Source organism: Lygodium microphyllum, chromosome 16, assembly GCF_053477565.2.
Source record: "Lygodium microphyllum isolate KBCC chromosome 16, Lygodium_microphyllum_v1.1.10, whole genome shotgun sequence".
Taxonomy (NCBI): Eukaryota; Viridiplantae; Streptophyta; class Polypodiopsida; order Schizaeales; family Lygodiaceae; genus Lygodium; species Lygodium microphyllum.
Genome location: NC_141150.1, coordinates 69,897,524 through 70,041,702, shown reverse-complemented (window position 1 = coordinate 70,041,702; position 144,179 = coordinate 69,897,524). Strand labels below are relative to the sequence as shown.

General features: G+C 40.5%; 2 protein-coding genes across 5 annotated transcripts; one reads left to right on the top strand and one right to left on the bottom strand.

Annotated features, from left to right (window-relative positions):
* Positions 1–2,601: 2,601 nt before the first annotated feature.
* Positions 2,602–5,459, top strand: LOC148022958 (heat shock protein 81-1-like). The gene is made up of 4 exons (XM_087695894.1): positions 2,602–2,945; positions 3,042–3,183; positions 3,407–3,684; positions 3,775–5,459. The coding sequence occupies exons 1-4, from the start codon at positions 2,820–2,822 to the stop codon at positions 5,332–5,334; spliced, it is 2,106 nt and encodes a 701-aa protein (XP_087552020.1). The 5' UTR covers positions 2,602–2,819; the 3' UTR covers positions 5,335–5,459.
* A 31,579-nt stretch (positions 5,460–37,038) lies between these two features.
* On the bottom strand, positions 37,039–129,069 carry LOC148022957 (ATP-dependent DNA helicase SRS2-like protein At4g25120). 4 transcript variants are annotated; one of them, XM_087695891.1, is made up of 29 exons: positions 128,641–129,069; positions 127,052–128,525; positions 126,926–126,967; positions 126,688–126,851; positions 126,298–126,532; positions 126,093–126,149; positions 125,908–126,013; positions 125,679–125,812; positions 125,508–125,582; positions 125,283–125,408; positions 124,872–125,003; positions 124,707–124,790; positions 124,491–124,604; positions 99,684–99,784; positions 99,517–99,583; positions 98,647–98,697; positions 97,118–97,195; positions 55,830–56,048; positions 55,701–55,739; positions 41,462–41,533; positions 41,301–41,387; positions 41,158–41,214; positions 40,783–40,982; positions 38,523–38,616; positions 38,398–38,448; positions 38,235–38,297; positions 38,087–38,146; positions 37,856–37,918; positions 37,044–37,775 (listed from the first exon to the last, which is right to left on the bottom strand). In XM_087695891.1, exons 1-29 carry the CDS (start codon positions 128,823–128,825, stop codon positions 37,686–37,688), a joined length of 4,320 nt encoding a protein of 1,439 aa, XP_087552017.1. In that variant the 5' UTR covers positions 128,826–129,069; the 3' UTR covers positions 37,044–37,685. The 4 variants fall into 4 exon arrangements, 3 of the variants coding, with proteins under 3 accessions (XP_087552019.1, XP_087552018.1, XP_087552017.1); XM_087695892.1 differs by lacking the exon at positions 124,491–124,604 and having other exon boundaries at positions 37,041–37,775; XM_087695893.1 differs by lacking the exons at positions 55,701–55,739; positions 55,830–56,048 and having other exon boundaries at positions 37,039–37,775.
* Between the last annotated feature and the right edge of the window lie 15,110 nt (positions 129,070–144,179).

Genomic DNA, 144,179 nt, shown 5'->3' with positions numbered 1-144,179 from the left:
CAAGAAGTTCATGATTTAAAAATTAAAATCGGTGATTATGTTGAGCATATAAATTTCTTGGTTGTGCTTTTGCAAGCTAGTGATATTATTTTAGAAATGCCTTTGCGTCACAAATATCATCCCGACATAGATTATTCCACACATTCCATGAAAATTCATTCTAACGAAAAAACAAATTACATTATATGGAACGCACAACTTTGATAATTTTCCCCTATTTAGTCACACACATGCTAAACATGCAATGGTTTGCTAATGTCTTTACTGATTTCTAAACATCCATGGGAACATATTTCAATGGATTTTATAATTAGTTTGCCTAACACACAAGCTAATCATGGTATGATTTGGACTATAGTAGATTGATTTAACAAACAAGCATATTTTCTACCATGCAAGAAAACATTAACTACATCTCAAGTTGCACAATTTTTTTTGAAGACTGTTTTCACCAACCATGGTGTGCCAAAAGTTATTATTTCTGATCATGATTCTAGTTTCTGTAACAATTTTTGGACTACTTTGTTTTGCTAATTTGGGTACCAATATTGATTTCTCATCCTGCATTCCATCCTGAAACCAATGGGCAAATAGAAGCTACTAACAACATAATTCTAGATCTCTTGCGTGCATATACAATTTCAAAACCACAAACATGGGATACACATTCGCATCTACTTCAATTTGCATACAATAATACACCACACACATCTATACAAAAATCACCTTTTGAAATCATTTATGCACATAGATTGTCTATGCATATTACATCATTATCGAACAAAGTTAAAGCTGCTGATTATATTGCCAATACTCATGCTATTATTTTTTCTCAAGTTAAAGATATGATTGTGAAAGCCCGACAATCATACACTAAACAAGCTAATAAGAAAAGAAAAACCATGAGTTGCAATGTTGATGATTCTGTTTGGTTACGCATTGAAAAGAGAAGATTGCAAAGTGTTGAGAAACATCATGTTGTTAAGTTAGCACCTAGATTTTATGGACCTTTCAAAATAATTCACAAGATCAATGACGATGCATTTAAATTAGAACTGCCCCAACACTGGAATATATATAATACTTTTCATATCAATTTGTTACAACCTTTTAGAGGCCAATTACCTGTCCACTATGTCTATGAAAACTCTCCTTTATTAGAAGAAGAAACTGAAATTCTTGCAACCTAAGTGCTTACCCCTCACTGCTCGCTCCACATTGAGCTAATAGCAATTGAGGATATTCCACACCGGGCCAATGACTTGCTCAACGAAAGTGGAAGCCTACAAGGCTCTGGCCAACAAACTCTGTGTGTGTGTGTACACACGTGTGTGTGTGTGTGTGTGCGCATGCGCGCACTTAGAGCCTCAGGCCCTCAAGACCCACACCCAGCCGCCTGGCTTTTTCTCTCTTCTCAGGCCCTGAGCACCAAGCCACCCATAGCACCAACGACTTACTCAATAAAGGCGGCAACCTGCAAGGCCCTGGCCAACGAACGCCTCATTCTGTGTGTGTGTGTGTGTGTGTGTGTGTGTGTGTGTGTGTGTGTGTGTGTGTGTGTGGCCTTAGGGCCCAAGCCAAGCCGTTCAACACCAACGAACTTCAAAGAAAATTTGCACAACTAGTACCAATGACCAGGTCCCAATCTCCAGGATAATAGGATGTTGATTCAAGAATCTGTACGCCAACAAGATAATAGGCTTCACTTCTTCAGGCTTCAGTGGTCAACCCTTAAGGCACTAAGGCTTAAGCCTTGAACACACACACACACACTCTCTCTCTCTCTCTCTCTCTCTCTCTCTCTCTCTCTCTCTCTCCCTTGAGCCCCCCCCTAGGGCCTCTGGCCTAGTTAGCACACTGAGTAGGAAGGCAAGCAGTGATAGCTTGTAGGCAGCCTACAAGCCCAAGCATAGGCAATAAAGCTTAGTGGAAGTTTGAAGAAGCAACAATGCATGAGCATGAAAGTGTGACAACTCAATGCTCACTACTTGGTAACTCGCGATTACAAGAGCTCTCTCTCTCTCTCTCTCTCTCTCTCTCTCTCTCTTCCATCTAGTTAGTTGGTTGCTACCAGTAAGTGTAGTAAGATTTAATTATAATTAAACTTCAAAGCTAGTTAATCTCTAGAGTCGAGACTCGAGCCTTTAAAGTTTAAGACTTGAGTTTAGGCTCTCAAGACTCAAACTTGATCGAAGGCTTAAGCATTAAGCTTTATTTTATATTTACATTTTATATTTTATAAATTTTAAAATATTATAATTATTACTTAATATCTTTTTCCATATTATTTTTAAAAAATTTATCCTTCTATTTTAATGTTGAGAAAGATATTCTCCTTGGATGATCAAAGTAAAACGGTCCTTTTCACCTATATTTTTTTTTTACAAGAAAGTACTTCGTGCCCACAGGTAATCGAATAAGTTTTTAGCCCGTCTTTTCCCGAACACTGTTACAAAGCCGGTGATGAGAATCTCCTTTAAAATTCATTTTTAAGCTAATTCATCGGAGCGGTTATAGGGATCAACGGCTTCCAAGTTCCACGGAACGTTCTAGAGCCTTGTGGAAGCCCCTTCTCTCTCTCTCTCTCCCCCCTCTCGCTCGCTCTCTGGCCTCTACATTCCTCCCCCCGCCCCTTCCCCCGCGAGATTTTCTTTCCTCGCCGTCCTCTTCCTAAAGAGTTCCTTCTCTCGTAATAGCTACAGCCATCAATCCACCAATCCCTCGCCCGATATAACACGTCCCTCCATAGCTACCCTTTTCGTAGCGATCCCTTCCTATTTGTATTGCATCATATTCTCTTCTCCTGGAAGGTACCGGACATGGCAGCCGAGACGGAAACATTTGCCTTCCAAGCCGAGATTAATCAGCTCCTTAGCCTTATTATCAACACGTTCTACAGCAACAAAGAGATCTTCCTGCGCGAGCTTATCAGCAATGCATCAGATGTAAGCGTTGTTTTTTCCTTGTGTAGTTTTGGTCTGTGTTGTGCCATGCTATTTCTGAATAATGTGCAAAGCTCCTTACACGCATTGTCTTGTCAGGCGCTTGACAAGATCAGGTTTGAGAGCCTGACGGATAAGAGCAAACTTGATTCCCAGCCGGAGCTCTTTATCCACATTGTTCCCGATGAGGCCTCCAATACGTTAACCATTATCGACAGCGGTATTGGCATGACCAAAGCAGGTAAGTGGATCCGAGTTTCTACGGTTTGAAGCATTGCTATCTGCCCTTTCTTTGAGCTTGCAGCAGGGTTCGCAATGCTACAATTCTCCTTTCTTATATGTCCTAAATTTTGGCATACGTCTGGAGTAATTCGCAACTCTACAATTATCATTATGCAGGCCTTGTTAACGGTTTTCTATGGTCGGAGTGTATTCTTAATGTTATTTGTGTTTTTGTATTCCAGACCTTGTCAACAATCTTGGCACTATTGCTCGTTCTGGAACAAAGGAATTTATGGAAGCTCTCGCAGCTGGTGCCGATGTCAGCATGATCGGTCAGTTTGGTGTTGGTTTCTACTCTGCTTATCTTGTTGCAGAGAAGGTTGTCGTCACGACAAAGCACAATGATGACGAGCAGTACATTTGGGAGTCTCAAGCTGGAGGCTCCTTCACTGTCACTCGAGACACTGGAGAGTCGCTTGGAAGGGGTACCAAGATCACCCTACATCTGAAGGAGGACCAGGTAACTTGTCCGGTTGTGGTTACCGAGACGTTATCATTTGTTTGAACCACGTTATGTGCGAGTTCCTGATGCAGTTGTTGTGCTTTGCAGCTTGAATATCTAAAGGAGAGGAGGCTTAAGGACCTCATTAAGAAGCACTCAGAATTTATTAGTTACCCCATCTCCCTATGGGTTGAGAAAACTACCACCAAGGAGGTTTCTGATGATGAAGATGAGGAAGAAAAGGATGTGAAGGAGGAAGAAGGTAAAATTGAGGAGATAGAGGAAGAGAAAGAAGAGAAGGACAAAAAGAAGAAGAAGGTGAAGGAGGTTTCTCACGAATGGGCTCTTGTCAACAAGCAGAAGCCTATTTGGATGAGGAAGCCTGAAGAGATTACAAAAGATGAATATGCGGCTTTCTATAAGAGTCTCACCAATGACTGGGAAGAGCATCTTGCTGTGAAGCACTTCTCAGTGGAGGGGCAACTGGAATTCAAGGCTGTGCTCTTTGTTCCCAAGAGAGCACCTTTCGACTTATTCGACACAAGAAAGAAGTTGAACAATATCAAGCTGTATGTGCGCCGCGTCTTCATCATGGACAACTGTGAGGAGCTCATTCCTGAGTATTTGAGCTTCGTGAAGGGTGTTGTTGATTCCGAAGATCTCCCTCTCAACATCTCACGGGAGATGTTACAGCAGAACAAGATTCTGAAAGTCATCAGAAAGAACCTCGTGAAGAAATGCATTGATATGTTCTTTGAGATCGCCGAGAACAAGGAAGACTATAACAAATTCTATGAGGCCTTTTCAAAGAATATTAAGCTTGGTATCCACGAAGACAGCCAGAACAGAGCTAAGTTGGCCGAGCTGCTCCGCTACCACTCCACGAAGAGTGGAGACGGGATGACAAGCCTGAAGGACTATGTCACAAGGATGAAAGAGGGTCAAAAGGATATCTATTACGTCACAGGAGAAAGTAAGAAAGCCGTGGAGAACTCACCTTTCTTGGAAAAGCTAAAGAGGAAGGGTTACGAGGTGTTGTTCATGGTGGATGCCATTGATGAGTATGCGGTAGGTCAACTGAAGGAGTTTGATGGGAAGAAGCTGATGTCAGCCACGAAGGAAGGGCTGAAGCTAGAGGACTCAGAGGAGGAAAAGAAGAGGAAGGAGGAGCTGAAGGCGAAGTTCGAGCCTTTGTGCAAGGTTGTGAAGGACATCCTCGGAGACAAGGTGGAGAAGGTGGTGGTGTCCGATCGCGTGGTCGACTCCCCCTGCTGCCTGGTGACAGGCGAGTACGGATGGACCGCCAACATGGAGAGGATCATGAAGGCTCAGGCCCTGCGTGACAGCAGCATGTCCAGCTACATGTCCAGCAAGAAGACCATGGAGATCAACCCTGAGAACCCCATCATGGAGGAGCTGAGGAAAAGAGCTGATGCTGACAAGAACGACAAGTCTGTCAAGGATCTCGTGCTGCTCCTATTCGAGACTGCCTTGTTGACCTCTGGGTTCAGCCTGGATGATCCCAACACCTTTGGAAACAGAATCCACCGCATGCTGAAACTGGGATTGAGCATTGACGAGGACGATGTTGGTGTCTCTGGGGAGGATGAGGATATGGGTGGTGAGGATGTCGATGCGGAGGGCTCCAAGATGGAGGAGGTTGACTAAATCGTTTGTGTGTCATAACAAATTATACTTGCCCTTCTGTGTGTTACCTCCTCCCCTTGAATCCTCTTTTATTCTTGGATGTCTTCAAAAGTTTTGTAATGGAGACTTTAAATTCTTTGCGACCCTTTTTATGGCCTCATCGTCCTCGACTTCTCTGTACTTTATTCGCTGAATCGTGATCCGTCGGGCAGAATTTGATGAAAATTCTCATAGAATCATCGGCATCTCTGCCTGATTGGGAGTTTTGTGCGATTTTAGTTTACGAAATCTCGATCGGTTTGTCTTGAGTGATTGGTCATCGCACCGATTGTTTACTGTCGCAGATGTTTATGTTGTTTATTCCAAGCCACGATCAGACAATCGTGTTGCTTGTGTGACGGGAAAGCCACTTGGTGCAGCTACACAGAGAGAGAGAGAGAGAGAGAGAGAGAGAGAGAGAGATTGGTTCTCTTGGAGTGTGCAGTTGGTTTTTAAACGCAATCTCGTGCTCACAATTCCCTGGTCTCCTTAGTCTCCTTGATTGGCTCTCTCTCTCTCTCTATCTATCTCTCTCTCTCTCTCCCCCCCATGATATAGGAGTATTTATGCAAGCTCTATGGATCTCTAGAATTAATATTCCACTCTGATGAGTGTTGCAACAAAGAGTATCAAAACCACTAGCTCTCTCTTATAAAATATGCAATATTGTTAAACATCCAATTATACTATTGTACCACAAATAGAGAGAGAAAGATCAAAATGTATTGTCAAAAATTAGGGCATATCTAACCATATTAGTTTTGATTGTATTTATTAATAAAAACAATATACATTTGTGCTAAGAACTAGCATAAATCCTTTTTTGCTTGGTCACACCATTAGCAACATTGGAAAACTTTTTGTGCTTCCAAATATGGGTTGTAAGTTTTCTTTTGTTACATCATGAGCGACATTGGAAAAGTTTTGTTACTTACAAATACGAGATGTAACTTTTATTTTGTAAGCATGAGTTAGTATATAAATATGTTTAACATTTGCATCCATTCTAAACACTCAAATGTACATGTAGTACAAGTGCTTTCATGCCAAATATCTTTTGTAGCATGCTCCACGAAATCTTGACAATTACACATTAGCTCTTTTGCAATGTGCGCAGTGTAATATTCATACAATACAGTGAAGTTGGGTGTATAGTCTAGAAAATCTCTTTTTTTAAGGCTTTCACCATTTTGTCTCTTAACAATTGCATCTAGAGACAATGCTAAATCTATTATTTTTCTTGCAACTTGTGAGACACCTTTCTAATATCTATGTGAGCATTCATTAGCATCCACTTATTGTGTTGCCTTATGCAAAACAAACCCACCAATCTCTAGTATGTGGATTTTTTTTGTGATCAAATTTGTGCCACGGGCTATTGGCTATATTTGTAGTACTCTAGCTAGTGCGTATTGAATGGAAGAATATGTGTTTCATGTGTGGTGGCAATATCATTACAATACCACAGTTGATTACTAGCATCATCTTGGGAGTTGGACCACTTCAGAACACCCAAAATGAAAATGTGGGTGTCTCATGTGTGCTTTTTCCTATTGATTTCTTGCATTTTGATTATCATGCCCTCAACCAACCTTGACATTGGTCCCCATAATTTAATTTTCTTGTATCCTTTCTTCTCGATTGATTTTTAATCATATACTCTAGTTACCCAAAATGAAAATGTGGGTGTCTCGTGTGTGTTTTTTCCTATTGATTTCTTGCATTTTGATTATCATGCCCTCAACCAACCTTGGCATTGGTCCCCATAATTTAATTTTCTTGTATCCTTTCTTCTCGATTGATTTTTAATCATATACTCTAGTTTATGGGAGGCGTTTTGTTCCTCTGATCTCGCGTTCCCCTCTATCTTTCATTTTCTTGCTTCAATTATGTTGTCACCTTTAAAAGTAGGCTATTGATGTATTTCAATTCTAATTGTCATGTTTTCCACCATATGTGCTACCACCATTGGTGTGGGGCTACTCCCTTGTTGCAACCAGCTTAGGAACTTTTGTGCAACCAATCTTGCACCATGGAACATCCCTCCAAGAAGTGCATGATGTTTGGTGCTTTATAGTAAAGCGTTGGCAACATCATTGACACATGCATCACATAATTTGATAGTCTCTTTGAAGTCCTCACATGCAAGCCAACTTGTTTGCACTGGCTTTATCAGGCTTTGCTAGGCTTCTGGTTTGGCATATGAGTAATGTCCTCTACTACCTATAGGAATGTGCATAGAGTGTGAGAAAGAAATTAGAGCATATATCATTGCGTGCTCTTAGAGACTAGATGTACCCCAGCAAAGTGTTGCCTCCAACATGGATATTAGAGATGCCACCAAACTGGGTCAACAATCCATTGCAAGAATATTGCAGTCTACAATCTTGCTTAAGACCACTAGATCCAAATGGATTGGTATTGTGTAGTTGCATCATCTTCTGTCGATGCACATCTCCACATGCAACACAAATACTTATGCTCTACCTTACAGTAAATTTTCTCTTTTATATTGCAATAACTCATTAATAATTAGTTATTTTGGTTGTTATTGAAGCATTATGTTTCTATGACATACAAGTCTTGTGTAAGTTCTAGGTGAAGCATAAAACTTTCAAACGACTGTTTTGCTATGGTGAGTGATTTTCTTGTGTTAGACTATATGATTTGATAGAAGTTGTGGTTCGAAAATCCACTGATTTGTTGATCCTACGTACCCATTTGCATCTCCATGCCAATTGGCTATGATCCATGAAACTACTATATCATACCATCCATATAATGCACAATGTGCTAAGTCATAGAATATCTTAGGTATCTATTCAGATTTGCATGCCATGTGGATGCCATCCTTGTATTGACTACTCTTTAATACTTACGTTTTTATACACTATATTGAGTTAGATTAGACTCCTATTCATTATAATGTTTTTTTTTTTTAACAAAATTCTTTGAGTATTCTTGTAATACTCTTTCCATTATATTTTATGTAAATGGTAAGTGTAAACATCTCTCAAAGCCATGTTGATCTATACAGCATATTGGTGATTACAGGTTGGACCTAATATGCATAATGTTTAGAGTTTAACATATATTTTGTTACATATTGTCTAAGATATATTACTTAAGAGAAGAGCAAGAATTCTCTTGATAGAAGTATGTAACAGGAAAGATGAAGAAGAATATGTAACGTTGCTCATCTTGGGTACATATGCATCCAAGTGTGAAGGAAACTTTCAAGATGAAAGTGTCTGCAATTGCAAATATACCAGAGTACTAGAAGGGTAAATTTTTAGCTCTTAGACAAAGGAAGGTTGATTCTCACCTTATAATACACAGAGGTATTAGTACAACATATATTCATGTAGAAACAAATACATATTGCACCCACTGTAACCATTTAACGAAACATTGTAAATAGTAAGTCTTTGCAGCACATTGAGAATGAGCAAGTTCATGATATCTATATAACAAATTGTCTTGTATTTATAAAATTATATCCTTTGGATTACTGTGAGTGGAAAAATATCAAGAGTTTCATAGGTTCGTCTAAGTGTTACCACCTCAAAATTAGTAGACTACTCTTTGAGGGGCATATAGCCAAGCAGCTTGCAAAAAACTTTGTATTTTTCTACAACCCCAAGTACATATTACCTAAGGGGGGGTCAAGAATATGAAACCCTTGAGTCTATACATGTATCGAATCTCAATAGCATAGAATGGCCATTGTGTACTAGCGATATTTAGCACATGTGTATAACACAAATTTCAGTAGACATATTGAGTTCTATCAAGCCAAGCACTAGCTCAAAGAATATACACCTAAGTTAATTCATATCAATTGTAATTTTTGCATATATGTTCAAGGAATGTGAGGGTTTGGGACGTACCAAAAGCACATATGCCATAAAAAGTGCATTGGATGATTATGTAACAAGGATTATAGGTAAAACTTGAACACCGAAAATCACTCATAATTTGAACACAGTAGAGTGTCAAGTCACAATAAGAGACATGGCTTTTAGGTAAAATTTTACTCTCTTAGTAGATTATTTTCTTACTTTGGGATAGATCAGCTAACTTTCCTTCCTAATTGTATGTACTTTGTTGCACAATCTATACCACATTATTATTTGAGCTACACGCTCGGGAGGTGTCGAAGCACCAAGCAGCTCCCGAGCCTAGCCCCCAAACCAAACCACTAGCATGATAGGATTAATTCCTCACATGATTGGGGTTAGAGAGAGGTTAATCACTCACATGATTGGTTTAATCACTCCCATGATTGGGGGCAGAAAGAGATCTATCTTCACTACCTCCTCCTCTCACTCTCACTTCGAGCATCAGGTAGTACTCACGAGAGCAGAGCAGGTAACAGAAGAGCAAAGAAAGGCAGCAGTCGAGAGCAGAGAGCATGCAACAAGAGAGCAGAGCAGGTCAATTATCTCTCTCTCTCTCTCTCTCTCTCTCTCTCTCTCTCTCTCTCTCTCTCTCTCTCTCTCTCTCTCTCTCTCTCTCATCTTATTGCGGGTGCCGGCACTTCAGTCCATAGCAATAGTACAGCAGTACAACAATGCCACACTTCGCAACAACAAAGCGACAAGGACTGCATAGTCCGAGGATAGGCGAGTAGTGCCCCACATAGTGCGATGAGTCAACGGGTCGGCAGTCAAGGGACAAGAGACAAGGCACGGCGCCCAAGCAGCATGGCGGTGAGTCACAGCACAGCGACAGCATGGTGCGGCGTGCCTATCCATTGGAGAGAGAGAGAGAGAGAGAGAGAGAGAGAGAGAGAGAGAGAGAGAGAGAGAGAGAGAGAGAGTGTGTGTGTGTGTGTGTGTGTGTGTGTGTGTGTGTGTCTTCCTATTCCCACGAAGAGAGAGAGAATCCCTGTTCTCGTGGAGAGAGAGAGACAGAGAGAGAGAGAGAGAGAGTGTGTGTGTGTGTGTGTGTGTGTGTGTGTGTAATTGTTGGTTAGTTAATCGTATAATTAGTTAGTTGTTAATAGCTTAGTAGGTTAGTGGCTAGGTAGGTTAGGTTAGTTTAGCTAGCTTAGTTAGTTAGTGGTTAGGTTAGGTTAGGTTAGTTAGTTGTAAGTGGTTAGAGAGAGAGAGAGAGAGAGTAGGTTTGTTTGATTAGTTAATTGTTAGTAGCTTAGTAGGTTAGTGGTTAGGTAGGTTAGGTTAGTGGTTAGCTAATTTTTAATTGTTGGTTATTTTATTGTTTACTTTTTAATTGTTTGATTAGTTAATTATTAGTAGCTTAGTAGGTTAGTGGTTAGGTTACATTAGGTTAGGTTAGTTTAGTTAGTTGTAAGTGGTTGGAGAGAGAGAGAGAGAGAGTATGTTAGTTTGATTAGTTAATTGTTAGTAGCTTAGTAGGTTAGTGGTTAGGTAGATTGGATTAGTGGTACATCCACAAGGTATGAGCGACAGCAGGTTGCTAGGCTCAGTGCTCAGAAAGGGATTTTAGATCATGGTAGACCCATTCCTAGGGATATTGAAAACTTGCCTCTTCGTTGGGAGATTCTAAGTGGTCATCATGAACTAGGCCAACCACAGTTTGGCATAGACTTGGTTAATGTTTTGCCATCAACGGATAGAACCATTGGGGGGCTTCAAGTCCACCATATGTCACGCCATAAGAATAAATACACCATAAATAACGCAACACACGAAGACATGCAATCCAATGTGATATCCTAGGTTCTGTGAAATACTAACAGAGTATGCTAATTGAGTAAAGCTAAATCTGGCCTAGTGTGAATTAACCAAAGAAGTTTGCCTACAACAAGAGTAATAGATATGTGCATGTGCCAATTTCATGACTGTCTAGTTCCTACGCTCTACGACTCCATTCTGAGAGGGATAGTTGGTAGAGGGGAGCTGGCGGGAGATGCAATGCTTGTATAGATACTCGTAAAACTTGTAGGAGATGAACTCACCATCGCTATCACTCCTCATGCAACCAATACAATGACCAGTCTAGTTATGAACCAACAGCACCCAAGCAAAAAAGTATGTGAAAGCATCAGACTTATGCTTGAGAAAGTACACCCACATGTATCTAGAATGAGCTTCCACTATCAAAAAGAAGTACAGTGCACTATGTGAAAGCATCAGACTTATGCTTGAGGAAGTTTACCCACATGTATCTAGAATGAGCATCCACTATCAAAAAGAAGTACAGTACGCCATTCAAGGCAATAGTGGATGTCGGCCCACAAAGATCAACATAAATCAATCTAAGAGGCGTCTCAGCTCTATGTGAGATTTGCGGAGAAAATGGAATACGGTGCTACTTCTCGAGCTGACAAGCTTTACAGATATCTCAAGCTAGCTTCAGGCGTGGAAGGCCCTCAACCAGCTCACGGTATAATAACTCATAAAGCGAGTCATAACCAAGATACCCTAAGCAAAAATGCCAAAGATGCTCATTGATCGTAGGCTCTCGAGATGTGGCTGAGGCCTGGAAGCTATGGAACACGGAGCCCTCGGCTGTCAGCTCAATCAGAAAGTGTGTCATGTGGTATAGGCCATTAGGCTGTGCCTCACCTAGAGCAATCACTAAACCAATCTGAGAGTCAAGCATCTCGACTATGGTCGTTGTAAGAAAAACCACTCACCCCAACTGACAAAGCTACTGAACAAATAACATATTCACCCCAAGCTGAGAGACATGATATACATTGTTCAACGTAGCCAGATCCGGACCCTTGTCAATGGAAAAATTGACGCACCCTTGGGCCTAAATCTTGACCAAGGAGTTGTTTCCTACGTGGACCCGCCCAACTGCAAGGGCTCGGGTACGAAAGATGTCCTCTATAGAAGTCATGTGATGTGTAGCTCCATTGTCCACAATCCAAACAGAAGCTGAAGTGCTCGGTTGTGTCGTGTGGGCCTCTGCGGTAACCTCATCGGGAGGCAACTCACAGATATGAACGAGACTCACATCTAATGTCTCTAGGAAGACGATGTGGGCCTCTGCAGACCAGTCAAACAAGCCCTCTAACGTTGAGAGCATTGTCGACTGAGATGGTTGTGTGATGACAGTGTGTGAGTCTGACCTTTAAACTGCCCCTTGCCATCACCCTACCTCCCCTGCTAGGGATTGCCCAACTAAGAGGCGAGGGTCTGGGACTTAGGTCTTGGTGTCGTGCCTCTTACCTTTGATCAACACTCGTCGTCAAAATGGCCAGCCTTTTGACAATGTTGACAATACCTATTCTTCTTAGGTACATTCTATCACCCAGGTTTGAGGGATTGGGATGTTCCTTGTGAGTCCCTCGATTGATTTTTCTTTTGAGTTTCATTTTGATTTTGAGTGGAGGTTTTGTTTTGTTTGTCCTTCCCTTCATGCCCTTTCTAAGAATGAGCAACAAGAGCCCCCTCTAAAGAGAAATTCGAATGAAACTGAACGAACTGTGCGTAACACAACAACTGATACTTAAATTTATAGAATGTAGACATGGTAGGTTTTGAAACTATGCATTCCACAAAATTAAAGTATTTCTTGGGGAGTTTGTTCAGGAACAATGTGACCTGATTGTCAGAGGACTTAGGAGTCCCCGTAGTGGAGAATTCAGCGAGAGGAGATGCCGATACTCAGCCAACTTGACTTTCAAGTCATCCCGGTCAGTGATTTTGAAAAGTTGAAGCTCATGGTCAAGATTAATACGACGCGTCCTATTCTGAGCCGCATAGCAGTCAGTCAAGTGTGCCCATCGCTCTGACACTAAGTCAAAATGCTAAAGCTAAGAATGAAACTCAGGTAATAAGCCCTCCATCAGCTCGACAATAGCGAAGGCATTCCTAGCCTTCCATGAGCAGACAATCTCATATGAAACAAGTGCGGGATCGGATTGGGCTTTCAACCCCTGCACAAGATTCCATAGGTTTTGGGAATCAATGACATGTCTCATCAAGTTCGACCAAGTAGTAAAGTTTAACCCGTTAAAACGAGACTTTTCATTAAATGCATGCTTGGCAGAAGATGAGCTAGAACCATGAGGTGTCGAGTAGGTAGGGTAACAGAGATGTGGAGGATAAGATTATGGAGGATAAAATGATGGAGGTGGATGTGTCTAATAAGGAGGGGAAAAGATAGGTAGACAGATGTAGGCTATGAGTGTCCAATGAGTGCCAATTGAGGCGAAGGCATTGAAACATGAATGTTTCCATAAGGTGCCGATGTAGGTTGAGGCACTGGAGCACGGAAGCACAATATGACTAAAAGGTCCACTAGGTAAAGCCATGGAGGCAAACTGTGAAGTCAATTGATCCACACTCAGGAGAGACTGGGGGGGATATCCAAGCTACAATGATCTGGAAAGTGTGTGAAGTAAGTGGAACACCACCCAGCAGAGGTAAGAATGAGGTCCTAAAGGATGTGTTTATGTTTTCATAACCCCCCGGTATGATGTGTGGTGCGACATAAGGTGTCTGAAATGGAAAAGTTAATGGTGTCAATGGAAGTGGAGAAGTAGCGGAAGAATGTAGTGGGATGGGTGAGTTTTGAAAATGTGGTGTGTAAGGTACACATGCATTTTGTTCATTTTTAACATTTAATGATTGAAAATGAAAGTGTGAAGATAATGATGCACTATACAATGAAGAAAAAGGAATACCAAATTCATTCTGGTTTTGTGAAATAGACGGAAAAGAAGGGAAAGTAAAAGAAGAGGTACCTGGCTTTTTCTTATAATCCCTATGACGTGTGTTGTTAAGCGACTGAAAAGATGAAGCCAAATTCTAGAGGAATACAGTCCGACACTCAAAGGACACGAGATCCTTTTTTTCCTCCTAGCCTTGCCTAATTATTGCTAGCAACTTTCATCGTAATCCGATTGCCAGCCGTCACTTGTTGGTGAGTCCTACTATTCCTGGACTCTCTTTAATTCTAGGCTCCCCTAAAACCCCGTTGGGGAGCCCAAGGCCCCCGGACGGTCATCCCTCATGCCTGTTTCCCGTAATTTACCTTATTAATATAACATTTCCTTCCCCTTTAAAATCGGTTTCGTCCTCAAAAACGATACTTGGAAGGTCTAATTGTAAATTGGGAAACCTTTTCCTTAAAGTATTTACTCGCTCCCATGTTGAGCTTTCTTCTGAACAATCTTTCCACTTGACCAAGCATTCTTGATAAATTGTATTCCTTGTTCGTCTATTACGAACATTTAATATTCTTTCTGGTTCATGTGGGATAGATTGGTCATCTAATAGCTCCTTAATGTTATCATTTAAGATTAAATTATCCAAATCACCCAGCTTTTTCCTTAACTTACTCACATGAAAAACTGCATGTATTTTACTACCGACAGGTAGTTGGAGCTTATAAGCCTTTTCTCCCACTTTTTTAAGTATTGTGAAAGGACCACAATACCTGGGTGAAAGCTTTGGACATTGTCCAGTTTTCATGGTTTTAGTTTGTTCATGCACTTTAAGATAAACCAATTCTCCTTGTTCAAAGGAGATATCTCTTCGGTGAGGATCTGCATAAGCTCTAGCTCGATTTTGAGCTTTCTTAATATTTTCTTGAGCAAATTTTAACATACTATTCATATCCTCCAAAAAGTCCTTGGCTGCCTGAACCTTTTCCTTATGCAGTCCTACTGCATGAGGAGCTCTGGGCTGAAACCCATACATTAACATGAATGGACTATATTCAGTGGAAGAGTGCTTGGCACCATTATATGCAAACTCCACTATCGGTAGATACTCTTCCCAATTAGTTTGCCTTTTACTTACATATGCCCTAAGCATATCTTCAAGGATTTGGTTAACCCTTTTAGTTTGCCCATCAATTTGCGGGTGATCCGCCGTACTCATGCCAAGTTTAGTATCCAACTTCCTAAATACCGCACGCCAAAATTGACTATCAAATTTTCTATCCCGATCAGAAACTATATTTGCTGGAAGGCCATACAATCGGTATATGTTCTCTACAAACAATCTAACCCAATTCTGGTGTTTTAACATCAGTTGAAGTTGAAATGAACCTAGCCATTTTGGTTAACCTATCCACAATCACCCACACAGAGTCGTGCCCCCTCTGTGTTCTGGGTAAAGCAACAATAAAGTCCATGGAGATACTCTCCCATTTTCCTGAAGGAATCTCTAGTGGATGGAGAAGTCCTCCCATTTTCAATCTTTCAGCTTTATTAACCTGGCATTTATTACATTTGACCATTTGGTGTGGATTTGACGAATGCTTTGCTATTGGTGGGTGGTTGCAATGGTCTTAATCATGTGATTATCGAGTCACACATTAATAATGTTTCAATGTCTAAGTGCCACAACGGGAGAAATCTTAATGGAGTGGTTTGTGAGAGTGTGTCTCACCATGTTGAAATTGTAAATGGGGATAATGAGCCAGTTGAACAGCATGTTGGTATAGATTTGGCAATGATGCATGTTGATCGAGCAGTGCCTGATATTGTTACGTCAACAGATGGTTGTGATTTTGGGAATGACCACAATGTGGAAAATTTCATGGTTAATGAGTCACGTGTTCATAATATTGTTTTTTTTAATCCCATAATGGTGGATTGTGCTCCATTTTAGATGCTTTGCATGCAACGGATGTTCACCCAACAACAATGGTACTGCTATTTCAAGAGCCAGATGTGCACTCCATGGGAGGTATTTCTGAAATGTATGAGAGGTGTTTAGCTAAGTTGTGGAGATGCGAGACTCGGGTGCAAGGGCCGATTTTGTTTGGAAGGCACTGATGTCAAAATGGAAAAGTAATGTTGCCACCATTACAACGTCCACCACAGCCATTGCATGATTTGTTGCATGGTATGCACCCTCAGAGTAGGATATTTAAAAATAACATGTGATCATACAACAATGCTCGCATTTGTATCACTTGGAGCTAATGTTGACGAGCTACCGGTTATTGGGAATGGTTACACCTTTAGAGTGCATGGCTCTGTTTATCACCATATAGGTACTTTGCTTCCTGATGTGCAATGTCAAGAAAGGCCAAGATTTGCACAAGTCTATGTTTATGATACCAAGCATGAGTTACTTAATAGGCTGGGGGTTATGCATGGTTTATTACCAAATTTGCTAGGGGAGCTCCAATGTATGATGCATCGACACAACATATATGCACAAGCTTTTAGGTCTGTGGGTTTGCAACTGCAAAATAATCCCGTGCAAGAACTAAGAATGAGTATTTTTGGCATTCAAAGAACTAGTAAAAAATACTCTACTCCTGTAGCAACTGAGGTTGCAACTATCATGTCGGGACAGGGTGACGAGGATACTCTTGATTGTCAGGATATTCATGTTTACACTCGGGGTGCTCGATGTGTTGCTATTTCAAACTTGCATAGAGCATATATGCCAATGCTATATATCCTTCTTTTTCCTATGGGAGATGATGGTTGGCATGTAAAGGTTCCCTACAGTAGTGTTAGTGTTCCTGTTAACATATATGAATTGTCCAATTAAAATTGTGTTACCCAAATGCAATTTTATTCATTTCGTCTTCAAGTACGCGAAGATACTGAGGTGTGCATATTGCATGGTGGTCGACTATTGCAACAATTTATTGTTGATGCTTATTGTAGTATAGAGTAGTGTAGGTTAACTTGGTGCCGCTAGAATCAATTAGTGTTGCGATCGGAGGCCTACAAAGGCTTGGTATACATGGTAGGGGAAAACGATAATGGGCCAATGCAGATTGTTGGTGCCTCTATTGGCAAGAGGATAGTTTTATCGTCATCATTTACAGTTGGGCCAAGGCACCTATATCAATTATATCAGGATTCCATGGCTATAGTGTGATGCAAGGGAAAGCCTAACCTTTTTATAACAATGACATGCAATCCAAAGTGATTGGAGATAATTAATGCTTTATTGCTTGGGCAAAGTGCTTATGACCGTCTGGATTTGACTACTCGCGTGTTTCAGAAAAAGCATGCTGATTTAATGTACTCGCGTGTTTCATAAAAAGCATGCTGATTTAATGTACACGTTGTTGCGGAAGGATCTCTTTGGAAAGGTTGCAAGCTATGTTACTATGATTGAATTCCAAAAGAGGGGGCTATCACATTCTCATACTTTGCTAATTTTAGAGTCCTCTTTCAAACCTTCTAAAGCATGTCACTACGATAGAGTGGTTTGTGATGAGTTGCCCGATAGAGTTAAGTTTCCAGCCTTATTTGAGACAATTTCAAAGTGCAATATTCATGGCCCTTGGGGAGGATTGAACCCCAAGGGTCCTTGTATGGATAAGGGTAGATGTACTAAAGACTACCCACGAAAATTAGTGGATATGACAACGGTTGATAGTTCTGGCTATCCCATTTATTGAAGGCGAGATGATGAGAACTCTCTGATCATAAATGGTAATGTTATTGATAATCAATGGGTTGTTCCATATAATCCTTTCTTGAGTAAGAAATAAAATGCACACATAAATGTGGAGGTGTGCTCGACAACCGCGGCTCTTAAGTATTTGTATAAGTATGTGTACAAGGGGCATGATCGTACAGCCATCAAATTTTCTGTCGGGGTTGATTCGGCACAGAATGGTGGCGATGTTCACGAGGTGGACAAGATACAAAGTTATTTGGATGCACGATATGTTTCTGCCTCTGACGCATGTTGGTGGATCTATGATTATGCATTACATGATGAAAAGCCTGATATACAACATTTGCAGGTTCACTTACCTGGTGAGAACTATGTGGTGTTTCGGGATACATATAGTATACCAGATGTTATGCAAAATGAAGACCTCCAGAAAATTACTCTTACTGAATGGTTTTTGTGCAACCACATTCATCCAGAGGCTAGGACTATTAGCTATCAGGACTTTCCAGTGTACTGGGTGTGGAATACACGACATAAGATGTAGACTAGGAGGAAGCGTGGGAATACATGTGGTCAGATGTATTTTGTAGCGCCTACCTGTGGTGAGCTCTACTATTTGTGGATGCTTTTAACAGAGTGTCGCGGATCTACTTCTTTTGAAGATTTGCGTACTATTGATAATGTAATCTATGATACTTTTAGGGATGCTTGCATTGCAAGGGGCATGTTGGAGAGTGATGATGAATATATTGTGTGCTTAGAAGAAACTGCCTCTGTGCAAACTAGTGCTTAACTCCGTACTTTGTTGCAATTTTGGTCTTGTGTGAGCCAGCTCGGCCTGGCCATCTATGGGAAAGATTTTTGGTGCCAATGGTAGAGGATATCATGTATAGATTGCAGCTACATCACATGCACACCTCTCTTGGTGTTCTGCAGCATGAGGCATCTAACATGGCTTTGTTACATCTGCAAGACCTTTTGCACCATGTAGGACGAAGACTCTCTGATTTTGATGGGTTGCCTGAACCTCATCAATCAAACTCACAAGTGCATGCTTACCCTCTTTTGCAAGATGAATATGCATACAACACATCAGAACAATGTAGGGTTTCTGAATCCATGGAGGTAATGTTGAATGAGGGACAAAGAATTGCCTTTAGTAAAATTATGGATGCTGTTGACATAGATACTAGGGATGTATTCTTTTTGGATGGTCCTGGTGGGTCTGGGAAGACTTTCATATATAAATGTTTACTTGCGAAGGTAAGCAGTGGCAGCTGTATAGCACTGGCAACAGCATCATGTGGCATTGCTGCCTTGCTTTTACCAGGTGGTCGTATAGCTCACTCACGGTTTAAAATCCCAATAGAATTAAATAATCAATCCACTTGCAATATTCCTGTTCAAAGTGACCTTACTCGGTTATTGAGACAATCGAGCCTTATTTTGTGGGATGAGGCTCCTATGACCCATCGATATGCCTTTGAAGCAGTTGATAGAACTCTAAGAGATGTTATGAGTTGTGATAAGCCATTTGGTAGAAAATTTGTTTTGTTTGGAGGGGATTTTAGGTAGGTCTTGTTGGTTGTGGTAAAGGGAACACGTGAGGATATTGTTAATGATGCATTGTGTTACTCTGATTTGTGGCATTACATAAGGGTGCTAAGGCTATCTGGGAATATGCGAGTGTCAACGACTGGTAGTGTAGTGGACAATGGGTTCATCTATTGGATTCAAGGAATAGGGGATGGAGTGGGTATTATCGAAAGTTGTGATAAGTTGTGTGTTCCACCTAGCATGGTATTAAAAGGGCAGTCTATCGAAACCTTGATTGATAGTGTGTACAATAGCGTGTCCAATGTGGGTGACTACACATCGTATTTTAGTGAGCGGGCTATACTGGCCTCACAGAATACAAAGGTGGCTAATTTGAATGATCATGCATTGCAACTAATGCCAAGGGAGGTCAGACAGTATTATAGTGCAGATTCGATTGCAGAGAAGATTGATGACTCATTTTTTTACTCTGTTGAGTATTTAAATACATTGGACCTTGGATGTGGATTTTCTCCTCATTTATTGTTGCTAAAGATAAATGCACCTATTATTCTTCTTAGAAACCTAAACCCAAGAAGGGATATGTATAATGGTACACGGTTGATATGTAGAGCTTTCAATAGAAAGTGATAGATGCTGAGATAATAACAGGAGCAAATATGAGCAAATGATTTTTTATTCCCCGGATTACTTTTATTTTGAATGCTACACAATTGCCATTTACTATGAAATGGAGACAGTTTCCCATCCGGTTGGCATTCGCTATGACAATCAACAAGCCACAGGGGCAGACTTTGTCCATTGTTGGGCTTTATCTAAAGGCAGCAGTATTTACACATGGTTAGCTATGTGTTGCATTTTCAAGAGTAAAATCTTCGCATGGTGTGAAAGTCCTATTGGGTGAAAAGGATGGGTATATGACCACAAACATTATATACAAGGATGTTATTCGAAAGGTGCAATAATGTGCATTGCTTTCTTTGTGGAGATGTAGTTATTGACAACCATGTAGGGACATTGGTTTTGCATATATGTAAATTGCTCTTTGCATCCTGTTTGGTTGGCATATACTCTCTTGGAAGTAATTTATTTTTCATATTTTGCTATTTATTTAACTTTTGCATATGCCTACCCTAGAGTGGCACTATTATCCAACTTCTAACTATCAAACGGAGCTACATTGTACGTTGCACACAGTAACGAGTGATGATATCATAAGAAGGTCACTTGCAAGGGTCATCGAGCATTTGTATGATGATGTTAATATTGACATCAAGCTCCCAGTTTTATTGAAGTTGTGCATTGTGGATACACAATGTTTTTAGGTACATATGTACGAGGTTGACCATAAGAAGAGATTTCAACGCTCTCATACTGATAAGATACCGAGGCATTGGTTCAAGTATGGATTCAAGGACTTGGGTTGTTTTGTGACACTGCATCAACGTTTGGCAGCACCTACGGAATGGTTCACAAATGTTCAACCATGTATTATTATTGTTGGGATGAAATGATCTTTGTTAGTTGTTCCACGTGCTTATATTGTGATTTTTGTTCCAATGCAGGTGGTAAAGAGAGAGGTAGGACTATTGCATCGCCCATGCAATTACCAATGGAAACTATGGGATTATTCCCTACTTCGCCTTCGCATGTTTTGCTCAAGGAGGAAGATTTTGTTAATGATTCCTCAAAGAAGAGGAAGCTTTCTTTCTATTAGGCATCTTGGAGACATTGTCTTTTTTTGTTGGCATTGGCTATTTGCCTATGGTGCTTGAAAACACTCAGGTGCCTTATACTTGGCCTTCATGCCTTCATTTTGACTAGGTCTCTTATAGAAATTCTTTTTGTGGTTTTTTGTCTTTTTCTCGATTATGACCCGTTTCAGTGTAACATTGTTGTTCCACATACTTATATTGTGATTTTTGTTCCAATGCAGGTGGTAAAGAGAGAGCTAGGACTATTGCATCGCCCATGCAATTACCAATGGAAACTATGGGATCATTCCCTGCTTTTCCTTCGCATGTTTTGCTCAAGGAGGAAGATTTTGTTAATGCAAGAAACCTATTGATAGCTAGAACTTGTTAGTAGCGATGAGAACTCATCAAGGTTGTAGACTTGTCAATAGAGATAAGATCTTTCAACAATGAAAACCTATCAACTGTGATAAACTCTTTGACAGAGACCTTAACAAGAGCTCTTTGAATATGTGATATTGGTTTCCATGTTCGTTCGCTTGCATCATAGCCCTTCCAATGGACAAGATATTGTAATTTGTCTCTTCAAATTCTTGATTTTAGGATTTTGTCTACTTCATATTCTTGGTGAAGTTCAATCATGATTGGAGGCAATGGCTTTGGTATTCTTCTAGGGATACTAGATGTATGACATGGCTCCAAGACTAAAACATGGAATAATTACGAATTTTCATGGATTGGGGAAGTTGGAGGCAATAGGTGACTAGATTTAGTTGGCTAAGAATCTAGTTTTTGGGAGGGGCAAGAATAATGTAGATCACATCAAAGAATGAAAACTTGATCTCCAATTTTGTATGATGGATGTTGTATTTCTCTTGAGCTTGTCTGATCTGTGCTTGCAACTCTTTATGAATATCAAAGAGGTGTTGACCTAAGTCTATAGCAATTGGATTCTTCTCTTATGATCTTACATGATTTTATATCCTTGGGTATTGACCATAATTAGCAAAGAATGGTGTAAAATGAGTGGAGGCATGGGAGGAATTATTGTATGCAAATTGAGCAAGGGGTAATAGATCCACCAAATTATCTTCATGATAGTTGATTATGCATCTAAGGTATTGCTCAAATACTTGATTCACTCTTTTTTTTTGTCCATCACTGGAAAAAGAAAGATTCACTTGTACTTCCAAAAGTTTAAATAACCTTTTGCAAAACCCAAATATAAAGTGGGGCTATAATCACAAACAATATCATCAAGTAACCTATGGTACTAACACACTAGTTCTAGGAAGAGCCTTGCTATCCCTTCCCCATTAATACTCTTTGTTGTCGGGATAAAATGTGCCATTTTTATGAATCTTCAACCACTACCAAGATAAAATCTTACATTTGGAAGAAGGTAGTTCATTAATGAAGTCCATGGGTAAGGATGGCCATTGCCTATTTGGAATACTTAATAGTTAAAGAAGGCCATGAGGTCAATGATGAGGGCCATAGGTAATTGAATTGTATTGGTCATGGGCTTCATCACCTTCTTTTGGTGCTAGATAGGATCTTAGAGATAAAGCATCTAGTTTTCCTTGTTGGTGGCCAAGCCTATAGGTAATGGTGAAGTCAAATCTAGATAGGAAACCACTCCATCTGGCTTGGTGATGATTCTGAGAAGTCATAAAATGGAATTCATGGCCTTCTTCAACCATTACCTATTCCAAGTAAGCCATGGTCATCCTTACCCATGGACTTAATTAATAAACTACCTTCTTCCATATGTATGATTCTATCTTGGTGGTGATTGATCGATTCATAAAAATGGCACACTTTATCCCGCAACAAAGACTATCAATGGAAAAGGGATATCAAGGCTCTTCCTAAAACTAGTATATCAACACCAAGGTTACCTAATGATATTGTTTGTAATCACAACCCCCAATTTATATTTGGCTTTTGCAAAAGCCTCTTTAAACTTTTGGAAGTACAATGAATATTTCTTCATCCAATCACCCACAGAGTGGTGGACAAACAAAAAGAGTGAATCAAGTCTTCAAGCAATACCTTAGATGCATAATCAACTATCATGAAGATAATTTGGTGGACCTATTATACCTTGTTAAGTTTGCATACAATAATTCCTCCCATGCCTCCACTCAATTCACACCATTCTTTTCTAATCATGGTCAACACCCAAGGATAGACAATCATGTAAGATCACAAGAGAAGAATCCATCTACTATGGACTTAGCTCAAAACCTCCTTGATATTCTTAAAGAGTTGCAAGCACAGAACAAAAAAGCTCAAGAGAAATATAAGAAAAATGCATAGATGCTTCGCATGCAACATCCATAATGCAAAATTGGAGATCAAGTTTACCTTCTTCAACATGATCTATGTTCTTCTTGCCCCTCCAAAAACTGCATTATCCATGAGTTGGACCCTTCAAGATTCTTAGTCGAGTAAATCTAGTCACCTATCATCTCTAACTTTTTGAGTCCACAAAAATCCATCATGTATTCCATGTTTCAGTCTTAGATCCATGTCATACATCTAATATCCCTAGAAGAACACCAAAGCCATCGCCTTCAATCATAATTGAAAATTACCAAGAATATGAAGTAGACAAATTCCTAGATTTAGGAATTTCAAGAGGCAAATTACACTATCTGGTCCATTGAAAGGGCTATGATGCAAGTAAACGAACATGAGAACCAGGTTCACACCTTCAAAGAGCTCCTATTAAGGTTCTATGAGTAATGTAAAGGCTACACTTTGAGGCGTTCACATGCCCTTACTCAAGGTAACTTGAAGAGAAGTTTATAAGGTAATTTCTCATTTTCTACACTCTTAGCAACACAAGTCAAGGGACACAAATCATCCCCACTCCTAGCAACATGAGTTAAGAGCACACGATTGGGGTGAAAGTGAATGCATGTGCATGTGCATGTTCTCTTTTTTATTAAATAATAAATGTAATAAATTAACTATTTGAAATATTAAGGTCTTCTACTTATGAATCTCCCAATTTATCCACAATGACAAGTTCTCAAAACAAATTTCGCATTCCTATTCACAATACATGTGATCCACTAAGTGACAATGATGATGATTCTAACTAACTCCTCACATGTATTTCAAAGTTTATGCAATGGCACCTCCTATTCCATGACCCAAGGTGTGTGAGAAACCTTGTGATTAATGTGCCCTAGTCCTCCAGAATGGAATCAAAAAATGTCACCTTCACATGCTACTTCAAGACCATGGGCATACTGCTATTATTTTAGGAGTTTGATCTATGAAGCATGGGCCATCTCTCACCTAGCCTACTCACACCACACAATCTATTTTCACACTTAGCTTACACTGAGAGCAAGTGGCCAGATTTCATAGTGCATCCACATTCCTTTCCTCCCACTAACTAATATTTTCCTTTGCTAGCTCTTGCCCTTAGTTCTGCTACTTCACGAGGACTTCCAATATGGTTTGTTGTTCTCATCAAGTTTGGGCTAGCCTATGATGTAGTCAACATTCTTACCCTCACTTACCACATAGTCGCAAAAAATTGGCATGCATCACTCCATTATCCACACATGTTGCGCCTCACTCGTTACCTCTTGCATGTATGGTTACTTGACATAACGAATGGTTGTAGGTGACTCAGGAAGAAGAGAAAGAGATAATCTTCGCATATGCATCCCTCACCCCCTCACACTCTCTTGTGCCCACATGCACTCATTACAATGAAATGAGAAGTAGATAAGCAAGATGGGAGAATGCTTCTCTCCTTGTCCCTCACTTCCTCACACTTCCTCAATCTCTTCCTCTCCTCCACCCTCACAAGAACCATGAAAGAAGATAAGAGCAAAGTGCTACACACATGAATAGCTTTTACATTAGTTCTCATCCTTTTTATAAACATTTGGTTAGGTTTTTAGGGCATCTAGTCCACTCTAGTGTGTCCATGTCCACCCCATTTTGCATGCACTTATGTGTTCTTATGGATTCACTAAGGTTTTTCGAAGAATATTTTTGCACAATTTGCATGGAAGCAAGACTGGATCTCATTTTTCAAAATTAACATCTTTGACATAATCCAAAAAAATGTGTAGCTCGCATTGCATGCTTAAGAGCTCTCTCTCTCTCTCTCTCTCTCTCTCTCTCTCTCTCTCTCTCTCTCTCTCTCCAAACTAATTTCTCAATCCAATAATTGTATTGGCTAAGCCAACTTGTCTATCAAGTGTCCTCAACCTACAAATTCCATTTTCACTAAGGTTTATTAGACAATCGTGTGCCTTGGCACCCCTTTTATTCACTATTGTAGCAAAAAATCTAGGGTGGTTAAGAAGAAGCTAAAAAAGGAAACATCAATGGGGTTGAGGTATCTAAAACTAATAAGGACATGATATTAAATCTATTCATGAATGAAACTAATGCAACACTTAAACATGAGGAGAAATCCCAACTTACCTCTTGGTAGTGTTTGTAGGTGTTCTATATAGCCCCTCATTCAACCACATGAAAAAAAGAATCAAGGCATTCCTCAAAAAACCCCAAATGGTCATTAAACATGGTCGTCAATTGATTCAAGGAAGTAATATCTTCGGTTGTTATGCATCCTAATGGCATTCACAATCACATGTTGTCAACCATGGGAATGGGTACTAGACAAAATTTGGACTAAGCGAGATAGATGGAATGATATGCAATACTAATTTAGGGAAGTAAAATCCATGATTGATGTGCATCCTGATAGCATTACAATGGGTATTACACAAAATTTGGACATCTAAATAGGTGGAATTATACGCAACAAGTCTTTGTTGCAAAAATAATAATTTTGAATCACATAGTGATTCCCTATTATGTTTATTTTCTAGCATGTTGGAGACTACCCAAAAATCAAGCCTTCATCAACTAGAATCCTTATGCATGGACTTTCTCTCGAGAGGCAACACCAATAAATTTTAAATCCTCAAGGTGTCTTGAACGATTTGGATCCTAATAAAGAAATATCAAGAAGGGATAGGATTAATATATCTTTAGAGAGGTTATCAACAGTTAAGTCCATAACTAGATGCCTAGAGAAGTCTTCAAATAATTGGGCTATTTTATTAAGTCACAATCTGTAAAATTTGAGAGCACAACCATGCTTGAGACTTAGTATTTTATAGCTCCATATTGATGTTTAGTAAGATGACTTTTACTCTCAAAGGGTCATCTCCCTTCTTCAAAGGAGCACGAGAGGCATACAAACATCTCATAGAAATCAAAGCATAAATGCTAAATAGGAAAGGGATGAGAGTGTATGGAGAAATGAATGGGATTTTAAAGCACAAGAAATAATGGGAAGGATCTTCAACTTATCAACAAGAAAAGAGATATGTTGCATAATATTAGCCTTGTTTACACTCTAGATTGATCTGCATGTAAACCTAAAGTACTTCGAGTGGCACAGAGCCAAAAGGCACTTTACACCCTAGCCAACCTCTTGAGGATAACTAAAGCTAATAAAAGATGGGAGCCAAATGAGATAAGCATCAATGGCCTTACCTTTTCAAGCAAGTGTGGCCTAACCCTCTCCACCTAATTCACACAAGTGTTTGGATCAATGAAAAAGTAACTAGGCTAACCTTGAGCAATGTCCTTTGATATTATATGTGGAGCAAAAGTTGAATATACCATTAGGGGAGTTTTGAGGTCTTGAAAATGCCTTTTAGGAGATAGAGAGAGTGCTCTAGGCAATAGGAGTAGAGCTTCCATAACGAAAGTTCTATTTTAAAAAATACAAAAATCATTTTACAAAAAGATATATATATAATAATATTACGACTTTGTATTATCCATATCTTTTTTTAGCCTCTTGTATTCATGATTATGACATTCTTTAGGATATTAGGTCCCCGCCACTTTTATTTGATGATATGTCTGGATTAATGATAATTATATGTTTAATCTATATTTAAATTAATAAATATCTTTGCACTTATTTTTTTTCCTTCTTTCTTTTATCCTCTCGTGTTTTTCTATCATATCTTGTCGTAGCTTAGTCCTCTCTCTCTCTCTCTCTCTCTCTCTCTCTCTCTCTCTCTCTCTCTCTCTCTCATATGGATATAGAAGTTCGACCTTTAACAAGGCATCCAAGCTCCCAAATCATATCCATATTAGTGGTTAACTCATTCCAAAAATATGGAAGATGGATTCCTACAATCATTAGCAAAGGCAATTGGATCACCATGCAACAAGAAAAACGTGGGAAAATGTGAAGATATGAGAGCTCATTCATCTCTACTTGGAAGGGTAGAATATGAGATTGCAAGCTTAGAGTAAATAAGAATAGCATAAAAGAGGTTTTGGAGCAACATGTGTTTATGCATAGAGAGCTATATTTGGAACCTAGAAGTTCAATTCTTCCAATGCATAAACCAAATTGTAAAGATTTGATTCTTAAAGTCTTTCTTTTTTTTAACTTGGTTTAAGGTTTTCCATTATAACATTTGTTCATTTGTCTTGTAGATGTCTATCCCTCTAATCTTGAGGAATGGCAACCGATCAAGTCTATTGTTGATGTGACTGATGTGATGCATGGCTTGATTGGAGAAGAGATGTACAAATGTAGAAAGAAAACAGAGCTTGCAAAGAATGGAATATTCTTCTATGACCATTCTTATATTGTCCCCATACAGCGTAACCAATGGGGATCAAAATCCCCTCTTTCTTTGCCCAATTTTTCAAGCGTTGAGTGGCCTTTACCAAGTCTAACTACTAGTGAGGGCTATAGATGTAAAATATTTTCTAAGATACAGAGAGCCTTAAAATCTAGTATCTCAAGTAGGCTAAGTAAAATTACTTTGTTCATGCTTATTAATATATTTTTTGGCTTCATTTCTAATGCTAAGATAAGAAAATCAAAGGCCATGCTTTCAGTGAAGAGACTAACATATGATCATGTTATACAATTTGTTGATGAGGGATGAGACACTAGGAAAAAAGGAAAATTTACATGTAAGATAGATCAAGACTCTATAGCTTGTAAATATATGATTGCTACTCAAAATTTCATCCTTAGCTTTTATTATAGTAGATGGCATTATGTTGATGGTAGTCTGGTTGCTTTAGACCAAAATCTTGATAATTTTAGTAAAGATCCTATAGTGGATCTTGATGTTTGGTTCAATGAGGACATTATTGCAATCCTAAAGGTTAGATCATCATGTATACTACATCAAGTGCGGATGGATTTACAGAATGAAGATATTGAAATACCATACTCATTTGTGTTTCAACTTAATAACAAACGAGTAAGTTTTTATATCATATTATATCCACTTAGGTGTATATCTGATTTCACTTCTTGATTAATAAACATTTGTAACATAATTCTTTACAGATATCAACAAGGAGAGAGATGAATATACAATGCAAGGATATTGAAGAAAAGATCTCTTTAATATCAATATAAAATACATGTACAAATTTTGTGGCAATTTGTTATTAGTCATCTCCATGACTACACAAGGGCTTACATCCAATGAGGCAAAGCTACTTCTTTTTTTGAGAACTTTTCTTAGGAGAAGAGACATCCTTTTTAGAAGTCCTTTTGCCTATTTTTGATGCATTGGTTGCCTTGGGTGTTGAAGGCATAGCTTCACCTTTTATAAATACATGAACCTCCTCTCCTTCAATGTCCAAGTCTCCACTATAGTCCATTTTTGTTGATTGTATACAATTGACCATTATGTACTTCATAAGCTTTGCTCTTATATACCAAACATACTCACTTGTATAGCAATCCCTTGTCAACTGTCATACATTTATAAGAAAATATTTTTAGTTCATTGTTATTTTTTACAATGGACTATATTATTATCATCAATGGATTATTTTGCAATAAACCTTTATCTTAAAGTTTAGTATGTTTTACAATACCTTTATAAGTTTATCATCATTGAGAAAAATAAATTAAACCAATCTTCTAGTATTTACAATTACTCTCAAGCCACAAGAGTAACTATCATCCTAATGAGGACACTGCAATCAACAATATAAAGTAAAACTATGAAACTTGTTTATGGTAGTTTTTAGAATAAATTTTCTTAGTATGCTCCAACCATATTAATCAAGACCTTAGTACCGCAACTTGTCTATATTGCATTGTTGCAAGTAAGTCAGAAGGCATGGGAGGCCTTCTCTCTAACACTTCAATCAATCTTTTTACATCTCTGTATCAAAAAAGGCAATAAAATTTAGAGTTATTACAAAAGAAAGATCAAAATATTTAGAGTATCTGCAACAAAAATGTCAAAATATCAAGGAGACCCTAGATTATATAACTTACAACTTGGCAATTCCATGGCTCATTTTTACAGAATTGATGAGGAAACATTGCCTCTCCACATAGTCTATGCCAATTAGGCTCCAACGAGAACTAAAAATAAAAATATTTCAATAATCTAGCAAAACAAGATCTCATAAAATCTAACAAAATATCAATTTACTTACTTTTTATTTTATAGAATTAGAAAAGCTCCAAAGTTTCAAAGTCAATTGAATTGAACCAATGGTCAAATCCACTTACATCAAGCTCACTCCTCATATAGTATGAGATAGATGGATCAAGAACCTCAATATTTTGTTGTATATCAAAGGGGAGCTCATGCATTACACACCTAGCAAAGGAATGGAGATAGTAAGCATTAAGATGAAATTCCATTGCTAGAAAAATATAGTGAGTAAAAATGAATTTATATACTATACCTCATCCCAACAAGAAGAATAGAGTCATTTACTTCTCTCACTTTCTTCTTGAGAATTTGAACACAATCAAAGTCCTAAAATACCATATCAAATCTTTTGTTAATATCACTAGATAAAAAGTAACAAACATTGAAGCCCTTAGGATCAGCCCTTTCAAGAAGGATAGATAACTCCTCTTCAAAAGATGGGAGTTATTCTGCTTCCTTTTCTTCTTCATTCTTTCTTTTATACTCCCTCCATTTATCTACCTGCTCTTTTGTGGCCTTTTCCTCTTTCTCATGTTATCTTGTTTCCTTTTCATGTGTGACATCTTCAACCTTAAGACGTGGATCATTTTTCTTCTTTCTATATGGAGACACATTTAAAATATTGAAAGCTTTCACATCATAAAGAGGGATTGGCTCAAGGACCTTTGAAAACCTGTATCTCAATCTCCTAAGAATTATCATGTCTTTATCCATAAATGTAAGCCTATGTGTATGAGCAACATACATATAAGAATCTTGAAAAAACTCAATCAAAAAAACTTCTATAGCCTCCTGATGAATACAATTCAGAGCTGCCCTAGTCTATCTAAAACTAGCTAGACTATGCTTGTCGTAAATATATTTGACAAGCCTCTGAAAAGACAGCTTTTGAATTGCATTATTTAGAACCTTCATTACACTTCTAATCTCCTTTAGGCACCTAACATTCTGTGAGAACATTCTTTTTGGCTTTGATTCCCTTGTAAGTTTAAAAGGCTTGGAGGACTGATGGATCTTTAAAGCAAGACTTTAGGATCAACTTTCTGCTTTCTTTACAGTGGCCTTAGTTCTAGCCATCTAAAACATCCAAAAAAAACAAATAATACAACCAAATTAGGAAATATCCCCAAATTTTTCATATCATTTTATCTACAATCACTAAGTAACAAACAAATATTAATCACATAATCTAAATCCAACTTCAATAAAATAATACACTAGACATATAAAACGCGAGGAGGCCTTTTGGACAAGAGAACCTAACACCCTCTCGCATTTCGTATATCATAAAAGAAACAATAGATACCTAAGTCATACGAGACACAAGGGGGCCTCACATGGACAAGAGAAACCAACACAATCTCGTATTTCATATGCATTCGATCAAAGAGAAACTTACCCTCCAAGCGACGTATGAAACACGAAATAGCTGTTGCCGATGTGAAGAGCCATAACTAATCGTGTTTCATACGTTCGGTATTTTTTGGGATCATTTTGTAGAAATTGTCAAGTGATTCAAAGCTAACTCATATTTGTCAAAACACTTACATTTTCCAAGGTTCTGTGCATATGTTGGGCGATGAAGCCTTCTTTAGTCGCCTTATGCTGAAGAATCATTTTGCACTATAATCGAATTAGTGTTGTGTTGGTGTGGTCGAGCATAGAAAGAGCTTTGTCTTCGAAAAAACTATTTTCTCGTTATCGTTCAGAAATCGGGTTTATAAGGATGTTGGTTTACATGTGGCTACTATAATACGTAGTTAATTTCATACATGCGACGAGTAGACGTTTTTACATGGGAAGTTGTCACATGTCACTTACATTTTTGGCATGATAATGCTTTTCTGGCTCCACTTTTTAAGTTATTAGCATTTTCTTTTCATTTTAAGAGCACCTCCTCTGAATTAGTGTAATGTACTTTTTAAATAAATGTATGGTGACCATTGGCATATATATATGAACACTCAAGGTCAGGTTTTTATATTACTATTTCTTTCGCATATCTTGTCTTGTCTTCAATGAGCTATTTATCTTGTAGGCATCACAAGTCAAACCAAGCATATTCTTACAAAAAACCATTTACTCTCAGCAGCAATGACTACAAATATCATGTGTATTACACTTTTCTTAATATTTTTTCTATGTAATCCTGAATTTCGGGATATTGAAGATGTTAGTTGGTTTAAAAGGAGAAACATATATCAAGAACTTAGAAATTCTATAAGGGTTTTACTTTGTTTTTCTATCAATATTGGTCTTGTACACATGTTAAACAATGGGGTTTTAATGTTCTTGATGCATTGTTTTGTTCAAATTTTTTGAATGTATAAAACATGAATTCATCAAGTTTTTTTGTCAAAGTGGCATGTGAAATGCGATTTTATGAACTGTGAAGTTGTTTGGATCATTGTTTTCACATTTCATGAGTCGTGAATGTAAAACAAAGCTTAATCGATGAGACTTGGAATTTCATGCTTTCTTTGTTGCAGAAAGGGAAAATTCATTTCGTTAATCTTGTATTTCTAAATATATTACATAACAAACACGTTAAATTTGTCAAAATACAAAAGCAGTGCCTTGTAGGTTTTGACTAAAATAGTTTTAGCAATCTTTCTTTAGTCTTCTGGATATGAGAAAATGTGGATTTGAAAATTATACCCCTAATTTAAATTTTTTTATTTTGTGGATTTGAATTTGTGAGTAATCACGATGACTAAAAGGAAGTTGTCTTTAGAGGGAATGAAGGAGGAGAATCTGGAGGATACTTATGATGAAAAGCTATTCGATTTTCTGCATTCAACTGAAAATTCATCTAGATTTATTTACATCACAGATATGCTCAATGTTTCCTTTGATTTGCAAGAGCTCTTGAAGGATCTTGAAGATAAACTAAAGGATTTTAAGGAGTTTTATGATAGACATGTGGAAGGCCTAGAGATTGAGGGATTTATCCATTATAGCGATGTATTTGAAGCTTCCAATGCTGCTGGAACAACTTTGCAAACAAGGTTTAGCCTTATTGATGAAGAATTTAAAAAGTGAAAAGAAGATTTCCCTTTTCATCAGAATCAACATCAATGTCTTCTTGTACAAAAGGATGTTGGATTTCTTATATATCTTCAATATATGGATAGTTGTTCTTCAGATACAATACAAGAGAAAAAGATAGAGGATATTGCATGCAAAGACAAAGAAGTTGAAGAGAAGGGTAAAATGTTTCAAGAGGATATTGAGAACCAATTAGTGCACCGATTTGATGTTGCTTTGTTTAAAAGTGAGAATATTACAAAAGTGAAAGAAAAGGAGATAGAGTTAAGTGTAGAGATTGAAATAGATCCTCTTGAATATGTCCTAACATTTCCTGTTATCTCATCAACAAAAAGAGATATGTATTGCTAAATGATATTCAATGCCTTTTTTATCTTAGAGAAGATTACTTCTTGTCAATCCTTGCAACATGGGGTCAAAATGACAAGAATTTTATAGGTTATGAAGAGGAATTGCTAGCAACTCTTGATGTTGAGGGAGAGAATTTTCAAGACACCTCTGTAGCCTTGCATTCTTGTAGTAATCAAATCATGGAATATGAAAAGGGGGGGGTACCTACAGAGGAAGAGTACTTACAAATTCAGTAAAGACTTGGTATTGATAACATGGGGTATGAAGAGAAACTCAAGTCTCCATTAGAGAAGAAACCAAAAAGTTCAATAAATCTATATGATGATAGTCTTCTTGAACAATATGAAAACCCTAAGGTATGAAAGATAATTCTAAAATATCCATTCTGTTTCATATTAGAGGATGTTATGCATTATAGACAAATATTATTAGATATTTATCTACTGACATCTTATACTATTGTGGTTTATTGTGCAAATAGAAATTGAAGATGCATACAACTTTCTTGGAAGAGCCAAGGGCTCAAGGCCATTGAAGCATGGCAAAAGTCAAGGCTTTTGTTATTATATTGGAAGCTTAAATAATCAAACAGTTGTAATTTATCATAGCAACTTATCAAGCTCTCCAAGCTTACCAATAATGGCTTTAAAAGCTATCTCCAAGGTGATTGGATCCCAAGATTTCAATAGATGTTCAAACAAAATAATTTTGGTGGAGAAGGAAGACGTTGTGAGAGTTTTTGGCTTCATGCCTAGATACAGTGGATCTAAGGCATGATACTTTGAAGTTCTTGCCTCTTATTTGCTCTCCCATGTAGGAGATACCAAGAATTTAAACCTCCTTCTAAGCTCTAGGAAACAAGAGTTCCTAAAATGTAGAGGTCCCATCGAGTGAGATGAAACCAAAGGTTCCTTTAGAGAACCTAGTGAATTCCTTGAAACTAAAGACTCTTCTGCAAACAGAGTCAGACTAAAAGATGTTAAGGGTTTCTTGAAACCCATCTTTTTCCATCTCTTTGTACAATTTGTAACCATTCTGAATATCTTTTCCTTGCACAAGAGTTTAAATATCCATATTTTCTTATTTGGGTAACAATGGATATAGTCCTTGCCAAAGATTATGTATTACATGATGCACTTGTGTCTTTGAGCTTGAATTTGTGCCAAATGTGTTTGTAGAATCGTTGAAAGACCTCTAATAAACTATTTGCTTTGTATCTTCCACTTTCATGTCTATCTAAAGTATTTTGCTTTCTTACTTGATAATGTGATTTTTCCATACCTTGGGTCAGCCAAATAGATAGATATCCATATTTCTTGATAAAATATGGAGCATTGGTGTTCAATGAAAAACCTAATACAATATATCAAAATCCTTTGTATTCTAATTGAATACTAAATGGCATTGAGTGACTGCAATGATGTAATAAAAGTGCTCTACTCATCAAGGTAATAGAGACCCTATCTAGTTTTGTACATTTTAGAATCTCACTTTCATCAAGTTTAACCACAAATCTAGCCACACCTTATGTCTCTTCTAGTGACAAGTCATAGAATCTAATCATTAAGCATTGTAGGGTGGGCAAGTCAAGAAAAATATTGTTAAATTCATTGAATACTTTATTTTCCTTGCCCTTGAAGCTAGCCTTGATATGGAAATGCTCACCCAAAATCTCCATTACTTTGTTATTCACTCTCTGTCTAATAGTTCTAATCATAAATGGCCTTGAAAATATGCAATTATGTACTTATCCTTGCTTCATATTTAACTGTAAGAGCTATAAAATTTGTATATAAGCATCTCGACTAATATCAATATTATCTAGTGTCTTCTGCAGTAACTCAATATCCAAAGAATGATCCTTTATAAATGACTCCAAGCATTGTTTCTTTGCCTTTTTAAATTTCTTCTTCTCCAAAATATCTTTTGAAATTACTAAAGGAAAAAGATGATAATGAAACTGAGATGCTTTTAAAGAATATCTTACTTGCATTCAATTGAAGAAGAGACCTAAACAAAATCAACATACAAATCAATACAATTATTTATAAACAAAGTCATATTTTATATTTTTCAAATGAAAAAAAAATACCTTACTGCTTGGATTCTTTTACTACAACCTTCTCGTCTCATATTCTCAGTATTTCTAAGAGTCTTTTGTTGATTTCGAAGTTCTAAAACAATTTGCTTTCGTTGATAAGATTTTATGTGTTTCTCCAACAAATGAATCCTCTTGATAGCCCTCTAGCTTTTGCAATAACTCGTCGTTATATTTTGATAAAAGATGGTTCTCCAATTTGAGGATATCCTTTTTTACAATCAAGTTAAGTATATAACCTAAAAACCCATTATAACCATCACCAATGAACATAAACAATGAAGAGCTATTATAGAAAGACGAAGTTCTATTTTTTCTAGGGTCTTTGTGTTATAGCCTGCCATCTAACTAAATATCAAAATTTTTCTTTCCTTCAAACCTGAGTATATGTTTCGTAAACTCTATAATAGCAATGGGTTTTATTCTTTTCCTTATTGGTTCATACTCACCATCCAACTCAATACGAAGATGATAAAGAGGTATTTTACTAGAGCTACAAAGATCATTGGATGACTGATCCATAACTAAGGACGTGATTAAAAGATTGCATTAAAAAAGTATGTGAATTAGATACAAGAAAAAAAACAAAGAAAAAACTAGTAAAGATAAAAAAGAAAGAAGAGAGAGAATGGAGAGATGTCAAACAAAATTCAAATTGAATATTAGTTTTTACTTTAATGAGAATAAGTAAGATCTTCATTATGACAATCTTTATTACCTTTATGGAGACCTGGATTTCTAGATTTGATGTGACCACCAAAATATCACGACAATGACTTATTAACAATTTTTGACATACGAAAATATAAAAGTTTTCGCAAATCTGAAAAACAATTTTATTTCCTAAAATATTTTCTTTCTAAGACCGTTGCAAGGCATTTTTGAGACCTTAAAACTCCCCTAATGCTCCACAACTTTCCTTTAGATCCTTATGAACTTAGTTGGAAAGAAATAGAAGCTAAACTTCTGGGTTCATGCATTGGAAGTGTTTTTCTTTAGTATATTTGTTTAAGAAAACTCATTTTTTCAAGGTAAGGTTCACAATGGACTTTCAAGATTGAGACTATTTTTATGGTTTCATGTATTCAAGCTTGGGATATCATAGTTGAAGAAGACGAAGCTACACTCAATCAAATCAAGACCTGCCATAGCCAAAGGGAGAGCATCGAAGTACCCTAAATTACAAAGGCAAAAGTTATTCTAATTCATTGTGAAATGGACCAATTAATACACAACGCTAACCAAGCTAAAGCCGAAAGTAGTGTTTTTCCCTATATCTTTTTGGATATGTAAATATTGGGCTGATTCCCTACTCGCACCCCTTGTAAAGTACTAACAATACACCTATTGTGAAAGACCATCTAAGGAACTAAGTCCCAAGTATCCCTATATATCTTATTTTTATTTACTGCAAATTTAAGCATCCTCCAAAAAACAAAAAATATTGGCCAACTCACATTACTAAGAAAGGCATAAACTCTTCAATGTTAGCATGAATCGGTGGTACATTTTTAACATTTTTGTAGTACTCTCAAGGTAGTGCTTGTGTTCAACACTAGGCATCTAATAGGATTTTGTTAGTAGATTCAAATGCTCTAGACTCTAGTTTTGAATTTTTCTTCTCAACGACTATACATTTATGTATAACACAATACATAACCTTGCATTAGACCATTAAAAAGGGCGTCAGAGTGTATCATGATGGTTGTCTATGATACTACTTATTGCAACCCTCATGTTTTGAGACCCTATCAATTAGAGGTCCAAGGTAGTTTGAACTAGGAATAATCAACATTATATTCTCAAATATGAGGTCATTGGCTAGGATGAACACACTTCAAGATGATGAGCACCAATTAGATACAAGTTAAGAGAGACTTAGCTACAAGGTTGACATGCATGCCAACTCCTATAAGCAAGCATGTTCACATGTTTTTTGTACATGCTATGCTTGAGAAGGAGAAGCTTTAATGACATGTGGTTACTATGGGAATAGTAGTGTTGCATGCTCAAACCATGCCAAGGAAGGAGCTATATGGGTAGGGATGACGACTTTTAAGAAGCTAACTTTCGTCGATAGGTTGATTTAGCCCTTGAACACCAAAATATAGCTTTAAAAACCATGATGCATGGAACAATACTCAAGATGGCACGTGCTTGTGAACAAAGAGCAAGGATGTAAGCAAGTTTGAGTGTGCGGGATGTTCAAAGTACTTCATTAGTTCACGGCAAAACAACTAATATATGAGTCAATTCTGATGTCCAAGAAGCAATGCCACGCGATGCATGTGAGTCAAAGTCACGTTGATGAGATAACAAGACAAGCACCTCCAAATGTGTCGGTACATGAGAATTGCTTATCAAGGATGTGTTGAGTTCCAATGACAATTCCAAGGAAAGGGAGCTTGCAATTGATGTGTGTGAGAGCCTTGGTGTAGAGGAGAGCCAAAACATGGGTTGGAATTGATGTAATTTGGACTTGTTGGGCGAATTGATGAGCAGGTTGTGTGCTAAACATGAGTATCATGGAGATAACTTCGATCGCTGCGAAACCTCTGATGAGATAAAGATGATAATTTTGAAAATTAGGCGAGAGTTCTTGACGATAATGTTGACAACCCTATGATTGGGTTGTTCTGTCTGGGTGTATGTATGGTACTCAAAGCTTGAGATTGATGCTATGTTTGAGCACATGGTATGGTGGTAACTCAGTTTTTCATAGGTTACAACTTTCAAGAGACTATTTACTTGGATGTGCAAACTTTCACAGGGCCTTGTACTGCTCAATCAACCGAGACGCATGCAGTCTTGAGGTGGGGTTACTGGTACACCCCAGGCTTCGTAAGTACGAGATCTACAATTGAATTGATAACACATTAGTCATTGGATCTCTCTCTCTCTCTCTCCCCCTCTCTCTCTCTCTCTCTCTCTCACCTGTTTAGCGGTTGCTGCACTAGAACCCATGGACCGCTCAGCAGACTTCTGCTGAAAATATTCCTGTCAATGCACAGTAAATTGCGTCATCATCTTACAGTCGGCTTCCCTAGTATCCAATCTTCCAGTTAGCACCTTGTTACACGATAGCATTCTCCAAAACATGATGCACGACAAGAAATTGATAAGGAAACTATAAATCATCATGCAATGTGGGGCTGAGCTTCTTGCCTGCTTCTCCGACAGCAAAAGAGCTCGTTCTTCTGGAGGAATTTTGACCCATTTCAGCACCTTCACAGAACCCATTGCGAAACTCTGTGAGGCTTAATAAAGTGACAACAGGAAATAGTATGTAAGTGCAGGAAAGTATCACCGTTACATGCTGAGCATATACAAAAGCATCTTCGCTGCTCAAACAGCACTTGACTGCTCGCAGAGTGTCCTGTTCATAAAACAAAAACTTGATGGTATCATAAACCAAGTAAATCATCACAACGTCTGTCGAAAGATGGTTTCATTTTCAATGCAGATACAAACCAGACCTTGTTCTTTGCATTCTTGCTGCGCATCCGTTCATCCAGAACAAAAGATATCTGCACACAGTAACAGTCTTATGAGGACACATCTGGAGCGCTATGCACTTGTCACTGTCACTGCAAGAATGTACCTTATCTAGTAACCGTTTTGGGTCTTGAAAGGCTGGTTTTTTGGCCCAGTTGTGGAACAAAGCAGCGATGGTTGATCTTGCTTCCACATTGAACCTGACACGAAGAGCACTTAGATGTTTACAACTGTCGACATGTGCACATTGCACCTTCTCAATTTATGAAATAACATATATTCTACTATTTCAAGTACACGGTACTACCAAAAAGAAAGAAAGCACACCAATCGCTACCGTCGCAAGGATCAGTACACATGGTACCACTTGCTCCGTGCATCTAAGAACCATTGTCAATAATGAAAAGCCTCTTGTATAACTATATCGCTATGTCTTGGACCGTCTCAACCAGTCCTTAAGGCTACAGATCTAATCTCCTAGGGCACCTAAATGATGCACATAGCAAATTCTCTCCACAAGGTATCCCCCTTCTAAACCCAAAAGGTTGCAAAGGCTCACGAGGTGAAGTCTATCCTCCTTTTCTCCAAGTTGGCAAGGGCTGATATTGCTTGAAGCTCTTGGCTTTGCAAGTTATGGTCCCCTACGGACAGCTACAACAATTGTTGGTTGGCCATAGATTGTGTTAGAAACCTAGCTAGACCAAGGATATAGGGTAGAATCAAAAGCGTCAACAACGAAAATAGAACTGGCATATGGTCTAAGAGAGTAGTCTCAGCCACCTAGCACACCTCGAATTTCAACACCCTCCAGTTCAATGGACCATGTGAGACAAGAAGTTGATCACACAAGCTGCAACCAGCCCTGGCTTGATGGATTGACCTCATATTAATTAAGGAACACAAGTTCTCTACTTCACAAGCTAGTCATGTTGGTAAAGTACTCCAACAAGGCTCGTTTACACTATATATGAGAGACCACGGCACCATTCTAGAATGCAAGGCTCTTCAGATCAAATTGATATTAGGGATAGGGATTCTTTCATCCTCACCATCTATGTGCCAGCAGATATTACATCATGATTTATCTTTTGGCTTGAGGTGACTGCCCAATATAGACTTTAGGACTGTCGGAGAAACCTTGTTAAATTTGTTTTCAAAAGTTACTACAATAGTGCATTAGAGCTTGTCATTGAGGAGCAGCAACAAATTATGGTGAATTCACACAATGGATTAAAACAAAGATGGTGCACACTTCCAACTATATGACCTAATTGGACACGTGATAGAAACTCAAGTATATCAAGGCTAGAGTAAATGCATTGGAGTGTGGGCTACTATCAGAGGTCCAAAGATGTTAGATATGTAGATGCAATCCCAAACAAAGGAGTAGCATGTACAAAAGCCAATTGTGCATGCGAGATCTTGCTGATGCTTTATTGAGTGAAATTTCTACTCCCATTTGCTGCTGGTTATGCAGAAAATTACTCCAAAAGTGCCCAAATCCTTTGTGACTTGCTTTTTGAAAGAACCCCCTGCTGTCCTAGGACTGTGGTAACCAGAAATGATGTGGCTGCAGCTGTACTGAATGGCATGCCTATTGGTATGCATGTTTTACAATGCTGGATGATGTGTACTTGGCTTTAGCCCTTGTTCACAAATATTAAATGGCCTAAACCCATAAAATATTTGGCCTTAGCCCATGTTCTCACATGTGTCAGTCACGACTCGTAATGTTTCCTCCACCATGTCACATAAATTGACATGACAAGTTTATGATTTGGCATTAGAGACCACTTGATTAGCTATTTACTCAGCCCTTGTATTGAAATATTTGCTATATATCTTTCATGTACCATTGAAGTCCTGTAATAGGCTTATTTTGTAATTTTCCCTCACAGAATCTTTTCTACTGCATTTATTGATGGATTTCTACTGTTTTAGGGGGAGAGAAAAAGCAGTCAATATGTTTCCAATCTAACTAGGCCAGAAATGATGGAAAGTCTGTGCAATTTTTGAGAACAAACATTTGGACAAACATGGTACACCCTTGTCGCTGGTGTGTATAACCAAGGCTTGTGGCAGCTTAACTGAGGAAATCTTTGCAGGGTGCCTATAGAACAAAAGATGTCACTCACAACCTGGAACCAATGAAACCTACACAACAATCATATAAATGCAATTTCTTAAAATAGTACCCTCCCAACATGATACACTTGCTAGAAGAGTACTGTCATAAACTGTGAGCATAGTCTACAAGATAGAAACCCTGGAGTGTATATATATACTAGCAATAGGACAATTGGAATTACCACATAGGATGGGAGAATGTGGTAAAATCCCTGAAATTTTCAAAGTGCTTGACTTACCCTTTGAGAAATTCAGTTGAGTTTAGTAGCTCGTAGTCATTGATTGATTGACATGTGTCTGCCTTCTCATTATATAGCACACAGGCTGCAACATCATCGTCATCTTTAACTGGACTGTCACCCTCATGCCCAACATGTTTGATGTCTAGGCAATCTATGCTGTCTGGTTTTTTTAAGGGAGCAATAGTGTTATTGTCTACCTGTAAACATGTGGAAGAGGGCTTCACAGCTTAGAACTACAATAACAGCAAGGAACATGTGCATAGCAGGTCACTCAAAGATTTTGCAAGCAACCTCCTGCAATTAAAGAAACTGCATACTCTTTCAATTCTGATATCAAATCCAAAATCATATGAGCACATCAGCAGGGCTTACTTGGGTATCAAGCAGATGCTGTGGTAACTCCCGCAAGAACCGGGTTGGATGTAGTAACTGCATAATTGCACCAAAACATTGAAGGAGCAAAGAAAATAAATTTACTATTGAAAGCCTTTGCCACAAAGTGAGAAGTGGCAAACCTGCTGGTTGTTATCCCAAGTAACGTATAAAACATAAAGCTTCTTTCGGGCCCGTGTCATAGCGACATAGAAAAGGCGCCTTTCCTCCTGTAAGTTTAAGAATAATGATTAGCAAGCATCAGCTGGAAGAGAATTACTGTTTGCAGAAGCAACCAACCTACTTCAAGTGATGTTGCCCTCTCACCAGCAATCCCCATTGTCTCATGAAGTAAAGGTACCTCTGTTTCATTAGCCTGCAAAAAAAGACAGCAGATGTCATACATTTTCCCCATCACTCTTCCTCTTTCAATCGTTAGTAGTATAGTGCTTAATATTTCCAGAGCCCTACCATAGTAGTGGCTGCAACACAATTGAGGATCATTTTGTTCAAAGGTTTTAGCTCAAATTTCAAGCAATTTCAGACCCAGCAATGAGGACCCATATTTGTCAGGCAATTAGCCCACAAAATATGGCTGTAGATATAATGTTAGCATGACATGATACATCTGCTTATCTTCTGCTGTTGTAGAAGTGGCTGTCAAACAGAGACTATCCGATTGTCCCTTGGATTAGAAAATACCCTTAAGAGTTTAGTATTGTCTATGGAAAGGTCAATGAGATGATGGTCACTTGGCAAGTAGTTGTATGCAGCATTATCTCGGGCCTGTTTGGATATGAGATATTTGAAGTAATGGGGTACTATCTCACTAGCGTTGAGATACAAGGGCTTTACATAGAGTCAACACACATGCTGACTCTACTTCCCCATCCAAATTCTGTAGATACACTAGCATACAGTAAGGAGAGGATTATTGAAATTAAAAGGGACCCCCAGTTTGTCTTACAATGTGGCTACCCATAATCCAGCACAACAACCTGCTTAGGAGTACTGAGGCCCCCCGCAGATGCCAACTAATGGGCAGCAACAAGAGAATTATTAATTTTCAGCCACTAATTAATTGTTGGAAATTAGAGTCTCAAGACTCAGACTGCATTAAAATGTGATCCACTTGGAGAACGTGCCATGCAAGATTGTGGGAGGCTATTTGGAGCTGATTGAGGGCAGAATGGACCAAGCGGCAACTGAGAGAGGTGTTTCAAGCAATCAAGAGGCTGCAAGAATTAGGGGACAACAGATCGCGCCTGCACAACAAGACACGGGCAGCAGGTTTTCTTCTCCGCTTCAATGAGAGTTGGTAATAGAAAAGAGGGGCTCGCTAAGTGCATTGAGACTTCACCCTCCTTTGAAGTTGTTGCCACCATTGCAATCGCCATGAGAGTTTACTTTCGAAATATTCTCTATTCAGCTGATTTTCTTTCTCTATTAAATTCTCTATTCAACTTAATTTCTTTCTCCTCTATTAAATTCTCAGCCATTCTCAGCAGATTGAAGGTGGACAGCAATGCATTTTGCTGTCAAAACCCTACTTTTTTGCAGAAACAAGTTTTCTCAGCCACCTCAAAGTTCATGCTCATCAATTGAAGACCTAATGATCACAGTAGCAGCTGTGATTGCAGAAATTGCAGCTGATCTGAAAGGGAAAACTCATCCACATTTGATTTGACCTCCATGCAAGTGTTCTTGATTCAATCTGTGCCCAAACTGTGTCAAAACCAAGGAGCAAATTGGATCCTAATGCTATTCTTCATTGGTGACAACCCAAAGTATTTGAGTTTAAAGAGAGATCAGATCACTCTACATCTCAATGTACTATGAGAGGTAGGAATACTCCTAGTTGTCTACGTCCGATGAACAGACCGACTAGTCCAACCTGTCCTATCCAATACAGCACATCCAATCACATCCAATGGCATCTCATGGAAACTATCACTCTTTTGAGGTGCTTGATTGTGACCATTTGGGATTACTTTTGGGGTAGTTGTAGGTGCTTTTTAGGTTTCCTCTCCCACAACACATGTACTAATTACAAAAAACGTACAAGATAACAAGATTAAGAGTACAAGGTGGCTCTAAGCCATCATATATATACTAATTCCAATGGATCCAACAAGTGCAAAAGGACGAGAATGCAAGAGGCACCCCGGGACTAACAAAAAAAAAAGGGGATCAAGAATGTTGATGGGATTTAGAAGCATGGGCCTAGGCCTTTACTACCAATGTCTCCAACACACCATCTTCAAAGAAGTCTCCTAGCACCGCAAAGGGATTGGGCCTCTGATATTCAGCCCGTAAGGAGGAAGGCCCATCTACAAGGTAAGAAGTAGAACCTAGGTACTTGCGCTCCCATGGTGTGGTGACATGGCCAATAGCATTGAATGCCCACTCGGTTGGAGGGTCAAGAACACGTTGTCGCTGTTACTTTTTCTTTTTTTTGCGGGGGGATCCTTGGCGACAATGGAAGCTCACACAATAGGCGCATCCAAAGACTTATCATGGCCTTGCAAGTAGGTGTGAAAGGGGTCTTGTGACGAAGAAGGATCAGCACGTACTTTGGGCATAGGAGTCTCCTTCGCTTTACCTTTATTCCTTCAAGCTTCTATCCATCCTTGGGTCTCTAGGAAAGATGGGGAAGCCAGTTGCTTGACCTTTGACTAGCTAGGATGGACAAGCTAAACAGGGGAGCGCGCTTTGATCTGTATCCATGGGCTGATCCATCAAGGTACTTTTGCAATCTAGGCATTATACTACAAAGTAACCTAGTTGACACAAGAGAAACGGTGGCCAACGAAAGTACCCCATTTGAGTTGAAACCAAAGAGGCCTCATACCATTGGAATTGAGATGCGACCAATTAGGTCTTTTTCTGACTTTGTCCCATAACATGCACAATCGATTTCTATTAGTTGCAAGCCTATTAGTTGCAAGCAAACTGGGGGACACTAACACGTGATCCACTACCACCATAGCATCCTTGAGAAGGGCCTAGTAAAGGCTTCTACACTTTTGGAGCTTCTCCATACTGATTTGTGTGACCCCATGTATGCTGCCTCGTTGGGCAAGGCCAAGTATCTAAAGCTATTGGCTAATGACTTTTGAGGTATATTTGGGCTTACTTGTTGGAGCTCAAATTTAAGGCCTTTTCCAAATTTTGTGATCAAAAAATTTTGTGTAGACCTAGTCCATATCCAATGTTTGTGGAGTCCAAGCTGATCTCGGTGGAGAATTCGCATCTTATGAGTTTGATAGTTTTTTGGTTGACATGGCATTTGTATGGAGTTTGTGAATGTAGACACACCATTGAGAAGGTGTAGTGAAGGGACAGAATCAAACCATGTTGGAGATGGTCTGGTCCATCCTTGAGCACAAAGGGATGTCCCATACCCTTTGGGCTGAGGTTGTGGCGATGGTTATTCACATTCACAACAAACAACTGATTGACTACTACATTGCAAGATGTGACTTTCTATGAGGCCTTTGGGTGATAGCCCTCCGTTGCCCATTCCGTATGTTTGGGTAGGGCACACCTTGTATTATGCTTCTTCTCCCATTCAAATTGATCATGGGTGTTCCTTGACTTCCACCAGTCAATGCCAAATTATTTCCAAACCTCAGACTCGAATTCAAGTTTGCCCTAGAGACATAGGCTGCTTGCAATCAGGACTCTTACCTCCTCTGCTTATGTAATCGCAGTATCAATGTTGGCAAGAGCAATACTAAACCATTGCACCCGGATATTAAAGTCCAACCCGTGCAAAAAGTATTGTAGTTGAGCAGTAGTAGCTGGAATGGGAATATAAGTCTACAATTTACGAAGCACTTATTTCAATTTCTTGGCATACCCCCACCCATACCAAACACACCTTCTTGAGCAAACATTAGAAGTTTGCCATAGGGTGCCATGAAACAATATGAACCAACAGTTTGTCAAAGAAGAGGGGCTGCTAGGTAAGAAGAAAATCTCATGCTGAAGGAGAACGGATCACAATCTCATAGAAACCACATGGACCAGCAAAAATATCCTCTAGATAATCAGCCTGAAAAAGAGATGTCAGTCACCAACGGATCCAATTGAGGACAGTTCTCTCTCTCTCTCTCTCTTTTCGTAATGGATGTTATATTTATAAAGTACTAAACGACAAAAGAGTTACAAAAGTCATGGCAAAGACGCAGAGGAAATTGCCATATGCCAGGGAAATAAGTCCTCCCGAGGGAGTAAGTCAGAGTGCCAAATGAGATCTATCTGCCAATGCAAGAGGCCTTTAAGCCTAGCAATATGTCCCTGAACATTATAGACTGAATCAAAAAGAAAAGCATTCCGAATGGTCCAATTGTGCCAACAGCCCCAATATCTAAGAAAGTGAAACAAGATCTTCATATGCAACTGTGTTGGTGTGGGGTATTTGGGCCACGTAAAAACCCAATCAAAAGGGCTTAGCGAGAAACCAACCACTGGTCGCCAAACCGCTGACAAGAGTGACCAGATTTTCTTAGCGAGAGGGCAAGAAATAAATCGATGACGGGCCGATTCCACACTGGTGGTGCAAAAGAAACAATTACCATTGGAGATTCGACGCTTGGAAAGGGCTGAAGCAAGAGGAAGACCACCGATCATCACCCTCCAAAGAAAGACCTTGCATTTGAAAGGTGTCTTGTTCAACCAGCCCTCCATCACAGTTACCTTCCACCATGACTGAGATTTACGCAATCCCCATACAGTATTAGCTTTAGTAACCAGCCATTGATGATCTTTAATCAGAAGATGATACACCTGGTTAGCTGAGGCCTTTTCCAAATTCAGGCGGCCTACAAGATCCTAGTCCTGCCAAGGACGATCCGAAGCAAGGGCAGGAAAGGGTTGTCTGCTCTGGAGCACCATCAAAAGCTGTCCCCATAAATCACAGTATCCACGAGGGATCCTGAAAAGCCTTCTGGCTGTACGAAGCGATATCAACACATTGCGACTAGCAAGGGTGGCATCTGCAACTGAAGTCAAACCCAAACGTGCCATACGGTTAAATTTTGGTCTGAGCTCATGTTTGCCTTCCCAAGAAAGTAATCGTGAGGCTGCCAACAGTTCCCGTTGAAAAGAGTTAGTATCTAAGCGGTCCTCCACTGGATGCCATTGAGCCTTCAGGAGAACCAATTTCTAGGAACATACCAAGTGAGCAAGCAGGGATGATGAAGGAATAGAAAACCGAGAGTCTGCATTAAGAACATGCCACCAGGAGCTCCAAATTTGAGTATTACCATGCACAAGCCCGTGATTCTCAAGAAAATAATGGACTATCAAGACCCACGGGTGATGATCCAAGCACATGGCACGAAAAAGAGACCAACGGAGTGCCAGCATATGAGTTTCGGCATCCAAAATAGCCCCACCCCCCATGCGTTTGGGGATACATGCATGTGACCAAGAGATCCATGAAATACCTGTATGTAAGGAGTCCTCCCATAACATGAAACGAATGCACTGAGTAAGAACATTCAATATAGTAGTAGTCCAAGGCAGCAATGGCAAGAAATATGTGAGCATTGGCAACATAATTGTCTGAGCCACTTTGAGGCGAACATGGAAAGGCCAAGCCTGTGACTTCCAATACAAAAACTTAGCTTTCAGTTTCTGTGAAATCCACTCTAGTAGTTGCTTCTGCCGAACATCAACACCCAAAGGGTACCCAAGATGCCTGACAATGGAACCACGGGGAACAACCATTCCCTGCCAGTCCAGTGACTACAAATCTGACTCCATGCAACTAAGAATGGCTGATTTCAAAGCATTGATATGAAGACCACAAGCATGACCAAATAGAGTCCAAACATCTAATGCTTTGCAAAGATTATCCTTATCTGCACGCAAAATCATAAAGCTATCATCAGCCAAGGATTGACTAATGAAGTGCTGTCCAAAAGGAAGAGACAATCCAACCAATTGAGTAGAAGCTGCCATATGAGATAACATCGAAAGAACCGGATGAGTCGCAAGGGCAAAAAAGAGAGGACTCAAAGGGCAACCCTGTCTCAGAGAGCGAGCAAGCACAAAAGGCTCGGTAACACCACCATTCAACATAACTCGCGAAGAAGCCGCAACACTAATGGTGTAGATCAAACGAGCCATCTGAGTACCAAAGCCCATAGTAGACATAAGTTTTGCAATGAAGAACCAGTCTAAATAATCAAAAGCCTTTTCTAGGTCCAATTGAATCAATACCACCTCCTGATTAGAGTGCCTTGCAAAGTCAATAGCCAGTTGCACATTCAAGACATTATGCAAAATGTTTTGGCCCTTAATGAAACCATATTGAAGAGGATGTACAATGGCAGGAAGATGCTTATGGAGCCAATTCGCCATTACTTTGAAAAAGATTTTATACATAGAACCCATCAAAGAAATTGGTTGCCAATGTTTCAACATAGACAGTAAAGGAACTTTTGGAAGCAATTTGATAAGTCCTTTCCATGAGGAAGGCATGAACCCCATTTCCCAAACCTGCTGAAACATAGCCATCAACGGTTTCACCAGACTGGTAGCAAAAACCTCAAAGAATTCATTGGTAAGACCATCCCAACCGGGACTTTTATCCTTGGGCAAGTGTAACAAAACATCCATAACCTCCGCCTCACAAATATCTGTCTCCAAAGTAGTTTGCATGTCATGTGGAACCTGGTTGCGGACCAAATCATAGAAAACTGAGCAAGCATGAGTAGTTTGGTCAGAAGGTGAAGGAGTAGAACCAAGAAGGTCTAGAAAATAATTCCTACACATATTCACAATAGTCTGAGGATCAGTGACCATTTGACATTCTGCATCCTGGAGTCTAGTCATATTCTCTCGAGCGGGAGATGCATGAAGAGCACGAAAGAACTTATGAGTCTGACAAGCACTATCTTGCAAATTCTCCGTCAAATTTTGCAATTCGGCCTGTTGATAAGATTTCAACTAAAACTCTTTAAGAAGATCAACCAAACGCATAGCCAATGGCAGCAAAAATACATCATCTGGAGTCTCCACCAGTAGAGAACAAACCAAAACCAATAATTCCTCCATTGTGTGTCAACGCCGCCGACAAAGAGAGGCATGATGGATCCCATATTGCCGTACAACCCGCTGCACATTAAAGAGCAATCATTCAAAGAAGCATTGCCCTCAGAAGGGAAGTCCAATAAAAATCTATCAATCAATTGCTGCATATAATCCTGAAAGATTGAATGCTTCAAATAAGACGAGTTGAAACGCAAAGGGAGTCTATCCAGAAATTACTTAAAAGGTGCAATGGGTTGTGCAAGCATCTCAAGCTATAGAGAAAAATGGTCCGACAAGGCGTACTGCTACAACACTTTCATTTCTAGCATCTCAGGAAGAAAAGCATCATCCTGCATGATGTACATGCGATCCAACTACGACCATGTAGATGTATACTGCGCACAATGAAAAGTAAACCCTATAGAAGAAGAGTGTAGCCATGACCAGAGATCTTGCTTAAGTACGGCAAAAGCAAACGCATTTCACACACGGCTTTCCAAAGTATCCATCACCGAATGCTCTAATGTGGATTGCGAAGGATCAACACACATATTAAAATCCCCCATCAAGAAACCCCGTGTGCCAAGTGACAAGGAGGTTTGCAAAGTATTCCAAAGATCCCAGCAGGATAAAGGATCATTTGGAGCATAGAGCCCAAGTAACCATAAGATCTCTCCTTCAAATAAAACTTCAATCACTACAAAACGACCATGTACATCATTTTTTATAAGAACAAGTTGATATTTCGCATGTACAATCATAAGCACACCAGAATAATGCATGGCATGGGTTCCTACATAAAACAAGCGAAAGCCATGGCAATCCACAACTTTTCCTCCTTCATCGTGACTCTTATGCTCGACAGCACACAAGACATCCCACTGATTCTCATGCAATAAACTCCACATGGCATGCTGCTTATTGCGAGAACAAATGCCTCGTACATCCCATGTGGCTATCTTCATGTATATTCAAAAAGAAGATCAAGAACGAGGCAACGCTTGCCTCGATTTAACCTTTTCTGCTAGAATGTCAAGGACTCCCTTATCCAAAAATCAACCAACACGACAAAAGAGTTCGGACGAGCAAATTTAGAGATAGACGGTGTATCCACTGACTTGAGGATGGAATGGGGATAACGCCGATCCCATGGGGTAATCAAATTACCTTTAGCATAAAAAGCCAACTTAGCAAGTGGGCCCTTCGGACCATCCGTATATACATTCCTAGTGGGCTAATTGCGAGGAACAGAAGAAACCATAGCATGAGAAGGGTGCTCTGACGACAACATGTCTTTCCTGCATGTATAAGTACGCAAGGAATCTTGTGAAGCATTAGGCACAGTATCTACCATGCCAGCATCAAACCTTTTACCTTTTTTGGCACGTACATCTACCCAATCATTGTCACGGGAATCCAAGTCCGAAACATGTTGTTTGTCTTTATCCAAAACTTTAGGTGGCTGGGTCACATCCTGCGATGGAGCATCAAGCACCATATCTTCCCTTGGAGGCAAAACATGCTCAGCATCTGAAGTCGGTTGCTTTGCTAGACATTCGGCCATAAAATGCCCCAATTTTCCACACGAAAAACAATGGCCTGCAAAGTTACCCCATTTCAGACAAAAGTGCAAAGGATGCATGCCAGAGAAATTAAGACGTAACCAAGCAGGCCTTTTCCTAGCAGTGTCCCATAGCATACACAAACGGTTACGATTCGTGGCCCTTAGGCTCGGGGAGACCAAAACAGTGCCCACAACAGCCATGGCATCCTTTAACAGTGGCCAATAGATAGCCGGACAGTTTTCCATCTCAACCCACACCAGACATTCATGTTGAAGCAAGCGCTGAAAATTTTCCATTGGGCGCCATGGCACAACATGGACCAAACGGCGATCAAAGAACAATGGTAGATTAGTCAGCAGATCGGCACGATACGTCTCAGATTTCAATAGCACCTCATAAAAGCCTCAGGGCCCAATAAAAATCTCTTCAACACACTCCCCTTGTAGTAAACTTTGCAACCACTAGCGAATATAGGAAAGCACCGGAATCCTACCAGTGAATAAGAGTATAATAGCACGTTCATAAAACGCTGAGAATGAGCGCCAGACATTTTTCAGGTCCACAGTGGCTTCCAGAACATCTTCAGTTCTAGAGTCAAAAAAAGCTTCATGATTATGTTGAACATAATCACCAAGCAGAGTGTTGGCAAACTCCAACAAATGCTCCCAATCAACATCCCGATAATCCACAGAATCGGAAGCAACCTGCACATAAGAACGTTCCTGATGATCCATTGTCTCTTCCGAAGTATGCTTGGTGCGTTTGCCCGCAGGTTAGAAGTCAGGACCAAGGGGCATCTCCTCCGTACAAGGAACAATATCCTCTAGTTCCTCTGTATCAGAATCCGAACCAAGGGCTGCCACCGTTTAGTCGATAAAGGCCATATCCAAACCAGCCATGTTGTATCACCACTTGTGCAGGTTGGATGCTGAGCCAGGAGCTCACGGAAGAAAGAAACAGCACAAGCCTCTCTCTCTCTCTCTCTCTCTCTCTCTCTCTCTCTCTCTCTCTCTCTCTCTCTCTGTGTCTGCTGTATCACAGATCTCTGTCTGCTGTGTTAGAAATCTGCACCTCTGTATGCTTGTTTCTCACACTGCTGAGGCCGCCCCTCTGCTGTATCACAGAATTCTTTCTGCTCTGTCAAAAACCTGCATGACTGTGTGCCATTCGCTCTTACTACAGGGGATTTGAAGGCCAGAACAGACAGAGGACTGACGGTCCGAGTCTGTAGTGCACCTGCCTACTGTTTATACTGCTCCCGCTGGCTGATTCACTCCCTCTCCTGTGGTAGATGCGATCATGGCCAGACTGGCAGCGCCTATGACTGTCCAACAGAATAACAGCACCCGCCCACAGCAGTCGTGGTCCTGTCTGATTGTGGGGCAAGGGCAAAACTCTCTCTCTCTCTCTCTCTTTTCGTAAAAGGTAATTGTATTAATTACCAAAAAAGGTACAAGTTTACATGATTACAAGATACACGAGGGCCCTAGGCCAAAGTGTGTAAAATCCCAGAACTAAGCCACGAAAAAGTTCCACAAGTCATGGCAAAGACCCAGAGGAAATTGCCATGTGCCAGGGAAGTAAGTCCTCCCGAGGGAGCAAGTCCGAGTGCCGAATGAGATCTATCTGCCAATGCAAGAGACCTTTAAGCCGAGCAATGTGTCTTGGTACATCAGAGGCCGAATCAAAAAGAAAGGCATTCCGCGTGGTACAAATGTGCAAGCATCCCCAGTATCTGAAAAAGTGGAATAAGATCTTCATATGCAACTGTGGCGGTGTGGGGTATTTTGGGCGCACAAAAACCCAATCGAAAGGGGTTAGCGAGGACCCCACCACTGCGCGCCAAACTTGTGACAAGAGTGACCAAATATTCTTGGCGAGGGGGCAAGAAATAAACCTATGTCGGGCCAATTCCACAGTAGTGGTACAGAAGAAACAATTGCCGTTAGAGATTCTCCGCTTGGAAAGGGCCGAGGCAAGAGGAAGACCACCAATCATCACTCGCCAAAGAAAAACCTTGCATTTGAAAGGTGTCTTGTTCAACCAGCCCTCCATCACAGTTTCCTTCCACCATGACTGAGATTTCCGCAATCCCCATACAGTATTAGCTTTCACCCCCAACCATTGATTATCTTTAATGAGAAGATGATACACCAAATTAGCAGAGGCCTTTTCAAGACTCAACCGGCTTGCAAGGTCCCAGTCCTGCCAAGGACGATCCACCGCCAGGGTAGGAGAGGGTTGCCTGTCCCGAAGCACCGACAAAAGCTGTTCCCACAAATCACGGTATCCGCGCGGGATCCTGAACAGTCTCCTCACAGTACGAAAGGATGCGAAGACATTACGAGTGGCAAGGGTGGCATCCGCAACTGAAGTCACACCCAAGCGGGCCATGCGATTAAATCTTGGTCTGAGCTCATGTTTGTCTTCCCATGAAAGTAATCTCGAGACTGCCAACAATTCCAGTTGAAAGGAGTTAGTATGCAAGCGGTCCCCCACTGGATGCCAACGCGCCTTTTGGAGCACCACTTTCCAAGAGCTGACCAAATGCAGTAACAGAGAGGAGGAGGGACAGGAAAATCGAGAGTCTGCATTGAGAACATGCCACCAGGAGCACCGAAGACGTGTATTACCATGGCAAAGCCCATTGTCCTCAAGAAAATAACGGGCTATAATGGTCCACGGGTGGTGATCCACACACATAGCGCAAAAAAGGGACCAACGAAGAGCCAGTAGATGAGTTTCAGCATCCAAAATAGCTCCACCACACAGGCGTTTGGGGGTACATGTATGTGACCATGAAATCCACGAAATACCGGCATGCAGTGAATCCTTCTTCCATAACATGAAACGAATGGGGCGAGTGAGAGCCTTCAAAGTAGTAGGAGTCCACGACAGCAAGGGCAAAAAATATGTGAGCATTGGCAGCATAATTGTCTGAGCCACTTTGAGGCGGACATGGAATGGCCACGCTTGCAACTTCCAATACATAAACTTAGCTGCCAATTTCTGTGAAATCCACTCCAGTAGTTCCTTTGGCCTAACATCAACCCCCAGTGGGTATCCAAGATGCCTGACAATGGAGCCACGGGAAACAACCTAGCCTTGCCAGCCCAATGACTGTAAATCCAACTCCCTGCAACTGAGAATGGCTGATTTGAAGGCATTGATGCGAAGACCAAAAGCATGACCAAAGAGCGTCCAAACATCTAATGCCTTGCAAATGTTGTCCTTGTCCGCATGCAAAATCATAAAGCTATCATCAGCCAGAGATTGGCTAATGAAGTGCTGTCCCAAAGGAAGAGACAATCCAACCAGCTGCGCAAAAGCCGCCATTGAAGATAACATTGAAAGGACCGGGTGAGTCGCCAGGGCAAAGAAGAGAGGACTCAAAGGGCAACCCTGTCTCACCGAGCGTGCAAGGACAAATGGCTCTGTAACCCCACCATTAAGCATAACATGTGAAAAAGCCGCAGCACTAATGGTGTAGATCAATCGGGACATGCGAGTACCAAAACCCATGGCAGACATAAGTTCTGCGATGAAAGACCAGTCTGAATAGTCAAAAGCTTTTTCGAGATCCAATTGAATCAATACCACTTCCTGACTGGAGTGCCTCGCATAGTCAATAGCCATTTGCACATTTAAGATATTATGCAGAATGTTGCGGCCCTTTATGAAACCATACAGAAAAGGATGCACAATAGCTGGAATGTGCTTGTGAAGTCGATTCGCCAGCACTTTGGAAAAGATTTTATACATCGAACCCATCAAAGAAATTGGTCTCGAGTGTTGCAACATCGACAGTGAAGGGACCTTTGGAAGCAGTTTGATAAGGCCTTCTTTCCATGAGAAAGACATGACCCCTATTTCCCAAACCTGCTGAAACATAGCCACCAATGGCTTCACCAGTTGGGTGGCCGAGCTCTCAAAGAATTCATTGGTGAGACCATCACAACCAGGACTTTTATCCTTAGGCAGGTGTAACAAAACATCCATAACCTCCTCCTTGCAAATATCTTCCTCCAAAGAAGTTTGCATATTAAGTGGAACCTGCTGGCGGACCAAATCATAGCAGACCGAGCGTACATGCGTAACCTGGTTGGAAGGCGACGGAGAAGAACCAATAAGATCCATGAAATAATTTCTGCACGTATTGACAATGGTCTGTGGATCAGTGATCATGCGATCTTCTGAATCCTGGAGCCTAGTCCTACTTTCTCGAGCAAGAGAAGCATGCAAGGCGCAAAAGAACTTATGAGTCTGACACGCACTATCTTGCAATGTGTCAACTAAGTTGTGCAATTTGGCCTGATGATAAGATTTCAACTGAAATACTTGAATAAGATCGGCCAAACGTATCGCCAATGATAGCAAAAATTCATCATCTGGGGTGTCCACCAACAGCGAACGGACCAAAGCCAGTAAGTTCTCCGCTGCATGTCGACGCCGCCGACAAAGAGAGGCATGATGGGTCCCATATTGCCGAGCAACCCGCTTCACATTAGAGAGCAGCCGTGCAAAGGAAGCCAAGCCCTCAAAGGCAAAGTCCAATAAAAACCTCTCGATCAATTGCTGCATATAGCCCTGAAAGATTGGATGCTTCAAATAAGACGAGTTGAAACATAAAGTGAGTCTATCCAGCAACTGCATAAAAGGTACAATAGGTTGTGCAAGCATCTCAAGCTGGAGAGGAAAATGGTCCGACAAGGCATCTCTTTTTTTTTTCGTAAAAGGTAATTGTATTAATTACGAAAAAAATACAAGATTACTGGATTACAAGATACATGATGACACAAAGCCATCATGTGAAGAGGTTTTCTCTTTCTCTCTCTCTCTCTCTTTTTTCTGATTACAAGATACACGAGGGCCCTAGGCCAACGTGTGGGGAAGCCCCGTAGTAATGCACTGAAAAGGTTACACCAATCATGGCAACGACCCAGAGGCAATCGCCATATGCCACGGATGCAAATCCTCCCGAGGGAGCAAGTCTGAGTGTCGGATGATATCTAGCTGCCAATGCAAGAGTCCTTTAAGCCTGGCAATATATCGGGGTACATTAGAGGCCGAATCAAAGAGAAAAGCATTGCGCGTGGTCCAAATGTGCCAGCATCCCCAATATCCGACAAGGCATCTCTCTCTCTCTCTCTCTCTCTCTCTCTCTCTCTCTCTCTCTCTCTCTCTCTCTCTCTCTCTCTCTCTCTCTCTCTCTCTCTCTCTCTCTCTCTCTCTCTCTCTCTCTCTCTCTCTCTCTCTCTCTCATTTTTTCAAATTTACATTCAAGCTCTCTCTCCTCACTCTCTATCCCCACTCCCTCAAGCTCTCCTTTTCCCTATCTCCGACTTACCTCCACTCTCAAGCTCTCCATCCTCTCTATCCTCAAGCTCTTAATATGTAAACTCTTGGTATAAAGTCGCTAAATGTTTGAAGTGTATTATTTTAAGTTCCAACATTAAGCATAGGCATTAAAATTAAATGTAAATTAGTTTTTCATCGGGCATAGGTTCAAGAATTATTAGTCCAATTAGTACCATACTAGTATCGTATAGTACTTATTGGACACCATCAGACGTGACAACCATGGGAATACTAATGGTATCAGTACATTAATTCTAATTTCTACTATGAGAGGAGGGATACAACATTAAAGTAATAGGCATTCCTCTCAACATGTATGATCTCGAAACACAAGGTATTAATAATTTTGCTAAAAACACATATAACATTATTACCATTCTTTTCTTCTTAGCAGTGCTCCCTTTCCAGAACACCACTACAGCAGACCTTATTCCCACCATGTCACACAGTATAGATTTCAATCAGTTCTGAAAATTTCCTTTCAGCCAGGTATAGGAGGTACTTGAACCCCAAAAATCAGATATTAGTCTCTTTGATGTGTAATAAATGCTACGTGTATTGAAGCGGTTACTATACCTTAACAATGAACACTGTGTCCCACTCCAGGCCTTTTGACTGCAACCAAAAAGATAATTGCTCAATTTGAGGAAAACCAGTAAGGTAAAGCTGCAGTTTAATTGAAAGCAAATGGACAGCATGTATTACCTGATGCATTGTTGTTAGAGTCACTGAATTTTTATTGTCTTCTCTACGTGCTCGAAAATTCCCCATTTCCCTTGATGTCATGTAATCAAGAAATGATTTCAATTGTCTCAAACATCCTCCTTCAAGCCCACTTATTTCTTGACTAGCTGTGAAGCCTTCTGTAAAGCTGAAGTGATTGCACAAGAAATCTGCAACATCATCTAAGAGGTACTCCAATACCTGCCGTCCCAAAAGAACCATGGATCATCTTAAGTATTACCTTCTAGCAATGACAACACATGATAAAGAAAACTTTGTAAAACGTGAGCTTTTTTCAACCAGAAATTATTTTGGTCAAGTAGACAAATGAGAGAAAATATATAAACCAAACTGTACGAAGTAAGGAGCTCCAAGGTTGTCAACCACAATGCAGGGCGGCCTGCACTTTCTTTTTCTTAGTCATCACAACCAGCAAACACTATTTTTTGCTGGACTGTTGGAACTTGGAAAGGTTTCAAATTTTCTTAGGTTTCCCTAGATGCTATTGTCAATCTATTGGATCATGCCAAGATAGTCGTTCTCATGAGGACAAATAACCTTTAAAGGGAAAGGAAAGGCATTCCAATTGGAGAACATTACAAAAGAAGCTTTGAAAGCCTACGACAGCTACCATACAACTCCAATTTGGAATATTGTTGATCCCAATAAGCCCTTTGTGGTTAAAACTAATATGTGTAGTTGCAATTTTCTACAAACCCTAAAAAGTGCAAAAGCCCTAATTTTCAAATTTGGGTTTTTTTTTTTTCCTGCAATTTTCCATCTATTCTGGCCATCTCTTTCCAAATCTCAGCTTGTGCTGCCCAAAATTTGGAGCTTGTGTCAATTTCACTCCCAGAGTTCAAATTGACAACCAATGTGAAGAAATTTCACAATTTCTTTGGCATTCCCCCCAAAAATTTTAGGCCTTTTACTTGATTTACAATCCCACATGCAAATCTTCATTGGAAACGCTGACATTGCACAATTTCATCGACAATTGCGCAAGAAATTTCGGGCTTCTTCCCTAGAGGCTCCGATACACATCACAAGGCAGATTTCAGCTGCTATTCATTGTTGGCACACACCCTAATGTGACATTATTGCAGAAATTCAAGCTGTAAGGTACAAATTTCTTCAGTTTCTTTGAAATTTTAAAAAGAAATTTAGGGCTTTTCCCCGACACACATTCCAAGGCAACAAACAAGCAGTGCAACAATATTTAGCTGTTGTTACAATCAAATTGAGCAAAAAAATTTGGAAATTTTCAATAAATCTTGCTAAGAATCAACATTAAGTTACTATAACTTGTACTTTTGAGGGCACGCATTATGAGGTAGGTGTGGCACAACAATGCATTGCTGTTGTTTCTTGGCTAAGTGCTGATTTGGGTCAAATTGGACACATTGGCATTTGTGTGACACTTTGATACTTGTTGCATAATCATGAGGGAATTTTTGGTACTCTAAGAAATGCAATCTATACATCAACAAAGAAGTATTTAAATACAAATTATTGTCCATTACTGACAGCATGACATGTCAAGGGACTACTAATCAGAGCAACATCCTTGGTATCCTCACTCAGGAGGACAAACTTGATGGATCAAACTACCCATTGTGGAGTTTTATGGTCCACAACCTTCTTGTAGCGAAGAACTTGTGGAACTATGTTACAAGTGATTTGCAACGACAAAGAGATCTTGCATCTCAGACACCTCAACATAACACTAGAGGACATGTTAGTGTTGTCCCTCCTCCCCCTCCTACCAAGGATTAGAGGAGATGGGACTCAAAGGATGCACAAGCATTTTCTTTGATTGCCTTGTCAGTGAAAATATCAATCATTCCACACATTCGATCTTGTAAGACCTCAAAATCAACATGGGATGTACTTGAGCATATGTTTGCAACACGTAACAAGGTCAGAATATCTTATCTCCATAAAGAGTTGATCAATGTGAACATGGATGAGTGATAACCCACATATCAGATTTGTATGAGCAACTGCTCACTGTGAATGAAAGCATTCAAGATATTGAATTGGTAAACATCACACTAAACTCTCTTCCACAGTCGTATCTTCGTTTCCACACCTCTTTGAGGTTGTCTTCGAGGGGAGGGGGCAGCCCTTTACATTCATGGAGTTGAAAGGCCTCTTGTTGTAAAAGAAACAAACCCAAAAAAAATGTTGTATTGCGTTCAAGACATGTGGCTATGTTTTCCAAGTTCAAAGGAAAAGGAAAAATCGAGCAAAATGCAAAAAATCAACAAAAGGGTGATGCTGGACAGCCATCAAATAAGGCTGTCCAAGACATAGAAAAGTCTAAAAACGAAGCGAAAATGTCATTATTACAAGAAGCCAGGTCACTATATGTTGGGGGTAAAGGCGCCTCTGCCTAGCCACCCGTGTATTACTACACTGACAGTGCTCGCCACTACATACTGCAGGTGCCGAGCGCCCATCACAATCACTTATTCTTCATTCTTTTAGTGACAGTTTGAATAAAGGAAGGCCCGGCCACACATTGTGGTTGTTGGAGTTCCCACTTTTGAGTCTCTCTCTCTCTTGGCTCTTGCTCTCCATCCGCCATAGCTCTCACCACCAAGCTTCAACTCGAGGTTCAATAGCAACCATGGCACCTTCATTTGCATGTATGTTTTGATCTCCCGCCTCCTCCCCGAGCTTCTGGACCTTCATTGGCTTCTTTCCTGGCTGCACTGAAGCCCCCTTGATATTGCCAAGTGCCCCCGAGGACTATTGAAAACCCCCTAGCCCCCATGACCCCCCAACCCCCAAGAACAACCAACACAAATTTCGGCACAGAATCCGCGCAGCTGATAAGATTTCATTAAATTATATTTTTAGGGGACTGGGCTGACCTGCTCCTTGCATTTCCTTGCTCTTCCTCAGCTTCCCGACACTCTTGGCAACCTTCCCAATCATTGTTGGACTCCCCCACATTAGTGCTTGGCTCTTGGTGCTCGATTCGAGTGCTTCCCCCTTTAGCTCTTGCTGTATACACAGCCCCAGGACTGTCAAAACACAGCAGCACTTTACATTTACTGTTTGATGCTTCTTGGCGTTGCCCGTTTTATGCCTATTGATACTCGATGATGCCCGGATGTTAAGGGATGCTATGTCTATGCTTTGGAACTGATTTGAAGCAGACATTTAACAGTAAATTGCTTGCTGTAATACAGTGGGCTGAAGTTCATTTACTTGGTGTATGCATTGGTTCTTAGATACGGGGTGCTTATTTACTGAAGGTTTGAATTATCATACCGATATATTTGGAGGTTGTCAAATGCCTTTGGACCGGTTTATGCCTATTGTCACTGCTTGACATTTAGGCTTGTTGCATTTATGCTTTGGTCAGAGATGGATACCACTTGGTTTACCCATGTTTGACAATTACTTGAAGCTTCGTCTTCAGATGTATTTGAGCATTTTGGACCTACTAGGCATTACATTTGGTTGTCAATTACATGCTCTTTGAATGCTTTCAGGCTTATGCTTTACGGGTTTGAGATAGCTTGGGATTTATGCTCCGTGTTGGGGGTAAAGGCGCCTCCGCCGTGCCGCCCCGTGTATTACTACACTGACAGTACCCGCCACTGCACACTGCAGGTGGCAGGCGCCCGTCACGTCACTTTATTCTTTATTCTTTTAGTGACAGTTTGAATAAAGGAAGGCCCGGTCACACATTGTGACTGTTGGAGTTCCCATTTCTTGTCTCTCTCTTTCTTGCTCTTGCTCTCCCGCCATAGCTCACGTGCAAGCTTCGATCCTTCTCACCTTTCAACTGGTATCAGAGCTTGGCATTCTCTTGCTCGAGCTCGACTCGGTGCTTCCCGACCTTCGCATCGACTCGCTTCACGCATTGGGTATCCATCCCGGCAGCCATAGCCGACCTCTTGAGCTCCCGACTCTCCCCGGCTTCCCGAGCTCCATCCTGGCCTTCTTGAGCTTCATCAGGGCCTTGCCCTTGAGGTATTGCTTCAGCATTTGCAGGCATTTGAGTGTATTCTCAGATTGAAACAGGGCAGGAACAAAGGGCAGCCACTCTTCTTGAGCTCCATAGCTCATATCTTCCCTCCCCTTTGCATTGGGCCTTCATGGCTTGGTATGTGCCTACCTTGGGCCATCATTGAGCCCCCCATTACCCCCTTTTTAGCCCATGTGGAGCAATAGCAAGTTCAGCACCAACAGGGCAGATTGCATCATTTTTTCCAGGCTGTGAGCACTCATCTACTTCAGCTCCACACTTGGCCATTGCTTCTTGCTCTATACCTTGATCAAGAGGGCTATAGACTTCATGTTTGATGTCATTCAAGCTTTGGGTATTGGTCTTGATCTTTCGGGGCTGATTTCTTCAGATTTGGGACTGTCATAAACTGTCATAACAAGCTGAAAACAGGGCAGCACCATTGCCATTAGCATTTGTTGCTTATACTCCATTCCGGTTGTGCTATTTGATGCCCGTATGCGGTCTACATGATGCCTAGTGCCTTGGGAATGTATGCACATGATTATGCCATGATTTTGGCTTGAAATATTGGCTGATTCGGGACTGTTATTTACTGTTATACAGTGCTGGAAACAGGGCAGCCACACTTGGCATTGGCATTTAATGCTTATACTCTACTCCGGTTACCTTGTTTGATGCCCGTATGCGGTCTACTTCCTACCCGGATGTATTGGGGATGTATGCATTTGGTTTGACCATGATTTTGGCTTGAATTTGGGGCTGAAATCTACTGTTTAGAACAGTAAATACATGCTGGAATAACAGTGGGCTGAAGGTACTTTACATGCTTTGGCACTTACCTACCGATACCGGATGTATGCTTTGAGCTTTGGCATGATATCTCTGACATTTGGGGACGACTTGGAGCATATGTATGAGATTATGGGATGCTTTTGAGCTTCGCATTAGCTCCGTCTTCACTGGCATTTGGACCGACTCGGCATGCTCGTGGACCGCCTATGCCTCATGTCTCTGCTTGACAGTTAGGCTTTTGCATTACATGCTTTGGTTCGTGACATATGCTATTTGGTTCGTGTATGCCATACCGACATTTGGAGCTTGGATTTGGATGTATTTGAGCATTCCCGGCTTACTTGATCACTGATCTTGGGTGCTATTTGGATGTCATTGAGTTGACCGAGAGCTTATTTGGGCTTATGTATTGCTTCATGGTTAATACGACCGGTGCTTCATGTATGTCATGCTCTCTCGGATGCGCTTGATGCATTGACAGGGTCACTTATCACTGGTGCTTTCTCTTGGGTTGTTTGAGCTTCTGAGCTCGCTTTGTACGCCTTTTGTGCCAGTGGGAGCATTTTACATGCTTTCTTGACCTTTGACAGTTGCATGCTATTGGAGCACTTACATGTATTTGGAGCAGTTTATGTCTTGAGCAGCTACATACACATTGAGACTTTGGGATCATACTCCGATCTTTATGGATATGCATTGATGTACTCTTGGTTCACAGGATGCTTATGAGCTGAGTCTCATATTTGGATCTTTCTCTTTGAGCAAATACCTATTTGTGTCAGGTTTTGGCAGTTACAGGAACACTTTGCCTAGAGTGTCTGGGGGTGTGCCTTTCACTGGCAGATGTTATTTTGACATGCTTGGTGTTGAGCTCATGTTCTTTTCACTGTCATTGGCCTTGCTTATGTCCATTTCATGCCGGCTTTGGACCTAACATTGTTTTGCTTGACATTGGATCCTATTTTGGGACAGTTTGCTCTCTAGACTGCATACCTGCAATTTATTACAGCAAGCAGTTATTGGTGGACTGAGGTGTACTTTTCATGCTGAAATATCCTGATTTGGTGTACCGCACCTAGTACTAAGTGGGCAGCCACTTTTGGCACACTTTGCTCGCCCTTTGGACCCCGTTTTGGTCATTTTTGGGCAGTTTCTGCAGTAAAACAGCAAGCAGTTTTGGACTGTTTGGGCATTTCCAGCCTGCATAATGGCGTCATCTTCGCATGATAGTGCCATCTTTAACATTACAAAGTTGGATGGTACCAACTACTCTTACTGGAAGAGTCAAATATGGCAGGTTTTGGTGCAGAAATCTCAGATTAAGCCACTTCGGTTGAGTGGGGAGCAGCCTGAAACTATGGACAATGACGACTGGCTTGAACTTGATGAGCTATGCAAGTCCACGATTGTATTATCTCTCACTGAACAGGTACATTATAATGTATTTGAGGAAGCACAGAGTGCATGGGATCTATGGAATAAGATCAAGAATCTTTATGATAAGAAAAGTCCGGCGAGTCAGATGTACTGGTTGAAGCAGCTTATGGATCTGCGAATGAAGGATAATGCGACTATGTCTGCTCACTTAAGCCAGTTCCATGCTATACTGAAGAACCTGACTTCGCAGGATATCACCTTTGGAGAGGAAGTAACTCCTCTTTTCTTGCTTGGAACTCTGAATGAGTCATGGGATGTATTCCGCACTGCCCTTTGTGCCTCTAGTGCTACTCTAAAATTGGCAGATGTTGAGAGTGCTCTTCTTCAGGAAGAGGTGAATCGCAAAAACTTGGATGCCTCTCGTGGTAGTCATGCTTTGACAGTTAGAGGCAGGAATGACAGGTATGACCGTGGTAATGGCCGAGGCCGTGACTCGCAGAAGGGTCGGTCTAAATCTCGTGGTGGCAAGTCGCGTAGTAAGTCGCGTGGACGCAATGCAAATGTCACTTGTCATCATTGTGGGAAAAAGGGCCATATTAGACCACAGTGTCATGAGTTGCGCAATGAGAAGCGCAAGGATAAGGGGAAAGATAAAGTGCAGGAGAAGTCCTCTGATCGCAGCATAGTACCTGCGAAGTCCAACATCAAGATTGAGGAAATTAATGTCACGCAGACTGAAGAGTCTGATGGTGGTGATGAGTTTATACTTGCAGCTAGTTCTTCTGATGCTTCACACTTGACTGAGACACCTAGTATGTATGCACAATGCTGGTTATTGGATTCAGGTGCGTCCTTCCATGTGACGCCTTACCGTGAGTGGTTTCACTCTTACCATACTGTGTCTGGATCAGTCAGACTTGGAGATGACATGTCTCTTGATATTGTGGGCTGTGGAGATATTCAGTTGCAGTTTTCCACTGGCAGTTCCTTTTTGCTCAGGGATGTACGTCATGTACCTGTGCTTACGCGTAGTCTTATGTCTGCAGGACAGTTGGATGATGCAGGATTTCATGTCTGTTTTGGGGATTCTGCCTGGAAGATTACCAAAGGCAGACTTGTGCTTGCTAGAGGCGCCAAGGCTGGCAGCCTCTATCCTCTTGTTGTATCTGGGTCTTCTGTAGACCATGTTTTGGCAGTGGGCTCTATCCCACATGTATCACTTTGGCATGCCCGTTTGGGGCATATGTCTTTGAAAGGAATGAAAATGTTATCTGGTTTGCAGTATCTTCCGCCTTTGGATTATGCATGTTTTGACTCGTGTGATCATTGTCTTTATGGTAAGCAGAATAGGTCTACGCATAAGAAATCGGGTAGGCCACGCATGAGTGAGCCCTTGGCATTGGTGCATTCCGATGTTTGTGGGCCTATGCCTTGCATGTCTATGGGTGGCGCGAAGTACTTCGTTACCTTCATTGATGATTTTTCTAGGAAAGTGTGGGCTTATCCCATAAAGCAGAAGTCCGATGTCTTGGCAGTTTTTCAAAGATGGCTTGCTCTTGTTGAGAACCAGACTGGGTATAGGCTGAAATGCCTTAGGACAGATAATGGGGGAGAATATGTCTCGCATGCTTTTGAGCAGTTTTGTGATGACAGGGGTATTAAGCGTCAGTTGACCGCCCCTTACACCCCACCCCAGAATGGTTTGGCTGAGCGCATGAACAGGACTATTCAGGAGCGTGTGCGCTCTATGCTTAGCCATGCAGGCCTACCCCCGAGTTTTTGGGCTGAGGCAGTTAGTACGTCAGTGCATGTCATAAACCGATCGCCTTCCAGTGGATTGGATTTCCAGGTTGCAGAGGAAGTTTGGGCTGGTAAGCCACCCTCTTATGCGCATCTCCGTGTCTTTGGATGTGAGGCATTCTGCCATGTGCCCAAGGACAAGAGGAGTAAATTGGATCCAAAGAGCATTAAATGCATATTCCTTGGCTATGGTGAGTCAGGAGAGATGGGCTATCGCCTATGGGATCCGCAGGCGCGGAAAATAGAACGCAGCCATGATGTCGTCTTCCATGAAGACAAGATGCACAGGCAGCCTGAGAAGGTGGTTGAGATCCGCAGAGTGATCTTTCAGGAGGAGCCTAAAGCTCCAGCACAGCCAGTAGTACAGCCTGCAGCAGTTCCTCCACAGGGCCAGGATGTTGGACAGGTAGTTAGACAGGCAGCAGAGCCTGCGGTGAGACGGTCTGCTAGAGATAGACGTCCACCTGACAGATTTCAGCCCTCTATGCATTATGTTTTGGTTACAGATGCAGGAGAGCCTTTCACTTATGATGAGGCTATGCGCAGGGGTGACAGTCACTCCTGGGAGAGGGCTATGCAGTCTGAGATAGACTCCCTGCATAAGAATGAGACTTGGGATTTGGTTGCCTTGCCTAAGGGCAAGAAGGCTTTGCCATGCAAGTGGGTGTACAAGCTGAAAAGTACCCCTGGACACCCCAAGCCGGCATACAAGGCTAGATTGGTAGCAAAGGGTTTTAAGCAGGAACATGGTGTGGACTTTGATGAGGTCTTCTCTCCTGTGGTTAAGATGACCACCCTGCGCTTAGTCTTGGCTTTGGTTGCACAGCTTGACTTAGATCTATATCAGATGGATGTCAAGACGGCTTTTCTACATGGGGACTTGCATGATGAGATCTATATGGATCAGCCTAAGGGCTTTGCAGAACCTGGCAGGGAGCACCTAGTGTGCAAGTTGAAGAAGAGCTTGTATGGCTTGAAGCAGGCACCTAGGGAATGGTATCATAAGTTTGATGCCTTTATGCAGTCACAGGGCTACAGCAGGAGTGCTATGGATCCGTGTCTTTACACGAAGAAAGCCCGTGATGGCAGTTTGCTTATCTTGGTACTCTATGTTGATGATATGCTGATAGTAGGGAAAGCTCATGATGAGCTAGATGCTCTTAAATCTCAGCTAAAGAAGAGCTTTGAGATGAAGGATTTGGGACAGGCCTCACATATACTTGGGATGCGCATTAAGCGCGATAGGCATCAGGGACTTTTGTATCTCTCACAGCGGGAGTACATTCATAAAGTCCTTGAGCGCTTCCGCATGCAGGACGTAAAGCCTATTGGCTGTCCATTACCTTCTTATGTGAAGGTATCACAGGCCGATTGTCCGCAGACAGATGAGCAGAGGGCCGAGATGGCCAAGATCCCTTATGCATCAGCCGTGGGCAGTTTGATGTATGCCATGATAGCCACTTGTCCAGATATTGCACATGCAGTTGGTGTTGTGGCACGCTATATGGCTACACCTGGCAGCAAACATTGGGATGCCGTGAAGGGTATCATGAGGTACCTGAAGGGCACAGCAGATATGTGTATTTGCTATGGCAGCCAGGATACAGGGGTCGTGGGGTACACTGACTCCGATTATGCAGGACATGCAGATAGTAGGAAGTCCACTTCTGGCTATGTATTCACCTATGCTGGAGGGGCTATCTCTTGGATGTCCAGGGTTCAGAAGTGTACGGCTTTGTCTACCACTGAGGCCGAGTATGTTGCAGCCACTGAGGCTTGCAAGGAGGCCATATGGTTAGGCCGTCTAGTTGCTGACCTTGGGATTGATGCTACACCTACACTGCATTCGGATTCTATGAGTGCCATTCAGTTGGCTAAGAATCCAGTCTTCCATGCGAAGACGAAACACATTGAGGTGAGGTATCACTTCATACGTGGTGTCGTGGAGGACAGGTCTGTTGACCTTGTCAAGATCTCCACTGACGAGAATCCTGCAGATTTGCTCACGAAGAGCCTCACTACTGAGCGCTTTGCCTTCCTCAGGAGGTTGATGGGCGTTGGATGAGATGTCACCTTTCCTCACCTATGTACATTTGTACTGTCTTTTCTTTTTCTTTTCTCTCTCACTAGGGCAGATTCGCCTTTAAGTGGGAGGTTGTTGGGGGTAAAGGCGCCTCCGCCGTGCCGCCCCGTGTATTACTACACTGACAGTACCCGCCACTGCACACTGCAGGTGGCAGGCGCCCGTCACGTCACTTTATTCTTTATTCTTTTAGTGACAGTTTGAATAAAGGAAGGCCCGGTCACACATTGTGACTGTTGGAGTTCCCATTTCTTGTCTCTCTCTTTCTTGCTCTTGCTCTCCCGCCATAGCTCACGTGCAAGCTTCGATCCTTCTCACCTTTCAACCCGGACGTACCCTATTGGGATTTGGCATGTCTGATACTATGTATTCGATGTATTAGAGCGGTGCTTGCTCTCTTTGCATCTAACTTTACTTCCAATGGAAGCCTCTTGGTGTATTCGGATTATTTACACTTGAGCTTGAGTTTGTGGGACAGTTATATGCATTTGCTCTCTTGAGAGCTTTATATTTGCAGTTAGTCGGTAGTGAGTTGATTTGATATACCTATTGGGGCCGGCACCTATCTCTATCACAGGTTTGTCAGTTTTATATGCATCTTGGATGGTTATGTATTGAGCTTCTTGCTCTATCAGTTGTACTTGTGCTTGGTCTCTTCTCTTACCCCGAGACCCATTACATGCATGACTTCTAGACCTATGAGATATCTCTTACCTGATAGGTGATTGGTTTGATAGTTCTTGGTACCTTCTTGCCCTTGGACACTCACTATTGGATGTATCTTGCTACCTGGCAGTTGCAGTGACATATGTATCAGAGATTGCTTCATTTTTGGGACAATTTTAAATTATTACAACAAGCTCAAATCTGCAGATTTTGAGCACTTCTATGAGGGTAATGCTTACTATTTGATGTTATCTTGGTCATATTTGGTGGACAGGTACTTCTCTTGGTGATATCCACTCTTTCAACCAGTTTTAGCAGTGGTTTTAGTGCATTTTCTGCTAATTACAGCAATCTGCAATTTTGCTTTTTTGCTTTGATTTGGGACAGTATGGCTGGTCATTTGAAAGACACAGCTCTCTTTAACATTGCCAAGTTGGATGGTACCAACTATGGGTATTGGAAGTCCCAAATATGGCAGGTTTTAGTGCAGAAGCTACAGATTAAACCCTTGCGTTTCAAGGATGTTAATCCCAAGGATATGGATGATGATGTTTGGATGGAAGTTGATGAGCTATGCAAGGCTATCATTATTTTGTCACTCTCAAAAGAGGTCCATCGTAATGTTGTTGAAGATGAAAATCAACGTGCATGGGATTTATGGGAGAAGATTCAGAAGCTCTATGCACAGCAAAGTCCTGTGTCACAGATGTATTGGCTGAAGCAATTAATGGACCTTCGCATGAAGAAGGGGATCTCTCTTTCATCTCATTTCAGTCAGTTTCATGCTATCATAAAGAGTCTGTTATCACAGGGTATTGAATTCAAAGACAACTTGCACCTGTTGTTTCTGCTTGGCAACTTGCCTGAATCATGGGATGTCTTCCGTACTGCCATATGCACGAACAAGCTTGATGGGCTGAAAATCAAAGATGTTGAGAGTGCTTTATTGACTAAGGAAATCAACAGGAGAAACAATGATAAGGAAATCAACAGGAGAATCAATGATACTTCCTGCTCTTCACATGCATTGACCGTTAGAGGTGGCAAACATGACAGGCATGATAATGATCATAAGGGCAGGAACTCTCAGAAGTCTAGATCCAAGTCACGTGGTCGCACTAAGTCTCGTGGATGGAAGTCTGATCTTACCTGTCATTATTGTGGAAAAGCACGACATATTAGGCTGCAATGCCATAAGATGCGCAATGATAAGCACGAAGAAAAGGAAAAAGAAAAAGTGCAGGAAAAGTCTTCTGAGCGTAGTATTGTACCTGCAAAGTCCAATGTGAAGATAGAAAAGGTTAATGTCATGCAGGCCAGTGATTCAGATGATGATTACATACTTGCAGCTTCTTCATGCGATGCCTTACAAGCTTCTCAGATACATTCTATGTATGCGCAGTATTGGCTCTTGGATTCGGGTGAGTCATTTCATGTGACACCCTGTAGAGATTGGTTTCATACCTATCGTGCCACGTTTGGTTTTGTGCATCTTGGTAATGACAGGTCTCTTGACATTGTGGGCATTGGAGATGTTAGGTTGCAATTTCCTTGTGGCAGTTCTCTTATTTTGCATAATGTACGCCATGTACCTGCGTTGACTCACAGCCTTATGTAAGCAAGACAACTTGATGATGCAAGGTATTTTGTGTCTTTTGGAGACTCTGCATGGAAGATTGCTCGTGGCAAGCTTATGCTTGCAAGAGGTGCCAAGTCTGGCAGCCTCTTTCCCTTACTTGTATCTGGAGCTACATTGAATCATGTTTTGTCTGTGGGTTCTATTTCCCATGTATCCCTTTAGCATGCTCGTTTGGAACATATGTCTCTTAAAGGAATGAAAATGCTCCGTGCTTTGCAGTATCTTCCGCATTTTCACTCTTCGCATTTTGATTCTTGTGATCATTGTTTATATGCCTGACAAACTAGAAATACGTATAAAAAGTCTAGTAAGAAACGCATGGGTGAGCCCTTGGCTCTTGTGCACTCAGATGTATGTGGATCCATGCCCTGTCAATCACTCGGTGGGGCAAAGTACTTTGTTATTTTCATAGATGATTACTTACGTAAAGTTTAGGCTTATCCCATAAAGAGAAAATCCGATGTCTTAGACACATTTCAATGTTGGCTTGCATTGGCAGAAAACCAATCTGGAAAAAGACTAAAATGCCTAAGGTCAGATAATGGGGGTGAGTATGTATCACGTGCTTTTGAGCAGTTTTGTGATGAGCGGGATATTAAGCATCAGTTGACCGCCCCTTACACCCCTCCCCAGAATGGTATGGCTGAACGCATGAATAGGACCATTCAAGAAAGGGTCTGTAGCATGCTTAGCCAGGCTGGCTTACCGTAGCACTTTTGAGCTAAGGCAATTACTACTGCAGTGCATCTCATTAACAAGTCGCCTAGCAATGGCATTGGCTTTCGGGTTGCAAAGGAGCTATGGGTTGGCAAGCCCTCCTCTTATGATCATTTGTGTGTCTTTGGATGTGAGACATTCTACCATGTACCCAAGGACAAACTCAATAAGCTGGATCCTAAAAGTGTCAAACGCATTTTCATTGGCTATGGAGATGCAGGAGAGATGGGTTACCGTCTATGGGATTCGCAAGTGCGAAAAGTGATCTGCAATCATGATGTCATCTTTCATGAGGACAAAATACATATGCAGTCTGAGAAAGTGGTTGAGGTACGCAGAGTTATCTTTTAAGAGGAGCCACTTGCTCCGATTCAACCCAATCCACGACCACCTAGACAGCATGCAACATCACCCGATGCTCATGGCCCAAATATTAGACATGCTGATGTTAGACAAGATGTCAATCAAGTAGCAAAGCCTGGGTTGAGACGTTCTACTAGAGATAGACGACCTCCTGACCGTTTTGCACCCTCTATGGATTATGTACTGGTTACAGATGCAAGAGAATCTCTCACCTATGATGAGACTATGCACAAGGGTGATTGTCACTCTTACGAGAGGGCTATACAATCTGAGCTTGACTCATTGCATAAGAATCAGACTTGGGATTTGGTTTCCTTGCCTCAAGGTAAAGAGGCTTTGCCATGTAAGTGGGTATACAAGCTGAAAAGTACCCTTGGACACCCCAAGCCAGCATACAAAGCTCGATTGGTTGCTAAGGGTTTTAAGCAAGAGCATGGTGTTGACTTTGATGAAGTCTTTTATCCTGTGGTCAAAATGACCACTCTACGCTTAGTCTTAGCCTTGGTTGCACAGCTTGACCTGGACTTGTACTAGATGGATATCAAAACAGCTTTTTTACATGGGGACTTGCATGATGAGATTTATATGGAGTAGCCTAAGGGCTTTGCAAACCCTGGCAGAGAACACCTAGTGTGCAAGCTAAAGAAGAGTCTATATGGCTTGAAGCAAGAACCTAGGGAATAGTACCATAAGTTTGATGCATTCATGTAGTCACAGGGCTACAGCCACAATGCTATGGATCTGTGCTTGTACACAAAGAAAGCCCATAACAGTACTTTACTGATTTTGATACTCTATGTGGATGACATGCTTTTAGCAAGGACAGCTCATAAGGAGCTAGATGCTCTTAAGGCTTAGCTCAAGAAGAGCTTTGAGATGAAATATTTGAAACAGGCCTCTCATATACTTGGTATGCGCATTACGCGTAATAGATCTCAGGGACTTCTCTATCTATCACAGAGGGAGTACATTCATAAAGTCCTTGAACGTTTCCGCATGCAAGGTGTTAAGCCTATTGGCTGTCCATTACCTTCTCATGTAAAGGTTTCACAGACCAATTGTCCGCAAACAGATGAGCAGAGGGCCGAGATAGCCAAGATTCCCTATGCATCAGCCGTGGGCAATCTTATGTATGCCATGAAAGCCACCCGTCCAAATATAGCTTTTGTAGTTAGGTGTCACAAAGGGAGTACATTCATAAAGTCCTTGAGCGCTTCCGCATGCAAAATGTTAAGGCTATTGGCTGTCCATTACCTTCTCATATGAAGGTTTCACAAGCCAATCGCTTGTAGACAGAGGAGCAGAGAGCCAAGATGGCCAAGATTTCCTATGCATCAACCGTGGGCAATCTTATGTATGCCATGATAGCCACCCATCCAGATATAGCTTTTGCAATTGGGATTGTGGCACGTTATATGGCTACACCTGGCAAGAAACATTGGGATACCGTGAAGGATATCATGAGGTTCCTGAAGGACACAGCAGATATGTGTCTTTGCTATGGCAGCCAACATACCGGAGTCGTGGGGGACACTGACTCTGATTATGCAGGACATGCAGATAGTAGGAAGTCCACTTCTAGCTATGTGTTCACTTATACTGAAGGGGCAATCTCTTGGATGTCCAGGGCGCAAAAGTGTACAGCTCTTTCTACTACAAAGGTCAAGTATATTGCAGCCACAGAGGCTTGCAAAGAGGCTATTTGATTAGGTCATTTGATTGCAGACCTCGGTATGACAGATACTGTACCTACACTGCATTCAAGTTCTACGAGTGTCATTCAATTGGCCAAGAATCCGATCTTCCATGCGAATACGAAACATATTGAGGTGAGGTATCACTTCATTCGCGAGGTCATTGAGGACAGGTCTGTTGACCTTGTCAAGATTCCAACTGAGCAGATCCTGTAGACTTCCTCATAAAGAGCCTCACTACCAAGCGCTTTGCCTTTCTCAAGAGATTGATGGGCATTGGATGAGATGACGTCTTTTTCCTGATCCTTTTGTGCATGTGTTCATGTTGTACTGTCTTTTTTCTTTCTCTCTCACTAGAGCAAATTCGCCTTTAAGTGGGAGGTTGTTAGGGGTAAAGACACCTCCGCCTAGCCGCCCGTGTATTACTACACTGACAATACCCGCCACTGCACACTGCAGTTGGTGAGCGCTCGTCACAGTCACTTATTCTTTATTCTTTTAGTGACAATTTGAATAAAGGAAGGCCCGGCCACACATTGTGGTTGTTGAAGTTCCCACTTTTAAGTCTCTCTCTCTTGGCTCTTGCTCTCCATCCGCCATAGCTCTCACCGCCAAGCTTCTTCCTCCTGGATTCCACTTACCTTTCACTATATTAATGAATGTCATAAGAGATTAGCCAAAGAGAATAAAAAGGACTCCAATTTGGCTATCCAAGAGATATCAGCCAACAAATCTACTGATGGTGATGCTTCAACCAACTTTGTGTAGAAGGACTATGTATTTCTGACTTGCAGTTATGATTCTTCAATGGTTGATTCAGCATTTAATGCTGCCAAAACGTAGCCAACATGGTATTTTAACAGTGAAGCTTTGAAGCACATCATTTCTAGAAAGTGTTTGTTTTTCTCTTTGCATTTAGCCCTTGTTGGAAAGCGTGCTACATGTGCGAATAATAGTAGTTATAATGTTTGTGAAATTGAAACAATCACTATTACTGCTACAAATGGTTTTGACTTCATGCTTCTAGATGTCTTGTTTGTGCTTGGCATTACAAAGAACTTGTTGTCTATCTCTTCTTTTAACAAGCATAGCTTTCAAGAAATCTTTGAGGATGATAAATGCATTGTCAGAGACAGGGAGATGGATTATGCATTTAGGTTCTCTGGGACCATGTATAAGGGTTTGTTTTTGTTGGATATCTATGATGCACAGTCTCATGATGCTCTAATAGTCACTACGCTATCGCTCGCTATGCAAAATGCAAAGCTATGGCATGCCCGCTATGGACATATTTGTTTTGGAAGTTTAATGTCCCTTCAAAGATGTCATATGATAGATGCATTGCCTCCAGTGGACATGCCTAAAGTTTGGGCTTGGACGTGTATTAGTTAGCCTGCCTTATTAGTCTCTCAATCTGTCATCTCTTGGTTGAGTCGTAGTCAACGTCTAACAAGGACATTGGAGCTCTAACTGTGTCTTCATTCATTTCAGTGTGCATTTCTTGTGTTAGTCAAGCATTTAACAACCTAGGCACCCTTTGTTTGGCTGCAATCAGCCCCAATCTGCTCCAGATGGCTGAGATTTTCCCAAGATCTGCCACATCATCATTTTTTGCTGCATTAAATGCAGTTGTACTACATTTATTGCAGTCGGCCAAGACTGGCAAGACAACCAAGTGCATTCAGCCAATTTTCTGCCTTTTCTACTATTTATAGCAATCACCAAGGCTGAGCAGATCATCGTCTTCTGTCTTTCACAGGTGCTCTGACAGTGTACAGCAGTTTTCTCTCTCTACGTCAAGGATTGCAGGCTGCACACTTTGTCTCCATCACTCTCAATCACCAATGCTATCATCATTTTTCAGTCCAACCTGGTGCCCTCACTGAAACTTTGGGCTGCGTGCAGGGACTGATCAGTCCACTCTTAGATTCAGCATTCATCTCGGATTCAGCAGTGCAGATGTTTCTTCTCTTCCTGCTGTCTTTTCTCTTCTCCTTTTCTCTCCATATCCATGGTTTTCTTCTGTTGTGCACTCTCACAATATTTTTCCGTTTTAGCTGATTATTCTAGGGTGAAATTTAAGTCTAGAGGCTGAGTTTGCATGGACAGACTTGACACTTGGCAGTTGGCTAAGTTTGGGTACCATTCAAGGCTGTGTGAGGCTGTTTTGGGTCAGATCTTAGAGTGGAGATTTCACTTCTAGGCAAAGGGAGAGCCAATATAGCACCATGGCAAAAGGTGACCAATCTTGAAGGTAATTCTAAAGCCCTCAAATCAACTACCAATCTTGCATGCAAAGGCAACAGTTTTCTCCTCTACCTTAAAAAAAGGCAGCAGCAAAAGACCGTTTGAAAGATGCAACAACACACCTAAAAATAACATCATATGTGCGAGGTTCAAACTGTGAGAGATGGCTGCTGAGAATGGAATTAATTTAGACTTTCTTGAACAACACTTGGATTCAGATAGGTTGGATCGGATTTCTCTCCTATTGCTTCTCTCTCATCTATGATTGATGCATGTGCCATCTCATGAAGAAAGTTGGTAAGTTGAGTCTCAGATTTTAACCTGATGTGTTGTGGATTGTTGACTTGCTGTTCTCAGTGTGTTTCCAGCAAGGTTTAGGGTTTGGATGACAGCATCAATATGGATGCATGCCTTAGAGTTTAGTGACTGAGAAAGGTTACTAATGGAAATTCAGCCAGTTGACAGCAGAATGGATAAGATTCTAGTCATCTACATGTTGGCTGATTTGCATGCAACAGGAATGGATTCATTTTCGGCCACCGTGATAGTGGAATCAAGGGGCAACTTGCTTTTTGTGACTGCTGGTTATAGAGGACAACAGAACATTCCAAATATTATTGGAGAATTGGCTCAGTCTCAATGGAGGAAGAGGGGATCCTTAGAGAGTGTACCTCTCTAATCTAAGGCAAGGCTTGACTCTTCTCAAGGATTCAAGTCAAATCTAAGTTGTACCACAAGGATTGGAATTAATGCAAAAAGAAATATTGCAATGGGCACCAACATTTCAGGGCCAATCGGGCTCAGCTTGTCTCAATTTCTAAGGGGCATTCCAGCCCGGTGCGGTAAAGTGTTAAAATTCAATTTATTGTTTATTTGATGAATTTATTGCTTGTTGTAAGTTGCTGAAAATAAGAGCATTTTAGGGTTCCACCATCCTTCTGTAAAAAGGAAGGCTGGTTTCAAAGTGAGTGGGTGATCAAGCACAATAACAAACTTAACAAGGATCAATTAATAAATCGTTAAACCAGGTCATGGAAGGCTGGATGGAAAATCACAACAGCTCTCTCCTACTTTTCTTGCATTTTTTCTCTCTCATGTTGCCTTCTAAACCCTACCTCTCAAACCACACCAAGGACCTTTATTCTCAGCCTATCAAGAGCCTTTATGAAAGACTAATGCACAAAACAAAGATGTGTTGTTATTAAAGGTAAACTTGCTTTGTATTCCAAAAATACATGGAGGTCTTACTATATTGAATACTCGTTATTGTATGGTATAAAGAAAGGAGACTTTGTTGACCATTTTCTTTGACCAAAAACAGCCTTGGACGATCATCTTAGCTGCCACATGTATCAATATAAGCATACATCAAAATGGATTATAGATCATTGGAAAGTGGTTTTGGGTACTTTTCAAGGAAAATTGCAGGATGTTCATATTCAAAACAATTGATAAAAATTGATAGACTGTACCAAACCACATTCAATAGTCTAGTAGACTATCATCACCAAAAATTTCTCTTAGTATGAAAAGCATACACTGCATTGAAGAATCTTTGGCAATTCAAGGGCCTCTTAAAGCTTTATGAATCAAGGGCATCAAATGTATTAGTGATGCGTTGATGATGATTGTCAAGTGCTTTCTTTTCAAATATCAAGGCATCTAACATGTTGGTGATGCATATGTCCGTTTCACATGTAATATCTCATTGCCAGAAAGAGAGAATTTCTACACAAGATGTAGCAAACGCTCAAGCTTATGTACTTTCCTTTGTCACAACCCCTACTTGATTTGAATGGAGTCAATACTAAGAAAATTCAAGGCAAAACAAAAGAGCCTTTTGGACCAATTGCTCCACTTGATCCACACTTTAAACTTGCTGATTTGAGTTTACACATCATTTGCCCTATGCCAGACCTTTTATCCTTACCATTCTAACAACAAGAGCAGTGGATTGTCAAAGTATTTCTTCATCATGGATAGAGGATCGTGCTAATTCTCTCCTACAAATTTCAGAACCCTACACTCCATGGAGAAAATTTCTAAAAAGCATTTGGAAAAGCTAGCATCCACTTAAATGGAAACTCTTCCTATAGAGATGTCTTGTGGGTATGCTGCCCTTTGGGGCATTTCTTGCAAGGAGAGACTTTGCAACCGCAACTTATTAATGGTGCAATGCACCTATGGAAATAGTCCCTCAATTTGATGGCTTCGCCCTTCAATCAAAGGCTTTCTAAGTAGATTGTTGATATGTTTAAGGGCATTTTCTTCCCGAAGATTTTGCTAAAATTTTTTAATGTTGGGAAACAAAACTCATATTTTGAGCAATGTAGCTAAGAGTTTCAAAAACACAAGAGGACTCTGCTGCTTTATGGGATCAGCTCTACACCAAAGCCTGCTTATTTCTCTTCTTGAATTGTACAACTTCTATGCTCATGCATATCAAACATATCCACACTGCAACAAAAGTTTGGACCCAAATGGCATTTCTTTATCACGTCCAGATATTTAGGCATCACAGGACCCTCAAGTTGAAGCTTTGATATCTCTCTAGTGCAAATTCCCTTATGATGAAGGACCACATCAATAAGATGAAGGAGATTCGATATGAGCTTGCATTTTTCAGTTTTATAGTGGCTTCGAAAGATCTTGGTATGATACCTTTGATACATCTCTTATCACCAAAGTATGACGTATTCTACAATTGTCTTCTCACCTCTCACACGAGGGATATTATCACTTGGGAGGAGAAGCTAACCTCGATGGTGCAAGAGCAAGATGTGTGTCACAAGGAAAGATTCTCTCGGAGCTAGAGCGCAAAGCCATACTTTTGCAACATCTTCAAGTATAGGACTTGCCAAGGAAAAGAAAGGGAAGAAGTCCAAGAAATCAAAGTCATTTTCCAGCTCCCATACAAATACAAAGGGGAATCAAAAAGGATATCCCAAGTATCCATAATGAGAAGGCCTCGCATCCCAAGGAGAAGTGCTAGAAGAAATACGCTCACCTTTATCCACAACCAAAGGATGGAGCTACATTGTGTGGAGATATGCTAGGGTTTGCACAAGAAAACATTGAATGTACAATCATGAAAAAAAAAAAAAGAGAACTCAAACACGAACACAAAACACAAAAACACAAAGAAAAAAAAGAACTCTAAAGTGAATGAACCATTAAGAGTTCAAATACCCCAAATTTAATTATGCTAACCAAACAAATTTAATTATGCTAACCATTAAGAGTTCAAATACGTGATCTTGAAATAATTGTCATGGAATGTGTCTTTTGAAGGCATGATTCTTCTTAGTATAATAACCAAAGGAACTATCAATCTTTGATTCCTTGTATTTTTTTGTCTTCTTGGATACTAATTGGAACAATAGACATCCACTTAATATATATTAAATGAAAGCACTTCCACCCACAGCCCTCAAAATCTTATCTATTTGTTTAGGATTCTTATATAGACCATCATTCCTAGTTAGGCTAAAATTTCCATAGCATACTAAAAGTAAGAGGTTGACTAGCTTTCTTTTCTTAAATTTTTTGCAAGTAGTAACAAAATTTCAAAGGAATTGAGCCAAAATCTAACACTTGATATTGATTAGCTCAATTCCATTTATAAAATCTTTGTTTGATTCTAAGGGATTTAAAATATAAAATCATCTAATTTCTTCACAAATATTACCATAGTGATGTCCATGCCCTAACTCACTTAACACCATGTTTTTGTAATTATTTTAACCTATCTTGACCTTTGTTACAACCCAATGGTTTTATTTTAGAACTCATATGACCTTGCTTCACTAGTCTAAATGCATCTCATTACCAGAGAATTGATAGTACCTGCAATATTTCCTATCAAATATCCATAAGTTATTAGTGAATATAGACAAGATGGGAGGGAGGTAAAGAGACCAAGAACACATAGAGAGATAGGACTGAAATCTTCTTCTTCTTTCAATCAAAAGAACTAAGTTTATAACATGATAAAAGACTAATATGAAAGTACCACAACATATGTACACATGGTCACCAAGTGTGAATCTAGCAAGGAAAGAAGAGGTGACACAATGAATGTGCCACAACTAAGGGTGGACTACATGAGTGTAGCCCACTTATAGAATCACTAGTGTATCCTCATGTCGATCACCTAACATGCCAGCGAATAATATCCTACCACATCTCCAAGGCGCATAGTGGATGCTAGCTCATGTAGAGTTTGAAATCTCAATACTCCCCATCGAGCTTTAGCATGAGCTCATGAGCTCCAAGCACAGTCTTGAAGTGTTGAAGCTTCGTAGCTCCTAAGGCCTTTGTGAGAATGTCAACAGCTCGATCCTCTATGCTAACATAAACCAAGTCAATATCACTTTCCAAAACCTGCTCTTGAATGAAATGGTAATAGATCTCTAGATGTTTGTTGGTCTGTGCGTGATACATAAGGTTCTTGGCCAATTGAATGCTACTAAGGTTATCACAATAGATGATAACCTTCTTGTCCACCTGCATCCCCAAATTACCAAGTAGCTTGTATAGCCAAAATACCTCGTATACTACAATGGCAGTACCTCTGTACTCTACCTTTCTACTAGACAAGACAATTGTTGACTGTTTCTTGCTACTCTAAGTAATAGCAACAATACCAAAAAACATAAAACCACAAGTAAACCTCTTGTCTAAAATACTACTAGTCCAATCTACATCTATGTAACTATGCAAGTCTAATGATATGCTTGCACCATAGAATAAGTCATAATATAATGTGAACTTGACATAGTGCAATGTACACTGTATTGCATCCAAAAGGGGCTTCTGTGGAAGCCACATAAATTGACTCTCCAAACCAGTTGTGTAGTGTAGGTCTAGCCTAGTGATCATCAAATAGCTAAGGCTATCCATAATCTTTCAATGCATAGTGACATCCTCAATCAAGTCACCCTCATGTGCACTAAGCTTAGTTTTAACATCCAAATGTATAGAAATAGGCTTGAAATTAGTTATACCATACTTCTTTAACATATCCAATGTATAGTGTCTGTGTGACAATCATATAACCTTGAGGAGACCTTTCACATGGTCAATTTCTATCTCACTATCACCCACAATGATCAAATAATCTAGGTATATATAGTAATGAATACAATACTTGCATTACTCTCACATAAATAGAGTGAGTGATCAACTTGTGCTCTCTACAAAGTCAAATGTTGACAAAGTATTTTGCAATCTTGTCATACCATGCCTTGGGTGCTTGCTTCCGTCTTACAAGGCCTTACAAAGCTTGCATATATAATTTGGATGATTCTCATTCACATAACCAAGTGGCTGCTCCATATAAACTTCCTCTAGCATCTCCCCCTACATAAAGGTATAAATATCCATTTCACACATGATCCAACCCTTTGATACATCCATTACCAACAACCAAACAAAGGGTGCATGTAAGTTGCCCAATGGCCTATCAAGTCTACAAAGGCAATAGTTATCTTACATCAAGAGCCCAAGGGTCATCCCAGAGAGACCAAGGCATCAAACAAAGAATGCTCATGGAGTGCCCAGTGGCCTACCACAACCTTCAAAGGTGGATGAAACCGCTTTGAGCTTCTTCTTATTTTTAAGTTTCTTTTCTTTTTGGTTGAGATATGGTTTGCAACCTATCAAGTTTGTGCTCAAAGGGGAAAGGAAAAGGAATGGTTAGATCCAATCACATCACAAAATAGACAAGCTATCCTAACTACCAATGGGTGTCGATGACAAAGGAAAAGGTGGAGTATGGAGGTATGGTAGTAAGGTGGTAAGGTGGTAAAAGAACCACTAGTGGAGATAGCTCGAGATCCACTAAGGGGTACTTTGCACAATGAGATGCAAAGTGTAATGTTGCATGATTAGAATGCACATGTAGCAAGGTGCCACTTGGACAATATCTCTTGTGGAAAAATTGTTCACTTGCACAAGCGCCCTTTTACAAATATCTCTTGTGGAAAAATTGTTCACTTGCACAAGCGCCCTTTTACAAAGATGACAATGAGCATGCAATGAAAAGAAAAAAGTACAAGGAAGGGAGGCCAATGTGCAAGATAAATGTTAAAACCTATAGGCATTAAATGAAGGGTAGGAACCCCTTCTTAAATATGGATGTCGACACCGAAGGAGAAAAGGGAACCTGATGTTGGTCTTAGTGTGGTGCTGAGAACCATGATGAAGAATAAAGATGATGATGAAGGTAGACCTAACACCCCTTAGCTAGAATAGCCAAAGGAAAATCAGCCATTTGATATATGTCCATACTTGATCTCGAGAGAGAGGGCTCATGTGCTAACCAAGTGGCATAGGCAAGCCCATATCTGGACCTCACGAGAGGGCTCCATGCTAGTCGAGAAGCGCCAAGATAGCAATTCACCATGCAAACGGATCTAATGGATGAAAAAGAAACACCTGACACTCCACAAATAGAAAAGCAAGGCAAAAGTCAACCACCAAGGCAATCGAGATGTGCCCATATTCGATCTCAAGAGATCGCTTCATTGATAACCAAGTGTCATAGGCAAGCTTGAAACTTCACCTCAAGAGAGGACTCCTATGCCAATCAAAAAAGTGAATGCACAACCACCAAGGTAGCAATCCACCTAAATGAAAAAATAAACAAACCAAGAGTGTAGTAAATGATACTTAAATTATAAAAACACCTCTACCAAAAAGAAAAAATTTACAAATACTAAGAAAAGGAAAAAAGGGTATTTGAGACCCAATCTCGAGAAAGAAAATAGTATCTCCGTCTCCATGCTAATGGGCGCAACAGTCACCAAGGCAAGAACCAAAAAATCAAACCTTTGGTCCCATTAAGACTGGTAAATACTTGTAATATTAGTCTTGAACTTATTGGGCTTGACTCATGCCTACATACATAGAGTGTCGATGATCCTTTCGTAGCACACTGCAACACTTTTTACTCTCCTTACGAGAGGTTTTTATCGCCTACTTTATTCTCTTTTATTTTATGTGCCTATGTTACATAGCTTGGGAACTTATTGTATTTTACATCTTTTGGGTGTGAACACACATTAGCCAACCTAAGATTTAAGGGTTGCACTTTTTACTTGCACATTACACTCTTTGATCATTGCATTGGGAGCCACCAACTCAACCACTTGCGCCATGTTCTTGCTCCACCAAGTCCATCGCCTGGTCTTGGTCCAACTCTACTCAACAAAAATCAAAGATAAAACAATAATTTATTAATTTTTAATTCAGAATTAATCTTCAGGGGGGTGGGAAAGTGTTTTGCCTCGCAGACAATCTTTGTTTCTCCACATATCTGGGACACATTTACTACAGAGATTTTGTGAATTTGGGGCTTTTGAAGTCAGCTCACACACTGGCAAATGTGCATCAATGTCTGTTTGTAATAGACTAAATTTGTGCATTTCGGACAACAAGATTTTGGGGCATTTCCATTTTTGTGCTATTGAGCATTGTTTGTGCACTTTGGACAACAAGATTTTGGGGCTTTTGCATTTTTGTGCTATTGAGCACTGTTTGTGAATTGGACAACGTGGACATTAGACACTTTTTGAGAAAGTGTGATCAAATTTGCAAATTACAGCAGGATGTTTGCTGTAATTTTTGAAGTTCTTAGATTTCCAAGTTGGTCCAGCTTGAAGTTTTGCTATTGTGCTTTATTGAAGAGTGACATTTATCATGGCCAATCAAGGACAAGGTGATGTATTCACATATGTATCCAAGGAGGATAGGTTGGATGGTAACAACTATTCTCTCTTGTCTTTTATGATGAAAATTGTGTTGATTGCAAAGAATCTTTGGAATTATGTAAGTGGTGAAAAAGTTCAATCTCGAGTTGTAGCTCCTGTAACACCTCCTCCTCTAAGAGGACGTAGTCAAAGGCCTACTCAGTCCGCTCCAACTCAACCACTTCCCCAAAGATCAACAACACAAAAGGCTTGAGACACATGGGATGCTCGAGCACTTTCATTGATTAAATTGGCAATTCAAGGGTCTATCATTCCGCACATATAGTTTGCTGCTTCTTTATGAGAAGCATGGGTGACACTTAAGCAAATGTTTGCTAGAAAAAACGAGAAATGTATCTCTTTCTTGAAGAAAGAGCTTAAGAATGTGAAGTTGGATAAAGGTGATTCTATGCAAGATCATCTCAACAAAATTCTATACTTGCGTAAGTAGCTCATAAATGTAGATGAGTATTATTCAAATGCATAGTTGATCTCTACTACTTTGAATTCATTGCCACCCTCGTATTTGGCCTTTCATATGGCCTTAAATCTCACCGTGAGGATTTCTCCACAACCACTTATTTTACTTCAATTGGTTAGTTTGCTCTTAAAAGAAGAGCAAACAAGAAAGAACAATGGGATGGATGTAATAGCCTCTCAGCATGCTTTTATGGCAAGGTAGAAGGGCAAGGTCAACCAATCAAAAAATGCTTCACAAAGTTCTGAGAGTTCAAGTACTTCACAGAACAACAAGAAACAAGGGGGCACGAAAGCCAAGAAGAGCAAGTGCCACTATTGCAAGAAGCCATGTCACTACATCACAAAATGTAGGAAGTGCGTAGCCAAGGAGAAGAAGGAATCAAGGATGTATGTTTCTAATGCAACTTCTATTACTACTGAGTCCACCTCTTTTGTTACAAACTGTGACTATTGTTTCTACACTTGCAAAATAACTCTTCTTGGGCTGATAGAGCATTTAGCTCTACTAAGGATCCTAGCACTTGGTTCTTTGACAGTGGTGCTTCTAGGCATACTACATCCCGCATGGATTTGTGTTCTTCCGTTATTGCAGCTCCTATTGGCAAGTTTGTGTAGTGTGCCAACAATGCATCGAACCTTGTTAGAGGTATTGGGAAAATTGCGTTGGCAACCATTGATGGCTCTATTCTCCAAGATGCATTATTTGTGCCAAGCATAAAGAAGAATTTGTTGTCTATTTCTTCTTTGGCAAAGTGCGATTTGCAAGTCACACTTGATGATAACAAATGTATGGTCAAAGATAAAGAACTCATGACTTTGGTTTTGACTAGCACTTTATGTCATGGACTCTATGAGTTAGATGCTTATTTAGTTGATCAATAGATCTATCTAGAATTTACTCTTACTTCTATTATGTCACAGCAAAGTTATGGCATGCTCGCATGGGGCATGTTAACTATGGCGACTTGATGCTTATGCAACGTGCACACATGCTTGATGGCTTACCTCTCTTGGAGAGACCTCCTAAGTATATATGTGAGAGATGCATTTTGAAAAAAATGTATCATTTTTCGTTTCCTCGTTATGCTGATTTTAAGGCAACTACCAAATTAGAGGTTGTGCATTTGAATGTATGTGGCTCTATGTAGACAAAGTCATTGGATGGCTGTTATTATTTTGTCACTTTCACTGATAACTTTACTCGTTTTTGTTGGTCTACTCTTTGGTAAAAGAGTCAAAGATATATTATGCATTTTTGTTTTTTGTAGCACTTGCTGAAAATCAATCTAGCTACAAGATTAAGACTCTATGTTCGAACCGAAGGGCAAAATACATGCCTTCCATGTTGAATAATTTTTTGTAGCAAAAAGACATTGTCCATTAGTACATTACTGCTTATACTCCATAACAAAATGGGGTTGTAGAGAGGAAGAATCGATCGCTCATGGTAATGGCTAGATGTATACTGAAAGCAAAGAGTTTGCCACATAGTTTTTGGATGGAAGCAGTTATGTGTGCTTGCCATGTTTTGAACAGATGCCTTGCCAAGGCATTAAGGAATATCACACCTTTTGAGGGTGGTACTTACTAATTCCTTTCTTCTTTTGAGGCTTGGAACAACTAGAAACCTTTTGTTGGACATTTTTATACTTTTGGGTGTCTTGCATATACTCACATTTCCAAGGTACTAAGAAAGAAGTTGGACAAGGCTGTTAAATGCATTTTTGTAGGGTACAGCAGTGAGAGCAAAGGATATAGATTGTATGATCCTGTCTTTAAGAAAGTATTTGTCAATAGGGATGTGGTTTTTGATAAAAAATCAGAATCATCTCTTGCTGGTTTTGATACATATCAGGCTACTAACAATGTATTTGAAGGGCTGCTGCCCATTTCTTTTGGTGATGCAATTGGAGCTTCAACAAGTGAACATAATGTTCAGCCAGCTGCTCCATTGAGTAATGCAGAAAATCAGCCTATGGCTGATTTGAATATTCAACAAGATGCTGAATTTGACGTTCAACAGGAGCTTATACACAATCAAGAAGCTAGCCAGATGCCTAGATAGTACTTGCAAACTATGAAAAGATAGTCATTTGGATGCTCCTATTGTTGGTCGTACTAGAAGACAAGCTCGTCTACATGATGGTGCTAATACAATGGATTTTATTATGGCAGCACATACACTTAATGATGAGGAGCCTGAATGTTTTAAGGATGCACATCAAAGTGTGCATTGCATGGCAGCAATGCAAGCTGAGTTTGATTCTGTGTGCTGATCTTGTAAACTAGCTTGTAATCCTGATCTTGATGTTGTAATCAAAGTGTGCAAACTAGCTTGTAATCATGTAAGCCAAACCTCTCAAGAAGTCTACCAAGCTAGTTTGCACACTTTGATTACAAGCTTAGTTTACAAGCTAAGACATTGGTTGGCTGATCTTGATGTAACTATTACAAAGCCTACTCCTTTGTTTATTGACAAATAGAGTGTCATTGCAGTGGCACGGAATCCACTGTTTCATGCACACACGAAACACATAGAGATCCACTATCACTTTATCAAAGAGAGACTACATGCAAGAGATATCAACCTTGTCTACTATCCTACCACCACTAATGTGGCAAACATCTTCACAAAAGCTCTTCCTCGTGACAAATTTAAAGCATTCCGCAATGCTTAAAATTTGACCTTCTTTGGTGGATGATCCTTGTATATTGATCACTCTTTACTCCAAGGGGGTTTGGTGGGTTTGACTCATGACTACCCTCATCACAAAGGAGTATCGATGATACTCGATAGGACACTGCAGCACTTTTTACTCTCCTTACAAGAGGTTTTTTCCCCCAATATTATTCTCTTTTATTTTATGTGCCTATGTTATACAATTTGGGGACTTATCGTATTTTACACCTTTTGGGTGTGAACAAACATTAGCAACCCTAAGGTTTAAGAGTTGTACTTTACACTTGCACATTACACTCTTTAATTATTGTATTGGGAGTCGTGTCTTCACTCTCACACTCTCTTCACTGTCAACTGTACTCTCAGCTAAGCTTCAATCTCTATGCATCCTCTCACTTCTCACAGAACTAAAATACAAAACCCAACATGAAAAAATCAAGAAAGCAATCTACATACCATATGTTTCATATTGAGATGCTTTGGATGCTATGCTAAATGAAAAAGAGAGTTGAGTGAGTGTTAGATGCAGCAAAAGTGAAGAAAAGGTAGATGGGAAATCTGAAGGTGAATGGAAAGCACCAAACTCATACTCAAATGAAATAGAGCATGAAGGATTATCTTGTGGAACATCTCTGAACGTAGAGTTTTCTTCAAATCCATACTGATACTACCGAATTGGGTATCCCGGTGACTTATTGTCAATCCCTGCATAACTAAAGGAGCAATGGAGATGTAATTAGACTCACACAAAAATGCATTGTATGTACCAACTATTGGGCTTGATTGTGAAAAGTTTGAACTTTCGACTATCTCCCGAGTGAATAATCTTTCCTCTACTAAGAGGTGATCAATCTCATCGATGCAATGCTCCAACTAAGATGCACGTTGTAAAGGAATATGAGACAAAGAAGAGTTAGCCCTTTGTGAATGATCTCTAGAATAAAGATTAGTAGGTGAAGCGTTGTCCTCCAAATCAAGACCATAATGCCTCAATAGAGGCTCCATTGGAGTAGCTTGAGAAAGCATCAGATGATCCGAAGATGAAGTGGTCTGAGATATCATAAATCAACACAACATATAGTGTGATCAAGAACAAACCAAGCAATCCACAATAGGCTTAGGATACCCTTGAGAAGAGCATCGACTCTGATACCATGTGGAGTTATACTAGGATTTATAAAAGAAAACACTAAGTATAAAATCACAATTGAAACACAAAGAACTCAAACACAAACCGAAAATGCAAAATTCAAAACGCAAAGACACAAACAAAGAAGAAAGAGAACTCTGAAGTAAATGAATGAATGTTATAAATAAAGGAAAGAGTGTACAAGATGCTCAAGAGCAAATCTATCCAACAACCAATGGTTCTCATCGAAAACAGCTGAGGGAATAGTCGCAGTGTGGCATCCACCAAAGACAGATCGCGAGTGCTGTAATCACCAATCAAAATTGAGATGATGCTGAAAGTGAAAGGGCAACAAGCTGCAAGCCAAAATGCAACAATCTTTGAGACTACAATAGAGGAAGGTAAAGATGATGCTAACTCGGACTACATTGCAATAAACACAAGCTGTAGCATGCACTAGAAGTGGTTGGACAACAAGGCGGCCTACTCAAACTGTAAATATCCACTATTACTACTAAGTCAATATTCCTTCACATTCAGCAATTGAAGAAGCTTCTCATCTTTTGAGAGGTATGGCTCACATATAGTTGCCTCTGTACGTCATACAGGTCTACCGCGTACTCTCGCATTCCACCTACACTTTTGACTGGCGCATTCCGCATGCATGGCACTTTTGGGGGAGTGGAAAGCCTTGGATACCTCATCTCACCCCCTTTTCCAACTATGCACCCCTCCATCCCCATCCCTCCTTGGATTCCATCCAACTAGCATCCCTCTTTGACTATTTGACCCTTCTCTCATCTACCAAAGGTGCTCCTCTCCTCCATGCTTCCACACCAATTCAGCAAGCATTTGTCATTCTCATCTCTCTCTCTTGGATCTTGAATTGATTTGTGATTTGTCATTCTTATATCCCATCCCCTCTTTCCTGCACCCTGTCAAAGCATTTACCATTCTCATCTCCCATCCCCTCTCTCTTACTCTTGCTCTTTCAACTTCACCCCAATCATCAAGCCTCTCTCTCTCTCTCTTTCAACCTTCAAGTTTCAAGAGTCAAGACTCAAGCATCTAACTCTCCCTTTCTCTCTCTCTCTCACTCTCCCCCAAGCCTCTCCATCCATCATCAGCACCATGACTCATGAGAAGCATGAGGCCTTCAATTTGCACGCAATCCATGTGGAGAGGGATACAAAGTCCAACTCCCACCATTGGGCATGCAAGTATTGCGGGAAGCGCTTTACAAGTGGTACAATCCAACTTCTCTGACATCTTTTCAATACGTGAGGACAAGTTGCTCCATACAAGGAGATTTCTCAAAACATCACGGATGAGATTCTCGCCAAGATGAAAGGAGGATCCACAAGAGGAGGAGGAAGTGGCTTATCGGCACCAACTTCTATGCCTACTAACGAGGAAGCATCGAATGTGGGTGTATCTTCAATCGATGCAAAAGAGACCTCTACCTTTGGTGGTGGGTACTCCACATCCACATTTGGCTCCAGTAAAAGACAGAGTGGAGACTCATGCAGCACCGGAGAGACAATCCTCTCTCTCTCAAGCTCCCGCTCACGTGCGTGGATCGTTTGCCTTTCTTAGAGAAAGGCAACCTTGCTCCCACTCATGTGCGTGGATCGTTTGCCTTTCTTAGAGAAAGGCAACAACTTGCCGACATTGAAATTGCATGCATGGTGATTAAGTGCAATCTTGCATTCAATATCCTAAAGCAAGAGCCATGGAAAAAGATGGTAAAAGCCATTGCCAATGTGGGTCCATGTGAAAGATGGACTGGTGTCACATACAACAACATGAGGACGAAAAAGATTGATAAAGAGGCGAGGATTGATAGAACCCTTGACCCTATTCGCACCACATGGATAAAATATGGTTGCTCCATTCTCATTGACAGATGGAGTGATCGTAAGAAACAAGGCATCATCAACATACTCATCTCATGTCCACTCCGCACTTACTTTTTACGGGCCGTTGATACCAGCAAGAGGGAGAGAAAAATGATAGCCGCATTCATCTACTACCACATTCGGCAAGCTATCGTTGAGGTATACATTACCTTTTTAAAAAATTTCACTTTCTTTCATTATGATAATTAATTTATGCATAGCTATCTATCTCCCTATTCTAATTTCTCTCTAATATCTATCTCAATTCTTTCTTTCCACCCGAGCCCTAACCCCCATCTCTCTTCATTCTTGAATCTTGAAAGTTGAAACTTGAAAGCCTCAACTCTCTTTCTCTCTCTAACCTCCAAGTATTGTTAGCATACTTGTAATTTGTAAATTGTGATTGTAGATGGACCCCTCGAATGTGGTTTAAGTTGTTACCGACAATGCATCGAATTATCAACGCATGGGCGGTTTGCTTGAGACCAAGTTTTCCACGATTGTGTGGACTCCAAGTGGAAGTCATTATTTGGACTTGCTCATGGAGGACATTGGGAAGCTCAAGTGGATAAAGAAGGTGATCCACAAAGCTACATCAGTCGTCACCTTCTTTACAGCAAAGATTAAGATGCTTGCGATGTATCATGAGCATAGCACAGTGAAGTTGAAGAAGCCTTTTTCAACTTGGTTTGCTTACATATGGTTATTGCTGGAGTGCCTTTATAAGGTACGGTCCGCCGCCTTGCACGAGACAATGGTGTCCAATCTATGGAATGAGTGGGATGAGCATGAGACAAAGAAGAAGACCAAAGCCATGCAACGCTTGTGCCTTAATGAGCAATTGTGGCAAAAAGTCCGTGCCATTGTCATTGTCGTGACTCCCTTTTATAGGGTGTTATGTATAAGTGATTGCGAGAGGTCCATCATGGGCCTTCTCATTCACTTCTTTAGTGCAGCATTGGTGGAGACATGCTTGTACAATGATCACAGAGACACAACGTGCACATGTTTTAGAGATAGCAAAGAGAATATGGGAATGGATGCATAAGCCCATCCATGGTTTTGCCACATTGGTACATCCGACGTACAAGTCACCAACAATCATAGATGATAGAGAGCTCCATTTGGAGGACCAGTTTACTTATTTGACTCGTGTAGTCCTTATGGACAACCACAATGCAATGTTGGAGAAGCTAGGATGCTATGCAGATCAGAGAGGGCATGTGGCTTTTGCTTCTCCCACTTGTTGAAGGAGAGAATCACTTGTGAAGCCTTTATTTTCATGGCAAAACTTCAGATATGCATTGGAGACCCTTCAACCCTTAGCCATGAGGGCCCTTACCCCGGATTGCTCTTCGAGTACATGTGAGAGAAACTAGAGTGTCTATTTTCTCATTCACACGAAGATTCGCAATCGGTTTTGCAAACAACAGTTAGAGCGGCTAGTCTATTGCCACACTAACTTACACATGATGATGATTATGATGAGCATGGGTAGTCCAAAGCTATAAAGTTTAAACACTTAATCGTAAAATTTAAAATTTGTTGTTTTAAACTTTGAACTTTGAAGTTTTTACTTTACGATTTTGACTTTACCATTTACAATCTTCTGAGCATTGTGTAGATGAATGTTGATATGTTCAAGTTGACAGGCGATACTCTTCCGAGTGTACATCAAGAGGTGGACCAGGAGCAGATGATTTTTACAGAGCTCTATAGAGAGCTTATAGTAGCACATACTCATGGCACTTGCAATCATCAGTGTGCTCGTGAACGAGTTCAAGTAGATGGTGTTGAGCTAAAATATGCATTACTTGCTAATTAGCCTCTTAAATAGCCCCAAAACACACTAAAAATGCTCTTTTAGAGTAAAACCCTAAAACAGGGAGTAGGTCGAGAGAGTTTAGTGAAAACCCTAAAACGGAGAGCCCTTCGAGAGAGTTTAGTAGAAACCCTAATTTTTGGGACGCCCTTCCACATCTATAAATAGACAAGCTATCTCCATTTAGCCATTATCCTTGTTTGAGGTTACACCACCCCACACACCCTCTATTGCTATTGGCATCCAATTTCCAACCTGCAGACCGCCTCCATCTGCTGTCCAGCCATCATCAACCGCAGCCACATTATCTTCAACCTGTCCATTGCTATAGGCGACAACTCTCAGCTGCTGGCGACTGCTCCAGACTGTCCCGGACTGCTGTTCAGCCTATTGTCCATCATCTCCAAGGTCAATTAGCCTGTGTTTTCAGCATTGCAAGCCTTGACACTCTCAGACATTGTTTCAGCCTGCTGTTTACAACAGACTGTGAATAGTTTCCAGCCTCTGATCGGTGGTACACTGCTGCGTTTACCAGTTTTCAACCTCCAAACTGCTATGTTTTGGTGACCAACCTGCTACCATTCACTATTCAACACTCCTATACTCCGATTGGTGGTCACAGACTTGGGATCCGTCTTCGGTGGACCTCACACTCTGACATTACTCTGCCCTTGAGCACATTGTACACTCTTACATTCATTTACAGCATTCATTCACATCAGAGTTGTGTTCTCTCTCTCTCCCTTCTTCTGTTTGTGTTTGAGTGTATGTGTTTGAGTTTTGAATTTTGCGTTTAGGGTTTGAGTTTTTGAGTTTTGTGTTTAGGATTTGAGTTTTGCCCTCTGTGTCTGTCTCTTTGTGTTTTTGTTGTGGTCGTATACTCTGTGTGTCCTCAGTGCAAACCCTAGCAGTTTCCTTCACATGATATCAAAGTCGGTGCTCTTGTAAAGAGTATCCTGCGGATATTGTAGAGACCTAGTCTTTGTGCGAAGCACACAATACGACTCGTAACCGAATCACAATATCCCAAACACCTTCTTCTCCAGTTCCTATGATGTCTTATCAAGCTTCTCCATCATTGGAGGCTCTGAGACGGCATTATGGACTCGGTGAAGAGGACGAGACTCCACCTTCACCAAATTTCACTAACATGATAGAGGAGGACTTTGAGGAGTACTATCGCAACAAGTATGGTGATGTTTACACCCCTCCTACCAATTTTGCTACCACAAACAGACCGGTTGGTAAGACTGGCCACCTCTCCGATCATGGAGAACATACGGCATTCGGAACGTATAGTGATCTATATTTATCATCTCAGCCAGGTCCAATGTCAGGTTTGTACAATTTTTTTGTATTGCATGAATCAAAACCCTCGCCTATTTCTTCTTTTAAGGTACAGGATTCGGATGGCTTTGCGTATGTGAACTTCAATATAGAGAGCTCACAAAGCAGACGAAATTTAAGTACATCTACAGCTTCTGCTTCATTTGAGCATATCACACACACTTCTCACTTCCCTCCCATCCCACCCTCTTCTATATCACACCTCTCATCATCTTTCCGAAACCTTGGATTACACTCCACATCTGCATCACACACCCTATGGGTTGAATCTTCCATCTCCACTCCTTGCACATTTTCCTTCTCCACCCCATTCTCTACCTCTTTGCACCATGGTACTTCATTAGGAAAAATGCCACCCTTTAACAAAGTACCTCTCACCTTTCAGCACATGAATCCACCCATAACTCTTGGGACGACTGTGATGGGCATCCCCCTCACTATCCCCAGCTTCACATCTCCCATGACCACTCATACGCAGCGGTTTCCAGCATCAGCTTATGATGCGTCTTCACACTCTCCTTGGGTTACACCTACGCAAGGATTCCCATCTTTTGCTCACCGTGTTCCCATTCCACCTCCTTGGGTTTCACATGTGACTACCATGCCCATGCCTAGTCAACCCATCCCTACCTATGGATCCACTATGCACACTACACGCATGCCTAGTGGACACTCTGGGGCCCATTCCCAAGTGTACTCCACTCCCCCATCCTACTACACTTTTTCACACTATCCATCTCCGAGCACTACCACTCCTATCGCAACGGCCAAGAATGCCTTCACGGATAAGATACGTTTTAACGGGTCAAATTTCACCACTTGGTCTAACTTCATGCAACAAGTGCTTCAGTCTCAAGGTCTTTGGGACCTCGTCATTGATCTAGACCCTATAACTCACCCTAATTAAATCCATCAATGGAGAGCCCGCAATGCCACAGCCAATGTTGAGCTGATACAAGGATTGCTTCCTAAGTTTCACTCTCAGTTGCAGCACTTCCTGCTTGCATCAGAGCGTTGGAGTCACCTTTTCGACCGCTATGAGGCTCGTGATCATACCCAGCACATCAATCTTGACTTTGAGTTACAAGAGTTCTCTATTAAGGAAGGGGATGATCTGAAAGTCAAGCTGGCTGAATATAGGCAAGTACTTGCCGAGTTTGCCATTACTGGCTCTCCAAAGTCAGATGACGATCAAGTTACATTCTTCTTGAATAAGTTGCCCGAAAAGTACTTCAATCTCATTCAACACATCATCTCCCAACCTAGATTGCCAACCTTCCACGAGTTTAAGTGACAGTTCTTGCATTAGGCGAGGTTGCATGATCAAGTCCACAAGAAATCCTTATCCTAGCCTTATTCAAAGCAAAGGGGGTTGGTTGCCTCTTCTTCGAAAGGGAAAACCACCAGCGGCAAGAACTCGCAAGATGCGAAGGCAAGCCAATCAAAAGGTGACTTCTCTTCCTCAGATGGAACCAAAGAATCTAGACCTATCTAGCAACAACTCCCTAAGAAAAACCGGTTTTGCACACATTGCCAAAGAGCAGACCATGTGGACGAGGAGTGTCGCTCTAAGGCCCAAGGTCTTCCACCTAAAAAGCCTCAGCAGACCGCTGCGATTGCACAGCTCAGTGGGGCTACGCCTTCCGCTCTTGCTTCATCTGCTCCTTCACTACCCCTAAGGGATTGGCTGATTGGTTTGCAAGTTCCGATCCCGTTGCACTTCATGTATCCATATCACATTTCTCTCCACCTCGTCGAGCATTCCCTTGGCAAAGCCCTGCTACTGGACATATGCGATAGTAGCCACCTTCTTCGACTCGCATGCCTCTAGGTCCTTTCAAATATCCTAGGTCAATCTAGCATTCATTTTTCGCACTCTTAGAGTCGGGCCCATAGGATTCATTATCCTTAGTTTTTCCATTTGTTTGTCTTCCGCTGCTTTTACTCACACACATACACATTCATTGCATTTATTTTGAGTTAGATTTTCTTCTGTTCTGTTTTGCTTTGGAGCATCTCACCACTAACCTCTGTGTTTGCAGATTCGCATCTCTTTTGCAAGGCTTTGTCTTTCAGTGTAGAGCTAACTTGCAAATTGCTTTGGTCCTCCCTGGGCTAGAGACATGGGATGCGCACCGTTCCTTTCATGGTTTCATCATCCTAGGAGTGCTTGCTCTTCTTCCAGCATGGCGATTGCCCCTTCCGAGGGAGATCATGCAACATCTCTCTCGTGCTATCTTGGTGATGACTTCTACCTTGCTCTTCTAGCGGGGTGTTTCATCCACTTCATCTTCTTTCATTCCTTGTGGTTCTTGGCACCATATGAAGACCGACATCAAGCTCCTCTTCCTTCTTCGGCATCTACATCCAAGTTGAGAGGAGGTTCCTACTCTTCTTGGTATTCTACAAGCTTCAGCACTTTGTCTTCGATATCGGCTTCTTCCCCCCTGTTGTACCTTACCCTTTGCATTGCATGATTACATCATCCTTGTACTAGGGCGCTTGGGCAAGTGAATAATTTTCCTACGAAGGACACTGTCCAAGTGGCACCTACTACATGAGCATTCTTCAGTATGTAGCATACTTTGCATCTCATTGTGCAAAGCACCACTTGCGCGGATCCTAAGCTGTTTCCACCGGCAACTGTTGTTCCCACACCACCATCCTTCTTCATCACATGGATACCTCATCACCTATTTTTCCTTATCATTGATACCTTGAGTGGATGGGTTCGCTTATACTATTTTGTGATGTGTTGGGTGTACCCTCTCTACTCCCGTCTTCTGGGTCACTTTTACTCAATCGGCCACATCCCATCAAATTTACTTCACTTATTCAAAAATATATATATATATATATCCATCTAGTTCCATCTGCCTTTGTAGGGCTTGGTAGACCACTGGGTAGTCGTCGTACACCCTTTGTCCGATGCTCTGTCCTCTCTAGGATGACTACTTGGATTCCCTTGGTAAGATAACCATCGCCTCTATAGTCTTGGTAGGCCACTGGACAGCCGACATGCACCCTTTGTCCGATGCCGCTGCTTTGGGATGGGACGCCTTGGGATACATAAACATCACAATGATTGGCCTAGCCTTTCAGCTCAGTTTTGGGCCTGAGAGGGGATGTTGAGCTAAAATATACATTACTTGCTAATTAGCCTCTTAAATAGCCCCAAAATACACTAAAAATACTCTTTTAGAGTAAAACCCTAAAACGGAGAGCAATTCGAGAGAGTTCAGTGAAAACTCTAAAACGGGGAGCGCTTCGAGAGAGTTTAGTGGAAACCCTAATTTTTGGAACGCCCTTCCACATCTATAAATAGACAAGCTACCCCCATTTAGCCATTATCCTTGTTTGAGGTTACACCAACCCACACACCCTCTGCTGCTGTTGGCACTCAGTTTCCAGCCTGCAGCCCGCCTCCATCTGCTGTCAAGCCATCATTGACCACAACCACATTATCTTCAGCCTGTCCATTGCTATAGGCGACAGCTTTCAGCTGTTGGCAACTACTCCAGACTCTCCCAGACTGCTGTTCAGCCTGTTGTCCATCATCTCCAGGGTCAGTTAGCCTGTGTTTTCAGCATTGCAAGCCCTGACACTCTCAGACGTTGTTTCAGCCTACTGTTTACAGCAGACTGTGCATAGTTTCCAACCTCCGACCGGTGGTACACTACTGTGTTTATCAGTTTCCAACCTCCAGACTACTATGTTTTGGTGACCAGCCTGCTGCCATTCACTATTCAGCACTCCTACACTTTGACTGGTGGTCACAGACTTGGGATCCATCTTCGGTGGACGTCACACTCCGACATTGCTCTGCCCTTGAGCATACTATGCACTCTTACATTCATTTACAGCATTCATTCACTTCAAAGTTGTGTTCTCTCTCTCCCTTCTTCTGTTTGTGTTTGAGTTTTGAGTTTCGCGTTTAGGGTTTGAGTTTTTGAGTTTTGCATTTAGGGTTTGAGTTCTGCCCTCTGTGTCTGTGTCTATCTCTTTGTATTTCTATTGTGATCGTACACTCTTTGTGTCCTCAGTGCAAACCCTAGCAGTTTCCTTCACACGTGGTAGCACAGGCATGGTCATTCAACGCCCTCCAACATTAAGGAGGGGCGGTTTGAGTGGCTTGCAAACATATGTCAAGTGGAGCTCTAGTAGCTCACATCCTATACCTCATGATCACATCCCCCCCTTGTCTACACAACCACTACCTAGGGAGCCATTATTTGATGATGATTGTAACCTCATCAATGAGGATAAGTATGAGTGTGTCTCATCATCCGATGCCAAGAAGTGATCTTCAAACTCTTAATGAGCACTCAAATGGTTTTGATGATAATGATGATAATGATGCCTCATCATGGATTCATAAGTCTCTCTCTTTTTTGTATCTACTATCATTGTATCCACATGCATAATACCACCTTGACACGCTAGACTATAGTTGTATCACATGTTTTGCGCAACCCATGTGTTCGTGATAGTCACCCTCATGTATTCATCTTATTTTGTAATGAAATGGCTATTTTCACTTTAAACATATATTCTATCATTTAATGATTTATGGTTTTTTTTAATCATGTTAAGTTTTTTTTGTACTAATATCGTACTATACCTTATAAAATCATAAGGTACCATTTAATACCGTATTTTATCGTACCATACCATATTGTGCCTGACAACTATGACTCATCAACAAGGATGCCTTGATTCATACGACTTCCAAAATCCCGAGAACATGGGCTCCAATATATTCATACTAATCAGGATTCAATCACATTTCATGACATTACCTCGGTGCATATTTGTGGCATTGGCACCTTGCCTTTATTGTCTAACCATCCGTCTTCCAGCTCCATCTTGAAAGTGCTACATGTTCCAAACTTGGGCTTCCATCTTCTCTCAATCCATGCCCTTACAAGACTTAGTACTCAAGTTGTTTTCACTAAGCAAGTTGTCTTTGTTAAGGACTCAAAAATCAAAAACCATTCTTGCAATAGGTTGGCAAGTGGGGGAGCTATATAAGCTTGTTAGCAGTCATGTCTGTCATCTATGGTCATCTCCTGCTTGCAAGCCTCTAAGTCAGACGAGGACATTTGGAGCTCTAACATTGTATTTATCCATCATTTTATATATCCCAAACGTTTTCAATGGAGGTCAACACCTACAGTTTAGTCTATGCAGCCTATTTTCTTAGTTTTTGGGCAGGCAGGCATTATTCTGGGCAGTGGGAAGCATTTGAACATTCTATTTGGTATTTATTGCATTTTGTACAGATCTGTGATGCATTAATACAGGTCTGCCAGCTGCTGTCCCTGTTGTCTATTTATAGGCTACAAGTCTCCACAGTTTTTCATCCTCTAATCATTGTGCCAGTCCTCCTCAGTTTTCTGTCTCATCCTCTTGCCTCCAATTGGTGCCCACACCGACATTCAGAGGCCACTTGCTGGGCTTAACTATTGCAGCCTTGTATCATTCAGTCTTTTATCAGTCTATTCCTTCATTCTACTGCATTTCTCTCAGTCTCCTTCTCTTCTCACTCCATGCTTACCTTTTATTTTCCTTTCCACTGCATCTCACAACCCTCTTAGCCATCAGGTCCCTACCCTTACAACACCTCCCTACTCAGCAAGCATTTGCCCTCACTCAATGCCATCAGTCTTCTCCATTCACCATGATATATCTGACTTCGATGATGTGGCAGGCTGCATGTCATGGCATCAATGACACCAGTTGTCTTGGTGGCAAAATGCACCGACACAGGGTCTCCAAAGACAGCATCTTGAAGGTACAGGCTTGCATTTGGGCAGCAAAGGCAGGACAGAGCAGCAATGACTAAAACCTAAGCTGATAGAGATTGAAAATGCAAGCTTCAAGGATGTCTTTGATGGACAAAGGCAAAGGAGATCAAAAATGCAAGCTCCAAGAATATCGATGATGACAGAAAACAAAGGAGAGAGAAGTGGGCAAGGATCTCACACGAAAAGAGATATTATCAAGGATAATGTGGTACAAAAGAGTGGCCTGCCCATGCTCCCCATTTATAGGACTTTTGAGCCATTTTTCCTATAAAATCTTCTAGAATCTCATCTTTTGATTAATTGGCTTGGGTTTCAGTTTAGGGCCATACAAAAGCTGGAGAAAGTAGACAGTAATTAAGAGATTAACTTAGGTGGGCTTAACAGAGGGCCATAATAATATCGATAGAAGACATCCTTAATCCAAACCATACTGCTTAGTTGGATATCTTTTGACACCTAACCACAAAGAATTTGCCAATGAAGGATCAAAAAGAGATTCAAAAGGTTGTTGAGCTTGTCCAACTGTGAACTTCAGTAGTTCAAGCATGACATAGTCTCCAATGAATTCACTGAGCTTTTTAGTACTCATCATGAACTTCACCTGGAGGACTACATCAAGCACCTTGCAGAGCAAAGTACTTCTCAAAGAGGTCTTGCAGATCCTTGGGAGGGAAGAACTCAAAAATTAGACTTAAGTTTTGGAATTAGACACGTCTCAATCCAAACTGAAAAACTTAATGGAGGTAAATAATGAAAACTAAATTGCATGCTCCTCTTTCCGCTCCCAATTCCTTCATGAATACATTACTAAACTATTTAGCCATTCAGATTGTAAATTAAACTGACTGATTTCAAGCAAAACTTTTTGCATATACTGATGAGATCTAAAGGGTGTGTTGCTTAGGGTATGTTTCTCTCCTCACATGATGCTTGATAAGATATATTTATTTGCATAAGTCATTTTGCACTTTGAGATTAAGTTATGCTTACAGTTCGAGGGTCATCATCCTCATTCAAAAATTTCCCTTCATCAGCATCTACAATTGCACGCTTTTGGAATGCTGATTTCTGCAGACAAGCAGCAACACATGATTATATGAAACCACTTTCAGAACAAGTTACTAGAATATCAAAGGAACTCTCAGGTTTCTAAGCTACAATACCAAGCCTTCTCAATTTTACTGTGATGTAGCAGACATAAGCCCTGCCTAAGCCCTAGCAGTGAAGTTTTCACACCTGTGCAGCTGCATTTTCGTGTGATTGACGTAATTAAACATGGAAGGGAAAACTCAAATCATGGAGATACTTCACAGTACACACAATCAGATCCAAATACTCTAACTCGAACAAGATTAATATGTTTGCTTTGTTACAGAATTGAAAGAACACTTTGACTGCTACAGGACCTTCTGGTATGACCTCCAGTGGTCTGTTACTCTTGAACTCATAGACAGCAAGCTGGTTTCACTATGCCAGTTTGGCTCGTACAAACTGCTTTTGCAATCGCAATGGAAGTATAAGAGAGCAAATTTATTAGTTTTGCTTGGATTACATTACTGACTTACTCTTGTTCTTCGTCATCTCCATATCCCAGATGACATAAAGACTCTAGAGTGCTTTTTTGTTTGCAGTTTTCTGTCTTTTTCTTACAGGACTCTACATCTTTCCATTCACATATAACCAATTTAAGCCCAGAAACTTTAGGGCTCACATCTTGAGCTACAGTAATTGGATTTGAGTAAGACCAAGCTTTGTATATTGAGAATCACATGGTACATCTTGCCTAAAGCTCTTTAATTTAAAGAGACCTAGATCCCCTATCATCACTACACCCCCAACGTGCATCCATGTCCTGGGTCTTTGCAACATGCATCTTTACTTTAGTGGCAATTAGCATGAGGTGTCTTCAATAGAACATTCAATTCTTGGAAATCAAAAAATCTTAGTTTAACTAGTAAAAGCACTTAAATTTGAGCCTATGTTAAAGTCAATATTAAGCACTTTCATATGTGAGATGCATTGGGAAACTGTTATACAAGATAGAAGACTAGTACTAAAGATAAGACAGAAAATGTTTATCTGTTATTTTGTAGTAGCCTTTAGGCTTTGACTTGTGCTTGACTTGTGCTTGACAGGATCTTCTTGGCTGGCCAGTAGGCCTAATGTGAGACTTGTATCCTTTCTGTTTAGATGGCCTGAAGGCCGGATGTATATATTCCAACATTAATATTAATATACACTTATTCACGAAAAAAAGATAGAAAATGTTTAACTTTCTTGTACATGCTTGGCATACAAGGAAGCCAATCCAGGTAGTGCAGAATTCGACTCTTACTAAATTGCATCTTTAAATGGACAATCGAGCATAGAAATATGGTCCATGTCAGGCACATTTGAATTGGCTTTTCTAATATACCACTCAGCACTATCAGCACTCTCATACAGAGTAAGCATGCCATTCAACAGCATCACTGACACAACATCAATCTCATGCATTACAAGGTTTGAGTATTACTGACCTGAGGTACCAAGTTTACCACGGCTGTAATTAGTGATGATAAGGATTGCTCCTGTTCAGAAACAGTAAAGTTGCAGCATTTGAGTCACAAAAACATGATAAAGCTTTCAAACAGAGGCAAAGGATAATGGAGGAGCACCTATTTCAACAAAATCACCCCCCCCCCCCCCCCGGCTTTTTTTTTTTTTTCAAAGTAGCAAATGCCCTTGCTCACCAACACTTGCATTAAGGAGAGGGACAGGATTTTGGATACAGATCTTACTTCAGTTCATTATATACAAAACAAGTTGTTAATCTTGACCGATTAGCTAGTAAATACAGACCCATGTTCACAAGACGCATGAATCGGTAAGGCTTGAGGAAAACCTAGCCTTTAGAATTATTTGGCTTGCCTAATCTATTCATATCTATGCAAGTGTAAGAGAAGGGTGCAACCCTAGTAAATCATGAACTTGAATTTATTGGAAGAAGCAAAGTGTGTCCTTCGCATGCAATTGGAAATTGGGTTCCCAGCCATCAACACAAAGTGATGTTATCTTTGAGTGTGAAAGTGATTGAAAACAATAAGTCGAGCATAAAGCAACACATGAGCAGGTCCACTCACTGTCCAAGCATCTATGCAATATGTTTGCGGTTTGATCTTCTTAGAAGATGTTTACATGCATAGCTTCAACAATGGTTGCTGTCATTTGTTGGATTTTGGATGCTCAAGTTTGGATTTCACTCTCAGCCTTTCACAATAGCATCACTTTGATACACATGAATGATACAATTTCCAAAAGAAGATAAATCTCAAAGTTCTCCTTCTGCAGTCAAGCTTAGAGTTATGTGCCTGAGAAATACTGCTTAAGAAGCATATGTTTGAACTCACCTTGCGGCAAAGCCTATGCACAGCATCTATCAACGTCAAAACCTTCCGTCCATTTGCAAGCTGAGGCCTAGAAACCATGCAAATGCTTAACATGATGGGTGACTTACTATTAAGATTCAAATACCAAACAAGAGCTAGGCCTGCTATCTTTTCAAAAATTTTAAAACCTTGAAAATCTCCCTGAAACCTTTGCTGTAAATATCCTCCGTGCAGCCTCCAGAAAATCACAATCAGAAGCCTTTGCCACCTTATCAACATATTCAACAACCTAGAAACATGGGTTTTCATGCAACACAATCAATACACACCTCTCATAGAAGCATGCAAACAATGTCACAATGACTCCCCCACTCTAGAATAATGCATTCAGCTGGCCTGTCATCAGGATTACCCTTTCCTTTCTACACATAAAAATATACCATAAATAGTTGCACACTATGTCCATAAACATGTTTTTTCAGTAAAATAAGAAAGACTGCTTTGTTAACTTACAAGAACAAAGAGAAAGGCTATTGCAAATCCAATATGTCCAATTGAAATCAAAGCATGTACACAGCAGTTATGTGTCTCTAACATCCACAAAACTCCAAGATGTGTGTGCACAATGGATCCATATGTGTGTATGGACTGACTAGACGCATGCATGGTACCCATTTTTTAGGGTTTAGGGTTTGGTGTTTAGGGAACAAGGCAGATTGACAAGCATACAATAAGCAAAGGTTGGGATCCTTCTGGTGAAGTGACCCATGAGATGTGTGAAGGCGTACATAAGGAAAGGATGAATATTCCTGCATCTCAGTGGCCATCGATACATATCCAAGGGGAGAGAGGAAGATACCCAACACAACCATCCCGAGATAGATAGGTGTGCTCACTCACTGACAAGGATAATTTGCATTGTGTATGGGTAGCATTCCCAATGACGGAGTACCAAAGGGTAAGGTGGCATGCACCCATGGATAGCTAAGATGATGTGGAATTGGGAAAAGAAAATGAACAAGGAGCTGAAACAAAAGATCCTAATTCTATTGTACTTTATCATTGAAGGAATTGAACATAATATGGATAATGCAAGTGTTAAATCTAATCCTAAGCTACTAAAAACAAAAGAAATGGGATTTAAAGCATCATGAAAAGTGGGAGAAACATCAAGAAATTGCATTTGATTAGCACCAACAACATGCTCAAATGAGCGGGAGGTAATGTAATAGATATATCTAGTAACATACACCTATCTCAAGGGGATAAAGCCATATCACTGAAAGAAGCTGATCAAGAGGCCCAACCACTTCCGGGAGCCATAGTGGAACAAGTGAAAGACCTCGTTCTACTTTAAAACAAAGAAAGAGATTGTGTTGAAGCCCATCCTCTTCTTCAAAGTCATTGGGTGCCTTTTCTAATGCACCCTAATCAAGCGACAAAGAGCCACACTCTTCTCATGGAAGATCTTGGCATCAACAAAGGCGTTGATATTTTTCACCCTCATCTCCATCTTCATCCCCATCAACCACTTCATCGTCTTCAACCTCAAGATCCGGTCATGGAGAAAGACATAAGAAAAAGAAAACTAAGCCATTATCTTAACTTAAAAGAAAATCAAATTCTCCATCTATGATGATTCCTAAAATCCTAATCTTTTTCTAAATTTTGTTCAGCAATTTCCAATCTTATATGATCGTGATAAGTATAAAAAAAAGAAAGATTAACTTCGTAGCTCTAAATTTGACTGCTGACCTAGCCTACACTTGGCAGACGAGGTTGGAATATGATCATGCTGCCCAAAAATCCTAGTGGTTCTTCATTTGCATGTTACAAGGCCAATTCCTTCTTGTTCATTTCAAAAGAGATATAAAAATGAAATGGGATCAGCTCCGACAAAGGAAAAATGAGCCACAGAGGTTTTGGAAGCTACTAGAAAATCAACAGCTTTGAAAAGCTTAGGAAGGTACAAGGAGGCTAGCACTTAAACTTTATACTACCCTTAATCATTATCATTGTTTTAGTCTCAAGAAACTCATTGACCATGCTGAGACATAGAAAATGGAGCATAATGGCAACAAATCATTCCAAAAGAATAATAAGAAGAGTGGCTAATCATGAGAAGTTTATGGCTCCAAAAGAAGGACAAAAATAGCAACAGAAGCAACCATCAAATAAAAGAAGATAAAGCAATATGCACCTCGAAACATTCCTCAATTCCGATCCAATCTGTATCCACAAGCCTTACAAGTAACTTTCTAACGAAGATAAGCAATGCTTCATGAAAGAAGGGAAGTGTTTTAAATGTACAAGCCACATAGCAAAGCAATGCCTAAACAAACAACAGAGCAAAGTCTCCGACAAGAAGTCCAAGCCACTAGTGAGACAATCAATGTAGTCAGTGATGTAATTGCAAATACAAATCACACTCCAAAGATACGCAAACAAATAAAAGCTTGGAAACAATTGCAAGGTAAGCAAGCACTATTCCTAATAGACCTTGAAGCAAATGAAAACTTCATTTCCTTCAAGTTGGCTAAAAAGCTTAGATTAAAGAATAAAGAGATAGAGACCCCAACTAAAGTTCTACCAAGCTTTAAACACCAATGAAGGTGATACAACGAAGACCGCAAACCCTACATTGGCAAGCCCAATTTTGAAATCCAATGCTACAATAATGAAGATGCATTCTGTATCACAAATCTTAATGATAGTGATGTGATTCTTGATATGCCCTAGAATCATAGAGTAGACTCAACCATCCTTTCAAAAGAAGGTAAAACTTACTAACAAAGGCAAGATATAAGAGATCCAAGGTAGAGTATCTAGAGATATCATACCTATAGTAAGCCATATGCAAGTCTCTAGAGCAATTAAGTATTGTATTCAATGTTGTTTGCTTTATGTTAATGATGTGAAAAATAATATGAATACTAAAAATCAAGAGCGATATAGACTCTTCGAAAAGTATAAAGATTGTTTTTCAAAAGATCTTCCTTATCAGCTTCTCCCCAAAAAGACCAAAAGAGCACCACATTCATATTATTCTTGGGCAATTCTCTTGATATAACACCATACCATGTGAGCCACCCTTAACGAAAAGAAATCTAAAAGCAAGTCAAAGACCTACTAAATCATGGGCTAACCAAGCCAAGTAGCTCACTATTTTGTTCACCCATCCTTTTTGTTCAAAAGGTGACATATTGAAGACGTGCATTGATTATCAAGCCCTTCACGAAATCACTGTGAAGAATCGATTTCCAAAATCAATGATATTTTGGCTTACCGAAGAGACTCAAAGGTTTTCAATTGCATTGATCTAAAGAGAGGTTATCACCAAATTAAAATAAAACCACAAAGTATACACAAAACTACTTTCCATACTTCATTTGGTCTTTATGAATTCTTGGTGATTCCTTTTGGATTAAGTAGTGTACCAACCATCTTCAATTGAATGATGAAGCATATTTTTAGAGATCATCAACAATATTTTAAATTTTTATTTGATGATACTTTTGTTTTTTCCTAACTTTCTAGAGATCATCGACAGTATCTCAATTTTTTCTTCGATGATATTCTTGTTTTTAGCAATAATAAAAAGGAATACCATCAAACCTCAAGATCGTTCTATAACTACTTCGACAAAATGAACTCTCAATAAATTGTAAAAAATGTGAATTTTTCACACATTTAAAAAATTATCTTAAGCATATTATCTCTTTTAAAGGGATTCAAATGGATCCTTAAAAAATCAAAATATTTCAATAATGACTTGATCTTCATGATATACATGAGGTGCAATCTTTTCTTGGCCTATACTCTTATGACCACCACTTCATTAAGTATTTTGCGCATATGGCTTTTCCTCTTCATGACTTCATTAAAGAGAGAAAGAGAAAGCCACCTTCACAAAGCTGAAGGCAGCCCTCACTTTTAGATATGTCTTACATTCCATATTTGGTAAAACCATTTGTGATAGAAGCAAATACTTGCAATGATTATATTGATGCATTGCTAAATCAAGAAGGCCATGCTATAACCTTTGAATACCATTGTCTAAATAAAGTAGAGGAAAAGTACAACACTTATGAAAAGGAGCTCTTAATGTCAAAAATAATAAGTATACTCTAATACTATGTCAAAATAAGTGATAGTACAGAGAGACAGTAGGGTTTACAAGAAGTAACACAAAGTGTATATGGCAAACACTCAAAGAGAAAAGAAACTCAGAAACACAAGAACACAATGATGATGCACTGAATCATGCTATGAGAAGAAAAGCTAATACAACGGAACCGAAGCTCAAAAGATGGCTGCATTGTCCTATCTGAATAAGGCAACAGCATATGCTAGAAATTTGTACAATGAAGGGAGCGAAACACAATCCTCCAAGCAATGGGCTATTGAAGTAATCACTGAAAGGTAAAGGACAACTGTCAAGGGAGTAAACCGCAATCCTCTAATGCAACCTGAGATATGGAAGATGATCACCAGTTGTCAAGGGAGCAAACCACAATTCTCTAATGCTGAGGAGTGACTCAGGCAATAAAACGCAAATCCCTAAGTGTTGGAGCTGTCAAACATAGAGAGAGCAGCCCAGATGTTAACGCTAAGTGGATAATGATGATGCTAAATAATGGAGAATGAGTTAGATTGCAAAAACGCAAGTCCCAACAGCCTCTGTGACGAATGAGTGACGCCAAGTGATGAAGGAGAATCTAAGCTGCAAAAACACAAGTCCCAACAGCCCATGTAATAGACAAATAATGCCAAGTGATGAAGGAGGAGCCAAGCTACAAAAACGCAAGTCCCAACAATCCTTGCTATAGACGAGTCATGAAAACATCGATCCTCAGCAATGGAGACTATCGCCAGAGGCTAGGATGCTAACGCCAAGCTAGAGATAATGATGCCAGGCAAGGAGAAGACCTCCAAATTGAAAAACACAAGTGAAGGTGAAGCCTAATGGAAAAGGGTGCTAACACGAAGTAGATGATAGTGATGCTAGATGGAAGATGCTCCAAACACAAGGCTTGATGTTGGAATAGAATGCCTAAAGCAAAAGAGAAAGGGTGAAAAAAGAAATGTGTTCCTAGAGAGTGTCTGTATCCCATAAGCACAAACCCACTTGGGAGGGCCCAAACTTTCTATAAATAGGTATATTGCCCTCCATTCAGCCCCAATCTCGTTTTTGCAAGTTTCAAGTGTTTTCAAGTTGCTACCCACACCCCGCGTTGCAAGCCCCAACTGTCACCCTGCAGATTTTCTCTCTCTCCTCTCAATTGTCGCTACAGATTTTCTCTCCTCAACCTATGTTTTCTATTTTCTCTCTCAACCTATCTTTGCTGTTTTTTCTCTCCTTTCAACTGCATTCACAATTTTCGCTCTTCTCGCTTGCGTTTTTAGTCTTTCACTCTCCTGCACTTCCATCTACATCAAATCTAGCCTTCCTTGGTTATATTTGCTAGTGTTTGACATCTGGAGGCTACCTTCCAATGATTCGAGATCCGTTTGGAGTACAACACACTCTCTAACTCATTACCCTTGCCTTGATCCTTGAGATACAGGAGTTTGAGGCATAGTATTCATACACTGCATAATGTGTTTGTTACATGAGCATTGTATATTCAATATTCATATCACTTCATTCATTCTCTATGTTCATTCTTAGAGAGTTACCCTAACCCTAATTGTATTCTTTCATCAATCTGTGCTTTGTTATACGATGTTATTTATGTTTCTATATTAAGGTATTTTCTTCACAACTCCACCTCGAGAGAGAAGCCACTAGCTCTGTAACTCCATGCTAGAAGAAATTCGAAGGTCTCGTCACCAAGTCACAGTTGAACCTCCGAGGCCCCCATCTAGTGGTCTGTGAAGATCCTAGATACGAGGAGGAGAAATGATTGCTCGAGGACAACCATCCCACAAGGGTAAAGGATGGGTGATGAACTTCATGATGAGGAGGCGCCCCCTCTAAGGGTGGTGATGCAAGGGCCCCCTCTGAAGCCAAAAAAATAGAGGCACCCTTTAAGGACAAAGAGAATACATTTCCCCTTGAAGCTCCCTTTGCAAGAGAGAGGGAATCTAAAAACTCATGGATCATAGACTCTGAATCATCTAGTAACGAAGGAAGTGCCGCATATCGTGCCAAAGAAGGTATCTAGGATATCGAACTCCTACAAGTGGCCTCTCCAACCTAAGAAGTCAAGGATGGAAAAAGGTGAGGCTCGTGCAGAGCCAAGGATAGGCAACAACCATAATCTCTCAATGGAGCACACTCCAAAGCCAAAGTAATAGAAGGGATCGAACAATCATTCACTCGAAGGAGTGGACGATCAATGGGACAATACTCGACAATCGTTGTCTCTCGAGGGAGTGGATTGCAAAACCACAAGTTGGCAAGGTCGCATTCTCGAAACCCTAGATTAAGTAGAAGCAACCTCCGTAGAGCATTGCAGCGGTCGCAAGGAGAATGTGGTACTAGTCGATCCTCTTGTGGCTTTAAAGAGCTTAGTACGCATCGAATGCGTCCTATTACCTTGAGCATAAAATTTGAGAGCTAGAGCAAAATAAGCTCTATGGCCTACAGAGAAGAGGTGACACAAGTGCTTGGGAATAAACACATATACTTCAATGGGTAGGGAGCAAAGGTCTATTACAACAAGCATCGATGAGGTGTCGATAATGCTGAAAGAGGAGTACCCATAGTTTGTCCATCTGTCTATGGAGAAGTCATAGTGCGAGTGTCAACCTGTAAAATGATGATTTATGGGAGAGGAAGAGAGGGATATCTCTGTGAAGGGAAAAATCAATAGATAATGTCAAGCCAGCAACCTATCTGTCTTCTTTGATAAACAAGGTCTTTAGCTCTCTGAGCTCTTGCACTCTGATACTATGTCAAAAATAACAGGTATGCTTTGATAACATGTAAAAATAAGTGACAATGCAGAGACATAAATATTTGTGAGAAGTAACACAAAGTGTATACAACAAACACTTAGAGAAAGTGTATACGACAAACACTGAGAAAGAAAAGAAACTAAGAAGCACAAGAAGAGCACAATAATGATACACTGAATCATGCTATGAGAAGAAAAGTTGATACAATGAAGCTGAAGTTCAAAAGATAATTGCACTGCCCTATCCTATCTAAATTAGACAACAATACCTGTGGAAAATCTAAACAATCAAGGGAGCGAAGCATAGTCCTCCGAGCAGTGGGCTATTAAAGTAATCATTGAAAGCTGAAGGACAATTGTCAAGGGAACGAACCGCAATCTTCTAATGCTGCCGAAGATATGGAAGATGATCACTAGCTGTCAAGGGAGCAAACCGCAATCCTTTGATGCCAAGGAGTAACCTAAAGCAAAACACAAATCCTAGAGTGTTGGAGCTGTTAAATGTAGAAAGAGCAACCCAAATGCTGACACCAAGTGGATAATGATGATACTAGATAATGGAGGATGAGTTGGGCTGCAAAAACACAAGTCCCAGTAGCCTTCGTGACAAATGAATAATGCCAAGTGATAGAGCCAGGTTGCAAAAATGCAAGTCCCAGCAGCCCCTATGATAGACGAATGACACCATGTGATGAAGGAGAAGCCAAGCTACAAAAGTGCAGTCCTAACCACCCCTGTGATAGACAAGTGATAAAATCACTGATGCTCAATGATGGAAACTATCGCTAGAGGCTAGGATACTAACGCCAAGTTGAAGATGACAACACCAAGCAAGAAAAGGATCCCCACATTGAAAAACGCAAGTGAAGGTAAAGTCGAATGAAAAAAAATGTTGGCGCCAAGCAGATGATGGTGACGCCAGGTGAAAGATGCTCCAAATGCAAGGCTTGATACTGAAACAAGTCATTTGAAGCAAAAGCGAAAGGGTGAAGGCAACCATGAGCCATGAACCGCAATGTCCTTTTGAAGGGATGCAAGAGCAATGAAAGGGACTGATGAAGGAAAGAGTATCTAATGACAAAGGAAGAGGGATGAAGAATTATTAAAGAGTGGTGAGAGTAGTAGAAGTGAAAAATGAATGAAGTAACTATCTATTTGTAAGAATAAGTTGTCTAGGGTGATGCATCATTGTGTGGATACCTACTGAAAAAGTGGTCTAAATGTGAACACCAACTCTTTTTAGGACTATCAATGCAAAACCTTAAATGAAGGGTGTGAACTAAAAAAGTAATTTCTCAACACTCAGTTGTGATTCATACTCTAAACATATGAAAGAAATATCTTTGAGATAATGAATTCTTTATTAAAATTAATTATCAAGGCTTAAAGTATTTCAAGACTCAAAACCATTTACAAGAAAAACATGCAAAATTTAAAAAAAGTCTTATATATATTTCATTTTTAATTTACGTACACTCTTAAAAAATATAATATAGTTGATTATACACTTTTTTAAGATACCTCGCATTGTAGCTATTACAATGGCTCATCATGAAGTTTTCCGAGTAATAAACAATACTTGTGATCGAATGTTAATTTTGCAATAGTTTGGATAAATTTACAATAAAGAGATTCTCATACAGATTATTCAATTAAAGACAATTACCTTCTCATGAATAATCACCTTTATGTCACTCTTCTTATCCAACAGAAATGTTTAAAGAAAATCACAAGTCTCTTTATACAAGACATTAAGGAAAAGTAACCACCTTAAATGCAATTGAGCATTTATTTCATTAACCACATGACAAAGACATACATATAACTTTATTGAGACTCATTTAGCATGTGAAAAATCCAAGTATGATTTTAAAAAACTTTTAAAATTACTATAATATCTTTTAGTACCTAATGATTCATGAGAATCTATCACAATGGATTTCATTTCAAGTATTCCAAAAATACCTCAAGGTTATAATATGATTTAGGCTATAATTAACAAATTTAGTAGGCGATTCCATTTTATTCCATATTATAACACATAAAAATCCTCACAAGTTACAAGACTTTTCGTTTAATACATCTTTAAATCACATTGTATACCTTTAAAAATTATGTCAAATAGAGATTTTAAATTCACAAGTAACTTTTACCGTACTTTACCTAAAAACTTGAAAACCACTTTAAAGTTCTTTTCATTCTCAAACTGAGAGCTAAATAGAGATTATGAATCTCACTCTTTTGGATATATTGAATGCTTATCTTAGTGAGCATAAGCCACAATGGGTATCTTCCATTATTGAAATTTGCTTGCAACAATACAATACACTCATCCATAAGGCAAGCTCGAAATGAAAAAATACACAATAAAGTCATACTTGCTCCAATCATTTACACTAAGGATAATATTTTTGCTACTAATGAGTCTAATTCAAATTTAATAACAACAATAGACTGAGTTCGAGCTACTATCAAAGTTGCTCACAAGAGCAACTAAAAAAAGCAAGTAAATAAACAAAAAAAACATTTGATTTTTGAAATTAGCCAATATTTCTCATTGAAATTTAATAAAAGCAAGCTAAAACAAGATTTAACCTAAATTCATCTTTTTCAAAGCTCTTCAATAGATATTTGGATATTTCAAAGTATTGATAAAATAAATGAATTTTTTATTAACTAGAGCTTCTTATTCATTAAAAAATACACAATGTTTTTATATAAGTTTACTAAAGTCTTATACAAAACTAAAACTAAAAAAGCCCATTATTAAAAATTCCTAAAAATCAAAGAAACAAAACAACTCTTGAAGCTTAAATAAATTTTGTTTCACAAGGATCGAACCATAAGAAATGGCATTGTGACATTAAAATCATTACCAAAATTTAAAAATTTTACTCGTAACATATGCATAATAAATAGATTAAAAATTTATGAAGATTATCCACATATTCTTCAACTATCTAAAAAAGCTTCTTCACTGAGAATAAGTTAATAAAAGCCGAAAGGCTATCGTAACACAACCAAAAAAAATGTATCTTTTCTATGATTTTGTATATTCAATTGTTTATTAAATGTATTTTATTTATACTTATTGGATATTTTAAAAAATATATTAAAGTTTACCATTGATGAGAGTAATCATAGGTTATGTGAACTAGTACACACTTCTATCTAAATGACTTGATTGGCTACCTATAACTAGAATTCAAGCATATCAAAGTTAGACTCACATACAAAAAGGATTAATGCCTTGGAAGTATAAACTAGATCCGCTACAACAAATAATTACAATCAAGCAAATAGCATGATCATGAAATGTTTGTATAATATGCATATATAGACTAAAAGATTAAAATGCATTAATCTTTACATAGAAAACTTGTATGAAGATTTCAACACTAGTTTTGTAATATACTTGTAAAGAGCTTTTTTCATGTAAATCACTACTAAGAAAGCAATAAGAAATCAAATGATACTCACACATAAAGTATATGCAAAAGTCTTATTATAATCACTGCTCTTCTATTGAGCCTAACCCTTTATAGTAAGTCGAGCCTTATAATGATCAATGCTACAATCCCCTCTTTAAATTGTAGACCTACCTAGTACCAATGACCTTTTTACACTTAGGTAAGTCAACCAAGTCTTATGTGTCATTACATGTATCAAATCATACTCATCTTTCATAGCATACATTTAGTCAATACCTTGTATGATAGACATCCAATCAATACTTTATTTTACTTCATTAAAAAGACTAGTTTCTCTCTATTACAAATAAAAGTAATAAGAGCATATTCATTGTTTAGGACATTTTCATTTTGCTTATGGGACATTGAGACACACTTGTATATTTGAGTTTAGGGGCTATTTAATGCGCTAATGAAGGTTTAATGTGTCATACTCATGCATATTTTTCAACTTAACAATGAGATGCACATAAAAATGACATGCCTCTATCTGATGCGTCTAGAATAAACAATGTTGATACAAGCAAAGGAATAATAAACACAATAAGATTTAAAATAAGAAGATGGAACAAAGAATGACAAAAAGAACATGATTACTAAGATCTTAACTTGCGGATCCGAGAGCACCTCACTTTGTGGCATTTGGATAAACCATCGATATCATAGCAAAAGCATTTTCTCACGATTTAGAAAAAATAATTTATCTCTTAAATCGAGACTTCTCATATGGTATCATTTGATTGGTGTCTTCTTAATGGGACTCTCCTCACAAATCATTGCCTAGGGGGATCAACTTATATATGTTGCATGACACCCCAACAAACAATGCAAATGTTCTCTAGGGCTATCTTATCTCAGTCTCCTTGCTTAACTGCACTTTAGTACATTTGAAAGCTCATTTTCACTTCTACTACTTTTGAAAAGTTATTCTAGCTCTTTGGCCTTATCCTTGTTGCCTTGAGATTCAACTAGTACTTATTTGACTAAGTGAGATGTTGGACTTTATGGACAATTTGCACAATCGTATTGTTTTTTGTGATACATTCTTTGCCTTTTGTAGCATCTTTCGTAGATTTCTTTAATGATTATTATTTGATTGCCTCTCTTCGTGAAATTGACCACCATATGTATACAATTTTCTCTTAATGTTTTTTATGTGTAAAATATTCTCAATGAACACAACATCAATTGTATGTCACGATAATGTATTCAACTAGTTTCACCAAAAATGTATGTATATGTGTGTGTGTGTGTGTGTGTGTGTGTGTGTATGTGTGTAAAGTTTCTAATTCGAATTTTGTTGCCAAATATTTGGGTTATCTAATCAATTTCGACTTAGCTTTAAACAAATATCATGTTTAATGCTTTGATAAAGCTAAGGGTTAAATGTGATTAGTAGAGATTGGCTACATGGCCACTCTGCATTCGATCATGAGTTGCACAGCCCACCATTATGGCTTACAAGGACCCAAAAGGCAATAATATCAGAAGTAATACAGCAATGGAAGCATAAACAACATGCTGAAATAAACTACTGAAACACAAGATAAGAGAATGAATGAATGAATGAACACAAATACAAATGAGAACTCAGATGTATGCTCGGGAAACGGAATCCATATCGAACACGAGACAGCAACATACAACAATGAGTCACTAGCTGTGTGGGCACCCTGGCACTGGCTCCTCTCTCCCCTGAAGAATCCACAAGTGATGAGACTGAAGTACAGAAAGAGGAGGAGCCCATCAATATAAAGGCATAAAATGGAGGGAGCAATAAATGCAATCGATCAAAAATTAATGTTGGTTGGCCAACATTAAATGCTCCCCAACCCTAAAAATTGGCACCAAAAAATGCCAAAAAAATACTACATGATATGCCACAAACTCACACCTGAGCTAACTAATCTGCTAACACCCTCTCAAATTAAGGGTGATCTGATACAATACAATAGTACAATGATGGAGAATCATAAACTATACAACATAGAACCACCAGAAGAACCATGGATATCCAAACAGTCAGTGGCCAGTCCACCACCAAGATGCCTCGGAGAGTATCTGACGTTGATATCGATCATAACAACACCACCTGAAAATAGAGAAGAATCATAGCAGCTCTTTGTGTTATGTCACCTATATCACTCAAGACATACAAGACCAATGTGTCAAACATGTCTCTGAACATGTGACCATGGAATCCCCGCCTTTAGCCAAAACTGCCAAAGTGTCCCCTCATGAGAGCTCCAGACGAAAGCTGTCAGAGTGCAGCGGTGCGGAAGCGTAGGGCTGAGAGAGAGAGAACGCAGAGAGAGAAGGGAGAGAAAGAGACAGTGGACGATGAAGATCTGCTGTATAAAGAATGTTGAATACAAAGATATACACGGGCGCAGTGCGCTGGACTGCGTGTCTCCACCTCAACAATGCAACCTGCTGTCCACCTCGAAGTCTGTTGCAGTCTGCACTGTCTGCTGTCTGAAATCTGTGAACAGAGACAGAAACTGCGCGTCACCGGTCTGTAATCTGCGTCAGAGAAGTGTGTCCAGACTGCTGAAAGTGTCGACTATAAATAGCCGAAATCTGACATGAAATAGGGCGCCAGAAATAGGGCGCAGCCAGAAAATAGGTCGGCTACATTAAATGCAGCCGACTGGACTGCAGGCAGTCGGACTGCCACGTGGCAGTCCGACTGCACAGTCCGACTGTGCAGCTGCCCTGCTGGTCCGACTGTGCAGCTGCCCTCCAAACAGGCTATGATCTCTAACACCCCCTCTCAGAGCCTGGACAGGGCAGAAGCCTGAGGGATCTGGAATGTTGCCGAAGTAGAGCCTGAGGAAGCGCCTTCGTAAACAAATCCGCAAGATTATCCTCCGTCTTGCAATACTCCACAGTGATGGTCTCATCCAGAAGCTTTTCTCGGATGAAGTGGTACTGGATCTCAATGTGCTTCGTCCGGGCATGAAAAACAGGGTTCCTTGCCAAGGCAATGCAACTTTCATTGTCACATCGCAGCAATGTAGAACGAGTTTGGGGGCACCCAAGCTCCTCCAACAATCTCCGAAGCCACACAACCTCGCATGTGGTGGAAGACGCGGCCCGATACTCCGCCTCAGTAGACGAAAGGACTACCGTGGTCTGCTTCTTGCTACTCCATGAAATAACACCTGCACCCAAAGTAAAGCAGTAACCTGCAGTAGACCGCCTGTGGTCCACGTCACCGGCCCAATCCGAGTCGCTCCAACCTGCAAGTACAAGATCTGACCCATCTGTCCCTGCAGGGTAATGAATCCCCAAATCAGACGTCCCCCTCAGATACCGAAGTATCCTCTGAGCAGCCTGCCAATGCACCGTCTTAGGTTCACTCATGAACCCTGCCAAGAGCCCAACAGCAAAACATAGATCAACCCTGGTGTTGAGAAGCCAAATTAAGGACCCAATCAACTGTCGATAGCGGGACGCATCCGCCAAAGGAGAAGCTGAATGGAAAGTGGCCTTCCAGTTCGGATCCATAGGAGTAGAGAGGGCCCGACAATCCTCCATCTCAAAAGACATCAAGAGCTCCTGTACATATCTCTGTTGAGAGATAAAGATCCCCCTCTGAGATTGATAAATCTCATGGCCCAAAAAGAAATGGAGTAGACCCAAATCCGTCATCTCGAACGTCCGATGTAAAGCTAACTTCATCTCCTAGACCTGCTGTGCAACATCACCTGTGACAATCAAATCATCAACATATAATACAAACAGCACACAACCATCCTCAGAAGTGTGAACATACAGCTGCGGATCGGCCTTGGACCGCCGATATCCCAAACTGAGACTGGAGGAACGAATCAATCTTTTCGTTCCATGCACGCGGAGCCTACTTGAGGCCATACAAGGCCTTCTTCAACCTGTAGACTTTCCCATCTGAATAACCAAAGCCAGGAGGCTGCTCAACATAGATCTCCTCCTTCAAATCACCATTCAGGAAGGCCGACTTCACATCCAACTGATAAACAAGCCATCTCCTATGGCCAGCCAAAGCAAGAACAGCTCTAATGGTCGCCATACGAGCTGTGGGGGCAAAAGTGTCATGACAGTCAATGCCTGGGCGCTGTGCAAAACCTTTAGCAACAAGGCGAGCCTTGTGCTTATCCAAAGTACCATCACTGAGATATTTGGTCTTGAAGACCCACTTGACTCCAATCACCTTCTTCTTCGGGGGGCGGGGCACGAGTGACCAAGTGCCATTCCTTTCAATAGCCTCCAACTCGGCTTCCATAGCTTTCTTCCATGGGGCGGACTGTAAAGCCTCCTTCACAGAGGTGGGCTCTCGATCCTGCATAACACGGGTCATCAAACAATAGTTGGAGCAAACCAGCTCCGTAGAATGTGCCTGGTGCTGCCGTGACCGCCGCGGACCATCCTGCAGTCCCCACTCCTCAGGAACCCCCTCGATCCCTGAATCACAGAGTGTGTCATGGGCCCAGCGAGGAGGAGGCCGAACCTCCCCTCATCGTTCTCCATCAGCAGAAGACTCTGGAATATCCACCGGTGGTAACTCCTCAGAGATGTCCGATGGAACTGTAGACTCTGTGTCAAAAACAGAATCATAATCAAAAGGCACGGGCTCCAGTGGAACTGTAGAAGGAACCCAACTCTCCCCTGGATCTCCAAGAACGGGATGCTCCTCACCCGTTGAAGTAGCCGGAACCTCCACAAACCGCACATCACGGCTAGTGTACACATCCCGCTTGACGGGATCATACAGTCGGTAGCCTTGGGACTGGGAGCTGTAGCCAACAAATACCTGTTTTCGAAAAGCCGCTTCAAATTTATCACGATGAGCCTTGGGAATGTGAACATAGGCATCACAGCCAAAGACCTGAAAGTAAGAAACATCTGGCTTCGTCCCAAAATAAGCCTCAAATGGAGTCATCCCTTCCACGGCCGAAGTAGGGGATCGATTAAGGATGTGGACTGCAGTAGGCACAGCCTCGGCCCACAGAACCTGAGGGGTCTGTCGGTGCTCCATCATGGTGCGCGCCATCTCAATCACACTGCGGTTCTTCCGTTCAAGAATACCATTTTCTTAAGGAGTATTGGTATTGGCAAACTCCTGGTGAATGCCTCTATCTGCACAAAACCGAGCAAATTCATTAGACACAAATTCACCTCCCTTGTCGGATCGCAAGGTCTTCAACTTCCGGCCTGATCGGTTCTCCTCAAAGAGAAGCCAATCCTTGAAGTGCGAGAAAGCTTCTGACTTTAATGCCAAAAAATAGGCCCATGTCATCCTGCTATAGTCATCCACGATCACCATGAAGTAGGAGCTTCCACGCAGGGACTCATTCCTCATAGGGCCACATAGATCCGTAGATACTAGCTCCATCGGTGAAGTAGACCGCCGCGAAGCTGTGTGGGGAATGGCATCTCTATGCTGCTTCCCCCGAATGCAGGAGACACATGGCTGCTGACTCACCACTATATCCGGCAACCCTCGAACAAGCTGTCCACGTGACGCCCTCCGAAGATAGTCATAGTTCAGGTGACCAAACCGAGCATGCCATAACTCAGACTGTGACTGTGAGGTAAGAAGAAGAGTAGAGAGGGCAGTGGAAGACTTCAGTTTGTAAATGCCGTTCTCCTTATATCCAGATGAGAGAACCTTCCTCGATCCACGATCAAGGACTCACACCGTAGAACTGTCAAACTCCACCAAAAGACCAAGGGAGCAAATTTTATGAACTGAAAGGAGATGGTACCCTAATCCTAGTACATGCAAAACCTCTGAGGTATGGGTACCACCTCGTCCATCCGGAATAAGCTGCATCTTACCCCGACCTGCAGCAAAAACTGAAGAGCTGTCTCCAATGAGAATCTGCCCACGCGAGGGTCGCAGCTGGGCAACACCATCTGATGAAGGAGTCATGTGCCGTGAGGCACCACTATCAACAATCCACTCTCGAGCTTGGGGAGTCGTCATCGCAGCATCAGAAGCATTCGGTGAAGCGTCCTCAATGACAGCTAGATGAAGAAATGCAGCTGATGAGGGTGCAGCCACAGCGCCAGAATCCTTGGTATCCTTCTTCTTGGTGTCCTTCGTGTCTTTGTCAGGGCAATCCTTCTTTCAATGGCCAATCTTTCCACAAATATGGCATGTGGAGTCTTTGTCCTTGTCCTTCTTGGACTTGTTATCCCCCTTCTTCTTCTTTTGGTCCTTCCCCTTCTTCTGAGAGGCTTGACCTGTCAGCGCCTCCGACTTGGAAGCATTCTGTCCCTTTAACTATTCCTCTTGGTCCAAGACCATAGGAACCAACTCTTCCCACCGAAGAGTAGACTCTCTTTCCACCGAAGAGTAGACCCTCTTGAGCGATCACGGTTGTAGTGCATGATAGGAAGAGAAAGGATCGAATCCTGGCATTCAGTTTGTCCCAATGAGACTGGGCCTTGGACAACTCCGCACGAGCATCGGAAGAGAGTTTGGACTCATCTCTTACCGAGGGCCGGTCAATCTCCTCCTATACCAACTCCGCCAAATCATAGGACTCAAGGATGGCCAACATCATGACGCGCCAAATGCGGTAGTTGTCGCCGTCGAGCTTCTGATCTGTAGGAAGAGCCGGTAAGACAAGCACCTTCCGGTCCATAATCGCCTGGAACTCCAAGTCCATCTCTGTAGACATCTTCACCTGCAATGCCTTCACAAACGCAAAAGCAGCCCCCTTTGACTGGGAAAACTCAGCCTGCTAAGGCTCTTCCGCGTCCTGAAGCTTTTTCACCCGCCGGAGGCGATGAAAAAGCAAAACCTGCACTTGTAGGCTGAAAACTCAAACTTCCTCCGCGTCAAACAGCAGTAAACAGCAGCAAATCCACCACCTGTACTCCTTTCCTGTGCGCCCACACTCGTTTCAGCCTTGTTCCAAGGCGCAACCCTCCTGTCTGCCCTTAAACGCAAAAAACGCAAATTTGTGTCGCGATGGAAACTCCTCTTCATGTTGATTCTGCGCTCAGTCAACCCTCAAACACTGCTCTGATACCATGTCAGAGTGCAACGGTGCGGAAGCGTAGGACAGAGAGAAAGAACGCTGAGAGAAGGGAGAGAAAGAGACAGTGGACGATGAAAATCTGCTGTATAAAGAATGCTGAATACAAAGATATACACGGGCGCAGTGCGCTGGGCTACGTGTCTCCACCTCGACGATGCAACCTGCTGTCCACCTCGAAGTCTGCTGCAGTCTGCACTGTCTGCTGTCTGAAATCTGTGAACTGAGACAAAAACTGCGCGTCACCGGTCTGTAATCTGCGTCAGAGAAGTGTGTCCAGACTGCTGAAAGTATTGACTATAAATAGCCGAAATCTGACATGAAATAGGGCGCCAGAAATAGGGCACAGCCAGAAAATAGGTCGGCTGCATTAAATGCAGCCGACTGGGCTGCAGGCAGTCGGACTGCCACGTGGCAGTCCGACTGTGCAGCTGCCCTCCAAACAGGCTATGATCTCTAACAAAAGCCTCCCGCTCTCTGTCAAGTAGCCAACCCATCATGAACTTGGATGCCAATCCCAGCTCCAAGATTTGTACCTGCCAGACTTCGGTCGATCTGTCAAGGATGTCCCTCTCCAGATCCTGTGCATCTGTATAGCCATATAGATAAGCCATGTGGCAGTCCGACCGCACAGTCCGCTTGTGCAGCTGCCCTCCAAACAGGCTATGATCTCTAACAAAAGCCTCCCGCTCTCTGTCAAGTAGCCAACCCATCATGAACTTGGATGCCAATCCCAGCTCCAAGATTTGTACCTGCCAGACTTCGGTCGATCTGTCAGGGATGTCCCTCTCCAGATCCTCTGCATCTGTATAGCCATATAGATAAGGCACGGCTGCCCCATCTCACCACCCTCTCACACTCCCTCTCGAGCACTGGAGAGTCATGAGGGATGACCGTATCACCACCACTAGAAAGCAGCTGAGAAAGGGGCCACCAAGCCCTTTCCACGATCCGAAGAAGAGGATCCCATTCGGGCCTTGGCCTTCGCCTTGGTTGGAGGATCAAAATCAAAATCTGAGGCAAATGTTGACTCGTTGGAGGAGTCCGCATTTCGCTTCATCTTTTGCTCCTATTTCTTCCTGGAAGCCGCTAACTCTTTGCAGTCCTATCTTAAATGTCCCTTCTTGCCATAGTGGTAACACTAGGCCTTCGACTTCTTCATCTTCAAACCCCTCTCCGAAGCTACAAGAGCCTCACTTGAACCTCCATAATGTGACGGAAGCCTCCCCTATAGGCACTAAGTAGCCTCATGCTCAAGTAGCATGGAGGACATGTGAAGAAAACTAACAGGAGTCGTAGATGTCTACGCCTATAAAGCATTCCATCAAACTCCTGAGGAAGCTTATAGAGTACCGTACCAACTAGATGTGCCTCGGATAGAGCAGACTGCATAGTACGAAGCTAGTCCTAGAGTTGGGTAACACGAAGGAGAAAGGATTGAATCGTATCTTTGGATTCAAACTTCAGTTGCTAGAGTTGGCCATAGAGAGTAACGGCGCTCATGGTGAAAGGAGCCTCACACATCAACTGTAACTTCGACCATATGTCTGAAGCTATCGTACAGGAGGTGACCGCCGGTAGGACTTCTTTGGAAATACACTGAAGCAAGGCCGAATAAGCACGGGCATCATCCGAATCCCATGTAAGCGCTGCCTCCTCATGGTTGTCTTCATCAAAATCAAAGGGAACAGGAGAAGGTTGTCAAGGACGTGCCACAACTCCATCAACCACGTACCATAACCGCTTCTGAATAAACCAAGCCTTCATCACTGCACTCCACGTGTAATAATCAGGTCCATGGAGCTTGTCATCAATGGATGTGCATGGAGGAGCCATCTAGAGAGGATTTAGAAAAAAGTAGAGAAAAGAAGGAATTGGGAAAGGAAACACAACCAAACCACGAGCACAGACTGCAAAAAACAAGAGTTCACATGCAATATAACCCAAAATCTGATCAAAATAAGACAAAAGCTGCTGTAAAAAGTCAAGAAATCAATCAAAACTGTCAAAAACAGCAAAAACAGCCTGAGGATGTAAGTGCCCAGCTAGTAGGAGATGTAGAAACACCAAAATGCAGGCTGAAATGGATGCGCAAGCTGTACGGATGCTGATGTCAACAAAAAACGCAAGCAAAACTGATCGCCTAATTGGAGCAGCAGCTACCTGATCAACAAGAGAAAAAACAATCCTGAAATCAACAATAAAACACAGCAGAAACACAAATCCTAAAATCTCATACCATGTCAAAAGTGATGCAGCAATGGAAGCATAAACAACATGCTGAAATAAACTGCTGAAACATAAGACGAGAAAGAATGAAGGAATGAATGAACACAAATACAGATGAGAACTCAGATGTATGCTCGGGAAACGGAATCCATATCGAACACAAGACAGCAACATACAATAGTGAGTCACTGGCTATATGGGCACCCTAGCATCGGCTCCTTTCTCCCCTGAAGAATCCACAAGTGATGACTAGAAGTACACAAAGAGGAGGAGCCAACAATATATAGGCATAAAATGGGGGGAGCAATAAATGCAATCGGCTAATAATTAATGCTAGTCAACCAGCATTAAATGCTTTTCAACCCTAAAAAGGACACTAGAAAATGCCAAAAAAATACTACATGATATGCCACAAACTCACACCTGAGCTGACTAATCTGCTAACAAATAAACCACATGTTGGTAAAACACTTAATTCAACTTAACAATAAATTCAATAAGAAAAATACACACATAGTTAGAGCTTACACCACACATGATACTTGTTGGCCCCAAACTTTGTGCCTCTTTCAATATTTCTTTAGATTACTAATGTTTGCTTAAAACCAACTACAAATAGCTATAATTTCAGCAATTTCTCGTAGCACAAGTAATCCACAAGTATATAATGGCCTAGTCACCTTCAATGTCAACCTCCAACCAACTATAGAGTGTTCAAAAATGCACATAAACACTTCACGCTACTAAACCCTCAAAATGACAACCAACATTTAAACCCAATTTCGTGGAGATCATTTGCCTTAACTAACTTGCATAGTTCACATGCAATCCCACACTATTCCCCTCACAAACAAAGGAATTTCTCACGATGAAACTACAAAAACATCACTTTCTTCACCTTGATGTTGTCCAAAATGTAAACAAGGCTCAAGATCTCAAAGAAAAAGAGAGGATCTCAGCCCATCGTGCTATCATAACCAATTTTGACAAAATTCAAATCAAAAATCACAATACTATCTTCTGATAATGAAGTTGTAGACCTACCCAATTGATTCACCGAGCAAAGAGAAGAAAAAAGATTGCCAGTCCAACCACCATACATGTTGTACATGCTATATTTGCATTCTCCATAGCCAAGATAACAAGAGAGAGAGAGAGAGAGAGGGGGAGGGGTGTTGGTTGTGTTCGGCCAATTGATCATAACAAACAGTAATGAGGGCGTGTGCAAAGAACAAGAACTAAAATTGCCAACGCACAACTTCCTAGTTAAATTAATGTCTCTCTTACTACATTAATTTCAATGGGGCCACTTGTTAATATCACAAGAGGAGTACTTGGCATTTATGAGCTCCTCATTGGATGAAACTTTCAACGTAACTCAATTCTAAGGTGCCAACTTCCAATTTAATGATAGTTCAACATTGCACCCTCTTCGTTTTATTACTCTAAAAAAGATGCATTAATATTAAAACCTTAATTCACTCATTTTAAACAACCCCAAAACTCCAAATATACAAAGCAAACCCACAAACTTTGGTTGGTTCCTTGTCTTCAAATAGATGAGCTACATAGTCACTTGCCATCACTAATTATTTCCTAATCATAAAAACATGCATTACAAACTAATTAGCTCTTTAAAACAGCCCCAAAACATGTTTATTACCAAACTTTCATGGAGAGTCTCTGTGTCCCATAAGCCAAAGCGTAATTTGAAAGAATCCACATCTATAAATAGAAGGTTGTCCTTCCACTTAACCTATCTCATCATTGTAGGTTCTCCATCAACAGGTGCCTTCTTTCCACTATTGTCTACACACCTTCATGGCAGATATCTCAATTCATGGTGCTGCGAGCTAGTGTCGAACTCCTAACAATCTTCTCAACCCAAGTTGTTGGGTTTACTATTGGCAACTCCTCTACAGGTGACAATCTATCTCTACAAATTATCAATAGTTGTCGTCATCCTTTGGGCCTCCAAATAGTTGTATTTGCTACATAAAACTTCTCCACAACTTGTTTGTGCAGTTTATAAAAGTTGCCAATCTTCCATGGGCAGCCAAAAGGCTATGTTTTGTAATCCCAACTGTCACCTTCATCATTTTGATCATTCTCGTCTCTTTATCCACTGTCTCCAAGTTACCACTACCTTGTTCAGCCTAGTCCAAACAAAGAACTGCGTTTGCGGTTGCTGATGACATATAGAGGCTGCCTATCGCATCTCAGGACCCATACTACAAAGTACGACACACTCTCCATCTCAACTCTATGCCTTTGTCCTTCAAAGACACAAGAGTTCAAGGTTTTGCATTCACTTTGCATAGTGTGTTTACTCCATTGAGCATTGTATTATTCACTCTTCATTCTTCTTCCATGTTCATTGTCTCCAAGTTGCTCTTCACCTCTAACTTCTATTATCATTTTGTGCTTTGTTTTACATTTGTGTTTATCTTCTAATTGAGTATTTCTCAACACCCATCAATGAACACCTAATTTCCACCATTGTCCACAACCCTCCCAATGGATATATCAGCCTGTGGTGCGCTGTCTAGCTCCTCTCCAGCCTGGCAACTTGATCAATCATCAGCCCTGCCATGCAGCCTGCATTTGCTGATTACCAACTGTCTACATCATCTTTGAAGTATCCAACAGCTATCGCCATCAGCAAGAGCTACCTTTTGTGTTTGTGCAAGCCACTCAAAAGCTAACATCATGATTGCAATTGTCACCCAACCCTTCGGAGCTATTGCCTTGTCTGCATCAGCTGCATTTCACTGACAACCTTCTCCTCAAGTCCGGGTAGTCTGTTATCATTTTGCCCACCGTATTGCTTACTATTCAAATCACCCTATCCAGACACTCTTGTCTATGTTTACAACAACTAATCACCCTCATAGGCTGCCTGCTGCATTTCAGGATCAATGTGAGGTATGAAGCTATCATAGAGTCATCTCCCAACCATAATAAAATGGGATGGCTATTTTCTAGTTTCCCATCCCATCCCAATCCGATTCCCATGTTACAGCTCCCTCTCATGGCGAAAAGGATGTCAATTCATGTCACTATTCCCATTTCTGTCCTGGTCCCCAAAAATTGTCCATGTTACTATGCAGTTCTAGTTCATCTTTGCTCCAGTCCAACCGAGACACAAAGGTTCAAGGTTCATTGTATTCGCATTAGCATAGTTCATTTGATCATTCACATTCATTATCCCTAAGTTCTCTTCACCTTTGAGTTCTAATGTGTTCATTGTGTTACTATCATTACACATTTGAATTATCCTCTTTGTTTGAGTTTTCTTCATATGGTATCAAAGCTAAGCCCACTCAACACCTTCCGTTATTTAATGTGCACAAAGCTAAGGGCCTCGCAAGACTATTAGAGCCTCATATTTGTTCACGTCCCCCAATTGGAAATACATATCATTTTATAATGCCAATCCTTCTTCCATTGCTCCTTATGTATTGCAAAATATTGGGGGTATGTAAACCCCAAAAGACTGACTATAAGAAAAAGTCAAGTATAACTTCTTCATCATCATTCTTCTAGTCAGTTTGCTTTTGTTGCTTCATCATCACAACCACAAAATGTAACTTCACAATTTCAATTTTCAACAATTCCATATAATTCACAAAACTTTTCCAATCCAACCACATCTCACTTTTTGATTCCTTCATGTCAAAGTTGAAATTCTTATGGAAAACAAAGGCCCACAAGAAAGGAGTCGAATCATTGGCCATACAAAGTTTGCTCTCCTAGATCACATGGTGGATTGAATGTCTTGAACATCCATCTTCATTTCTTGGCTCGCAATTTGTCTATACTAAAGACTTTTGTTCTTAGACAACACCATGGGCCAAAATGTTTGGTGCAGGAAAATATCTTCATCAAAAGAGCTTGCACTAGAGTAAAATGTTTGATCCTCCATTGGCTTTTATAGAACCATGCAAAGCTTAACTCTTGATCACTAAAGGAATATCTAGAGTGGGAGAGGTACTCGCACCTCAAGGTAACATCATGAGTTTCCACAAGCTCGGTAAATCTATGCTTTCAGTCACCATTATCAGCCATCACGTAGTACTATTCAAAATATGCTTCGTTCGTTTCTTCATGTACCCCGTCTGAATTCTGATAGAAGGCCACAAGCGTGGAGCATTCCAAAGAATTGTAAAGATTGCTTTCCTCATGGGATGATGCTAAACATACATATTTATTGTTGCAACCTCGATCATGGATCTTGGAGCATGCAATTACACTCTGGATTCGTATGGATTCTTGAATCAAAATTTTTAGTGCAATGGTGTAAGCATCTTTCACAAATGCAGAACAGAGAATTGCCTCTAAAAAGATGTCTTTTCCTCTGGAGATGCATGCAGGGAGCAGTTGCTTTGGGTTCACTACTGATGTTTTGTAAAATTGCTCCACCTTTTTGCCATAGATGTGGAGCTTCTAGAGAGTCTACTCTCCCCATCTTTAGATTTGGGAGGCATTCTGGCTGTTTAGAGGATTTCCATTCCGTCTAAAGGCCCAAACTACCTTTTCCTTTTGGGTTTGCTTTTGGGCTTTGTGGACTATTTGAAAACTCTACAACTTGGCGACAGTTGAACATGTCATAATGGCTATCCCTACTTCAAGAAATCTTTGCACCAAAATCTTTCTCTAACAATCTTGCTATCAAAGGATTGGATCAACCTTAATTTGATCCTTTTATAAGTGTCTCATCCTAAGGGGCTGTAGTTTCCTTTGGTGTTCATTGCCTTTGTAAATTGGTCCTAATTAATTATTTTTTCACAAAAAAGCCTCTCTGTGTGTCTGTGAGGGTTCAACTAATGTTCTATCCACCTATATATGTTACTGTTCCCCTTTACCTCGATCAAGAGCCTATGAGTTTGCATGTTTAACAGCAACTGGATGACACCACAATAGATGATGTGGATCATAGTGAAACTATGCAATCTTCTCATTCTAATAAAAAAGGCTAAATGGACTCACTCAAGTGTCAAAAGTGATTGAAAATCTATCATAAATCAGCAATATTGTGATAAAGAGGACTGACAACATTGTAAAAGGCTTGCATTTTTTTACCTTTTCCTTCTAACCCTTGCTCTTTAATGTGGATAGAGTCCTATAATTGTTAAATTTTGTATTTCACAATGGGTTTCGCACCTTTTAAGACTTCCCACTTAATGTGAAGTAATCTCAGCAAAACTGTGCATGCACACCTTGGAACCCTTCAAACTCTTTCTTTTTTAACAAATAAAGAAAAAATATCGATTGGCCCTACAGTTTTGCCCACAAACCTCAGTTTCCCTACTGTGCTTCAAACACATCCTACAAATGTCACAATGTTTGAGGTTGAAGACAGTTACCTTCTTTGATTCAGACTTATCTGTTGCATAAAGAGCCTTGAAAGCTCTATTGCAATACACAGTTTGTCCTTCATGTAAGGCTGTCCAAAGCATAGCAACAACAGTTTTGATTACCTGTTCTTGCAAATGTAACAGCAGATAACAAGTTAGAATCAGAAAATAAGGAAGAAGCAGATAGAAAAGAGCCTCCTAAGTGATGTCCAAAGTAAGAATTACCTTCTTTCTGTAAAATGCGACACCATGAACATTGAAAGGTATTTTCCGTGCTCGTAGTGCAGATTGAAAAACTTTTCCTGTGACCTATTGATAAGCAAGGAATTAACACCACAAAACAGAATTCAAATTTTCACATGAGTCCCAAAAAGAGCACTCAGAACATGCCTGACGACGATATAGTATGGCAAAGTCTCCATATGATGATTTTTTGTTTGAATTGATCTGAGCTTTCGCAATAATTGCATCAATTACAAAGCAGCATTGAGCATCAGAATTCCTACACTCTTTTACAGTGATCTGCCAAGAATAAAAGTGATCTGTAAGTTCATAAATTCATTGCTGCCAGTTAGGAAAAGATCCAAATATTCAACTTGTGTTATCAAGGCTTTCCGTTGAGATCTGAAAATCTGGAATACCAAATACTAAGGTCTAAGAACCAAGATACTCTCAATCCCACCTGTGAATCAGAAACCAGAAAGAACTGAAACATTGACCAACTCCTTAGCAGTTTGTTGGTTTGCACTCAACTTCGCATAAGAACAGGAATTCTGAAATGGAAGTTTCAAATACATGTACCTTATCCCCAAAATCATTATCAGTCAATGCCTGTTTGTTTTCACAGCGCTTCAAGTTGTTTCCAATAAGACAAGATGCAGCTTCAACAATGCAACGTGTTGAACGATAATTATGATGCAGCCTTACCTGCAAACACAGAAAGGAAGATATAAACAATAGAATTAAAATATGGATTCAATTGACTTCAGATAGAACAGCAATAGTGCAGGCTGAAAGGTAGATTACCTCCTTTAGATCAGGAAAATCTTTCCGAAAAGAATTGAAATTACTTGAGTCTGCCCCATTAAAGCTGAAAATGGACTGCATCAGAAATGGGATTAGCTTGATAGTCCTCATATTGGAATCAAGAACTGTTCTAGAGACTTGCAGTTTTTAACCTGAAAACATGTCATTTACCTGATCATCATCACCAACAACAGTGACACACTGGTGAGATGCAAGCAAGCGCAGAAGCTCATACTGCATAGCACTAGTATCTTGAAATTCATCTACAAGTATACAAGGCCATGCTGTCTGGTATTCTTCAAAAACTGCATTGTGGTGAAAACCCATTTATGGTGGGACTTGTAACACAATGTTCAATCTTTAGAGAGATGCCACTGTGCGCTTGAAATTTAAAACTTGCCTTTATGATTAGTTTTCAGCAGTGATACTGCACAACAAATAAGATCATGATAATCAAGAGCGTCGCAAGCTGCAAGTGTTGCATTGTAGTGCCTCAGAACTGCTGCCTTTAAGAACAATGAATTGTCCTTAGAAGCTACACATATTAATGAACCCTACAGAATTGCAAACAAAAAAAGTGCATACCCCAAAAATGTTCCCAAGCTTTTCATAAAAATCAGGTTTTACACCAGAAGCTTTGGCCTGAAAGAGCATTAGGAAGATAACAAACACAAATCATATCAAGGCACATGTAATCTCCTTGGAACTCACAAATAAAATGGACCTATAACTGCCAAGCAAATAACATTGGAAGGCGTTTACATAGCACTATTACAACAATTGAGACTACCTGAGTAATGAATTTGTCCCATTTTTTGGCCCTTTCCTTCCACAACCTTGGGTTCATGTGTTCCTCCGACAGCTGGTCCACTGCCATGGCTAAATTGTTTCTGACAGAATTATTACTAGTAACCACTGGCTCTTTTGAAGGCCCAAGCTCAGCTAAAGCCAGTCTTGTTGCTTCCACCACAGCTTTCCTCTGCTGCCCACGCCCATAGACCAGGAATTCTGAAGAGCGTCCCAGCCTGCAGCCCAAACTCTAAATGAAATTCCAGAACAATACCCACTCAGCCAATTGATTATTCAGTCTTGTGAGAAACATTGCTGCACTTAACTTGTTTTAATGATGATTTTAGATTATTAAAGAATTAAAGAACATGCAAAGTGCAGCGCCCCTCACATTTCAGCATGTGCTCGGCATAATTGCAAGCAGAATGAGTGAAAGGTACAAACATTCAGTTCCTTCGATACTGCTTTACCAACATGAGCCCCAACTCTATCTTTCATCTCTGATGCTGCTGCTGTTGTAAATGTCATGGCTAGGATACTTCTTGCATGAACCCCCTGCCATGAACAATTGTTTTAGAGAGCTTACGAAGACATTGCAAGTTAATAAATGAAACAGTCTGAGTATTAACCTCATTCAGCAGTCTTAACAATCGAGCAACCATTGTCGAAGTCTGCAGACCAACAAGGTCAGCAAGCTCAGAGCATGTCAATACATTGCAGAAAACTTTGTGCCTTGAAAGACATCAACAGCCTACCTTGCCACTTCCAGGTCCTGCAAGGATAAGCAGGGGTTTATGAGCGTCACTCAAAACGGCTTCCTTCTGAGAATCATTCAATTTCCTTAGATATGCAGGCATCAGTTCTGTGGCACACACAGACTGCCCTGGCACCATATCTAATGACCATTTTTGGGATGACAGTGACTTTGGAGTAGACAAAGCAGAATACAGGCTTGCTGTTGAGTGGGGAAAGTGATTGGAAGATGTGTCTGAAGGCCCTCCATCCAAAAGCAATGAGTCCACTTCTTCATTGCTATTACTCTGTTTTGAGACAGATAATTTGTCATCTTCCTGATGGGGACCGTCCAATGTCTGTAGACATGCACAGACGGCAGGTAAAGACTTTGGAGTTGATACAGCATCATAAGGGCTTGCTGTTGAATGGGGATTGTTTGATGTCTGTGGACAAGCACGCATGGCAGGTAAAGACTTTGGTGTGGATGCAGCAGCACAAATGCTCGCTGTTGAGTGGGCAAAATGATTGGAAAGCATGTTCAAATGTCCTCCATCCAAGAGTAATGAGTCCACTTTTTCCTTGCTAACGACCTGTTTCGAAACAAATAATTTGTCATCTTCCCGAAGGGAATCAGTCAATCTATGTCCACATGCAGGCATGGCAGATAAGGACTGGAGAGTGGACACAGCTGCATAAAAGCTATGGGGAGCATGATTGGAAGGTGTGTTTGAATGTTCACCATTCAAGAATAACAATGCTGTTCTCTCCTTGATAACGCTGTGTTTCGAGATAGGTAAATTGTCATCTTCTGTTAGGGCATTATTCAACGTCCATACATATGCAGATGTCAGTTCTGTGGTAGGTACAGACAGCCCTTGTGGCACACCCAAACATGATTCTTGGGATGACACTGAATTTGGAGTGGATATAGCAGTATAAAGGCTGGATGTTGAGTGGGGAGTGTGATTGGAAGGCATATTTAAATGTCCTCCATTCAATGGCAACAATTCTGATTTTTCTTTGCTGACTCTGCACTTTGTGACAGATAGTTTGTCATCTTTGCTCTTTATATCATTAACTTCAAGGCTAACACAACTTTCAGCTTGACATGATTCTGATGGCATTGATTTTGGCGTATTAAAGAGTGAGAATTCTGATTGAAGGTCCTGCACTTTTGTAGCTCTACTTTGGCAAATTAGTGTAGGTTGATCACTCGCAGCTAAAGGATGAGAAGCCAATGGTTTGTTTGCTGACAATTGTGCAAGTGGGGTTCTTGGCTTACAGAGCGTATCCAGCTGCTCCAAAATGTCATTATCAAGGTCAAAATCATCCAATAAGGCCTCTTTAAATGGCCATTGAAGCTTTGCCGATGTGCCTAGCTCATGACTATGCCTGCTCGCATCAATGTTATCTAATTTGCCTACATTCTCAAAACCACCATCATAATTATTTGTAGTATATGCATGAGATTCTCGTGGTTTACCATCATGTTTCCTGCATTCCACAAGTAGCGCAAACTTTGATCCCAGCTCCATTTGAACAAATAACACATAACATTTCCGGTAAGCACATTGTACCATGGTGAGATGGTGAAGAATCAATTGCTTACCTGTCATTAAAAGGAACAGATGGCCATGTCGGGGGAGGCCGAGGTTTCATTATATCCTCACGAGGCCTTTTGCGAGTGAGAATGGCCTTCGCGGCCCTGAAATTCTGGTCAATACGCCATTTTTGCTCTGCACTGAGCTTTGATGCCGAAGAGGAATAGGAACAATTTTCCTTATTGCATTCCATGGCCAATACTAGCGCAAGACCTAATTTAAGCTACATTGCTAACTGCAGACTGAATCGAGGAAAGGGAGAGGAGTGTGCGGCAGGTTTCGGCAAGAAAGAGACGATACAGGCTATTCTGGCCTGCAGCTATCCACAAGCAACCCCGCGCCATGAGTTACATCTGATGAGAGACGAAGACGCGCAGCTTAGCAGCACCTCTGCGCTGCCTTCTCGGAGAAGATGCGCGCATCGCCATCATCCATGTTTAAATTGAACTTCGGCCGCGAAACTTGTCAAATGGGAAGATAAAAGAAAATTTAAAGCCAATTTACACCAGCTAGCCCACGTCTATCTGTTAATCGTATTTTCATTGATAGTGTTGTGTGTGAATACAATTGGGACCACCACCGTACCCTTTTCCCTCACTAGAAGTTAGTTCTTCATTCCCCATCTTGTATATATGCCCATCCAATCTAGGGTAATCTATAGTTATATATAAATTCTCCATCGATACCTCCCAATAGACTTTGTGTAATGTGCTCTCAAGCTTTTTCTTTTCAAGATGCATGTGTCCATTCCTGTTGTCCAAAATCCAACATCTGGTATCAGAGCAAGCTTCGATCTCTTGGGCAAAATCCTCAACACCCTTGGTTTCATTTCCTCTAAGTGGGATGAGATTTGACAAGCTTTCTCAAGTTGACTAACAATGCAAGTGAGTTGTCTGATTTTTTTATCCAGGCTCATTTTGGACTTTGTTTGCACTTTGCGCAAGTTATTTTGTCCTTTTGTATGGCATTTCTAAAAGTATTTAGTTTTGGAAGTAAGGCCTTTTATAGTCTGTTTTGTTTTTGTGCTATATAGCATAGATTGGTTTTCTGCAGATTTTCCTTTATATATATTTATATATACATATTTCATATGTTGGTTGTTGAGGACACATCGGATGGTGTCATCCACACATAAAAGCCATACCCTCTCACAAGCACAAAAGTTAAGAAAAGCTCTGTTCACCTCGGGCCACTCAAGACAATAGTCTCTTTTAGCACCATGTTGTAACTGAGCCTTTCTCAACTTTTGTGTTCATGAGAGGCTGTGTTTGTATCTTTAAGCAACTCTATGGACTCTATATTTACATTGACCTTAATGAGTCCATTCACATTGATCACCCAATCTTTGACCATTTGGCCAATATACCTTTGTGCTCATCTCTTAGCATCATATGCCCTAAATTAGGCTATCCCTTAACCATGTCAATATCTTAGCATACTAGCTCCTTTGTCACCATGGGTGGTATAGTCGAGCTTTCTTGCAGATTGTGTCTACTGACATGACCCTTGTCCTCTGATTATTCCCCTCCCTTTGAAATAATTTTTGTCTTCGAAAACAAAAATAGGAAATATATTTTCTTAAGTACACTAATGATTTCCCAAGTAGAACCTTCTCCGAGTCTATTCTTTTGCATTGTGAAAACTTGTCTTTACAAACATGATGTCATATACAATGCTCATGAAAATCTAAGATCTATTTTAGTTCGTGAGGTTGTACTAGTGGTGCATAATATCTACTAGCATGCCTTGGTCCACCAAACTATCATCGTTTGCCATGTTTTTTTCACAATTGTCTAACATGAAAATTTGTATGAACTATAATAATGAATGATAGATCAATTTTGTAGGCAACTATGCAACACATTTAAGGAATGTGAATGGGCCATAATATCTTGCATATAACTTAGTAACCAGTCCATACTTTAAACTTTTTCAATGTTTTGGAACGCATGTGTAGACTTTGTCACCCTTTACAAAAGGTGATCATACATCTATATTCATCAACATATTCTTTCAATTGTCTTAAGATTGCTTAATGATCGAGAATGCTACTTTTAGCATATCAATATGATCTTGAAGAAAGCTCTTTACATGTTAGATTTTCTCATTGATCAATCCCACCATGACTGTGATTGAGGCCCAAATCTATACATAAGTATAAACAGGCCAAACCATGTACTCACATGCTTAGCATTGTTGTAAGTAAACTCTAAAATAGGTAGATAATCTTCCCAATGAGCTCTTTACACACACACACACACACACACACACACACACACATGCTTATATTAGTTGTATCAATTTGGAAGCCTTGATTATTGTCTTTATTTGAATAAAACTTCATGTCTTTGTGGGTCTATGTACTACTGCCCAAATAGTGTGGTAACCACTATTGGTAGTAGGGAGTCCAACAACAAAATCAATAGAGATACTTTCCCACTTGTAGTTAGGAATCTCTAAGGAATTCAAAGCTTGCCTACCTTCAAGTCCTCAACTTTGGTCACTTGACATTTTTGACATTGAAGAACACAGTGTTATATATCCTTATGCATTCTAGACCAAGAAATATATCAATGTTCATGAGCATAGGTCTTTGTTATCCTCAGGTGACTTACATTAGGAAGTTCATGATAGTCACAAAGATTTTGGTGCCATATATCTAAATATTGGAGTGCACATATACCAACCTTTGTGAAGCAAGCACCCATCACTAATGGTAAAAAAATTCCATCAATTGAGCTCATCACTTGTAATAGAGAAGCATATTGTAAATTTCATATATTGTGCATAAATCGATGAGGATCCCTCTCTTTAACCACATTCCACACATTTGCATAAGATTGGATATACTCACATTTGCCTTGTAGAGATGTGATAATATCACTCTTCAACACTTGAAACAAGAGAGATTGAATCAATCTCATGTATTCTCTATAACTTTATATCAACCTTTATGATACCACAATGTGTAGTCAAACTCGTGAAGGATTTTGACCCATCCAATATTTATTCCTTCCAAATCCATTTGGGTAGTAAATCACTTGACATTCTCTTGATTAAATACTACCTCAAATGTGACACTATACAAGTGATTGTGGTACTATTTCAACAGTGATAGCCACTTTGAGTTTATCAAATTTGTGACAGTTGTCTTAGCATAATCTTTGATGAATTTTCAATAAAATCCTACCAAACTAATGACTATTTTGACTTCTCAAGATCTCTAGGATGAAGCCATGGTTGGATATTGTCTAGATCCATCCTAATACCTTCTTCAAATAGTTAGTGAACTTCCATCTTGAAATTTGTTCAAACATTATATAGCCAAGGTAGTGAACTTCCATCTTGAAAATTGTTCACTTATTTTCCTTCACATAGATTTTACCTAAGCAAGTCAAAGGCTAAGCAAAGATGTTCCCAATATTCTTATATTAGAATTATTGTAAATAAAAATACCTATAATTAAAAAATTTCCTAAATATGGATATTAGACACTATCCACAAGTGTCATATATGTTGCACGATGATTAGTTAGGCTAAAGGGCAAAACCAAAAACTTGTAATAGCCAAAAAACTTTTGAAAGACCGTTTAGGTCATATTCGTTGGTGGACATAAACTCAACCTCAAGTCAAACTTACTAGTGTGTCATGCTTGTTCAAGGTTAATCAAACAACTCATCAATAGTAAGAAGTTGATACTTATTCTTTATTGTGATTGCATTAAGACCATGATAGTATATACACATACAGACGGACCCATTCTTCTTCTTCACCGATAATATTGGTGAACTTCGTGGAGAGCAACTATGTTGAATAAGTATTCACCAGAGATAATTAATTAATTGCTTCTCCACTTCACTAGTTTCTTTAGCAATAAGTTGTAAGGTGTTTGACCAATGGGTTTTCTCATTGATAGAATATCAATTTTGTGCATTACAATACATTTGAGAAGTAAACCCAGCGACAAATTGAAAGGAAATACTTCATCGTATTCCTTACATATTTCCCACACACTTATTATGAACATGTGGTAGAGAAAGAGAATGAGATTCCATAAGAGAATGATGCGACAAGGAATTTTCTTTTAAAGAAAGATGAGAGAGAGAGAGAGAGAGAGAGAGAGAGAGAGAGAGAGAGAGAGAGAGTGTGTGTGTGTGCGTGTGCGTGTGCGTGTGCGTGTGCGTGTGCGTGTGCGTGTGCGTGTGCGTGTGCGTGTGCGTGTGCGTGTGCGTGTGCGTGTGCGTGTGCGTGTGCGTGTGCGTGTGCGTGTGAGTGTGCGTGTGCGTGTGCGTGTGCGTGTGCGTGTGCGTGTGCGTGTGTGTGTGTGTGTGTGTGTGTGTGTGTGTGTGTGTTCTTGTAATTTAGCATTAGATTCCTCTAAAGAAACATCCATAATATCATCGGTATAAGACACAAATTTGTGCAAAGAGAAAAATGTAGATTATGCATAAGAAAAATAGCCATCTTCTATTTCATTATGTTTAGTGAAATAATTAGTTCAATTGTACACATAAGAGGGGATGGTGGAACATTCCACACGCCTAAAGGCAAAACATGCACACCATTGACCTCAAATGCAAGTGTTATTCTCATAACTACATTGTAGTGTGCTACCAGAGTTATGCAACCACTCTTGCCATAAGGCCACACATGTCCTAGTCATGCACATCTTTGGAAGTTTATTTTCATATTATACCCTTGTATTTCTAAGATATTACATCCTTAGTGTTTCCATTCATAAGAGAAATGGCATAGATACGAGTATTGGATACCTAGGGGAATGTTCTTAATCAATTACGTCCTTGGTGTTTCCATTCATAAGAGAAATGACATAGATATGAGTATTGGGCACCTAGGGAAAATGTAGTTTCTTAACTTATGTATAGTTAAGAATGTTGTAAGTTGATCATCTACAAGAATACAAACTCATTGTTTATTCATCGTGCTATGCCTACACAACAATTCATAAGGCCTGAATGTAAATTGCCATGTAGAGATAGTCAAACAATACGTGCTCATTAGCTTGATGTGTAACTTATAGCCAAAAACTTAAAATATGTTATGGAATTATATTTATCATAGTATTTTATCAGTACTTGGTATAGAAAAAAGTTATTTTTATCTCTTTTATTGTGGATTTTATTTATTTGCTACATGATCTATGACTTATCACACAAGGAGTACACGTGATATTGGTCACATTATGCTTGGTAGATAGATAGAAGGATAGTAACGTGTTTTGTGCTCTGGTGAGTAGATTGTGATTGGTAGACACATCAACATCAAGTAGAAGGTATACATCCATCTTACATGGTTGTCTCATCATCAACATCAAGCATTACTTTATGAATTGTTGGACGACGAAGGCTCTACACAAAGGTTTTTGGTTCAAAGGGATCTCCATCGATATTAATTGTGTACTTCTTTTTCAAAATTCAGAGAAAATGTTCTATTAGAAATGCTTTTTTCCAAATCTTAATAGTGAAACCATGCGCAATTTCAAAGAACCCATTCTTCTTACTGATTTTGAAGGAAAAGCAATTTTGCTCCATAGACAAGAGTATTAAGATAAGATTACATTGATCTATAATTAGTAGTGTAGCATCCACCAAACTGCCATCTAATGCCACCAAAGTTGCCATATCTGCCATCCCAACAAAGATATGACATTTGCTTCAAGGCATCATTTGTTGCTGCCATGATTTGAAATGTTTAAACTTTTTAAAGCTTAAAGCCTAATTCTAAAGCTTTAAGCTTTATAAGCTTATAGATTCCCACAAAGTGCCTCGTTGTTTTTAAGAGGGGGGATCGCAAGGGGGTGCACTTATTAACACCTTTTCCCAAAAAGCTCTATACACACTTTTCTTTCATACTTACAACTTTTATTTTCCATCATTAGTATAAAGGCCCAGTTTCGATGTGGAGATTCTTGAAATTATTTTTTATGTTAAGGAGGACTTTCTCTTAGTCCTTGTTTCACATAAGGAGTACAAATAATATTTAGCTATTAAATCTATGTTCATATGCATGGAATTTATTCTTGTGAGCTTTCTAAAGGGTTATTACTACGTTGCAAAACTTTTTAAGAGATGTTTCTACACACTGGATTTATTTTACGATGTTGGGACCATCGAACATGAACCAAGTAAATATGGAAAAGGTGGAGTTGCCTCTTCCTAACATTTATTTGTAACAACAAATCTATCTTCCTCAATATAATTTGAACGCAATTATGAGGGTGCTTCAAGAGCTTGAACAACAACAAAATTCTACCATGCAAGATAAAGATGATCGTATTGCTTGAATTCTAAATGGGTGTATTCAACATGCAATAAATAAGAAAGGATTAGAAAATAAGCCATAAGTATTTTCAAAATTTTAACTTTGGTGGGAAAAAGGATGGAAATTTTGTTTTGTCTTGGTTGAGCCAGTTTGATGATTATTTTGATGAATAAGCTTTTTTGGGAAGGATAAAATCAAGTGAAAAACCAATTATTTGATGGATATAGCATCGTTTTGGTGGAGCGTTCTTTGCCATAGTACCAACTAGTCAAAGAAATGGTATCATTTTCAACAAAAGATTAAAGAATCTTTCCTTCCTTCCACCTCAGTTTCATCCTCAAGTAAGGCATAATTGGTTAAATTTATATTGGCAACAAGGTGATAATGTGTCTACCTATATGAAAAGATTCTAGCAAATAATTTTGTCGATACGCATGCTTGAGAAAATTCTTAAGGGCATGTTGTAATGTAAATATGAAGATGGTCTTGAAACTTGCATCAAAGCTAAATTGAATTCTCTTAAATCACATATCTTCACAAAGCTATTTCCTATGTCCATGATGCCTTCAAAAATTTTCAATTTGTAGCTTAGATGCTTCATGGTCCACAATCTCATCCATCCTGACCTTTCAACAACAATCACAACAAAAAAAAACGAAATATTGCCATGACTAAAAGGCACGCACCTGCTTATATGGGACATAGAGGTATTCAATCTAGCAAAATTACATGCAAAGAATATTTGTATTGGCCTACAATGAAACTTGATATAACAAAAATTATATTTGAATACATTGTGTATCCATGCATAAAACATCATCATGGAAAATCATATAATTTGCTTATACCCCTATTGGTACTTAATGGACCATGGGAACAAATTTCTTGAAAGGTAGAGCCTGAGTGAAACCACACAAGCGGAAGTAAGAGCAAAGCAAGAGTTATGGTGGATGGAGCAAGAGAGAGACATACCATATGTGGGAACTCCTATAGTCACAATATGTGATCGGCCTTCCCTTGAAAGGTGAGAAGGATCGAAGCTTGCTTGGAAGAGCTATGGCGGGAAAGCAAGAGCAAGAAAGAGAGAGAGCAAATGGGAACTCCAACAGTCACAATGTGTGACTAGGCCTTCCTTTATTTAAACTCTCACTAAAAGAATAAAGAATAAAGTGATAGTGTGACGGGCGCCCGCCACCTGTAGTGTGAAGTGGCGGGTACTGTTAGTGCAGTAATACACAAGAGGCTAGGCAGAGGTGCCTTTACCCCCAAAACCTCCCACTTAAAGGTGAATCTGCCCCAATGAGGAGTGAAAATAAAAAGAAAAGACACTACAATAGACATACATACAATAAGACAAGGAAAAACGTCATCTTATCCAACACCCATTAATCTCTTGAGGAAGGCAAAGCGCTTAATAGTGAGGCTTTTCGTGAGTAGATCTATAGGATTTTGGTCAGTGGAGATCTTAACAAGGTCAATAGACTTGTCCTCCACAACTCCACATATGAAGTGATACCTCACCTCAATGTGTTTTGTCTTTGCATGGAAGACTAGATTCTTGGCTAGCTGAATAGCATTTATAGAATCCGAATGCAGTGTAGGTATAGTATCAATCCCAAGGTCATGAACCAAACAACCCAACAATATGGCCTCCTTGCAAGCCTTAGTGGCTGCAACATACTCGACCTCAGTGGGTAGATAGAGCCATACAATTCTGAACCCGGGACATCCAAGAGACATCACCTCCAACATAGGTTTGAATACATAGCCAAAAGTGGACTTTCTACTATCTATATGTCCTGCATAGTCGGAGTTTGTGTACCCCACAACTCCTGTATCCTGGTTGCCATCGCAAATACACACATTTACTGTGCCCTTCAGGTATTTCATGATACCCTTCACGGCATCCCAATGCTTCTTGCCAGGTGTAGCCATATAGCGTGCCACAACACCAACAACAAATGCAATATTTGGACAAGTGGCTATCATTGTCACTAAATTAAGTGTTGATGATGATCTAGCATGGCCATGAGACCATTTAAAGGCCAGCATTCCTGGTGGATCGCTTAATAGGGTGATCAAAGCACTGTGACGAGGATATATGGTACATGCAATACAAGTTATGAAGGGGAAAGGAAGTGTCTACCAAGTGTAAGAGTGTACACAAGAACCAAGGAGTTACACATAAATGAAGATGGATTGAGTTCTAAGAAGAGGAAGTACATTAGCATTGTGTATATGTATTTATGTGTGCATCCGGGGACGCTTGGGAATGTTTACTTGTGCGTAATGAGTATTACATTCATTTGGGATCATCATCTCTCTTACAAGTCAAGGTTTAAGGTCTTTTCTCTTTTAATGAATTAAGAAGAGAAGTAATTCTTTCATTAAGAAAAACGAGAAAGGTAATTCTCTCAATAAGAAAGATGAGAGATGCGATCCTTTGGAAGTGAGGAGAGAAGTGATTTTCTCTTTCTAAGGTCTAAGATGACACAAGCTTTTGTGGGAAGTTAATCTTAAGGTTGAGGCCCAAGGCAGTCTAATGAACTCTCCTTGTCTATGGCTCAAGGTGGTTACATGGACCATAAGTTAAGAGTAGAGTTTAAAAAGCTATTTTTCTTATAATAGACATGGTGAATTCATTTTTAAAATATCTCATGAAAGAAAGCCGATCTCTAAAAACGACTCTCAAAGGTTATCGAAAACAACGAGATCTACAACTCTGTGTTTGACGTTTTTCCATCTGAACAATGCACAGAGAGATATCTCAAAATTGGTGCTACAAAGTAGGTCTTAGAACAACCACATCTTGCATGAAGATCAACCTTTCCAATCTTGGCACTCAAGTCTCTCTCCAAGAGAGAAGCTCTTGAAAGCCTATAAAAGAGGAGGCTCTCCTTGGGTGTGGGGGAGGTGAAGGAAGCATCACTTTGCATGCATCTAAGAGGAGGAGAGAAAGTGCAAGTGCTGCGGAAGCTCTGCTGAAATCAAGTTCCAAGAGGAGAAGAGAAGGTGCAAGTGCTACGGAAGCTCTACTGAAATCAAGCTCCAAGAGGAAAGCCCTACACATATTGTGTAGGAGAGAAGAAGATACTCAAGAAGGATCAAAAGGTGCCAACTTCCAAGTTGTGTAAGTCTTAGTCGATTGTATACCGTGCAAGGAACCGTGATCTTGTTCCCAAGATCTACAAGTTAAGAACTGGTTTATGTGTAGCAGAGGAGCTTGCTCCTTGTCAATAATATAACTCCACAAGGGGCGGGGGGGATTGGCCCATCTTCTAGTCCCCAGTGTGTTGTTAATCTCTCTCTCTCTCTCTCTATATATATATATATATATATATATATATTTGGCAACTATACTAAAGCAAAGAGGTACTGGCCTAAGAAAGAATTACTAACTGGTATTTGCGCAATTTTTCCCGTTGCATATATATATATACATATATATATCTTTTCTCTCATATGTTCTCTCTTTGTGCCAGCATAATATCTACCATATACCTTTTAAGTATATAAAAAAGTAGAGTGTGTATCTCGGATCTTATAACAATCATGGTATACATCAGACTGTCCACAAATGATGCATAAGGGATCTTGGCTATCTTGGCCCTCTCCTCATTTGTTTGCGAACAATTGGCCTGTGAAACCTTCACATAAGAAGGTAATGGACAGCCAATAGGCTTCACATCATGCAAAAACGCTCAAGGACTTTATGAATGTACTCCCTTTATGAGAGGTAGAGTAGTCCTTGATGCTTGTCATGCTCAATGCACATACCAATAATGTGAGAGGCTTGTCCCAAATCCTTCATCTCAAAGCTCTTCTTCAATTGAGATTTAAGTGCATCTAACTCATCACGAGCTTTCCCTGCTATCATTATATCATCCACATAAAGTACCAAAATAAGTAATGAGTCATCACGGGCTTTCTTTGTGTAAAGACACACACTCTTAATGTAGCCCTATGATTGCATAAAGGCATCAAACTTATGATACCACTCCCTAGGTGCCTATTTCAAGTCATATAGACTTTTCTTCAACTTGCATACTAGGTGCTCCCTATAAGGTTCTACAAAGCCCTTAGGTTGCTCCATTAAATCTCATCATGCAAATCTCGATGCAAGAATGCAGTCTCGACATCCATTTGATACATGTCCAAGTCAAGTTGCGCAACTAAGGCCAAAACCGAGCATAGGGTGTGGTCATCTTGACCATAGGAGAAAAGATTTCATCAAAGTCAACTCCATGCTCCTATTTAAAACCCTTAGCAACAAGTCTTGCCTTATAAGCTGGCTTGGGGTGTCCAGGGGTACTTTTCAGCTTGTACACCCATTTGCATGGCAGAGTCTTCTTGCCAGCAAAGGCAAGGAAACCAAATCCCAAGTTATATTCTTATAAAAGGAGTCTATCTCACACTGCATAGCCCTCTCCCAGGAGTGATTGTCACCCCTGCGAATAGCCTCATCATAGGTGAGAGGCTCTCATGCATTTGTAACCAAGACATAACGCATCGAGGGCTCAAATCTATTAGGTGGATGCCTATCTCTAGTAGACCATCTCATAGCAGGCTCGACTGCCTGTCTAACACCCTGGCCATGTGTACCAACTGCTGCTACAGGCTGACCATCTGACTGTGCAGGCTATACTGGAGTACGCGGCTCCTCCTAGAATATAACCCTGTGTATCTCTACTACCTTCCCAGGTTGCCTATGCATCTTGTCTTCATGGAAGACTACATCATGGCTGCGGATGACTCTCTGTGCCTACAAATCCAAGAGGTGGTAACCCATCTCACCTACATCACCATAGCCAAGGAAAATACATTTGACACTCTTAGGATCCAACTTACTACACTTGTCCTTGGGCACATGGCAGAACGCCTCACATCTAAAGGCACATAGATGCACATAAGACAGAGGTTTCCCATTGCATACCTCCTCTGCAACCTAGAAATCCAAACCACTGGAAGGTGATCTTTTTATGATATACACATTTGTACTGATTGTCTCAGCCCAAAAGCTCAGTGGTGGTAGGCCTGCATGGCTAAGCATACTGCGTACATGCTCCTAGATGGTTCTATTCATCCGCTTAGCCAAACCATTCTAGGGTGGGGTATATGGAACAGCCAACTGACCCTTAACACCCCTCTCGTCACATAGATACTCAAAGGCACATGACACATATTCTCCCCCATTGTCAGTTTGAAGGAATTTCAGCCTAGGCTTGTCTGGTTCTGAACCGATGCAAGTCATCTCTGAAACACAGCTAAGACATCTGACTTAAGCTTAATGGGATAAGCCCAAATTTTACATGAAAAATCGTCAATAAACATCACAAAATACTTTGCATCACCCATAGACTGACAGGGCATGGGCCCACAGACATCCAAATGTACTAATGCCAAGGGCTCACCCATGCGTGTTCTACTTGACTTCTTATGTGTATTCCTAGTCTGTCTACTATAAAGACAATGCTCACATGAATCAAAACATGAATAGTCAAGGGTGGTAAGTGCTACAAACCAGAAAGCATTTTCATTTCCTTCAAAGACATATGGCCTAAACAGGCATGCCAAAGAGATACATGTGGCATGGAACCCACTAAGAAAACATGGTCAACAGAGGACCCATCAACTACAAGAGGATAGAGGCTACCAACCTTGGCACCTCTAGCAAGCACAAGTTTGCCACGTGTGATCTTCCAGGCAGAATCCCCAAAAGAGACATGAAACCTAGCATCATCAAGCTACCCTGTAAACATAAGATTGTATGTAAGTGCAAGTACATGACATACATCCTGTAACAGAAAAGTAATGCCAATAGAGAACTGCAGTCGTACATCCCCATTGCCAACAATAGCAAGTGATCTATCATCACCCAAGCAAACTGAACCAAAGACAATGCGGTAAGAATGGAACTACTCACAGCATGGTGTAACATGAAATGAAGCATATGAATCCAAAAGTCAGCACTGCGCATACATAGAGTGAACCTCGGTCAACAATGTAGCATCACAAGAACTAGTTGCAAACCATCAGAGTCATCAGTCTGCATGACATTTATCTCCTCGATTTTCACACTGAATTTTGCAGGCATAATGCTACGATCAGAGGACTTTTCCTATACTTTGTCTTCCCCCTTCTCTTTACGCAACTCATAATATTGTGGGCATATATGACTCTTCTTGCCGCAATGATGACATGTCACATTAGCATTTCTCCCACGAGACTTGCTGTGCAACTTACCACATGACTTAGACCTAGACTTCAGTGAGTCTTTGCTACATCCATACCCACGGTCATTCTTTCCAGTACCATCTCTTCCTCTAACAGTCAAAGCATGCAACACATGAAAGGCATCCAAGTTCTTACGATTGATCTCTTCCTACAAAAGAGCAGTCTCTATATCATGCAAGTTCAAAATAATAATAGGAGTGCATAAGGCAATGCAGAATACATCCCATGACTCACTCAGAGTCCCAAGAAGAGACAATGGAGTAACATCATCATTGAAAGTAATGCCTTGCGAAGTCAAGTTCTTGAGGATAGCATGGAGCTGGCTCAAATGAGCAGACATCGTCATATTCTCCTTCATGCATAGATCCATAAGTTACTTCAGCCAATACATCTGACTTGCCGTACTTTTCTTGTCATAGAGGTTCTTGATCTTATTCCAAAGCTGCCCAAGCACTCTGTGCTTCCTCAACCACATTGTAATGCACCTGTTCAGTGAGAGACAAGATGAGGGTGGACTTGCATAACTCATCAAGCTCCATCCATTTGTCATCAATCATGGTTTCAAGCTGCTCTCCATGCAACCTTAGTGGTTTTATTTGCGATTTCTGCACCAATACCTATCAAACTTGGCTCTTCCAATAGGCATAATTCATACCATCAAGCTTAATGATGTTGAAGATAGCACTATCAATGGAAGAAGATGCCTTTGGACTTGGTGGTTTTCTTCTCTTTCCTGAACTGCCACGATGCCACGGTTCCTACCAAATGTCCAAAGAAATTTCACTCACTTCTCGTAGTTGACAGCTTGGCCAATTGCCTCCATGTACTTTTGCAAATGTAATTGTTCAACAATCTACTTCACTGCTTGTTCCTCCATGGCAACATCTTCCAAGTTCAAGATATGCCTAAACTTGAATTGGTTAAAAGCCCTTGTTTCCACAGAAAGGTCATATACTTGCCTGCTCTTCTTCTGAAAATGGCAACTTGTTGGCTTTCTCATGGCCTACCATGCTGGGTGCTTGTCATGAAGCCATGTTCACCATTAGTGCTTTTCAAAACAATTATTTGCACAAAAAAATATCGCATGCTCGCGGAATTGAAATGCTTAGGCACTTGTTTCCATAGAAATGCCATATATTTGCCCGATCTTCTTCTGAAAACGGCAACTTGCTAGCTTTCTCTTGGCCTGCCATGCTGGGTGCTTGTCCTGAAGCCATGTTCACCATTAGTGCTTTTCAAAACAATTATTTGTAGAGAAAAAAGATCGCATGCTTGCGGAATTGAAATGCTTAGGTCCTTGTTTCCACAAAATGGCCATATATTTGTCAGCTCTTCTTCTGAAAATGGCAACTTGCTGGCTTTCTCTTGGCCTACCATGCAAGGTGCCTGTCATAAAGCCATGTTCATCATTAGTGCTTTTCAAAACAATTATTTGTAGAGAAAAAAGATCACATGTTTGCGGAATTGAAATGCTTAGGCCCTTGTTTCCACAAAAAGGCCATATATTTGTCTGCTCTTCTTTTAAAAATGACAACTTATTGGCTTTATCTTGGCATGCCATGCAAGGTGCCTATCATGAAGCCATGCTTGCATAATTGAAATGCTCAATTATAGAATTAAACTTCTCCCTCGAGCAGTCAATGCATCCCAAACTTTATGAACCTTTTTCTTAGCCATGAATTGGTTTTGATTTGTTTTCCTTTGCTTTTGAGTTTTATTCTTATTTCCACCTTACCCCCTCTCCCTTGTAGAAAGAAGAAGAATCCTTCCTAGGATTATGGTTAAGGGGTTAAGGGCGTTCCGTCCATGGTTATTGTGTTTACTTTTACATATTCCATTTGAGCATAGTGGTCCATGTTGCAAGGTCTGATGCCTACTTGTGTGATGTAAGTGAGGATGTCAAGAAGGAAATCCACGCAGTCGACTCTACTAGCAATATGGAGCTCCTATTCTGTGAGGATTTGATGTAAATAGGGATGCCGTTTGATGTGGTCCTCAAGGGGTTGATTACGAACTGTGGTCAACACCCTATAGGAAGTTGGAGCTACATATGTTGGGTCATACTTCACAGTTTTGATTGCATGTCTTTGTTCAGAATTTCTCATGACTTGGCATCCTTTTAGTTCCCATTGAAGGTGAAGAGCATACCATTTGTGTAATAAAGGAGTCATTGTCTGTGAGTTGCTTCAACTTTTCAATTTCTTGGTCTGTGGCAAGGACTTTGCTCTTGTCATAAGATGTGATAAGGCATTGTTTGCATGCTTGTTCAATGGAAAACTTGATGGCAATGAGTTCCTTGGCTGCCTGGGAATCTTTGACAAATACGAATTTAGATTTCTCCCATGTGCAAGGTAGCATTTGCACTTCCGTTGAAGGCTTGTCCAAAAGACCAAAGTCTAGCCGATCGTAGCTCTTAGCAAGCATGGTAAACGTGGCATCCAAGTTAGAGGCAAGCAATCAAGTCGTCGCTTGTATTCTTAGCTAAGTCAAAAGCCAAGGTTAGAATGGATCTCCTTTAGTAAGAGGATCTAAGGTTTGGTTGGGCTTCATAGTTTCACAATTAACGGGTGTAGCTTTGGTTGCGGTTCTAGCTGGGGTTGTGACCTTGGTGCACTAGGCATGGCTAGTGCTGTGGGTGGCACGCTACTAGATGCTTGGGTGGCAATGGAGTACTAGCAGGGCAAGGTTGAGGTGCTTTACGAGTAGCGGGCTGCTTTTTGGGTCGATAGACTTGTTGAATCTCGATGGGTTGAGGTTCTGGAGGGGTAATGGGCCCTACAACTAGAGGCTTTTGTGGCTTTGAGATGCTTGATTTGTCTTGATGCTTTGCGTGGTCAAGCTTGAGGGTAGCGTTTGAGTAGTGTCATTGGCTGTCTTGGTTTTAGGTACCCCAATCCAGGTATTACCCTCGTAATAGCCTTGCACTTGCAATAAGGTCTTGGGGACCCATCGCGGCTTGACTGTTCGTTGATGCCTGTAGTTTCTTCTAGGCCTCCTAGGTTTTGTACTGGAAATGGGTAAGCATTTTCAT

What these genes read in the sequence shown, in the direction of transcription:
- LOC148022958 (XM_087695894.1), top strand. Translation starts at nt 2,820, where the DNA reads ATGGCAGCCGAGACGGAAACATTTGCCTTCCAAGCCGAGATTAATCAG. An exon ending in TTATCAGCAATGCATCAGAT is followed by an intron (nt 2,946 to 3,041) that starts GTAAGCGTTGTT and finishes TTGTCTTGTCAG; the next exon opens with GCGCTTGACAAGATCAGGTT. An exon ending in TATTGGCATGACCAAAGCAG is followed by an intron (nt 3,184 to 3,406) that starts GTAAGTGGATCC and finishes TTTGTATTCCAG; the next exon opens with ACCTTGTCAACAATCTTGGC.
- LOC148022957 (XM_087695891.1), bottom strand. Translation starts at nt 128,825, where the DNA reads ATGGAATGCAATAAGGAAAATTGTTCCTATTCCTCTTCGGCATCAAAG. An exon ending in ATAAGTCTGAATCAAAGAAG is followed by an intron (nt 99,785 to 124,490) that starts GTAACTGTCTTC and finishes CCATGTTTCTAG; the next exon opens with GTTGTTGAATATGTTGATAA. An exon ending in TTTTGCTGTCGGAGAAGCAG is followed by an intron (nt 37,919 to 38,086) that starts GCAAGAAGCTCA and finishes GTGCATTGACAG; the next exon opens with GAATATTTTCAGCAGAAGTC.